Source organism: Asterias rubens, chromosome 3 (genome assembly GCF_902459465.1).
Source record: "Asterias rubens chromosome 3, eAstRub1.3, whole genome shotgun sequence".
NCBI classification, from domain to species: Eukaryota; Metazoa; Echinodermata; class Asteroidea; order Forcipulatida; family Asteriidae; genus Asterias; species Asterias rubens.
The window spans coordinates 4,299,878-4,418,132 of record NC_047064.1 but is presented as its reverse complement, the minus strand read 5'-3'; the positions used below and the strand labels follow the sequence as shown (position 1 = coordinate 4,418,132).

Here is a 118,255-nt window from a genome sequence, read left to right as displayed (position 1 = left end):
ATAGCGATATGCTAGGGAGAGAGGTAGCCGCTGAGGTGGTCCATGAACTTGCACTGCGTGAGGTATCCTGCCGCTCGATTGCAGATTCTAAAACAAAAAATCATCTCACACCATGGTCACACGAGTTTAAGTTTTTATATTAGTCAAAGTGTCCCAACGTAGAATGACTTCAATAATATTGTATTATTGAATTTTTCTTGCGTGCGTTGAAGTGCATACCATTGATGCTATTGACTGACGACACGTTAATCATACATGGGTTTTATTGAATGTTATGAACTTAAGGTGTGATAGCTATGATGGTTCAGTGGTTGCAGGTCATTTTCCTCATCGAAACAATGTGCTCGTTGACCAGGCTCTGTAGTAACAGTTTGCCTAAATTTCAAACTGGTCTCACTTTGGCTAGATTATTCATCATCGAAACAATGGGGGTGCAGTCGTTGACCAGGCATCACTATAGTTACCAAAATGTAGAATGGCCTCGCTGTACCATTGCAGTAAACTTCCGGTTTTAAACTCAACTATGTAGGCCTGTTGTTTTACAATACCGTGACCCTATGTATATCTTGTCCACTCCATACGGTTGTTATTAATTGTACAAGTACAACTCTATCTTTAGGCAAAAATGTTGAGCAAACGTGCACATGAATACCGTCCGTCAGCCACACTGCTTCTTATTGAAGCTCCAAACTCTTCGCGCCAATTAGGGTATTCGCTGTCACCGGCTGAGTACATAAAACCTAGTAGTTACACAGCCTCATGCTCATCAGCAACTCTGCTCTCGTAACAATTTTACCGCCATCCTCAGTCAACCGCTCGGCTTTAGTACACAGCTGTATATTTTCCCATCTATTGGATCAGATTGGTTCTCTCCTGCCTCCCTGGCAACCACGCAGAAAGGGATTTTTAGAAAAAAAGCAAAGCGAAATGCCTTCCGAGTGGGTAACTCTTGAATGTGTTTGTTCAGGTAGACCCGCTTCAAAACGAGGAATGCAATGTTTGGTGAATTGCGATGGTTAGCTTTTAAAGACACTGGACACTATTGGTAATTATCAAAGACCGGTCTTTTCACTTGGTGTATCTCAACTATGCATAAAAGAACAAACCTGTGAAAACTTGAGCTCAATTGGTCGTCGAAGTTGCGAGATATTAATGGAAGAAAAAACACCCTTGGTCACATGAAGTTGAGTGCTTTCAGATCCTTGATTTTGAGACCTCAAATTCTAAATCTGAGGTCTCGAAATCAAATTCATGGAAAATTACTTTTTTCTCGAAAACTACATCACTTCAGAGGGAGCCGTTTCTCACAATGTTTTGTACTATCAACCTCTCCCTATTACTCGTTACCAAGAAAGGTTTTATGCTAATAATTATTTTGAGTAATTACCAATAGTGTCCACTGCCTTTAAGCACGATGTGATTGATACATGCACTCGAGAATGTACCTGGCTGATATGATACAGGGCAAACGATTTGCATGTCGTGAAAGGCGAAGTGACAATTACTCAAAAACCTTTTACAACTTAAAACTCATTGTGGATTAATAATTGGGGCCTGTGACACATACTTAAAGGCACTTTCTAACCTTATACGCATCTCCTGTTATTTTTTAACATAATGGGCTTTAAAGGCAAAGCATACTTTCGTAATTGTCAAAGACCAGTGTCTTGTATTACAACGTGGTGTATCCTAATCATTACGCATGATGTTAATTATTATTCACGTTTATAAAAGTTCTAATTCTGATGCCTTCATCTGACGTCATTGATCGATAGTGGGTTATTTTTAGGCACTGGTAGGCAACCAAAATAGAGATCAGTGTTGTTAGGCCGTATCTGAAAGGGCGGCTAACAGCTACGGCTGTAGTTGCTTAAGGTGTTATTAAGAACGTCCTTCATTGCACGATGATGCAGAAATCAAGTCGTAGCCGTAGCCGGAGCCGCTATTTCGGACACGGGTAGTAGCTCATAATAATGCGCCCTCTTGCGGCTGGAGTTAGCCATGTGCACGTTCTCTTCAAGACCGATGGATGGGACTCGCCGATGATGCGTCTGCATCAATAGGGAGAAAAACAGAGCGTCGGCCTCGTAAAGTAATATATTCAAGACAGATTTAGGAACCTAAGAAAGAGAATGCAGATGTTGGAATTGTGCCCATTGTGACCTGGGTTGTTCATAAATTAATCTTGCTGTGCATCCAAGACGCTGTGCATCGCTTTAGGTATTGGATGTATTATGCCCTTTTCGAATCAACGGCTTAGGCTTTGCACTCGGTTGTCCCCTCGTCTGAAACCCTGAGCGCGTATACACAAACCACGCGCAATATTGTCAAAATAATCGCGGGGCCAAGCTAGCCTGAGCCGAATCCAAAGCCGAAGTCGTGGTTTCGAAAAGGGTCTTAGACCCTAAAATAAACGGTACTATTTGCCGAGAGGTGTAGGGACATAATTATTATTTAAAGATTGGTGCTCGGATGTATGGAAAATTAGAAGGACACCGGGTGTAGGGTTGCTTTTATTTGGAGAGAAAATAACGGACCCTGGGTTATGCTCTATAAAATTTGGCACTAAGGAAAAATTAATAGGCAAAGTGGATGTGCCGTTGTGGTAGGAGATAGTGTCCCCCGGAGATTTGGTCCCCCAATACGGCAAACTGTGTGCAAACTTCTTCTGATACTAGCGCCCTCTTTTGAGCCATCCTCCGGCTGACAAAATTCCCTGGGACACCGCTACCCCTGAGCGCTGCACAATTTCACCAACATAGAAATGGGTTTAATGAATAGCGCCCTCTATTGCGGAACCAGAATCACAATCAATCGACTAGTGTTTTCTTTTCTCTCAAAAATGTGTCTATATTTTTGTTCAAAGCCGTCATTTGTATTGAATTTAGGCGTTTGGGGATATAAAGTTTCAGAAATAAATAGCTTGTACTGTTAACATGATTTATTAGGAGTCACCGTTTTTTATTGGGGGAAAAGCAGTCTATTGGGAAGTTCAAGAGGTGTAAAGACCGCAATAGATTGTAAATGGAAAACATGAACGGTGCTTTCATCAAGGGACGTATACCGGGGATGTGTAGGCCTAAGTCGATGTTTTTTTAGCGGGCGGAGTCAAACGAACACGTTGCCTTGGATCGGTGGAGTTGGTCTTTGAAAAGCGTTTGTAACCGTTTGTTATAAAATGCAATTATGATAAGAAATATATTTTAAAAGTAGAATATAATAATCCACACAAGTATCACTCGAAATTGGGTGGTTTTCCTTTTACCAAGTCGACAAACACGTTCGGCCATTATGGGAGTCAAATTTTTGACTCCCATAAATAATGGCCGATCGTGTTGGTTCGCAAAGTAAAAGGAAAACCACGCAATCTCGAGGCAAATGTGTGTGGATCATTGTATTGTACTTTTAAACCATCTTTCTAACCATATGCATTTTATAACAAACGGTTACAAACGCTTTCAAAGACCAACTCCACCGGTCCAAGACAACGTGTTCCTTTATTGAATTAAATTCAAAAGGGAATCTGAAAAGTTTGAACCGTCACCTCTTTTTATGTTTTATTTTTATTTTAATAACTTAAAAATTAAGAAAGGAAACACTGCATGCTGTTTTGGTTTCGTTCGGCTGAAGAGAAGCCCATTAATCGTTGTCAATAATCTCATTGAACAATTTTTTTTTTTTTTTTTTTTTTTTTTTTATACTCGTCCAACCATAGAGCTTACTCTATGGTCCAACCATGGAGGTAGCCTCCATGGTCCAACTAACCATTTAGCCACTGGACCGCCCAGCCACCTAAAGTGATACACTGTCCAATGCGGTATAGGAGGAAACCTCGCTATAGCTTTATGTAATTTAGGGCCCTAGGCCCAACTGCATAGCAGAAAAGCCTGCCTCAAGACAAATCTGGGTTACCCAGTTGTAAATGTACAGCATTTTGGCTGGTAACCTACTTTTGGAAAGCACGGGTTTTCTGTGCATGGAGGACCATGTGTCAAGCAATACCGTTCAGTGCTTAGCAAGTTGTGTGCTGCAAAAGTTACTTTATTAGTGTCTTATCATGGTCTTATGAAACGGGGTCACGGTCCGGCGACATGTGTTGCATCAATAGCACCAACTACTTTGTTCGTGTATTGACTAGTGTCCGAATTGGCGGCTACGACTACGGCTTCGGCCGTTGCGAAGCATGTTCTGTTCTTCAACGCACGATGCCACGCAGCACCTAGCCGTATACATAGCCGCCCCCACGAACTTAGTTCCACGTGTAGATGGGGCATAGGCACCATGATTAATCAATCATTCGTGGTACAGTTGCGTGTGTATAACGTATACGAAGGTGTGTGTGAGAGTTTTAGGGGGGGCCGGCCAGCTCCAATTTTATAACCGTCGAGTACTTTTGTAAGTGCGGTGTGTAAACACACGACGGCGACAATAAAAATCCGGTCTTTATCAAGCCACAATAAAACATCACTGGCTGTCATGCACCAGGGGGAACTTTTGTGGAACAGTTCAAGCGTCAATCAACGAGTAAACTTGACGAGATATTTTACTGCTAGCCTGGCCAACTAGACAAACTTCGAGCGAAGTTTTAATCTGTCCCCGCATACCCGCTGTGCGTGTGTGAGAAACTGGAGGTGGTTCTTCACCGTGTCCTCCTAGTGCTTGCTCTCTTCACATCGTCCTGCCTGACTGACACCAACAAAACTGAGTTTAAATTCCCTTTCTGTTAACAGTAAAGGGTTTTTATAGCTGTGACCTGAGTGTGCATAAGTGTGGGCAGTGCCGGTGTTAGATGGTACAGTTTATATAACCGGTAAATGTTGATGCAGTAAAAAAGGACTGATATCTAGGTTTATGGTTTTTAGAGCCAAGATGGCCAACGGGTGGTTGCGAACTGCGTGGGGCCGATCTTTGGCCCTGTGCTTGTGGACGATGCTTTTGCTGTCGACCCTTGCGGTGGTGGATGGTGGAGCGAGGAAAAAACGCCAGAGTAGTGGGGCAGCCGACGATGTGTCCAATCAGTAAGTATTAAAGGTCTTTGAAATATTGTTTAGTAGTAAGAAGAGTTGTTTTTTAAGGTGATGAACTTACTTTGATCATTGTTTGTGATGTCAAATTGCAAAGGGTTAACTTAGAGTTAGACTAGTGTAACAAATTGTAAGATGTAAAAGATTTGTTGCTAAAAAAAACAAAAACGTGATGCAAGAATCAACAATTTTAGAAACTTGATGTGGCACCAGTTGCAGTTGCATTTTTAATAGTTTGTGTTATCATCAGTGGTGTATAAGATTTCATTCTGGGAAGGAGGGGGTACAAATTCATCCACTCTTGTGCATTGTAAATATCGGTAAGGTTTGTTTATGTGTCGTGATTTTACATTAAGTCATTCTAGTGGGGGACTGTATCAGTTTTAAATTGCCCATAATTGAACATGGGCCTGTCCAAACATGCTCGATTTTCTCTCCCGTAGGCGTAGAATGACGATCATTAAAACTAGATGTTGCCTGACTTCACATTTGTAGTAACTTGCCCACGGAACTGTGCAAGCATCATTAGGCCTTTTACCCTTTAACTGAGTGTGAACTGAAACGCTGTGCACTAACTGTAACGAGACTGTGGTAAAGGTGGTATTGCCGTCATATTGCTCTGTAATTGGTCAAGAGTGTGCTAGGTCAAAGGTTAAGTCATTATCCACACTGAGTTGCATGTAAGTGTCTACATATTGCACCCATGGGAAAAGTTTCCACAACTGCCTGGCTAGGCTGAGTGTGGTGGAAATTGTTGCAGAAGACCTCGGGGAAGTTCTAAAAAATTAGTTTGTTTTCTAGATAATTTTTATTTATTTAGTTTACTTGTTTTGACCAGTTTTCAAGTTTATGAATCGCACTTAGTTGCGGTCCAGTTGCGGTCGTAATAATAATAATAGTTGATATTTATATAACGCTTTATACACCCGAAGGGTGTCTCAAAGTGCTGAAACATGTACAAACAGTTTTTCCTGCAAGGCATGTTGGACTAGGTTTTTAAATTATGAGATCTACTCTTTTTACATAGCACCATGTAGTTTATTAGTGCTGTGGCGTAATATGCCGGCAATTCAGCCAGCGACACTGGGGCAAACCCCTTCTCTTTTCGATATTAGTGCACTGAGTTCTTTTACGCGTGTTACACAACACCCAGGACCAACTTCTTAACGTCCCATCCGAAGGACGAAGCAATGGTTTAAAGTGACTTGCTTTTTAAGGACACAAGTGTCACGGCTGGGGATTCGAACCCACACTGGTGCTCTTAACAGCTCGGCCAAAACACATTTTGTGGATTTCCCCAAAAAATTTGAGCCCTGCTTTACTTTACCATGCTGGTTAGCCAGTGGGACGGGAGTTGGCTGAACCATTTCACTTTCCATGTTTCGAACTGAACTAAGCCAGCTGGACCATTATCACACATTTTTGACTGGTCCTCAGGTGTTTTAGTTAGCCAGCCATCAAGGGACCTACTACTTGCCGTCAACTCACCTGCGCCGTCAACTCCTCCAATAAACATTTAAAATCCACAAAAGAAGCATAGAACTGTAAAGTATCAGCTCAAAGAGAATTCGCGTAAGTTTTAGGTCATATTTCGGAATGAAACTGAGTTTTTTTCTCATGACCAAATTAACTCGAAGCAGCAAAACCGTCGGCCGCCATCTTGCTTTTTCACAATGATTTCTCTTGGCCCAAGATGTCAGTGATTGGTATTTTTTTTTTTATCAACACAAAGTCGTTTTTATGAATGAATTTTTACCGAAAACCAAAAAAAACAATATGGAGTTTAGCTCAGACTTAACACTTCCGTGCCCCTTGTATAGATTTTTCATGTAAATTTAATGAGTTGACGGCACGAAAACGAGTTGACGGCGAGTTGACAGCAAGTCGGCGAGTTGGCGGCAAGTACGTGTAGTAGGACCGGCCATCAATGCTCAGGAAGAATGTTAATTGTAAAGCATGTCAACCTTGACAAACTACTTTAATGTGTGAGCTTTGTGGTCCTACCATACAATACAAGGTTACACGATATTTTGACTCCTGACTTCATCATCTAGCTAGGGATTTACCATAGAGGGGTGACGGAGTCAGGGGACCCATTCTCAAGCCTGGTGCTTAGCTTTTTGCATAAAAGCAGCCCACCTGTCCAGGAAACTATGTGTTTAATGCCATTGGACACTTTTCGGTACAGAAAAAAAAATAAAAGTTCACAAATTTACAAATAACTTACAGGGTTTACAGAAGGTAATGGTGAAAGACTTCTCTTGAAATAAACCAATTTTGAATTGAATTGAATTGTTCCACGAAATGCTTTACTTTTTGAGAAAACATTAAAACAATATCAATTCTCGATATCGAGAATTACGGATTTATTTTAAACACATGTCATGACACGGCGAAGCGTGCGGAAACAAAGGTGGGTTTTCCCGTTAGTTTCTCCCGACTCCGATGACCGATTGAGCCTAAATTTTCACAGGTTTGTTATTTTATATAAGTTGTGATACACGAAGTTTGGGCCTTGGACTAAACTGTTTACCGAAAGTGTCCACTGGCTTTAACTTACCCTCAAGAAATTTTAGTCACCCAGATTTTACACATGTATTGTAAATTGTATGATCTATTCAATACAATAGGCCTACATTCTAATTGTAGCAGTCACAAATTTAGAACCAGTTTAATAATTGGTTTTAAATGAAGTTCTACCCATTTACATAATGTACTCAAAAATAAAACACCAGTTTTCAAGGCTACAAGTATTCGCAACTGGAAAACAAAGAATTATTAGCATTTTAAGCAAAGGAGGCTGCACATTTTTTAATAGCCCAACCCACAGGGCAAGTTCATTTAGCATTTATTTACATGCTAGTTTTAGTAGCATTTTTTTCTACAAGACATTGTATGCTGGGCTAGTGTTAAGGGTGAGCCCTTGAGGTGATTAATTCAACATTGACTTTTTTTTAAATTTTTTTTTTTAACATTCCTTCGAGGGGGTTAATCGTATCAGCATGGGCTAGTTATTTGCTAAGCCCATCCTCTATGATTCGTCTTTAAAGGCACTGGACACTATTGGTAATTACTAGGACTAAATAAATGTTAGCATAAAAACATACTTGGTTGTAACATGGAGTGGAGCTACGAAGAGCTGTTGATACATTAAAAAAAATTGTGAAAAACGGCCCCCTCTGAATTAGTAGGGTAGTTTTTGAGGAAGAGGTTATATTATCTCACTTAAATATTAAAAGACTTAAGGCCAGAAGTCTTTCTTAGGCATCAGAAAGCATACAAATTTGTGCAACAAGGGTGTTTTTTTGTTTCATTATTTTCTTGTAACTTCAATGACCAATTGAGTCAAAATTTTCACAGATGTTTTATTTTATTCACATATTGGGATACACAAAGCGAGAATACTGGTCTTTGACACTTATTGGTAGTGTACCAAAGGTGTCCTTCGAACGCATTTAAGATGCCAAACAAAACGGCAATGCACTTATGGCTATTGGCTACGGCTGGGCACAATGCACAGCCGTTTATATATTCGGCTACGGCTACATCGTATAGGCCTACAGCCTTCGCAGTAATGCATTTTTTGTGATGAATGATGGTGTAGGGAAAAAAAGACTAAATTTGCCAGAATGTTAATTTATTTATTCTCCCCACAATTGTGATACTCTGACACAGTCTGATAGTCGCACATGTTTATAGTTTGGGAGATTTGGGTGAGTGCTATTCACTTCCTGCTTTGGTGGTTTAATTGTTCCCTTTTCAACACAACTTCAACCCGGATTTAATTGTGCAGGCCTACCCAACAACAAATGTCATAATACAAACGTAGTGACACACTCCAGGACCTCGGTATTATTATTGTTGTTTACCCTCAAGTCTATAGGGCAAGGATGCCCTCACCGTATACTGTGAATTTAAAACGGCAGAGTTTCACCCAAGATTTCAGATTCCACATTGGGAGAAAAATAACGGTGCTCGAAATTAACACTGGAAGGCAGGGCCAAGGCCAGTGATGTTAGCGTTAAACTTATGATTAAGACAAAACTTTTAATTTAAAGGCACTGGACACCTTTGGTGACTGTCAAACACCAGGCTTCTCACTTGGTGTACTACCTCCATGATCTCAAAACTAACAAACCTTTAAAAATTTAAGCTCAATTGGTCGTCGAAGTTGCGAGATAATAATGGTAGAAAAAACAGCCTTGACTCACACAAAGTTGTGTGCTTTCAGAATTACCAGAAGGTAAATGAAATCTTCTCAAGTCTTTTTCAAAAAACAGCTTAAATGTGAAACTGTGTCCCGGTGATATGAGAGTGTTCTTCTCTTTTTGACTCTGGTCTTGTTAGTCATTATCTGTTTCAAGGAACACGTTGCCTTGGATCGGTCGAGTTGGTCTTTGACAAGCGTTTGTTATAAAATGCACATGGGTAGAAAGATGATTGTAAAAGTAGACTACAATGATCCACACAAACATGCCTCAAAATTGCACGGTTTTCCTTTTACCTCGTCGACTAACACGGTCGGCCATTTATGGGAGTCAAATTTTTGACTGCCATAAATGGCTGACCGTGTTAGTTCGCACAGTAAAAGGAAAACCACGCAATTTTGAGGCAAATTTGTGTGGATCATTGTATTCTACTTTTAAAACATCGTTCCAATCATATGCATTTTATCGAAAACGATTACAAAACGCTTTTTATAGACCAACTCGTCTGATCCAAGGCAACGTGTTCCTTTAAGTAAACGCTTTGAGGAGGTACACATAAAACCTGTACAAGCCCCTGGTTCCCCTAATTCAATCCTGAATTAGATGCCAGCATGTACCCTTCTTCATGTACTGTAGTCCATATATTGATTTGAAAGTATAGTACGTGTCTATGCTACAGCAGCTACACAGTTTTGTTTCATGGTCATCCGCAAGTGACCATGAAATGAATCTAAGGCCGAACACCTTAGGGGGGTAGGGGAGGGCTTCAAATTCTGAAGGTTCAATCCATGGTTCAATAAACTGGAGTCTTCGTAAAACAAGGTTATGTTCCTTGTGGTGTGTGACTGTGTGTAATGTGGCAGTTAGTTTATAAAATGTGAATCTACACTGAAATAAACAGTTTTGTATACTACTAGTGTGTGCACAATGTGCATTTTTATATGGAGGAGGCTCTGTTTTTGTACAAAATTAGTTTGTCTTCAGCTGATGATTGTTGTGGCTCAATTGTTTGCTTTGTTTCGACCCAATCTATACAAACAATCCTATCCAGTCAGATTATATGCAGACAATTGTATGTTGTTAATTTCACACCCTTCCGTTTCCTACCCCATTTTCTTTCCAATCTCAATCTTAACCCTGTACCGTAACCCTATTCCTAAGCGGAGACCACAAGGTGTTTTCAGAAGTAAGGGTTGTTTCAATATAGGGTTGTCAAATCATAGGGGTGCTGGAACACTGTCAAAATAAATGAATAAAGCAGTCCTAAGATCCAATTGCCTTTGTGAAGTATTGGCCCAAGTACATGTTTGTGTCAAGGTCTGAAAGATGAAAGCCTCTATTACAAAATTTGTTGTTTGGACTTCCAATTTAGAAAGGAATTAGCATGTTTGGACAACCACTGGTGACTAAAATGTTTGGCCACTCAAGCCTGAACCACACTTTGTTACAGTGTACATAAGAGCACACATGTTCATCACACAGGCCAATGGGTTTTGAACACAACCTTGAAGATTTTATTTGAGAGCAAAATGTTGTTATAATTTCTTACTTGTTGAATTCTCTTTGATGATATAGGCCTAATAACAAAACATTCCGGAGATCGGTCCGTTAAAATGTCCAAGTAATTGATTTTGCGAGAGTGTGAACTGATAGCACAATGTTTTTTTGTTCCCCAATATTTTGCCATTTTGAATCTTTCTACTCCGTTTTGAAAGGATTACATGTAGTACCAGCAATCCAATGTTTTCTTTACCGCCTATGGCGAATCAAACCGTTCTTTTTTTCCAGCCATTGTAAACTTGTATATTTATTGGTTTATTTCATAAAAACATTACAAAGAAATGAACAGTATGACAACCGATATGGTTGAATTTACCGATATGGTTGAATTGCTAAGCAATTCAACCATATCAGTTGTCATTCTGTTGTAATGTTTTTTATGAAATAAACCAATAGATATACAAGTTTACAATGGCTGGAAAAAAAGAAAAACTTGACTATAGACTGTAAACGCTGACAAAACTACCGTTTTTTTTTTTTCATATACAAAGGCCATTGTGTTTGGGCTTGGAACAGAACGCATTTTCATATGGGATCCTTTGATCTTACTCTATGCTTTGATTGATCTCAACGCAAGTCTGATCATAGAGCAAGGACAGATTTCTCTATGGTTTGAAAGTCACCTATGGTATGGAGAAACTCGATAGTCCTTTGGCATGATCCCTCCATCTTGGTTTTGTTCCTCATATCAAATAACAATAGTACATGCTAATAATCATTTTGCAAACAGGAACCAGATTATTTTGTTCTTCCAGCCTCGGATTTGGTTACATTGATATCTTTGGTCTTTGGAGTCTGATAAAACAGTTTCATAGTCTTTTACAAGAGTTAGATTTTGGGATGAATATTTTATGTGAAAGCAAACAAACTGCTGATCAGCAAAGTGTCATTGTCTTAAAATATTTGTTCCACTCCGTACCATGTCAATTCCAAACGTCCATTGTTTGACTCTGGCTACGTATCCTGGTCTATGTTAATTTAAGGCTACATAATCGCTCTTATCGATGTCTAGATTTTCTAAATCTTTTCTGCAAATGTAACGATGATACGATGATTTCATGCAAGACTGTACTATTTATAAATAGATGAGCTTCGCTGATAGCTTATCTGCCTCTGCTGTGTGTGTTTTGTTGATTTTAAGGGGAATTCGAGCTTGATAGTGTGTACAGTATTTTTAACTTCCTAGATTTATGTAACTTGAATTGGCTGGAGTCCTTGCTCTATTGTTGGGTTTAGGTAATTAGGGCCACTGATTTTCCGTTTCAGAAAAGTGCAAATTCCGTTTGGCAAAAACATGAATTCCGTTTCAGGCACAAAAAATTCCGTTTCATGTTTTTTTAATTAGATAAAAGGTTGTTTAATACCCAGGGACACACTTATAAAAATCAATTTGAGATAAGTTGCACTGTTGACTTCGTAAAATGTTCATTTGAACTGACAAATTTCAAAAAAATACTTTTTTTTATAATTGTGGATTATTTTGTATACTGCTGTTCTAAAAAGGTTGCACTGTGACTGCAGTATCAATGCACATGATGTGATAGACTTGATTCCAAGTCTAAAACTGCAGTTGATTCTCTGCATCAGCCACATTGTAGGCTAATGACAGGAGTGTATCCACAAGAGGGCGCTGTTTCAGCATGATCAAAGACTTGGGAACAAGTCTATGGACGTGACCATTCTCCATCCACAAACAAAATGTCAGCCATTTTGTTTTCGCTTTGGCGACAGAATGTTGACAGTTTACGGTTTTATTTTAGACCTTTCCGAGATGAAAAAACATTGTATGTGTTCTTATAGATCATAGGTAAGCTAGTTTGTGTATTATTGTTGGTAAAAGAGAGGGAGAAAATGCAATTTGGGTGAACAAAAAATGTTTAAAACGTGCCGCGAATAATGCCCTTCGCTTAACCATGTTAACAACGTGTGTACATCATGTGTGTAAACATTGAGGATGGTGTGAAGTAGAACAGAATGATCCACGGTTACGATCTCGTACTTTTTAATGGTCTGATTTCTGATGCCTTTTTAGTTTAACAAAAAGAATCTTAATAAAGAATGCAATTTCAATAGTTTTGGCGTCAAGAAAAAAAAAAAAAAAAAAAAAAAAATCAAATTTTCTGAAATCCCGTTTTCCGTTTCAAAGGGCGGATTCCGCGAATTCCGTCCGTTTTCCGCGATCGCGGAAAATCAGTGGCCCTAGGTAATGTACATTGTACTTAACTTCACATCGACCAGAAAAGTGCATTTCAAAATGTTACCTTTTTTGTTTACAGCGTATTTATTGAGAATATATTAACTAGGTGCAACCATGGAGGTAGAACTAGACAACATAGGGTGCGTTCGTTTAGCTTCCCTGGGTCGACCCTAGTGTGTGGCGTTTTGTTTTTTCCAGGACGAACGTGGGTAACTATCCAACTAAACGAACGCACCCTATTGCAAGTCTGTATTCAAACTTATGGGTTCAAGGTCGGTCCCAACCATGAATTTACATTTATGTGTGTTGTTCTGTTTCTTCAAATACTTTTGTTTCTTGAGAAAGACTTATCTATCTATTTATTATTATTATAATAGTTTTTTTTTCTCTGAAAACAAACCCTCAAAAAGCTGGGTATTTTAGGTTTAAAAGGCTTAACAAAAGCAGGCACTGAAAAAGTTGTTGCGTCACTCAACAAAGCAAGTAATATAGTTCCCCAAAAAGATCACTTTGCATTTCACTGTGCGAACCATGAAGCATGGTGTGACTGTGATCGACAACTACAGTTCGGAGCATGCACACACCCATGTCCAACTACTAGGCACCCTCAAAAAGTAAGTTTGTCAGTGACTGGGCAGCGGGACCAGTTAGTTTTGGGTAATACCTATAGTCTGCAAACCTTTTCACTAAAGCAGCACCTCAGTTTGAAACCAGTTAATTTAGCTTTTTGAAGCAATGAACTTCATATAGTGGTAGCCAGCCGGACCACTCTAATTTTGACTGGTCCTCCTCAGAAGACACTGGCATGTGGCTGGTGGACCACTGCTAACGTTGCAAAAGTGAATGGACCACTGTCAATGCTGAAAAAGTGATCGCTGACAGTACTAATTCATACTGTGACTGTGACCGGCTGTCAAAGTAACAAAGACATATTGGGGATCCTTGAAGTTCCCTTATCTTGCTGTGTAAGGGTGTCTCAGGAGTGCTATAAAAACAAACTAGAACATTTGTATGGAGTAAGAAAGTGATTTTATGGAATGTCTAGCTTTTTGATAGGAAGTTGCCCCCCCCCCCCCACCCTTCTCCTCATTTTTGATAATAATAACTTTGTACATGTAGTGGTTTCTTCTATTAGCACTCAGATCTGTCACTCAGTGATGCTCAGTGTGCTCCAACATTATTATTTATCCCCATTCACTGGACCATTTGTTCAATTCCTTAAAAACCGTCTCAGCTCAGCTCATTCAGCACCCAATCTCCTCCCTCCTCACAGGTACCCATTTACCCCCAGAGTGAAGAAAAGCATGAAGTTAAAAGTGTCTTGCTCAGTGTCTTGATCGGGATTCGAACCCACATCCCGATGACTTAGCCGTTAGAACTTGAGTCCACTGCACTAATCCGCTCAGCCACGACACGCCACAAGATACACATTTCCTTAAATTTTTCATAAGTAAGCATCGTTCGGCACCAGTGATTTTCGTTTTTTTACTAGCATGCCCAAAACAGGATAAGACTGGTGTTTTTTTTTTAATTCAACACCTTTGTCTCAAGCTCAAACGAATGAACATTCAAATGTTTTTAACTTCACAATTTATACCACTCAGTTGTACAACACTTCCTTAATTGTTCTTATCTCTGATGCCACGCCTGAGAGGTCTACAGAATTTAAACCACATGGTATTTACACAAATAATGGTGTTACACAAGATGGGAGGTAGTATTACACAATAGACATGGACTGGGAGTGCTCCTCGTCCAACCACCCAGCCATTCCATCCAGAGAGAATGGACTTCCTAACCACAGGGAGTGCATCTTCTGTCCAGACTTGGTTGAAAATTGGAGAAGGGTTGCACGAGACAGACGTGCTAGATTTGGAGACATGTTTTCTTTTCAAATGTTATACTTGGATTTAAGTTGCTTTCAAGCTTAGCAATGTTGTAGTGTAGCATCTGCAGCCTCCCTCCTGCCTAAACTCTGGCTGCTTGTTTTCAACATAAACTGACGGAGCGTCATACAAGCCATAGCCCCCAACTTTTACAGTGATTTTTAAAAAGGACATAATTAGTCACCTTTTTGTGACTGGCTCCAATCTCTTGCATCACTTTATTAAAGTAATATCTTTCGAGCAATACCATTGCCTTAGTACCAACTCTAGAAGATGATCTTTTCATAAAACTGTTCAGCATGAAAAAGTACCACAGAAGAGTCTTGTTAAGCAGAAATTAATTACCACCCCCCCCCCCAAAAAAAAAGTAAGGAATGTGTCAAGCAGTATTTTGTCTTCTGGGAACTTTACTTGTGGCAATCTGGAGCATAATTACTGTGTCTAGCGGCATTGGATGGTGAAGGGATGGAGAAGTTCCCTTGGAGCCTTGATAATGGGATTTGACCCCAAAAAATTATATTGGGTCATGAACAATTATGAGCACCTGACCGAGCACAATTGAAGTTAAGCTCAAAGAATGCGATTCCCTTTCATGGGTTTATTTTGATGACATTGAACATATTGAGTCCTGTTCAAGTTATGTTTTGTTTACAAACTTTTTTGTTTAGTTTGTGCTTTATGGTAAATTCCCTGGTACATTCCCTACAGACATGTTGGCAGACCTAAACATTATCTTGAGGATTATGGGGTTTTGAGATGTTGCATCGTATTTGTATTTGTATTTGCACACATTTATTTCATTGCTGCCCTACATTTAAACTTACACATTTTACAAAGTTTATGAGTAGTTTACAGTATTACTTAGTATCTTAGGATATGAAAGTTTACAATGATTAAGATAGTTATATATTAGGAAGCTTTTAAAGTGAGCACCAATGCGGGATAACACCATGCGGTAGTAGAACAAGTAGCAATGACTACACAGTTAAGTACACTTTGTGTTTCCCGCAAACTGAATACATCTTTTGAGGAAGTGTACAAAACAATCAATTATTTTATTTATCATGTGATTTTTCTCAATGTAGGCCCATGCCCTCATATATTTGTTAATATTTTTTTTGTTATACAGCGAACCTCTTAAAAAAAAACTCTCACACAAAAATTCCAGCCTCTATCAGAATAAAATTTCTCATCACACAACCCTGCTGTCCTAACTCAGCCTCCCTGTCGAACCTTCAAAGAACTCTAGGAGAGTTTTCCTCCCTTAAATTTTCTGGCCTTTGCCATCCTTTTTCTCTTCACCACTTAATTTTGATTAGCAACCCCATTGTTTGTAAATAACTTTTTTTGTTGCTATAAATGTTTGTGTTTGTGCTTGTTTAAATGCCTCTGTCAAAGGTCCGGTTTTGATCGAAAGCTGAGGCTATCTCACCTACTAGTTTTATAAAGGGACTAAATTTATACAGGGCCAGTAAAAAAGATTTGGCTTACAAAAGGATGATGGCAGGGATGATCAGCTTTGACAAATATTTTTACTTGGTCGAAGGACAGGGCATTTTTTCTTGGTTAATTTGGGATATGGCCCCCGAAAAGAACTGAGCAGCCGATTTCACGAAACACTAGGATTGATTGATCCTCCTAACTTAGGATGAGTTCAATGGGTCCTGACGTCCAGGATACAGAACTTTACTCGTCCTAAGCCCAAAGATTAATCCTAAGTTAGGATAAGTTTGGTGAAGTCAACAGCAGGCCTGGGTCCCCATTACAAAGATCCAGGCCAGTGGGTCTGACCATTATAGCTCCATGGTTTGACCATTATTTGCTATAATGAATTTATATTGGGGTGACCTTCTTTCCTGTGAAGCCAGTATTGACTTTTCAACTTACACAAGCCCCCCATCAATATAGGAGTGTATGTAGTTTTCCACTAGCTTGTTTTCAGCCTAGTCATTTATATAATGTTTAACTGGACTGGACATGTTTATGTCAGAAGACCCTTGGTAAGGGTGGACATTAGGAACATGTAAGAAGAACAAATACAACCTTGAAGGTTTATTGTTATTGATTACAAGGGGATCATGCACCCCAAAATCATGTGGCCTTTTATAACATGAAATTTTAGCTGCTGAATAGCTGGGGAACCCTGTGTCTAACCTTTGACCTCAAGGGGCTTTAGTCCAGGTTGGGTGATTCTTGGTTTATTGCTCAAGGGCAAACATTGATTTGGAGAAGGACAAATGATGCTGGAGGTAGCCCCATGAATTGCAATCCATGCTATTTTGCATATATAATATGTGGGAACTAGCAAGGGTGATAAACAGTAGTTATGCGAACCAATTTGCTCTGGCACCCCCAATGGAGCTAATCTGGCCCTGTGCCTGGTGGTGGGGGACTTGCTAATTAGCCATTCCTGACTGGCATCCACCTGTCCTTACAAAACTTCTTGATCCAAGTAGATAAATAAACAAGGGTTCACCAGTAGTGTAGTGATGGATGGTAGGAGGTTTCTCTCCTTGGGCACTGTTTATTGTCAGTAGCTGGAGATGTGGTGAATCTAGAGGAAGTCGTTGGGCCATGGTTCTATTGGCAAAGAGTAAACTCAATTTTATAAAACTCATAATCACTTAATTTGTGCATGATTGGTCTTTCTGTGATAAGGATGGAAATTTGGCATACTCAGTTCAATTTAAAGAGGAACATTTTATATAAGTTAAGAAGTTTTTATGTTTGTCCGTCTGTCTGCTGAAGAAAAAAAAATTTCTTACAATTTTTTTGTTTTTTCTGAAATCATGCTAGTTGATCTACTTCTCTATTTTAAAGCCATTGGACCCTTTCGGTAAACAGTGTTGTCCAAGGCCCACACTTTGTGTACCACAACTTCTATATCAAATAACAAACCTGTGAAAATTTAGGCTCAATCGGTCATCGGAGTCGGGAGAAAACAACGGAAAAACCCATCCTTGTTTCCGCGCGTTTCGCCATGTCATGACATGGGTTTAAAATAAATCCGTAATTCTCTTTAACGAGAATTTATATTGTTTTGCTGTTTTCTCAAAAAGTAAAGCATTTCATGGACAATATTTCAAGAGAAGTCTTTCACCATTGCCTTCTGTAAACCCTGTAAGTTATTTTTAAATCTGTGAATTTTTTTTTTTTTTTCGGAACCGAAAGGGTCCAATGGCTTTAAGGCACTGACACTATTGGTAATTACTCAAAATAATTGTTAGCATAAAACCTTACTTGGTAACGAGTAATGGGGAGAGGTTGATAGTATAAAACATTGTGAGAAACAGCTCCCTCTGAAGTGGAATAGTTTTGAGAAAGAAGTAATTTTCCGGGAACTTGATTTCAAGACCTCAGATTTAGAATTTGAGGGCTCGGAATCAAGCATCTGAAAGCACACAACTTTGTGTGACAAGGATTTTTTGTCGTTCATTATTATCTTGCAACTTCGATGACCGATTGAGCTCAAATTTTCACAGGTTTGTTATATCATGCATAAACATGTAGTGAGATCCACTGAGTGAGAAGACTGGTCTTTGACATGTACCAATAGTGTCCACTGCCTTTAAAAAAGGAACACCAGACAAATACTATTAGTAAATTGCCACAGATCCCTTGCCTAAGCAGGATAGTCCAATCTTTTAAAAAGCCCATTGAATTGTCTTATGACCTCCAGAGAGAAGTGTGTTTACACAGAGGTATGTCGAAATAAAACAACGACCTTGGTCACTGGCCCTCTTATCATGTTACATGTACAAGCAATCAATCTTTATTGGTTACCAGTTGTAAAATGATATGTAACAGTTTGTTAGGTGACTGGTAAAATAGAGCAAATTATGTGGATGTGATGTTCTTACAGAGATGCCAAGTCCAGAGGCCAGCTTTGCGTGAGATTTTTCAAAGCTCACCACCATCCCCCCCCCCCACAGAAAATGGTTGCTTATGGATTAAAGTGACATATCTTTACTGAACTTTAAACTTAGTTTTTCACCTCACTACTAGTACTACTGTTTTAACCTCACTAGTACTACTGTTTGACCAATCAATAAAACTGCGAAGGCCCTTTGGTCCACTGGCCAAAGCTTGTTAAAATGCTTGTTAAAGGCAGTGGACACTATTGGTAATTACTCAAAATATTTATTAGCAAAAATCCTTTCTTGTTGACGAGTAATGGGGAGAGGTTGATGGTATAAAACATTGTGAGAAACGGCTCCCTCTGAAGTGCCATAGTTTTCGAGAAAGAAGTAATTTTCCACGAATTTGATTTCCAGACCTCAGACTTAGAATTTGAGGTCTCGAAATCAAGCATCTGAAAGCACACAACTTCGTGTGACCATGGTGCGACAAGGGTGTTTTTTCTTTCAATAATATCTCGCAACTTCGATGACCGATTGAGCTCAATATTTCACAGGTTTGTTATTTTATGCATATGTTGAGATACACCAACTGTGAAGACTAGTCTTTGACAATTAGCAATAGTGTCCACTGCCTTTAAAACACCTTAGGACCAGTCCAAATTCTCCCTAGGGGTCCGGCTGGCTATTTCAGTATTGGACAGCATCTGTCTGAAATATGGACTATTGACAAAAAGCTGATGGACTAATGAAACACCAAGCTAACTGGTCCAGACCTGTGGGCTGGATACTAAAAAAAGGGGAAAGGCGAACCCTGTATCATCACCCACAAGTGTTGAGGTTTTATCTGCACATAGCATGCCGGTTTGTGAACCTGGTAAATTAAGAAATTGTCTTTGTTCTCCCATTGTTCGGACACCATTGATGGGAAATTCATCTAAACATAATTTCCTAAGGCCCTGTTAGCATTGGACTCAATTTGGGTAAACTAAACCGAGCAAATGGGTAACTTACCCATTTTAAAGCCATGTTCGCATTGGACTAACGTTTTACCGAGACAGTGGTTAACATTCCAAAATGGGAAACTTACCAGCGTCCGCACTTGGATTTATTTGACTCGGGTAAACTAACCAACACTGTGGGTAAACTAACCGAGCTGGCCCCCTGCGTGACATTGAATAGTGCGATAATCACAAAAACATTATTCTTCCATGACAAAACATGTCAGCTTCTTCGGGCCACGGACAGATGGGAGATTTAACCGAGTCTTAGCGTCCGCATTGGACTTTCTTGCTCGGTTAAACTGACCTGGTCAATCTTCCTGGGCACCTTTGGCTCGGTTAAACTACCCATTCGGGTCGGGTAAGTTACCTGGGAGGAAAACTTCCTGGGCTGTTCGCATTGGACTTAAAATGGGTAAGTTACCCATTGGCTCAGTTAGTTTACCCAAATTAAGTCCAATGCGAACAGGGCTTTTGTCCAATGTGAAAAGCCGAGGATGTTTCCCTCCCAGGTAACTGATCCAACCCATGAGTGCCTGGTTGAATTGACCAGGTTAGTTTAAAGGGTCTTAGTCCAATGCGAACACGGCTTTTAGTCACCACAGGTCTTGTTTCCTTGGCTCTGAATTGCCCGATTAGAAAACTCCTCTTGAATGCTGTTTTTCCTGTTTCCATGTATTTTATAGGCAATCATAATAAATGCAAATAGGTTTTTTATTTTGTTTTAACTTCATCCTCAAAAGTCCTTGGGAAAAATTTGTGATAAGCAATCACAGAGATTGTAATGTTATATAAAAATAAACTTTGTTGTGGTTCCCAATTTTTTTTTTTTTACTTCTTATCTGAATATCTTAAGTGCAATACATTTTTGATAGCAAATAAAATTCCTGATTCCTGATTGGTATTGCTCTGGAGTGTTTGCTGATGATATGACAAAAAAAACATTGTAAGGCCAAGATAGCCAAAAACATGTTGAGCGTCCCCGCCCGCTTCCTTTTTGGAGGCCGCATCCTTTTTCTTATTCGTTCCTTTTTTCTTTTTCTTTTTTTAAGGAAATTTTTTGTTTAATAACTGATATCAAATCTAAAGAAAACAAAGGTAAAATCATATGGAACATCCCAGATTGCAGAGTCGGGCTTTCAAAACCATTAAAAGTATGGGAGCAGGCTTCATACCAGAAAGCTTTCGCGCTCGCAATTTTTAATGCTCACAATCTTTTACGCTTTGTGCTCCAAGCTTTCACGCTTTGCGCTCACAGTTAAGGTTTTTTTTTCAACATTCTATCACATCCCTTTTTATCTAAATTTTGGAAAAAATCCCTGCCGGTTGTATATAGAAACGTGTTGGGCGGCCATTTTGTTTTTTCCCAAAAGGCAGGACGCCAAACATGTTTGTTTTTTCATCTGGCCTAATTTGTTTGGCTGTCAACTGTTCTACCATATTCCACTTCATGTACTCAAAAGCGTTAAGGTAAACACTCTAATACACACACTATTTGTATGTACTTGACAAATTCTACTGAAGTGAACCTGGTTTGGGGGTTCCGCCCCCTTTGGTGCTAGCCTGGACCCCAAAGAGTTTGAGGTTTATGAGTTTGTTGGCGTTTTGAGTGATGGCAATAAAGTTATAAAACAGACCTTTAAGAGGTCATTCTAACCCCGCCCCCCCCCCCTTATGCTCGAGTTACTGTTTAATGGTGGTACAGGATGGCATTTTGAAGAGGTCAGGGTGTATTTAAGCTTTCATGACATGCATCTTTTTTAGGAAATTCTCTTCTTGTAGGATCGTTGTGGTAGTGGTCTGGTTTGGTTTAGCCACCTAGCAACATTGGCAATTTATTTCTGGCACCCCCGAACAAAGATATTGACAAAAAAGGGACACCGCCAACATAGGGCTAGATAGCTAAGGTCGTTGGTTTGAATCCCACTCTAGTCAATTCTTTGTTCAACCCAAAAGACAATTTAAATCTGTGAAATCATTACCCATATAGTTGTTATCTCTTATCCCTGTAGAAAACAGCCCTGGGGAGGCCCAGGACTTCTGTTACCCCGGCACACTTTCACACTGTCCCCATCTACGTATGTAGGTCCCTACTCCACGAGGTTCTAGTTGAACATTTCAAGAATAGGCTACCTTAGGGTTTTACTAATCTACCCCTACTTCAAAGCAGGGGTGGCTATTCCCCCGGGGTATGCCTATTTGCTGTGGTAGAGCAGGGGTAAATCAATCCAAGTGTAAAAAGGGGCGGCTGCTATTCCCCAGGGTTGCCGAGGGAGTAGTGTAAAAAGATCTTGAAATTGTTGATTTTTAGAACTATTTGGTGGAAATGTTTGAGGAAAAAGCATTTTTTTGTAACACAAAGCCTAATGTCCACAGATTTACACTAAACTTTTAAGGTTTGAAGATAATGGTGGTAAAAAGCTTCCCTTAAAATATTACTTGCTGTGGTGCTGTAGTTTTTGAGGACTTACGTTAAGAATTAAAATGTACTCAAGATCAACTGTAGGAATTATAAAAACACTGAAGATCCCAGGTGAGGTAGACAGCTATAGATTGCTTGGTACATGTGTTTGTGTTTGTACCTTGTGTGGTATTCCAGTTTATGTACAAGTATTCTAACAGACCTCTCGTGTCTTCTTGCAATTATAGAAGTGTACTCCTCCCACCCCACCCCCCCCCCAAAAAAAAAAAACACACCCTTGGTCAGGGTCAAAGTTTAAATGAGATTTACAGTCAAGGTGAAGATTTCCAGGAACAGTAGAATCAACATTGGACAATGTACTATTGTTATAGATGCTTTGTTTGGTTTACCACCTTCAGCTGTAAATTCCACAACATGGAGTCTACCTAAGTTTTGAGTTTTGTATTGTCAACATTCAACTTAGCGGCTTTTTGTTTTACAATTTGTGTTGTTCCTTGTTTTGTCTCTCATCAGTAACAGAAGATCAGGTCCCAATTTCATAAAGCTGTTCTTGAGCACATAATTCCTCATATTAAAGGGACCTGGGATTGGATCCTTGGATCGGGCGAGTTGGTCTTTAAAAAGCATTTGAAACTGTTTGTTATATAATGTATTATGGTCAAATTTTGACTCCACAAAATGGCCGACCGTGTTAGTTCGCGATGTAAAAGGAAAACCATGCAATTTCGAGGCATGTTTGTGTGGATCATTATAATCACATCTTTCTAACCGTATGCATTTGTATAACAAACACGTTTCAAACATTTTTCATAGACCAACTCGCCCGATCAAAGGCAACGTGTCCCTTCTAAGATTAGGTGTTACAATTTTTGAGGGTGGGATTGAAGGATTTGATGAGTGGTTGGAACACATGGTTTTACAATCAATGGTAACAACAAGATGACCTTCTTGGGGCGCCCCCGAGTCCAAGTTGGGACTACCTGGCTGTGCATCAAGCAAGGACATGCACTACACATGTACAATATGTAGTTGCCAATGAGTTTGTAAGATGATGGTTGAGGGTGGGGGCGGGGGCGGGGCAAGCATTTAAAAGTCTGTATTAATACTCTCCCAGGCCACCCCACCAGTTAAGAACAGTCTGGATGTTTATATAGGCCAATATATTTTTTCTGATATACATGTACTTTCCGAAAAGTGCACCTTGGGTTCTGTTATGTGCGTTACACGACAGTACCCGACACTGGTCCTGGACATTTGGCTTTACGTCCAATCCAAAGGATGCAGTGATAATGGTTAAGTGTCTTGCTTAAGGACTTAAGTGTCACGACCAGGACTCTAACTCACACTCTGCTAGTCAGAAACACTACAGGTTAAGTCAAGTGTTCTTATCCGCTCGGCCACGACTTGCCAACACGACTTATTTGTCCCGAGGTAAAAGGAAAACCACGCAATTTCGAGTGATATTTGTGTGGATCATTATACTCTAATTTTAAAATATCTTTCTAATCATATGCATTTTATAACAAACGGTTACAAATGCTTTTCAAAGACCAACTCGACCGATCCAAGGCAATGTGTTCCTTTAAAGGATTTGGGTACTTTTTCAAAATGTCCATAGATTAACATTAAACTTACAGGGTTTGAAGATAATGATAGTAGAAAGCTTCCTTTCAAATATTACTTACTGAGGTGCTGTAGTTTTTGAGAAATGAGTAAAACAATGTCATGAAAATATGCTTGTAAATGATTAAAATAATTTTCATCTCATGAGACAAAAATTATTTTCATGACAAAGTACAGCACCTCAGCACGTAATATTTTCACTCAGGGAAGCTTTCTACTATCATTATCTTCAAACTGTGTAAGTTTAGTGTAAATCTGTGGACATTGTGTTTTTTTTTTCCTACAAAAGTTACATAGACCCTTTAAGTGCAGTGTCCTCCCTCAAACAATGATCTTCTGGCTACAAAACACCTGAGGACCAGTTGAACTTCTCTTACTAGTCCGTCTGGTTAGTTCAGTGTTGAAAACCATCCCGGTTTAGTGGACTTGTGAAAAGTTTGATGGACTACTAGTGAAAAAATGACCAGCTATATATAACTGGTCCTGCTGGCTAGAAACCTGATGTGTATGCACCATATAAACATTTAGGGCTTGACATTGACATTGGACAGCTGACATAAGGGGGGTGGGCAGTGGTTTAAGCATTGGGTCAGTCAACCCACTGGACAAGTCTGGTGGTCTCGGGTTTTTGTTTAAAGCCTTGATGTTTGAAGCTTTGCATGGTCTGAACATGGAGGTAGAAATGGGATAAGAATAAACTCTAAAAAATAGTTAACTTGCTGGGCACAACCATGCGTATTTTCTCTTTTGAGGGAGTGTTGGCTCTGAAAAGAGCCGGTTTGGTCTCGACATTTAGAACAGTGTAGGGCCTACACAAGTACTCTGCTCTTCTATAGGAGAAAAAAAGCAGAAAAAAAACAGAAACAAAAAACTCAGAGACTTTTGTTGAGTATTGAAGACTAATCATCTTTAATTCAAAATGAGTTGGTAAATGTCAAATGGTGCCAGAGCTATCAGTATAAACAATGTAGCGTTCCACCTGATTTGGTTCGATCAGTATTTGACAGGAAATATGAAGGAAGTAGTTGTGATTTAATTGTTCCTTTAAACTAATCTCTTAATGTATTGTTGTGTTACTTGCAGGATGTTTGTTGTTGGGATTGGGTGGAAAGAGGGGGGGGGGGGTGATAATAGGGTTACATGACACCCCAAGAAAGTTCAGGTGTGTCAAGCAGAAGTTCAGAAGTGTAGATAAACAAACACTGCTTCAGAATTTCCCATTGGGTGGTTCAACTAGGGTACAAATCTTATGAGCGCAAAACCTTTTTGAACTTTTGTTTCTAGGTTTGGCAGTCTCACTGGTACAATGGTTTGGTAAAACAATGTTCAGTGAGATTTATATGTTTGAATCCCCTAGTCTCAAGATTTCTTTATGTCATTAACAGATTTATAGCCTTTTATGCATTTTTATAGCAGGCAAATGGTACAATATTGACTCAAGAAAGAGAAAGTATAACAATCATGAAACAATGGGAGGACTGCCAAACCTAGAAAGAAAGTTCAAAAATTGTTTCCTAGTATTGCCACCCCAGGAGCTGTACCCTACATAATGGGAGACTTTCTGGGACGATAGAGGGCAGCAGACTTACCGGGTAAATCCATTGTTCTCAGAATTATGCGCATGTTCAGAACTACGTAAACAATGGAAATTTACCTGGTATGTCTGCTGCCACCTAGCGTTGGAAAGTCTCCTATTCATTTTAAGTAGGGATGCTTTTGAACAATGCTCGACCACATGGTGAGAAATTGCACTGGTCCAGGGGTGTTTCAACTAGCTTTTGGCTAGCAACTTATAAATTGGTAATAACATTATCACATTGTGACCAAGAGATTAAATTGCATGACAAGTTTAAACATCAAAATCTAAGTACATGTAGACATCGGTGCTTTGTTAAGGGAGACTGTTGACTGACTCTATTATCATTCAAGCGAAAGAGGCTTTATTATGTAGTCTCGTATTATTTTCAAAACCTAAATAACGACCATGCAGAACATCACGCCCTCTTCCCCCGAGGTCTTTACTTTTGAGATTGGACGCTCAGTCGACAAACATTTCCCTTTCATGTTTTGACATGAGTACAAACAACACTCATTGTACACTCTTCTGAGCTAACATGCTCTGAGACTTGAGCCTTGTTATGTCAATAATATCCCAGCAAAATATCAACCATTGGGCTTTTATCCACAGGAGCTTCAGAGCATTATTTTGTGGTAGGTTTACAGAGTTACATCTCATTAGCATTTTCCCTTGAAACACTGATGAGCTGGTCAGATGCCAAGTATAACATATGAGGACCAGTCACACTACACTCTACTGAAAGAGTAGTCCGGATGGCTAGTGTAGATCATGTATACGTAACGGATCCCTACGTGTGATACAACTACCCGATCTCTATGAAATCGACCTGTGAAATCTGTGCCTAATTGATCAGGCCTATTTTTTATTTTTACATACCTTTTTTTATTTGCCCTTAATTTCCCATTAATTTTTCCCCTTAATTTTTCTCCTTGGCATGCCTGTTATAAGCTTGGATGACAACAATTATGATCAACTACAATAATGTGAGATCAGCCTAGTTACTGGATAAATGGGGTGCCCTAATTCGACCAGAAAAAATCCTTACATCATGTAGTGAGGGTCCACTCACAGGCCTGATGATACAACACTTGAACTAGTTTAAAAAAAAAAAACTGGTTGACTAGTAAAGTGCAGACTGGTCACTGGAAAAACTAAGGGCAAACCGCTGTTGGTGTTAACATAGAGTCCTTGCACTATAGACCTTATCGCAAATACCAATGCGCAAGCGCAGACTATTGAATGAGGTGCATTGTGGGATAGATATGAATCAAATTTGGATACCAGCTAGACCACAATGCACCTAATTCCAAGCTTAACGTGCGCGCCCCAGTATTTGCGAAAAGGTCTATGGTTTTAAAGACCAAATTTTTCTGCGCCTTGTATGTAAGGTTCACAAGTTGATGGGTGTTAACTGTGCCAAAAACACCTGAGGCCAGCCCCTTTCTGCAGGGTTATTAAATGTGCAGTCAGTGCATACATTGTTATTTGTAGACAAATTCCTTACAGATTATGTTGTCTTGCTTTACCGGATGTTAAACCATGGTTAAACATGCCAATATATATTCCCTGCCAGGAATACGGGTGACGTGAGTTTTTGTATTTTTTGTGTCATGTGGGTTGATTGGAATAAAGGTCGCCTGTACTTTCCACTGTTGAGTGTGGTCAAAGCATGAACTCATCGTGCAATGCTTGGCTAAAATTTTAAAGATCTTCAATCAATCAACTAATCTTGCACCATATCGTGAAGAATATTTGCACCATGATTGTTCACTTTCCACTCCTGCCTATTCGTGCAGTCTTCAGTGTTCCAGGTAGATGTTGATATCCCATCTCGTCCATGGCCTACATGTAGCTCGTCTATATTTCCGAGGCGACTGTTTCAAGGAGGATCCCATATATGAAAGATGACACAATGATATACCTTTAGTTCTTCTTCTAAAAGTTATCCTCCGGCCAAATAATACACAATTTAATGAGAACTTTTTGAAATATGACACCCTCATTAATAAAAATTTTTGTTTATACTTCGGACAGGGATGCTTTATTGTTTTAGAAACCCCATTTTCAAAGCACTACACAAACTAAAGCACTTGAAGAAACTCATGATTGTAAAACTCAATTTGTTCGGGACCAACTCGGTCCCGGACGTCCCAAAGACTTAAAAGGTTCCGGAACTACGGCTCTGCGCTGATCCAGGGGTTTACCTGACATCCCAGTCGACACAAGCCTGTGCCACGAACCAAATGTTTGAATAGAATTTTGTGAAATATACGGGTAGATGCCAAGGTCTACCCTCACTCAATTTTTTTTTAAATATGTTTTTGTTATGTTCGTGTGCACCATTATCTTGATTTGTGCCCATTGGAGTTGGATAAGTAGCTTTTGTATTTTTGCCTGTGTCACACGCCCCCCCTCGGTCAAACAAGGTCGGAATGAATCCAAGGCTTTCTATTGCAACATTGGCACTGGCACACCCCCCCCCCCACCCCTACTGTGTCAAACAATGCTTGTATGAACTCAATCATGACACAATGATATAAATTATTTTATTTTATTTGTTTCTTTGCAGGCCCAAAATGGTAACGGATCAAGGGCACCTGACATTCCAGACGGGGGATAATCATAACATAACCTTCAAAACATCAGGCTCAGGCCGTGTGGTTATGGGCGATTACGACCTGCTTGCAGTGGTCGATATGGTAAATTTTAATAGGACATCACTGGATTTGAGAAAAAATCATTTCACATTTTGAGTTTTCAATAAACGCTGTTTTTCACTGTTTTTTTCTTCTCCATGACATCTAATGCTATTACCACATTTTAACCATCATGACCCTTGGCATCTACCAAATTTGTTTTCCCTGAAAACGATCAGAGCATACTGATCAAGTCAGTAAGTTGTCAACTACTGGTTCTTCTCAGAACCACAAGAGACTTACACATGGTGTTACTGCAAATCTCACTTAGTTAAACTCCCACCATGGAAAGTTTCTGATTCTACTCATTAAGACCCTGTCATCAATAATGTAAACCTGATGCAAAATTGAAACAGTGTTTTAAACTCTGATACAAATTTAACGTCTAAATAAGTTTTTCTGGGACAGATTTTTTGTGTGTACAAAGAGTTGTGTTCAACTTTATTCAGCTAAACATTTGGACATTTGATGCAAATGTAAACAAATTGAGGAATTTCACAAAAGGTGACAGAAATTTCAGTAAATGCCTACTATCAAACGAGAAAACAACTCAAAGAATGGTATGTGATGGGTAAGGTCATACTTTTTATATGAAATCAAATAAGCCTTATAAACTCTATTTATACAAAATTCTTGTTCATAAAACTACCTTACACTAATTCGCTATCAATACAACTAACATTTGTAGTACACTTTTTAGTAATTTGTTAAAAGTATGATTGAAAATTCTTTTTAAACTTGGGACAGGGATGCTTTATTGTTTTAGAAACCCCATTTTCCAAGCACTGCAAGTTTACATGAACTAAAGCAGTTTGAAGAAACATAATTGTGTTCATGATTGTAAAACTCAATTTGTCCGGGACCAACTCGGTCCCGGACGTCCTAAAGACTTGCACAGTCTATTGCAGTCTCCTCACAAGAGTTGGGCTTTTGGGTCATATATTACATTTTTGAAAAAAAGGTTCCCGGAACTACGGCTCTGCAGCTGATCCAGGGGTTTACCTAACATCCCAGTTGACACAATCCTGTGCCATGAACCAAATGTTTGAATAGAATTTTGTGAAATATACGGGTAGATGCCAAGGTCTACCCTCACTCAATTTTTTTTTAAATATGTTTTTGTTATGTTCGTGTGCACCATTATCTTGATTTGTGCCCATTGGAATTGGATAAATAGCTTTTGTATTTTTGCCTGTGGCACACGCCCCCCCTCGGTCAAACAAGGTCGGAATGAATCCAAGTGCTCTCTATTGCAACGTCTGGCACTGGCACCCCCCCCCCACCCCTCCTGTGTCAAACAATGCTGGTATGAACTCAATCATGTGCGGTATTGCAATGTCACATGTCACAGCCCAAGTTTTTGCCAAACTATGTAAAGCCTTAAAAGTAAATCAAAAACGGATAGCCTTAGTTTGTTGAAATGTTACACAAATATTCAGAAATAAGTTGAATTATAAGAAACAATTCAACAAATCATAAGGGATATGATTTTTAGCTCATGAATCTTTACAGAAAATGTTGAATTTGGTCACTATTTATTGTTTAAAACAATTGATTGTTTTTATGCCAATGCCAATGGCGCATCCACTTTGGAAAGGTCCATAGACTACTGTACTTGACTACATGAACAATGTGCCAGAGGCTGGTTTCACAAAGAGTTAAGATTTGTCTTATCTTTAGTTAGGATAAGTTTCTCATCTGAACTTTTAGGACTAGCCTTGATTTAATAACTCCTTGGACTTAGTCCTAAGTATGGACTATCTTTGTGAAATAGACCCATGGGGCTGCACTATAAGTTGCAAATAACTGCCTCCGGGCTGGGCTGAGAAAAGACACCTTGCATATGGAAGAAAACTTTAAATCTGATATTTTTTGGAGCTTCCATTATCAGTTTTGTATGAACGTTCGATATGAAGAAAGGGAGCACATCTCAAAACTTGTTCAGCCGTTACTTGTAAATTTCTACTGGAGCACCAAGGCAATAATAACCAGGGGACATGGAGGCAATAAACCTCATGCACATGACGTCATTTCAGTAGGGCGCCCTCACCTAGAGGTCAAAAGGAGATTGTTCATTGGCCAATCCTGTGCGCCGCGTGTACAAATCTGTGGGTTTCAATTGTTTCGTCACCGTCTGTCCACTAAGATGGCCGCTGGATGACGTCAATGCATTGGTCTATTGCCTCCGTTGCCTCTGTGAAGTATTACCTGCTGAACTACATGTACTAAACTAAATGATCGTATTTTCTGTCAGTAACTTCAGAATTGACACCCACTTCAGATTATACTGTTGTATGGATTCCAAATGAACAACGCTATCTACCAGCGACAGACCAGGAGGAGTGTTTGTCTAGAGATAAGCCCTGATTTAACCCACACCAACCAAAGACCATTTAAATAACCCTTTATCATCGGATAGATAGGTTACACGAAAAAAAAACGCTCACTGTGGCCAAGATAAAAAAAAGCTTTCAAGTGTTAACAATGAAATCATCTTTGAAGTACATTTTATTGGCAGTGCACAGTTTGCCGTGTTTATGTTTATAGATTGATTCTTGATTGTACCCTCTTGATGTCACCCAATGTTAAGTCGGTCATCTTTTATGGGCAATGACAATTCATTTTTTTAATGCACAGCTCTGCATTGTTCATAATGTCGCACATGTCATGCAGGAGTTTTTATTAAACCCCCCTGCTTGATCGTTAGGTGAACTATGTGGCCGCACAGCAAAGTTAATGTGCCTGAGCTGCTCATGGCCATCTATTGGGTATTATCCATTTGCCCAGCAGCCGATTTCACAAGTTTGGACGAGTATTAACTAGTCCTAACTTAGGATTAATGTTGAGGTCTGCATGCTACAGTGCAGGGTAGGGACTCGTCCAAAGTCCTACATGTAAGATAAATCTTAAGTTAGGAAGAGTTTTGTGAAATCAACAGCTGGGTTTGATTTTGATAAAAGACAACTTGTAATCATCACCTCACACTATTCACACACGCCTCCTCCCCTCTCTGCCCCCATTCCCCTCACCTCGAACAATAAAATGTGTTCGTTCTAGGTGTGCAACACATTGAATCATAGTTTTTCGAGGGGGGGGGGGGTTAAATACTAGGCCTGGTGCAACTTTTCACCAGATCTGTACACTGTCAAAGTAATTTGTCTTAAAATGTTCACCCCAAAATGCGTTTGAAACAACACAATGTGGTTGACAACTCAAAGTTGACAACTCAATGTTGACAACTCAATGTATGAATATTTGTAATGCAATTTTTTACCAAATTTTTGCTTCTTTTTTGACTGTTGTGTATATTTAAACCATATTGCTATTTCTGCTTATGTTTTTATCCTGCACTTTAATGTTTTTTTTGTGTGTACAGCGCTTTAAAACAACTGGTGTGTTAAGGCGCTTTATAAATGCAATTAAGTGAAGTTAAGTTATGTTTTTGATCAATGTGCTCCGATTGTCTTCCGGAGAATGCTGGTCTTAAATGCTGTTTGCTGCTTTTACGTACTACCTTGGCGATAAACTTGTAGTTTGGCTTGGCTCAACGACGCCCAAATGAGGGAACAAGAACAAGATCAGCTGAGCATTGAACTGAAACCTAAACTGAAACCCACTGGGAGTTGGTTGGAAGTGTGTGCTCACTGTAACCCAAAGTTTGGTCTGCAAGGCTACATGATAGTTAACGACACTGGACACTATTGGTAATTGTCAAAGACACGTCTTCTCTCTTGGTGTAGCTCAACGTATGCATATGATAAAATAACAAACCTGTGAAAGTTTGAGCTCAATTGGCCTTCGAAGTTGCGAGAGAATTATGGAAAAAAAACGCCCTTGTTGCACGAGTTGTTTGGTTTCTAGATGCTTGATTTTGAGACCTCAAGTTCTAATTCTGAGGTCTCAAATTATTTTGAGTAATTACCAATAGTGTCCAGTCCCTTTAAACCCTATATCGAGTGCTTTCTCCCAAGCCCCTCGTTGGACAAAATAAACAAGGAAGAAAGGAACTAATTGTCTTGCGACAATTTTTGTCTACAGGTCAAAGATAATGCTGCCGCAATTAAAGATCTCAATAATGCAGAAACACCTGACAATGTCCAACAGCAACTTGATCAGATCAATGCTGACCTTACCGCTCTCCAAAGTAGAGTGACCGCTTTAGAAGGTCCAGGCTCAGGCAACCTTGACACAAGGGTGAGTATGTGTGGTTTGTTTTTTTGCAATATTTATTTTGTGCTTTTTAGTGGGAACGGGGAATGGGGCAGTCCAGTTGGTGTAGAGGTTGCTTTCGCAGGACCCCAAGTGCGAATCCCGTTGGGGCACTATTTCGGGTGCCTACTGCTTGCAAAGTGGTATCTTTCCTAGCCTTTTAACTCTAGGACCTCGGTTCGAATTCCACAGGGGGGTGATTCGTGGATTTGGTTTTCAGTCCCTACCTGATTGCAAGGGTTTTCCCCCCCCTCCCCCCCCCCCCCGCGGAATAAATTTCTGTGGTTTTCCTCTCACTTCTGAAACTGGAACTGCCTTCATTGTACTCTCTCTAAATGGGGTGCTTGGCTAGTCTGTCTGGTATTGACAAACTGTTGACAGAATGGGTGATACCAAACATGGCTAGTTGTAGGATTCGAACTGCCTCTAGCTACCGAGCAACCTCGGTAGTCTAGTTGGTAAGACACTGCTCTAGAATTGCAAGGGTCGTGGGTTTGAATCCCACCAGAGTAATACAGTGTATGCCTGTGATATTTTTTTTCACAGGACTCGGGGGGAAAGTACTGAGTATACAGTGCTAACACACATCGGTGTACATGTATATATGGGTAAAAAAAACAAAATTAATATTCTTCGTATCCTCGATGCAAATTTAACATCTATTATATGGCTGGTTGTGCTGCCTAGCAAGACTCTAGAAAGGTGCCCAATTTTAGTATGGTTTTGTCAATTGATAGTACACTGACAAATTCTTGGTATAAGACTTGAGAAGGATCTGTGCACAAGTGCAGGGGTAGGTGTGTGGTAGTGGAAAGTTACAAAAGATGTTTGAAGTAACACAAGTTTTTTGAAGTTACACAAGTTTTCAGCAATTCGTATTGTTGTTTAAATAGAACACGCATAAAAAAAGAAGCTCGTGCCTAGCTTGTGGTCTTAACAAAACATAAATATATCAAACGTGCCCAGCATAATGGAAAAGTAAAAATGAGAACAAAAGTAAGTGAGGCTGGTGAAAAGTTCAACATACTTGTTTTTACGTTTTCTTCAGAATTGGGTTGTTCAGAAGTTGTTTACTTGAATTGACTGGATTTTTTTAAAGTTTTTTTTTATAGTTCCGCAGTGTTGCCGTGAATGGCTTAACAACATGCGATAATAACTTCCCTCGGAATAAACTTTTGCAATTAAAGTCAGTGGTCCGTCAAACGTGCGCACTTGGTCGTTTGCCAGATTGCATTGAAAAAAAAAGAAGTCGACCATGACATATTTTACTTTTGTATCAAAAGCAGTGGTGGTTCCGAGGGACGACCGGCGAGATTATTGTGATACCTGGCGCTTTGTCACTCAATCTCCCAAATACACTCATGATTGTAATGCACTGGTTACTTGCTGCATTTTTTTAAAGGGATGCTGCAGTGAATTCAAATAAAACAATTAATTTTGCTGCCATTTACTTCTGAAATATGTTTTGAACATCAATAAAATGTGTTTTGATTATTCCCGATATATCTAACTTGTGTACTTAGCGAATAAGTTTTGTGGATTGTTACCCCCCCCCCCCTACCATCGACATCATGTCGGGAATACAAACAAAATCACTGGCAAAAAAAGTCTGGTCCCTAACTACATGCATACAGCTCGGGGTACCGACATGACGTCACGTTTGTGCAAATGAAGGCTCCCTTTAAGGGACGGGGCGGGTTCCCCTAATCTCTTTAAAACCATTTTTAAAATACTTGCGCATTAAATAAAATATAATACAAAATATGTTAGGTTTAAAAAGTCCTGTTTAATCGTTTAAATGAATAAAAAAAAGCATTGCAGCCACCCTTTAAGTCATGCATTAAACATTCCGTTATTATCTTTCAAAAATTAAAAAGATACTCTGGGAAAGGTAAAGCTATTTGTTTGGAATTGGGGCTTGGAGTGACCTCCTCAGATAGGCTCAATTCCTTATACTTGCATCATCAATACTTTGAAATTTTATACAGTAGTTTTTCCAGATCATCTGAGGTTGCTTTAATTTGAACTAAATCAGTAAGTTTTTTTTGTTTTTTGGGGGGGGGAATTCAATACTTCACCTCAGAGAATTTGAATTGAATGATGTTTTGTTGGTACTTAAGTTTCTCTCCCCAGTGGGTCCCATTAATAACCTTACTGGGCTGACATTGCCCAGGACTACCTTATATAATTATCCACGGGTCAACAGACATAAACTATGGATAAGTTCAAATAAAAAAAATACCAGTTGATCGACCCCTCCCTAATCCTTTTTTGAGGCCGCATCCTTTTTTTTTTTCTTTTTTTCTTTTTCTTTTTTAAGAACAAATTTTCCTGTGTATTTCTCATTAAACTTACTCAAACTTGTAACTACTCAAAGTAAGAAGTGACTTTAAACTGAAGAGTTTGTGGCCAGTTTGAATTAAATTGCTTGGTGGCCAACTTAACAAGAAGAAGAAGAAAAAAATGGCCCTTATCCTCATCTTTTTGGAAAAAGACTGGACGATCAACTGGTATTTTGTTTTACCTGGCCTGATACTCTTAAAAAGTCAGCCAAAGTGCAGCTCGGTGCAGCCATTGGCACGGCAATCTCTGATTCAAGGGTTGCTATGAGAATAGCCCACTACAACCTGGACCCAATTTCATAAAGCCTTTAAGCAGATATTTTTTGCTTACTGAGCAACCCTTTAAAATGTTATGTAACTTATCAGGGAAAAGATTTTGAAGAATAATGTTTGCAAATTGTTTAAACTTACACATTTGAATTTTTTGTATTTGTAGGTGGCAACCCTGGAGCAACAAGTACAGGCACTGACAAATGTAAGATAATATTTTCTCTTTCTTGTTCCCCACTTTTTTTTCCCACTTCCTTTTTTATTATTGTGTTTTGCACATGTCCTGGTTTGCAAGAGTGACATGACATTTAAATCTCATTTGTGCATTATTATTATTATGCCACCTGCTGGGGAAAAAAAAAAAAAAAAAATGACTGGGGTGTTGTATTGTCCTGAGTGTAGGCATTCCAGACACCAATAACGACAATATCGACAATAGAGTAAACAAGTTCAAAATTTGACATTTCAAATATAATGTTATAGGAGCGCACGAAATCCAGAATTTTCATTATGCTTGAATTGAAAGAGGGGGTTAAGTACAGTTCCACGTGAAAGTGGGTCAAAGATTGGGTACCGGTTGGGAATAACAAAGTTTTGTGTAACAAGCAAACATGGGGTCCCCAGTAAAAGTGGCTAAGGGGGTGTGTCAAGAATAGATTGGAGTCTGCAGGAAACTGAATGTTATGTAGGTATGCGTTCAGTGTGTGTTTATGCTGCAAGTGCAATGGGTACAAAATCTCAGTAAACAGGGGGTCATTGTTCCATCAGGGTTACCACAGTAGGGGGTCACAGGGGTGGGGGTCACAGGGGTGAGGGTCACAAGGATGAGGGTGGCAAGCATGGGGGGGGGTATGAAAGGTTAATGGTTAGGTCCCAAGGGAGTGGAACAGTGGCACTTCTCAGTACTTGGGGTGATTTGGGGGGCAGTTTGAGTTAGTGCTAATAGTGGAACTCTTCTTATACTCTCTACTCCCTATCTTGTACTGTTTGTTATTTAACTGACATTACATTGAGTTGTGTTATAACTGCTGTTGAATGGATCCAACTTGTTCAAGAGGTCGGGATTATGTAGGAGCTTCTTTTTCTTGTATAGCCGCTTTTCGTGCCTTTCTAAGCAACATCCCACAGATGACATCAAAGTATTATTTTCTTTTACTCATGACATTAGCGACTGAAGTTTTGCCAGTTTTTTAAAACCTTGAGTTTTTTTGCCTAAATTTGTTGGTCGCCATTTTCCAAAATGTGTTTGTAGTTTGGGCATGTCTTGGAAGTGAAGAGCTGATTGTTTCTTTGTTTGTTTGTTTGTTTTTTTGTTTGTTTATTTGTTTTGATGATATTCCTGTATGCCCCAAACTCCACAAGGGGATTTAAACACCAAGCTGGCAACAGCTGATCTCTCTCACAAAAACATTGGTTTCACAAATGATTATGAAGTGCACAAATACAAAAAATGTGATTCAGTAACTAGACATCTATACTTATTCTAGCCAGTGTGAAATCAGCAGTTAGCTTGGTAGGATTTGAACCCACAACCTTGTGATTAATACAAGTCCTGCCAAGTGTAACCACGGCGACCAGCATAACATTATCCGGTTGAATGTTAACATCCATGAATATTTGTTTTTATTTTCTTCCATGATATCAGAATCTGAACCTCAACGAGTGTCAGACAAATCCCTGCCAGCACGGAGGCACGTGCGTCAACTTATACCAAGGTTACCAGTGTCGATGTGTACCAGGATGGACGGTATGTATACTTGTGTACACGTACATTTGTAGATCAACGTCGTATGCTTATGACTAAGCCTGGGCTATGTTTGTTTGATTATTTTGAGTCAATTTAAAGCAGGGTTGATTTCACAGAGTCGTCGCTGCACTTAGCAATATTGTGTTATGGTTCTGGGAAAGTGGAATTCCTTGGAATGCAAGGAACGATTACACTTGTATAGCAGAGCAAAACGCTACACATAATGTATCAGTTGCTACCCAGAAATCACGATTTGCTAGTCCACATTGGCATTCAGATGTGCACAAAAAGTTCAGGCTAAATTTGTTGCTACACAAAACTGCTGGAATGTATTTTTGTTAGGTTTTGCCATTACTAATTATTGCTGCACATATTCTGAGGTTATCCAATTCCCATCACATTTTATTCAAGATTTTGTCCGACTTTTTGAGGATATGGTACTGGGGTACCCCCAAAATCCATAACAACTGCGTATTTGTTAGAGACAAATTGTTTATTTTTTTACAGGGCACTACATGTTCCAATGACGTCAATGAGTGCGCCACCATTTCTGGCACAGAAGATGATTGTCAGAACTCTGGGACATGCATGAATACCCTTGGAAGCTTCAGGTATACAATTGTTAACCCTCGCGTGATTGATTTGCGTGACCACCCAAGCTTGAAGTTACACTTTTTGATACATGCACGCGTTCACAAGCCCAGTTTATTTTATAGATTGTGCCAGTCTCGTGCGTATTCAAATTTCTGTGGTCATTGTGGTCCCAACCTTGGAGAGTTTTACGTGGGCGAGATTTTGTACTACAATTACGAGATTTTGTACTACAATTACGTTAAGTTTAGCAAAGGATTTGGCCATGAAAATTACAAGGTTGTTTGGAGTGTAATGGATACAGGGACTTGAACCCACACTCTGGGCCCAATTTCATGGCTCTGCTTACCGTAAGCACAGAAATCGGCGCTTACAGAAGCTGGGAATTCTGTGCTTACGGCAAGCGCATTTCATGGGTTAGCGGTGAATTTTGGCTTCTGCGTTTGCGTACTGCAGGTGACTAGGCATTCTGCGCTGACAAGGCTAGCGCAGAAATTTTGCGGTAAGCAGAGCCATGAAATTGGGCCCTGCTGATCAGGAATGACATATTCACATGTAAACCTCTATGTTACCTCCATTTGATTGTTTTTTTTTTCTCTTTCTTACCATTGGAGGATGAGCAAGGACAAAACTTCCAGCTTTATAACAAAAATGGCCTTTGTGCTCGGGCTTGAGTGTTGTGTTTTGTGGTTTGGATAACAAAAATTGCCTATGGATAGGAAATTATCATAGAAGCAAAATGTTTGCTTGGTAAATACAGATTCTTTCAGTCCCAATGCAACAGATGTTGTCTTTCCGATGAGAACAGCTTGAGTTCAATGGTTAAACTACCGGTGTAATGTAATATTATTTGCACCAGGGATAAAGTACAATTCTGTGAAAATCTTGACTCAATTGGTCACCGAAGTTGAAAGCGAACAATAAAAGAACACCTTTGTTGCACAAATTTGTGTGGGCTTACACGTATATGCCTAAAAGGCTTCAGGCCTGAAGTCTTTGAATATTTTAGTGAGAAATTACCTCTTTCTCAAAAACTTTGTTACTTCAGAGGGAACTGTTTCTCACAATGTTTTATACTATCAACAGCTCTCCTTTGCTCGTTACCAAGTAAGCTTTTATAGTAACAGGTATTTTGAGTAGTTACCAATAGTGTTCACTGCCTTTAACCCTAGTTTATCTCTCTCTGATTTTCTGCACCATTGCAGGTGTTCGTGTCCAGCTAATTGGTTTGGCCCTCAGTGTACCATCAGGTACGACGACTGCAGCACGGCGTCGCATACCGATTTGTGCGGCCACGGGTTCTGCGTGAATGATCCTAGGGTTATTACAGGAACGGTAAGCAGGCAAAAAGTCCACAAGCTATCTTTGTCAAAGAGACCCCTTGCATATGAAGTCACAGAGTCAAAATGGGCAATCACTTAGGTTCAAAAAGCATTCTCTGAGGCCAAAGGAGGCAAATTATGGGATGATTACTGTTCTTTGTGTGTACAAAATTGTGTTTGACCTGTGCGTCCCTGTTATGTTTTGCAGGGGGGGGGGTCTATAGTTACATGCACCATTTACTTGCGACAACATACTTTGTACACATGTGAATACTTTACTGTTAATTTTGACCTGAATGAGACATTCCAGAAGCTCAGCTTTGGAGTTAAACTTGATTTGTCATCTCTCTAATGTAGTGGTTCTAAAAAGTCTTGTTGTCTTTAATAGATAATTAATAATAGTAGTGGCTTGCGGTGTACCTGTAGCTTTTAAACTAGGCATGCTGCGACGCTGTTGGATGTCAATAATGTAGTCAGGTTGTTTGGCCATTCGTTTTATTCTTCTTTATCTTGGCTCCCTGTGGTGTACAAGGCATCTGCTGACAAATAAGTTGCACACCGAGTTAAAACAATGTAGGCTCGCACAGGTACCCGCAAAGCGAAGCAAGTATAGTTGAGTGTCTTACTCGTGATAGTGGTTTGAACCCACTCATCAAGCTCATTGCTAATGACCTCTTGCATGCATTTCACATGCAGCGACTGTGCCATGCTCACCATTTTGGTCATCAACGGGTTTACGTGTAAACGCTGCGTCGCCTTAAATGCGCACTTCACTGAATAATGCACAGTGACATTGCCCACCAGTGTGGCGCATCCAAGATTATATCGATGATGTCGTCAGGTGAATTGGTTCAATAGCCCAAATAGTCATACTGTATTTCTGAGAAGGTTGTTCATCTTTTTTTTGGAAGCCATGGTAATATTTCAGAATTTAAGTCAAAATTTTAAGTTGCGTCTTTTTTGTTTGTCCTTCCTTTAGCCGAAGTACTCTTGTGTCTGTATGGACGGCTGGCAGACGGATGGAACTAGTAACAATCCGGCATGTACAATCGACATTGATGAGTGTAACGATAGGGACTACCCTTGCTCCTCCGACCCACTGGTCCAATGTATCAACGTTCCCGGTACCTACTACTGCGGTAACTGCCCAACAGGTGAGTGACTCTAATTGATTGGGTGAAAGACAAATTATATATCAAATTACCTTGGGGCGTTGTGGTCGGGCAGTCTAGGCAATGGTCTTAAGTTCTGTAATTTACTGAATGTGAATTCGAAATCCTGGCCTGGTCAGTTCTGATAATTGTGTAAGAACCCAGAGGGGGCCGCTTCACCGTGGCAACCACCTTTTTGTCATTTCCTGTGCAATTTGTTCTCTTTTCGTTTGGGGGAGGTAGTCCACTACTCTTTTATGTTTTAATGGGTTTTTTTTCTTCTTTTTTTAATGACTGGTTTCTGATGTATATTGGTTTATCTTGTGCAATAATATTTTTTACGTTGCTGTACAATTGGATTTTAAATTTCATGTAGTTTTTATAGAACATAGAAAATGTACTTAGGAGAGAAAATATTTGATTCATTTCAATCTGAAAGCTCCCTTGTTACCAAATTCCCATACCGATTCTCATGAGAATTATTTCTGTCTGATTTACTGTAAAAATAACATTCAAGCATTTGCTTTTATCAATTGCCGCATTCAAAACCCTGTGACTGGTGACCGGGATATTTTGCCGAGAGCAACTTACCTTTGTCAAACAATACACCATTCTGTTCAGGAGTGGAAAGGACAATAGTGCATGTATTACTACGGCCAAACAAAGCCCTATTCAGACTCTTTGTTCTTGTCTACATGGTAAAAAATAAGGGACTCCCCCTTCCACCAGTCCCATAATGCCCGCCCACTTTAATCAGCTGACCAATTTGTTGTGCCCAGAACTCGCAATGCAACTTTTGCAGACAGATCAATCTCCGTTAATGACCCCAAAATGTGGATTAAGCTTTCTGTACAAATTAGAAATGCCAGCTCACTTACCTCATTTCAGACAGTCAAATAAAGCTCAGCCTTTCCTACTTACTGTTCATTTATGCCTCAGCGCCCTCAGAGCGAAACTATGATTTTTACGCACTATAAATCACTTTTGTTTGATTGATCGATTGAATCTGTCATCACAGCAATGGGAGACTTTCTGGGACGATAGAGGGCAGCAGACTTACCGGGTAAATCCATTGTTCTCAGAATTATGCGCATGTTCAGAACTACGTAAACAATGGAAATTTACCCGGTATGTCTGCTGCCACCTAGCGTTGGAAAGTCTCCTATTGCATAAAGTTCCATGGTAAACAAAAAATGTTTAGTGCAAGCAGGTTTGAGACAACAGAAAAAGATGAACAAATGATACTTTTCAGTTCAATTGGGAACAGGATATATATGACAGTGGCCAGCTTTGTTTACTATAGTTATTTCCACTGAAGGATAAACAATTGCCTGTTTCACCAGCCCCCCTCCCTGAGTTTATCAATGCTTTATTTGTCTGATATAATGTAATGAAATTTATTGATTGTAGAAGTATAGCCATCAGCTTTCCCATGGTGTTCCCCTAAATTAAAAAAAAAATAATAAATCTGCAACTGTATTTGTTCATAATGTGGGAAAGCGGCAATTTTTTGCCAATATTAAATGTGTTGACCTGAAGCAAATATTGACCCAAGACTGGTAGCTCTTAAACAAAATACACCCTGTGGCATTCCACCAACTGTTACCCGCTAAACTCCTCGAATGAAATTTGTTTTTTCATTTCTCTGTACAGGTTACACCGGCAATGGAAACCAGTGTACGGATATTGACGAATGCTTGATTAACAATGGTGGCTGTTCAGTGTCCCCGTTGGTGCAGTGTATCAACAATGCTGGTTCAAGACAGTGTGGTTCTTGTCCCGTTGGTATGCGTCACTTTTGTTTCTGTTTAACTTAAAGCCATTGGACACTTTCGGTAAATAGTATTGTCCAAGTCCCACACTTTGTGTATCACAACTTATATATATATAAAACAACAAACCTGTGAAAATTTAGGCTCAATCCAACATCGGAGTCGGAGGAAAATAACGGGAAAAACCCACTCTTGTTTCTGCACGTCCCGCCGTGTCATGACATGTGTTTAAAATAAATCTGCAATTCTCGTTATCGAGAATTGATAATGTTTAATTGTTTTCTCAAAAAGTAAAGCATTTAATGGAATCATATTTCAGGAGAAGTCTTTCACCATTACCTTCTGTAAACCCTGTAAACTATTTGTAAATCTGTGAACTTTTATTTTTGTTCTGTATCGAAAGTGTCCAGTGGCTTTAAAGGGTTTTGATACCTTTTGTAGGAAGTTTATGGCCGTGACATGAACCTACTCACTGTGCATGAAGGTGTACATGTACTGGTGATATAATTTACAGCTTCAGTTACAGCTTCATTAGTTGTGAAGTTTGAAAAAAAAAATTGGAAAAACACAAAGCGATGTTTTCAGGAGAGTCGCATAATCCGTTGTACATGCTTAAAGATTTTCCGTGTCACTGAGATGAAAATTTATTTTGTGAAATTAATTTGCTCATTTCTCAAAAACTACATACAGCACCTCAGCAAATAGTAGTTTAAGGGAAGCTTTCTACCATAATCTTTTAACCGTGTTAGTTTAATGTAAAACTGTGGACAGTTGTGTTTTGTTTCGTATAAAAGTTGTACCAAAACCCTTTAACAGATGTAAGATTCTGTCAACCCTTTCGCAATGTAAGATCTGTTAACTCTAACCACAACTCACACACTTTATTGGTACCAAATGTTTGAATACGCGCAAGACTGGCACTGTCTGTTCAGAGGAGGCCTCATGTTCAATTTGATAATTAATTTCAGGGTATGTTGGAGACGGAGTGACGTGCATCTTTGTTGGAATCTGTAACCAAGACAACGGTGGATGCTCCTCGTTCGCAACCTGCACAGAGAATAGCGGTAAGCCCTTAGTTCAAGGGATTGTTTACGTTTGGTAATGTGTACCCACTGTATGTTGCAATCCTATAATTGTGAATTGTCAAATCACCCAATGGGGTAAAATTTGAAACTTGTTGAGCCAAAATTACCCCATGAACCAAATTTGAGCAAATTTGAAGCGGGTAGGGTTTAAAATTGCATTTGCATAAGACAAACCTGTCAAAATTTTATTTTAAATGGTGGTAGTGTCAACAATATTTTTATATAGTTGTTCTTCTCAGATCATCTGGAGAGGAGAGCATCTAGACAAGGTCTTTGTTTCTTTTAAGCAATCCTTTGGACTCCAGCTGGTTCCTGTCTCTGTATTTCAATTTCTCTTGTTGTATTATTATTATTATTATTTTTTTACCAATGTGCATTATTTTACTTTCTTATCAGCCCGCAAAAATGAATACATATATAACAAATGTTGTGCTATGTCTTCAGGTGTACCCGATGGGCGTATCTGCACCTGTAACCAGGGGTACACTGGTGACGGTGTAGGCGCCAGCGGGTGCATACCCTCCTCCGGGGCCTCCTGTCTGGACAACCCCTGCATCAACGGGCGCTGTGAGATCTACGGCAATTCCTACCAGTGCATCTGTAATGCGGGCTGGACGGGAGACCAGTGCGGCCAGGATGTGGACGAGTGCGCCAGCGCTCCCTGTCAGAACGGCGGCACGTGTCATAACCTCGTCAACGGGTTCGACTGTGACTGCTTAAGTGGGTTCTCCGGGGACCAGTGTGAAGAGTCTCAACAATGTAAGTGGAATAGCAGGGATGCGATCTCTTTGGGGTTTTTTTTTTCGGCGTTTTGCGAAATCCGTTTCCCCCCTACCCCCTCCCACCTTTTTTTGTTTTTAGAGTGTGGGGTGGACAAGTTCCTGTGTCTTTTCCCTGTTTATTTAGAAACACATTTCAAATGATGAGGATTTGTGTGTGAGTTATATTGAAATCACAGCCCTATCACACCCTGCCTGTTGGGCATATTATGAGCTAAGTATGTAAAACATATGGCTGTTCCAACACCACATATTGCGTTAATCTGTGCATCAAGTTTGTTGAAGATAAATTTGTTATCACAAGCGCACTCAAGAAGCGCGTTGTTTTGCTGTATTCCAGTTTTGCTTGTGTGATAACTTTTTATATTTATACTATGCATAATCTGAAATGTCTGTATTGAGTTATCCTTGAATGTTATTCACCCCTTTTTTTTTTATGGGCGGGGAAATCAAGTCAAAGACTTATTCGTTTGTGATGTGGGGATTTGTTTATGTTACTCCTGTGATTATTTTCACTGTTGACAGCTTGTGGTGGCTACCTGAATGGCGAGACTGGCTTCTTTGAATTCCCACCGTATGGTCAGGTTTATGACCATGGACTAAGCTGTGCCTGGGTCATCACTGTGCAAGACAGCAAGGTACATGTACATGTAGATCTTACTACCCTAGCTATAGTCCCATGTTAACCCTCTGTTAATCCTGTGTTAACCCTCTGTTAATCCTGTGTTAACCCTCTGTTAACCCCCTTTAAACCCACCATACGGTCAGGCTTATGACCATGAACTAGTCTTTAATTTTTTTTTGGTCTAAGCCCGTCTTGCCTTAATCCTTGCTTTTCTGGGTTTTGGGAGATACACGCCATTTGGAGCCAGTTTGGTTTTTAAATGCTATGCTCCCCTGGGCATCCCACGGTTGTTAAACCTAAGTTTTTTTCTTTTCAAAGATATTTGTTAATGTTTTTACATGTTCTTGTGAATTTTTTGCCGGAATAAATATTATTATTATTTTAAAACAAGTATCTTAATTTCTGTGCCCGATTTCCACCAGGTTGTCCACATCAGCTTCACCCGTTTCAAGCTGGAGTCCCACGCCAACTGCGACTACGACTTCTTACAGGTCAACGATGGCGCTTCGGCATCCGCATATACCCTCGGCCGATTCTGCGGGGAGGATGTACCTATTCCGATCACGAGCACTCATAATCAACTCTATTTCTGGTTCCGATCGGACGGCAGTGTTTCCTATGAAGGTTTCGGAATCAACTGGTCCAGCGTAGACCCAGGTACATAATAATCGTTTTTTATATCACACTTAACGCCGTAGGGCGTCTCAAAGCACTCCCAACATCATTATCTCTGGTCACTGGGCCATTTAATTCATTCCTTAAACCATTTCAGCTCCCTGGGGGAGTACAGCCTGTGCAACAAATATACCCTATTAAGCTGAGTCAATCACAAAAATCATACCCATTTAGCCCTGGGTGGAGAGGAGCATTTATAGTCACGTGTCTTGCTCAGGGACACAGATATCACGAGCAGGACTCGAACCCACACAGAACAGAAACACAATGCACATATCTGTTGAGACAACGGTCAATTCTTCAACTGCATTAAAGTGACATTTGCTATTATTTTAGGTTAATTACCACTCTGATTGGCGATTTAAGCACTGGATTAATTTTTTTATTATTATTTAATTTTGGTTCTTACAATTGTTGTTATTCCCATTTCTTCCGTTAGACTGCGGTGAGGACCTCATAGGCAGTAACTACGGCAGCATCAACTCACCCGGTTACCCCGGCAACTATCCCCCCAACAGGGAGTGTGTGTGGACGGTCACGGTGGATGCTGGCATGTACATGACGTTTGCATTTGGCACGTTACAGCTGGAGACTCACGAGACATGCGATTACGATTACGTGGAGGTAAAATCTAAATGTTGATTTTGTTAATGTTCATTAATTCAAATTAAAAGATTGGTTTATGTATGATGTTACTTACATATTATTTATTAGTTCTGTTTCACTCCTAAGCTAGGAGCTTCGTCAGACTGGTGACCATGTCCAATATCGAACTGCCTTTTATACCCTTTCTTGGTGGACATAGAGGGCGTTGTAGGCATGGTTTGGACTAATTGGTTGTAAATGTTCTGGAGTTAATTTCTTTTTTTTCTATTATCGGCGTTTGATTGGCTGAGAAGTGTTCACGACGCATACAGGCGTTCAAGGGTCATTGTTTGAGCTAGGCGACCAATGCAAGAGGCCTGGTTCATACTTCCTGCGAATGCAATATAAAAAAGTCACAAGTTTGCAACAAATAACTTGCATAAGTTGACTTGTGCTCAACTCTTGAGGAACATTTGCTGTGAAAACAGTCAAAAATTGCACCCAGTTACCGCAAACCAACTATACATTGCTACATGTACCTCATCTTGCAATGTCTCAAATCCTACAAACGTTATCAATGTTTACAACCTCGCCAATAATCACAACTATTTTTTCATTTTTTCCAATCTCCAGATCAGAGATGGTCTAACTGAAACTGCCGTGTCCCTGGGAAAGTTCTGCAGCACGCTCACCCCGGCACCTGTCCAGACCACGGGCCCCTATGCATTCATCCGTTTCCATAGCGACCAAAGTCTGACGGACACCGGGTTTCACATCACGTACACGTCAATGTCAAGTAAGGTTTTTTTAAGCACAAAAATTTGTTAGCATGAAATGTTTGCCTTGATAAAAGCAAAATTACCAACCAAATTTCCACATGATTTGAGGATGAGCAAACAACAGCTAAATACAGGTAACAACCAATATGCAACACATGGAAACTTGGTTGGTAATCCTGTTTTTATCAAGGAAGAAATTTCATGCTTAGCAAATTGTTGCCCTTAGCAGCTCTATGAAAATAATGACGTCTGCACTGGCTGTGGCTGGCTTGCCAGAGCCATATTCTCTAATGTTATGGTTAAAGCCAACAGCCGTAGCTGAAGCTTGATTTTTGTGGACTTCATAAAATTGCTGATAAACCTTGCAGCTTCTGGTAGATGAAGTATATTCATCAAGAGTAGTTTTTTAAAAATTGTTTTTTTTTTTTAATAAAAAAAAATCCTGATTTATAACCAAATATACTTTGATTTTACTGGATATGAAATTGCAAATATAATTCTTCAAAATCACAAACCGACGATGTGAAATTTTTATATTCGGTACATTTTTCTTAAATCTATTTTGATGATTTTTGTTTGAATAGTTGATCCAGGATGCGGTGGCGTTCTAACTGATGATGATGCGATACTGATATCGCCTAACTACCCCAATCCTTACAACCACAATGCTGAATGTATCTGGACCATACAGATTGGCGCCGGTGCTCAGATCAAGTTCACCATTACAGACCTGACCATAGAGGAGGAGGACAACTGCAGCTTCGACTACGTGGAGGTAAACCCAAGTCTGATGTTCTTTCTGCTTTAAATCGACTTCCAGTTTTGTTTGCCCTTAAAAAAACATTTTTGAAATGTGATTACAAAACCTAAAAAGTCCTCTGTAGGTCACCGAATGAAATGTGGCTACTTTTTTCAAAGACGAGTAATCATGCATGTTAACCCACCAACAAAATGGCTAAAAAATCACCCAATTTTCCAGCTCTAGAAACACAATTCATGGTTTGCCTTTAAAGGAACATGTTGCCTTGGATCGGTCGAGTTGATCGGTCGAGTTGGTCTTTGAAAGGCGTTTTCAGCCGTTTCTTATAAAATGCATATGATTAGAAAGTTATTTTTAGAGTAGAATATAATGATCCACACAAGTATCACTCGAAATTGCGTGGTTTTCCTTTTACCTCGTCGACTGTCAGCCAGTTATGAGAGTCAACTTTTTGACTCCCATAAATGGCCGACTGTGTTAGTTCGCAAAGTAAAAGGAAAATGACGCAATTTCGAGGCATATTTGTGTTGATCATTGTATTCTACTTTTAAAACATCTTTCTAACCATATGCATTTCATAACAAACGGTTCCAAACACTTTTCAAAGACCAACTTGACCGATCCAAGGCATCGTGTTCCTTTAATCTTTTCAGTTACCTTGATCAAAGTGCACTGGCAAGCCGGAAGGGTTTAGTAGCCAAAACACATCGCTCTATTCATTCCAAAGAGGATATTGTGTGTTAATCAAAAGGTCAAATTCAATGCGTTTTTTATTGAATATCTTTAAAAATCAGGATTGAGCTGATAATCCATTGTAGACAAATGTACAGACCATAAATTAGAAATGTGACATCATCGCACATTTTGGATTTTGAAAATAAAAATGTTCGAGAAGGGTATTAAACACCATTAAACACAGTGGCATTTTTACAACATTTTAACAATATGCCTAGAAGCTTGTAATTTTTGCCCCAATTTTCATAAGGATTCTATCTTTGAGAAAATGGGTGAATCACAAAAATTAACTGGACCTTAAAAGCAGAAAACTGTATTTATGGTTTTAATATTTAATTGTTCACAGTTGAGAGACGGGTTTGATGAAACTGCACCGTTTGTCGGACGGTACTGCCATGCTGATGCCATACCACCTCCTTTCGTGTCTTCGTCAAATATGCTGTGGGTCAAGTTCGCATCCGATGCCTCTATAAATGCTGGAGGGTTCAGGGCAACCTATGAACTGAGTAAGTGGCAGACATTTGTTTTCTTCTCGAATTATTTCAAGTTTCATTCAAGCCTCAAATGATTATACTTTGATTGTCATATATTAGACTGTGTTACTGATGATGTCACATGCTCACCAAGGAGCAACAGAGAAACCGATTTTCTTGTAAACTTTTCTTTTGCAATTTCAATGATGATGAGTTTTGCCAACCAGTGGTTGGCAAAACAAATGATCGACTTTCGCTGCAAGAAAGTACATTTGATTATATAAAACGAAGGATCAACTTTCGCTGCAAGAAAGTTCATTTGATTATATAAAACTTTTTTACTGACTTCCAACAACTTCTTGTAGGTATGATTTGTACACAGCTCAATTGAAGAGAACATTTAATTTATAATTTATAGAGATTGCACATTTTGGGGAATTTTTTCAAAACTTGCACATTTCAAAACTTATTTAGCTGTTAATTTGATAATTCTTGAATTTATATTGACAATTATGACACAAAATAAAACATTTCCGTATGACAAGTGTTGTATCTCACCAAAGCCTTTGGAATGTACCTGGTAACTCTTACTGACAATAAAGTTCATAGGGGTTTTGGCTCAATGGAAGAAAAAACAAAATATATTTCAAGGATATTGCACAGTACATTTTTACACTACAACAGAAAAAGGGGACATCTCTAACTAGTTCAGCTCAATCAGCTCCCAATGAAAAGTATTATTTTTGTCTGTTGTAAACTACAAGATGGGAGTGAATTCACTCTACCACAAACCAGTGGTGTGTGAATCAAATGGATTGAGATATAAATAGGATTTAATCTGTTATACTCCTATTGTTGTGAAACCAGTTTGTGCATTAAGTTATCCAAGGTTAACCACACTCAACGCACACCATCAATCAATGGACTTTTCTTTTTTTATCTCTTTACAAAGTTGTTGTTATGAACAGGCCCAAACAGTGTCGCTAAGCACATCACAATGATGCTTTTAATACCAGAATAGTAGTTTACCAGGCGAAATATCATGCCGCACAAGCCAGTGACTGGTATCCTGCTTGTTTATGCTTAGGCCAAGTAAAAACATGTTAAGCGTCCCCACCTGGTTCCTTTTGTAGAGACAGCCTCCAAAAGAAATTTTTGAAAAAAAGCCCAGCTGTTTATTTCTTCCAAAAATGTGTCGGACAGCCAATTAAAAAAAAAAGAGCTCTCCTCCTTCCTGTTATCAAAAAGCGAGGATGCTAAACATATAGAAAAGTTTGCGGTAACACCATGTAATAACAATCTCTCAATGAGTTGGGGTGGTTCTGAAAAGAACCGTTGGATTAACTCGACGTTTCGATCAGTATGCTCTGATCGTCTTCTGGAGAATGCTGGACTCTGATGCTGTATGCTGCTTAAGTACTGGGCGGTGGATCAGCGGTGATGCATGAAGGCGGGAAATATTTCTATATCTTTCTATAAACTTTTCTATATCTTACTTCCACCATGCAAAGTTTCAAATCCTACTGATGCTAAACATGTTTCTTTTTTAGGGGTGGGGGCTTAAGCAGAAAGTTGTTAAGCATGTTTGTCTGCTTGGGCAGCTCTGTGACCTAATCCCCTTGCATCTAACTGTCGCTTGAATGGGAGTTATGTGGAGCATTGTTATGGTGTTTGAAATGCTACAAATTACTTGTATGGAATTAAGACACTATGCAGACTGATGGGGATCAGTAGCTATTAGAACTGACACTATAAGCATTGCACACAACAAGCAATGTATAATACTGTAAATGGTTGCTGGCTGGTGAGGCAGAGAATTCGGTGAGCCCAGTGTTATTAATGGAAGGAAATCTAAAAAGTATTAAACCTCAAAAATAAAATGCCTTTTTGGAAAAGGGAAAGGGGAAAGCCTTTTTTTATATATTTTTCTTTTTTAAAGACAAACGGATGAGCTATTTTTCAAAAATATTTTTTCCTGTTTTGAGATCGATTAAATGTAGAAATTTTGTTTTCTTTCTTTTTTAACGAAAAAAGAAAGGTTGTATTTAAATCGATCTAAAAAAAACAACAACAAAAAACGGACGGGGATGTTTAACATGTTTTTTTAAATATTTTTTTTTTTGGCATAATTTATGTTTTTGTAACATTTTTCCTTTCAGATTGTGGAGGAATATTTACCGATCCGACTCAGGAGCTGTTGTCTCCATACTTCCCCAACTACTATCCTCTGAACAAGATCTGCGAATATGTCATCAATGCTCCCCAGGGTCAGATGGTCATCGTGACCTTCATAACCTTTGACATCGAAGCTCATGAAGAGTGCAACTTTGATTACCTTCAGGTAATGTTTACACGTGACACCATAGAGGGCAGTAGATATACATTAAAGGCACTGGACACATTTGATAATTGTCAGAGACCAGTATTCTCACTTGTTGTATCCAAACATGATGTTTAAAATAACAAATCTGCGAAAATTTGAACTCATTGGTCATCGAAGTTGCGAGAGAAAAAGGAAAGAAAAAGCATCCTTTGCACACTAAGTTTTTACGCTAACAATGATTTTGAGTAGTTACCAATAGTGTCCAATTCCTTTAACACTATTAACACTGTTAATAAATCTGAGCTTGGTTATGTTTTTTGATGTGAGAAGAAACTATTAATAAATTTTGTGATATGGTCATGATGGTGTGTGGTGGCCGAGGGATCAATCACACAGGGCTGTGAAGCTCTAGTGTTGATCGGCAGATTGTGAGTTCGACATTTCTTTCTTAGGGGCAATAATATTTGCGTTAAAACAGGGGGAAAAAAATGTTTCTTTGAAGTTGCGTAGACTTAACTGCCAGTAGAACACATTATGCAGCATGTCCCTGACACATGGGACCCCTGTGCCCAATTTCATAAAGCACGTAAGCACAAAAGCTTGCTAAGCACAGAAAACTCTTGCTTAGCAAAAATAGATTACAGTCAAAATACCGTACGCTGATGACCATTGCCCACTCATTTCTTGCATTGCAAGGGAATTTTCTATGCAGAATTTTCTGGTAAACAGCTTTAGGAAGTTGGGCCAGACTAGCTTTTTTTTCCAGAATTCTTGTTACCTTATTTCACAACTCGCAGCGCACATACAGGCGCGTCTCCTTTCTTCCATTTTGTGTGTCAAAATGTGCACAAAAGGAATTGGACTCCCCAAAAAGGCACAAATGGTAGCCCTGTGCAGAGGTGCGTAAACTTGTGGTCCATCCTTTAGCCTCCAGCTAACTTTTTTGTTTCCCACTCCCCCCTCCTGATTCCATAGCTTCACGATGGAGGTGATGAGAGCTCGTTGATAATCTCCAAGTTGTGTGGAACTGCTCTTCCAGCTGAGGTGTCCTCCACTGGCAACTCAATGTATCTCAAGTTCGTCACTGACGGCTCCATCGCAAACTATGGCTTCCGCGCAACGTTCAGATTTGAAGATGCAGCCCCAGGTATGGCTCTCAGGGTCCTGCCGTAGAACTCTCTCCCTCATTCTGCAGAAAGTTCCCTGAAAATAAACCAATCTGAGCGTGTTCTGATGAACTAATTTAAAAATCTCTATACTGAGTGGTGCTAATTCTCCCTGATTCTGTAGAAAACTCCCTGAAAAAAAACCCCCAAAAACCTCCCATTTTCTGATAAGAAAAACTTAAAAGAATGCGATTCTAAAGATCTCCCTGATTGTTGTACAAAATCTCCTTGATTGCAAGCTGAAAATGATGGCAGCTCTGATTTAGGAAGCATGGGCGCACTTTGATGATTTATTTTTGTCCCCTGTCCTGGCTGCTTCCTTTTTAGAGGCCACCTCCTTTTGTTTAATATAAATAGCCCAGCCGGTTGTCTTTAGAAATGTGTTGGATGGCCATTTAAAAAGAATGGAGGACAAAAAAAAACTTTCCTCCTTTTTTCCAAAAGACAGGACACTAAACATGTTTTTTTTTTGTTTTTTTTTTGCCTTTTTCATTAATAAATGTTTCTCCTACCATTTCTCTCACTGTCTCAGGAGGATGTGGAGGTCAGTTCACAGACGACGTCGGCATCTTTGCCTCGCCCCCTCATCCCGAAGGTTACCCCCACGGTGCTCACTGCGTCTACTCCATCATGGTGACGGACGGCTACGTCATCCGTCTCACATTCAATTCCTTCAGCTTGGAGGAGGCCACTGATTGTATCTTTGATTATGTACAGGTGTATGATAACAGCACCAATGCGCTGTCCCCAGACATGGGAAGGTATGTATTACTCACATTAAAGGCAGTGGACACTACTGGTATAAACTTTAAAAAAACATTAACATAAAACCTTACTTGGTAATGAGTAATGGAGAGCTGTTGATAGTAAAAGATATTGTGAGAAACGGCTCCCTCTGAAGTTACATACTTTTTGAGAGAGAAGTAATTTTCCACAAATTTGCTCATAGTTCAGGGTTTTTTTTTCAACCTATTATCACATCCCTGCTGATTGCCAATGTTATCAGCTCTGCAACATCTATTGGCGGGCGTGAAAGTACAAGGAAAAGTGCCTGAACAAGAGGGAAAAGTGCCTGAACAAGAGGGAAAAATGCCTGACCAATTGGGGAAAATGCCTGAACAATAGGGAAAAGTGCTGAACAATAGGGAAAAATGCCTGAACAATAGGAACAAATGCCTGAACAATAGGAAAAAATGCCTGAACAATAGGAAAAAATGCCTGAACAATAGGCACAAGAGTCCATATTTGAGATCTGTGTGGTTAATTTTTCTGACCTTGTCCGACCATTCTCTATCTTCCCATGTAGGTACTGTGGTAGTAGCCCACCTCCAATCCTCACAACCACCGGTAACGAGATGACCGTCATCTTCCATACAGATTCTAGCATAGCTCGTGAGGGCTTCACTGCCTCTTACGTGGCTCTCGACGCTACAACAGGTAACGGAAACAATTTCCCTGCATTTCAGTTAATCGCTATTGATCTACGAGTCCATGCCTCTATTGTTATACTCCTGAATACCTATTGTGCTTTTCTCCGACCACTTACTAATCCGTTCAAGTAAATGGTGTTTTTCCAGTAAAAGGTTATTCATAGAGATTTGAGCAAATTCTCATGCCTGATCTTAAACATATCGACATTTTGTTAATGCTGGCCTTTACACGGCCCAGTATCTTGTGAAACTATCAGATAATAGTAAAATGTCGGTTTTATTTACATCTCAATAAGAAGAGTCCCTCAAGCATTGATTTTACCTACTAGTTCGACCAATTACTAGCAATATTAAGGCTTACTTTTATTTATAAGGATTTAAAGTAAAAGACTAGTTAAAGCAAGTGCTAGTTTTTATTCATCTGTGGCCCATTGTCTTGCTGACTAGACGATGAGATTGCCCAGTAGCTACATTAGATGCGTCACTGTATCACTGTGAACTTCTGTGAATGATTTGAATCTAAGGCCGAGTTTTAAAAAAAACACGTTTCACGTCCGGGTTGTTCAAAAAAAGGAGGAAGAGGGGCTTCTTATTTTTTTATTTTTTATTTCAAGATGGCCGCCATTCTTTGTTAAAATGTCAAATATCCGTTGTTTTTTCTAGTGCTGTAATACACAAAACATAAATGAAACAATTTAGTCGAGGCATTCAGATTGTTAATGCTGAGATCATTTAAAATAACCCAATTTAAAAAAAGAAAGAAAAAAAGAAAAATAACCCTAAAATAACTCTATTTAAAAAAAGAAAGAAAAAAAAAAAGAAAACAAAAAAAAAGGGAGGCGGCCTTTAAAAAGGAAGCTAAACATGTTTCTTTTTTACTTGGCCTAATTGAAAAACTTTGTTAAAATGTGTAAATGTAGAGCAGCAATAAAAATAAATGTATAAATGAAATTAAATAAATGAAATTATTAAATCTATGATATTTTCTCCACCGTTCAGTGTGTGGTGGTGAGTTAAACCAAGACACGGGCGTGATCACTTCACCAAACTATCCCGACGAGTACCCTCACAATCGCCAGTGTACATGGGTCATATCAGCCTCTTCCGGTCGACAGATTAACGTCAACTTCACAGACTTTGACATGGAGCAGCACGTGGATTGTCTGTACGACTATGTTGAGCTCAGGTGAGGATTTACAAAACATTAAATTTAACATTGTTAAATTTAACATTGTTAAATTTAACATATTATCTCAACCAGGGACCACCTTTTGAAATTATGACAGGTCGTGGCCTCCCCCCACCACCCCTTCACCTAGCAATCACAATGTGTATTATTTATCTTCAGGAATGGAAACCTCACCACTGCTTGGTACTTTCTGTGGAAGTAGCCTCAGCCTGACCCCCCCCCCCCCCCACCCCTTCACCTACCAATCACAATGTGTATTATTTATCTTCAGGAATGGTGGGTACGACACCTCACCACTGCTTGGTACCTTCTGTGGTAGTAGCCTCAGCCCGACCTCCTACACCTCCCACAGCAACAAGATGTTTGTGAAATTCGTCTCAGACTCGAGCCTCGCTGCCCGCGGGTTCTCGCTCAGCTTTGATGGTACCGCGACAGGTAAATAAGAATATCATTTGATGACACCCTCTGAAATTTACGCATACGCTTATACCATCGTACTGTTTTCACCAGTATTTTTTTTTTTAAACTTGTCATTTTCTTTTTTTTTTTGTGAGAAAATAATGCCTTTTTATTTGTCTGAACCCTCATGCTTTTTTTTTCTCTTCCAATGAGCAGATTTTTCTTACAGGAAGTACGGGCTCTGTGGCTCTTTTGTTAACATGTCTTGGGTCAGTCTGTAGACCTTTAATCATGCTTACACTATCTTTGTCAAGTCCCCTGTGTACATTATGATTCAAATCTATACAAAAAATGGACCAGACTATTTGCCCCACCAGCCTCACTTTGGTTACACCAATTTAGATGGGAGTACTACAAGATGGATGCAAAAGATACAGGTCTTAAACCCTATGTTATTTTGTGTGTGTGTGTCTTAGGATGTGGTGGAGAACTGACTACTCCAACGGGAAGCTTTGTGTCGCCCAACTACCCTTACCCCTACGGTCACGACGCTGAGTGCTTCTGGCTCATCACAACCAATCAAGGCAGCACGCTCATCCTGACATTCGCAGACTTCGACCTAGAGACGCACGGAACGTGTGCGTTCGACTTCCTCAAGGTAAGAAGGGCTTGAATTTGAGTGAGACAACTTACGGTTCCATGCTTTTTCTCAAGGAACCCAAGTCTCGACACTCCTGGAGTGACAGATTTTTTTTCCAGCTGTGCCCATGCATCTGGAACTCTCCACCACTTAATCTAGAATCTTGTCTTTGTACCACATAAATTAAATTCAAATGTCTTCTTTAAATTATCTTATGTCACAGGTTTTCAAGGACTTATTTAGTTTATGTCTATTTAATTAATTTTTTTCTTTTGTTCGTTTTTTTTTTCGTTTGTGAACATGCTGTTTTGGTTTTAGATAATTACATTGAGGTATTATGCTTCATTTATTTTAAATTACAAAAAAAAAATTGAAAAGAAAGCAACCAATCATGGGACAGATTTTTTTCATCTGAAAGTTTGTAGAAATGTTGAATTTGGTCACCATATAATGTTAAGCGATTGAATGTTTCGCTGCGATCCGACTGTCCATGCCATTATGTTGCCTGTAGGTGTTGCTATGTAAGTGTAGTCCTAGTGGCTAGAGTGTCCTATAACGCAAATTAGTCACTCTGTAATGTTCAAAGAACTTCAATATTCTGTATTTTCCTGCAAAGTACTGTTGAGCTACGTTATGTAGGTATGAGACCAATTCTTTGACCTAGCACCATGTAATGGTTTACAAGGTGCTGTGGCACAATATTCCGCCAATCAAACCAAGGACACAGAGGCAAACCCCTTCTCTCTTTGATAGGTGCACTGGGTTTCAAAGACCTCTCATATTTTAAAGAAATATAACTATTTTTCGTTGTCGTATCCTGTGTAGGTTTTTGATGGCCTAACTGAGAATGACGCTGAATTGGGAACGTTCTGTGGTACAGACTTTCCAGCACCGGTCCAGTCCACGGGTAACTCGCTCAGGGTCAAGTTCCGAACTGATTTCTCAATGGCAGGGCGGGGATTCCATGCCGCCTACCAAACCAGTAAGTCATCTAATTAATAGGAGTAATCATTGTAATGGTTAATAATGATAACTATAATATACAGCACTTATAAAGCGCACAGAATCTAAAAAAAAAAAAATGCCATTCAAGGGCGCCGGTTCCGAAAGTCAAGAGTCGAGGATTAAGATAATTGTTTACAGAGGTGTGTTTTGAGCTGCCGTTTGAAGATTGATGGATTATTTTGTGTTCTGAGGGCAAGCGGCAGTGAGTTCCAAAGACGAGGTGCAATGCTGTGGAAAGCTCTGTCTCCATAGCTAGCGAGGCGGGATATGGGTACGTGGAGTGTGAGAGCCGATGACCGTAGACGAGGCCTGACATTACGAAGTTGTAGCATGTCCCGGATGTGGATAGGGGCGAGTTGATGAAGAGCCTTAAACGTGAGAAGGATGATTTTGAACCGCATTCTGAAATGTACGGGGAGCCAGTGAAGTTGATGAAGTATTGGTGTGATGTGTTCTTGTGGATGAAATGACGGCACTATTGTATATGGCTTGCACTATAACCCCAAGAGCTGAAGATACCTTAGGAAAGAAGATGCATGTATATGACAAGTTTTAAAGCCCAGCCGTTGAGGCTTTTTGCAAACATCTAAATATTTTGTTGTCTGTGCTAAAAGCGTACCACCTAAAATGGCATTTATCTTACACACGAGTTTGTACATGTACATGTAACCTGAAAAATGGTTTTCTCCCCACCATCTGTCCATCAGATTGCGACCATGTCCGCCTGACCGGCTACAGCGGCGTGATTGAGAGTCCAAACTTCCCGGGTGCCTATCCACACAGCCGAGACTGTACCTGGATCATTGAGACTACAGAGGGTAACACTGTCAACCTCACCTTCACTACGTTGACGTTGGAAGACCACGTCAGCTGCAGTTATGATTACATTGAGGTAAAGCAGGGGTTTCCCCTTAACGTTTTGTTTTCATGATGTTTCGGCTGAACTTCAGAAGGGGTTCTGTACGGGGTGAGTCAAAATAAAATTGACCAAGATTTGTGATCTAAAAACTTAACAACTACTGACACTCAGGGATGAGATTGTCCAGACTTTTGGCTAAATTCAGACTTTTTATGTCGGCCTGGTGAACAAAAATCAGACAATATTTTTTCCCACAAATAAATAAATCCTGCTCATTAGTCTACTTCTCTAGTGCTTTGGATACTGTTTCCAAAAGCTCCGTGGAATCTATAACCCCAGGGGTAACCGAACGGTAGAAATGGCATCATTTCAACATACCTTTGAATTTGTATCCAAGTGTCAGACTTTTTCGTTAGTAATGACTCTCAACCCTGGACATTCAAATCCCAAAAACTTAAATCACATTGGGATTTAACCAACCTACCCCTCATTTATTGTGAAAAGGAGTTTTTTTTATTCACCTGGCGGGCAACCACCGCTGTATTCACTAAGACTACTAATCATCAGATTCTGTAAAGTGGTTTCTACCGTACCCCCATCCAATATATTTATTTGGTCAAGGAAACGTCACATTTGATCACAAAAAACAAAAGGGAAAAAAGGAAATAATAGAGGGATACTGAACTACATGTACTAGTACTACCACAGACTAGACGACACTCTCTCCAGTTTCAAAACTAAATTGGAAACTCACTTGTTCAGTCTCGGCTTTAAGTACCGTCATTAGCAGAATTTTGTTTCTTTAAGCCAGGCGTGTCTTTCTGATGAACTATAATTGAATTTGAATGAGTGGTCAGACAGTAGGAGGATAAAGCAGGGGAATAAATGTCTCTTTTATCTTCTTTCGGGCAGATTCGCGATGGTCAAGAGGACGATTCACCGTTGATCGGTGACCGGCTCTGTGGCCAGAATGTCCAGCCGAACGGAGTCTTCTTCACCAGCACTGATCGCTACCTCCTGATTCGCTTCGTCTCGGACTCCTCTATTGCAGATGCTGGATTCCAGGCATCCTACGTTGTCAATGGTGAGTTTCCATGGGACCGTTATCGCATGAGATAGTCAAAGAATACCTTATAGAGGTGTGATTTCTTCATTTTCTTTACCTGAAATCCATTTTTTTTTTTTTTTTTTTTTCAAAAATTTAAAATATGTTTTTTTTTTCATTTTCTTTACTTATCTTTACGTTTACAACTCAGATCAAGTTTAATAGATGTTAAATTTGCATCAGGAATAAAGAATATAAATTTTTGGTTTTTACCTACATGTATATGCATCAATGTGTGTTACATGTAGTACTGTATACTCAGTACTTTCCTGAGCTCTGTGAAAAAAAAATCACAGGCAAACATGAACTACTCGGGTGGGATTCGAACCCATGACCTGGTTGTGGAACCCAATAAGCCTATTCGGAGTTCCAGCTGTGCATGTCTGTTACTGCTGACAATGCAATTTTGTTGCTGTCCCGTGACCTTTTAACAATACCCGCTGGTATTGTCAAAAGGTCACTAGAGAGCAACAAATTGCGTTGTCAGCAGTAACAGACATGCACAGCTGGAACTCCGGATAGGCTTATATGGAACATATGGAACACCCCAGGTTGCAGAGATGGGCTTTCAAAACCAAAGATGTGTGATGTATGAATGTTAGCAGGCTTTGCACTCTGAACCTTTCGCGCTTGCAAGCTTTCATGCTTTGTGCTCATAGTTCAGGGGTTTTTCAACAGCCTTTCACATTCCTGACCTTACCAAAAATCCTGATATTAAAACTACGTTAACAAGCAATGGATACTGTAAAACATTGTGAGATTCGACTCCCTTTGAGTTTTTGAGAAATAAAATATTTAAATATGAGAAATACTTCAGGCCTTAAGCCTTTCTCAGGCTTCTGAAAGCAAACAAATTTGTGCGACAAGAATGTTTTTTTCTTTTATTGTTCTCTTGCAAATTTGATGCCCAATTAAACCAAAATTTTCACAATTTTATGCATATGTTGGGATACACCAAGTGAGAATACTGGTCTTTGACAGTTACCAAACGTGTCCAGTGTCCAGTTTAAGTCGATCAAGATAACCACCCTCTTGAATTTTGTAAAGGCTGCAGCTTGTTACTTTTCACGCTTCAATGGACAAACTTTTTGTTTAAAGTCAAACAATGCAGTAAGAACAGAGTTACTATTTTCTCCTACCTTTTATTTTATTTTGTACAGGCTGCGGTGGTGAGCTGACAGGAAACACTGGGTCACTGAGCAGTCCAAACTACCCCAATCCGTACGACCACTCTCGAGTCTGCAGCTGGACTATCACTGTTGACTACGGCCATTCTATCGCTCTGACCATCACTGACTTTGACGTGGAGGCTAGCAACGACTGTCAGTATGACGCTCTCAATGTGGGTACTAAGTGGGTTTAGGATTGGTTATAATAATATTAATAATAATTTTTAAGCGCACAAATCCGTGAAAGTGCTCATGGGGCTAATATAAATATAAACATTATCTTCCAGTCGCGCTAATCCACCAATCAGATGCTCGAACTACTAGGGGGATAAAAACATATATACTACTTCCTCTGTTTTATACCCTACTTCCTCTGTTTTTATTACACAGTGCGTATTGTGAGTGTAAATGCGTCACACTCCGTATACAGACAGTGCAAAAATTACATTCTAAACTTTGTGCGCTTCGTCGCAAAATATTGTTCTGAAATTTGAAACTTTGCGCCTTGATGTACGTGAAACTGAAAGATAAATTTGTTATAACACGCGCGCTCGTGGAATACGAAAAAATATATTGTTCCACTCGCGTATTCCACTCGCACTTGTGTGATAACTTATAATAACAAACACATGTACTGTACAACAATCAAAAATGATTTTAATATCAAAATACGGCTGTCATAAATGTGCGCAAATTTCCCTCGTACACAATTTTGGAACCAAAGGTGGTACCAACAGTGTTGAAGCATAGATTATGTATATAAAATCAAGAAAACATAAACTGTGGAATAAACAACTCGTTTGCTTTTTTGCATCACAATTTTTTTCTGCGTCAGGGGGTCATGGCCGAGTGGATAAGAGCACCGAACTCAAGCTCTGGTGCTTCTGTTCAGCAGAGTGTGGGTTCGAATCCCGGTCGTGACACTTGTGTCCCTGAGCAATACACTTCACTATAATTGCTTCTCTCCACCCAGGGGTAAATGTACCTGTGAGGGCAGATATGCTCTCATGATTGATATAGCACAGGCTGCATACTCCCCACCAGGGAGCTGAGATGGTTTAAGGAGTGAATTAAGGCCCAGTGACCAGGGGTAATGTTGGAAGCGCTTTCGGTGTGAAAAGCGCGATATAAAAACTGGTTATTACTATTATTATTAATATAGGTCTACTCGGGACGAGACGATTCTGGTCTTCAGCTGGTATCACTTTGCCACAGCCAGTCGTCACCTCAAACCATCTCTACAACAGGGAGATACATGTATGTTTACTTCCGCACAGACGCGAGCATCAGCGGACGGGGCTTCTCAGCGACTTACCAATCTCAAGATGGCGGTAAGAGTTTCCCTCTCGATAAAATAATATGTCAACAATTCTATTAAAAGGTCCTTATTGAAGGCGGTGGACACTATTGGTAATTACTCACAATAATTATTAGCATAAAACCTTATTTGGTAATGAGTAATGGGGAGAGGTTGATGGTATAAAACATTGTGAAAAACGGCTCCCTCTGAAGTGACATAGTTTTCGAGAAAGAAGTAATTTTCTTTGAATTTGATTTTGAGACCTCAGAATTAGATTTTGAGGTCTCAAAATGAAGCATCTGAAAAGCACACTACTTCATGTGACAAGGGTGTTTTTTCTTTCATATTATCTCGCAACTTCGAGGATCAATTGTGCTCAAATTTTCACAGGTTTGTTATTTTATGCATATGTTGAGATACATTTGTACACCAAGTGAGAAGACTAGTCTTTGACAATTACCAATAGTGTCCAGTGTCTTCAAAGGCTTTGGGTACTCTACGTAACACAAAACACAGTGACCACAGATTTACATTAAACTTTCACGGTTTGAAGCTAATGATGGTAGAAAGCTTCCCTCAAAATATTACTTGCTGAGGCGTTTTTGAGAAATGAGTAAAACAAGTCACAAAAATAATTTTCGTCTCAGTGAGACAAAAATTATTTAAGCATGTAAAACGTATATGTATTAACCAGTTATGGTATTAACTGGTTAATACGTATTATATGCTAAAACTGAGACGAAAATTATTTCTGTGACATTGTCCACCAATAGGAATAGCGAAACTGTGTGAGGTATTTATGAATGTTCTTTTAAACACCTTAATTTGTTGCTTTTCCAGGCTGTGGGGGTAACTACTCCACGCCGACAGGTGACTTCCATTCACCGAACTATCCCAACCTCTACCCTCATAACACTGACTGCACTTGGCTGATCACGGTCGCTGATGAGCACCGAGTGCAGCTCACATTTCTGGACTTTGACTTGGAGGGAGCAAGCTGTGCGTACGACTACGTCAAGGTCAGTTGGTGTGCTCTTAGATTGTTTTTGTTCGGGTGTCGTGGCCGAGTGGATAAGAGCACCATACTCAGGCCCTTGTGATTCTGTTCAGCAGAGTGTGGGTTTGGGAGTCGTGATGCTTGTGTCTTACCCATTGCCGTCATCATGTAAACCACACGAACCCCCTGAAAGAAACATTCTCCATTTGTTAATCCTATTTTCTCTTAATCCCTTCCACCAGTTGTTTGAGGGCCCTTCTCTGGACTACCCACTCGTTCTCACCCATTGCGGTGCTGACCTGCCAGTCCCAGCCGTCATCATTTTAACCTCACGAACCACTAAAAGAACCTTTCTCCATTTGTTAATCCTATTTTCTCTTAATCCCTTCCACCAGTTGTTTGAGGGCCCTTCTCTGGACTACCCACTCGTTCTCACCCATTGCGGTGCTGACCTGCCAGTCCCAGCCGTCATCATGTTAACCTCACGAACCACTAAAAGAACCTTTCTCCATTTGTTAATCATATTTTCTCTTAATCCCTTCCACCAGTTGTTCGACGGCCCTTCTCTGGACTACCCACTACTTCTTACCCATTGCGGTACTGACCTGCCAGTCCCAGCCGTTGTGTACTCCTCGGGGAATCAGATGTTTATCCGCATGTTGTCTGACTCCAGTGTCGCCTACACAGGATTCCATGCCACTTATGAAACTGGTGAGTACAGATAGTCATGAGCTGCTAATCTTAAAGGCCCTGCAGCTGATTTCACGAAATGCTATGATTAATCCTAACTTGAGTTAGGACGAGTAACCCGTCCTAACTTAGGATGGGTTCAATGCGTCCTACGTATTTGGATACGGAACTGAACCCATCCTAAGTCCTAAGATTAATCCTAAGTTAGGAAGAGTTTGGTGAAATCGACAGCTGGACACTATTGGTAATAACTCAAAATAATTATAAGCATAAAACCTTACTTGGTAACAAGCAATGGAGAGCTGTTGATAGTATAAAACATTGTGAGAAACGGCTCCCTCTGAAGTAACGTAATTTTTGAGAAAGACATAATTTTCCACTAAAATTTTTGAATACGATTTCAAAACCTCAGAATTAGATTTTGAGGTCCGGAAATCAAGCATTCTGAAAGCAGACAACTTTGGTGTGTTTTTTTTCTTCCGTTATTATCTTGCAACTTTGATGACCAATTGAGTTCGAATTTTCAAGGTTTTGTTATTTTATGTTGGCATACACCATGTGAGAAGACTGGTCTTTGACAATTACCAAAAGTGTCCAGTGTCTCTAAAGATCTCCCTGATTGTTGTACTAACTCTCCCTGATTGCAAGATGTTAATGTTGGAAGCTCTGTTGATAGTATAAAACAGTATAAAGCTCTTCAATGTGTGTTCTTTTTTTTTTAGTTTTCAAATTGTAAGTTTTATTATTGTAAATTTCATTTGTATACCCTCGACACATTTGGTTATTGTCAAAGACCAAACATCTCACTTGGTGTTTCCCAACATACATGTATGCATAAAATAACAAATCTGTGAAAATTTGGACTCAATTGCCATTGGTCGTCAAAGTTGCACAAGAATAATGCAAGAACAAACAGCATTGTTGCACAAATTTGTGTGCTTTCAAATGCATAATAAAAAGGCTTTAGGCCTGATGTATTGTATCTTTCGAGGGAGAAATTACCTCTTTCACAAAAACTGTGTTAATTCAGAGGGAGCCGTTTCTCACAATGTTTTATACTATCAACAGCTCTCCATTGTACGTTATCAAGTCGGTTTTTATGCTAACAATTATTTTGAGTAAATTACCAAATGTGTCCATTGCCATTAGTTCATCCTTTCAATATGATGTCAGCAATAGACCAATTAAAAGTAATACACATTCCTAAAATGTTCTCTCTCAGCTTGTGGTGGTCGTTTGGACGCTACACAGACCGGTGTTCTCAAGACAACTAATTACCCGGGTGCCTACCCGGCCAATCAGAACTGCACCTGGGTCATTGAGTCGCCCAATCCTGGTAAGTCTCAAGACTTGGGCACCGTTTCTTAAAGCTGTTTGCTGCTAAGCAGAAATGAGCGGACTACCAGTCACTGATTGTGCACATTACATCGTAGTTTGGCTGGTAACCTTATTCTGAAGACCAGGGCCAATTTCATTTTTTTTTTTTTCGGTAAGCATTATTTTGCTGTGCTTAGCTACTTTATGCGCTTAAGCAGCTCTATGAAATTGGACCGAGTTCAACATTGATTGATTTCATAAAGCTGTTGGCAAGTTTTTATTCTCACAGGGTTTACGAAATTGTTATTGTATTTCGTTCAGCTAGTGAGAAACTAAGAGCAGCTTGCCCTGATCGTCTTCACAACTCAAAAGAGATTTACACATATTGATACTGCAAACTTCACCTGATTGTACTCCCACTATGCAAAGTTTTCAAATTCTACTCAATATTTAACTATCGTTTTTTTTAATTTTTTTTTTTATTTGCAGAAAAAACGCCCTCGTTGCATTGAGTTCTGGCTTTCAGATTTCTAATTAAGGCTTCATGCCTAAAACCTTTCTGAGATTCAATATTTGCGAGTGCAAAGTTTCAAATCCAACTCAATATTTAACTATCGTTTCTTTATCAATGGCTATGCAGGGGACCGTGTAACACTCAGCTTCTCCAACATGGACATCGAGCAGGCAACGACCGGTTGCGAACATGACTACATTACGCTGTATGAGGGTAATGATGACTCTGCCCCTGTGATCGACCAGTACTGCGGCACCTCTATACCTGCACCCATCACTTCCTTCGGCTCGGCTCTGACTGTGAGCTTTGTGTCGGATAGCTCAGTACAGTTGACCGGATTTAGGGCTGTGTACTCCACTTCATTATCTGGTGAGCTACTCTTCATTAATATTTGTTTCTTTAAAGGCAAGAGACAGCATTTTTTTTGACAATTGTCTGGCTTTTAAGAAGTTCATCTTAAAGCCATTGGACACTTTCAGTAAACAGTATTGTCCAAGGCCCACACTTTGTGTATCACAACTTCTATATAAAATAACAAACCTGTACAAATTTAGGCTCAATCGGTCATCGGAGTCGCGAGAAAATAATGGGAAAATCCACCCTTGTTTCCGCACGTTTCGCACGTTTCGCTGTGTCATGACATTTAAAATAAATCCGTAATTCTCGATATCAAGAATTGATATTGTTTTACTGTTTTCTCAAAAAGTAAAGCATTTCAAGGATAATATTTCAAGAGAAGTCTTTCACCGTTACCTTCTGTAAACCCTATAAGTTATTTGTAAATCTGTGAACTTTTATTATTTTTTTCTGTACCGAAAGTGTCCAATGGCTTTAAAGGCACTGGACACTATTGGTAGTTGCTTAAAATAATTGTTGGCACATAAATTTACTTGGTAACAAGCAATGGAGAGCTGTAACATTGTGAAACATCTGAAGTAACGTAGTTTTTGTGAAAGAGGTAATTTCTCACTCAAATACTAAAAGTCTGCTGGCCTGAAGCCTTTTATTGTCACCTGAAAGCACAGCACACAAATGTGTGCAACAACGGTGTTTGTTCTTTCATTATTCTCTTGCGACTTTGATAACCGATTGAGTCAAAATTTTCACAGATTTGTTATGTTATGCATATGCTGGGATACACCAAGTGAGAATCCTGGTCTTTACCAAAGGTGTCCAGTGCTTTTAACAGTTTGCTGGATGTTTAACTGGTCGTACCTCCTTTTCTGTCCTCCAGTTTGCGGTGCCGATTTCACCGCGCAGAGCGGTGCGTTTGCCAGTCCCGGTTACCCAGCTAGCTATCCTGGTGACACCGAGTGTGTTTGGACGATCCAATCATCACCAGGCAACCAGGTTCAGGTTTCATTTAGGTAAGTTCCCTTTAAAGGAACATTACAGAATTGGTTCTTGCTAACAAAACACTTGCTGGCAGTGTAAGCACTTTATGTAATCCACCATATACATAAACTGACAAACCTATAGAAGTTTGTGATCGATCGGCCATCTGGGTCTCGAGAAAATAGTGAAAAACTGATTACAGAAAAACAGCTTGACATTGATTTAAAAATTTTTTTATAAAACACTCACTGAGCGATAAACTCCAAACAGGGAAAATAGTTATATAGGACTTTTGGCAGAAAACCGATCAAGGCGCCTACACAAAATGAAAACATTATACAACAGAAAATAAAGAATAAACAAAACATAATGAAACCCAATGAAAGTCTAAGTGAACAAGTGTGTTTTCAGTTCCCTCTTGAAGTTGTTGAGAGATGTTGTTTGGCGAAGAGAGACAGGGAGCTTATTCCAAAGGGCAGGAGCAGCTTTGATGCACTAGATCACTTGACAACAACAATCCATGACACCGATTCAAATGAACTTTTGGTTTTAAAATCTCTCCTCATACAAATTTCCAATCTGACAGTGCTTTTAATCTGGAAGTGGACTGTAGCTTGGACTATCTAGAGGCTAGAGTTGGTGATGAGAATGGGGCACTGATCGGACGATACTGCGGACCTCGCAGGCCCAGCAACCTGACGGCAACTGGAACCATGTGGCTCAAATTCGTCTCGGATCCCTCGGGAACTGGAATCGGTTTCCTCGCCAACTTCGGACTAGGTAATTATGCATTGATTAACTCCATGCAGTGAGTGAGGCTACTACCAAACATAAACCTTGACAAACCAACATAAGGCCAAATAAATTTTAAAAAACACGTTACGTGAAAAATTGCATTTTTTTTTTAAATGGCCTGCCAACACATTTTCAAAGAAAGCCAGCTGGGCTATTTTTCAAAATAAAAAAATTGGTTTGTTGTTTAATTGGCGATGTGGTCCATGCAGAGTTGCAACACCTAGACATTTTAACCCTTATACATGTAAACCAAATAAGGCAAAATAAATTTGTAAAATTATGTTAAGTGTCCTGCCTTTTTCGAAAAAAGAAGGAGGGCCTTTATTTTCCTCTTAAATGGCCGGCTGATGCATTTTCTAGCTGGGCTATTTACAAAAAAAAAATATAGAAAAATGCATTCTTTTTTATTTTTATCAATATTTTTTACCTTGCAATGCCACATTATTCAGCTTTGTGCTGCCAGTTTTTAATTTTGATGAATCAATGAATAAATTAATATTCCTTCCTTTTTGTTCCAAGAACAAAATATCAAACCTGTTTCTGTGTGTCGCGACGTTCTATTTCTCTTAATTCTACTTTCTCAATTTGGTTTCTGTTAGTCTTCGGAGGAGACCTCATCGCACCAACCGGTCAGATCTCCTCACCATTATATCCCAATAACTACCCGAACAACATGGATGTGATGTGGACAATCTACGTATCAACAAACAGGAGAGTTCGCATCCGGTTTATAGAGTTCTCCGTGGAACCATCTAATACTGACTGCATTTTTGATGCGTTCCAGGTGAGTAATACTGTGTTTTCCTTGAAGCACTGACTCGCCAAAAGCTGAGCTTCATAGACGTGACCCTCTCAAATACTTCAGAGCCGTTGAAAGGATAAAACCTAGGGCAGTTTAGTTTCTTTCTGGTTGGTGCACTGTAGTGACCATTTTATTTCTGTAAGAAAGAGGAAGACAAATGTGTTGTCAGGTCTTCGCTGAATATGGTTACTTGAAAGTGAGCTGTGCGACCAGCAAATTATTTTTGTAATGCCTGTCACTGATGAGACAAACAAAAATGTTGGTTTTTATCGTTGTTGACTTGAGTTTTGGTGACCAGATTCTGCTTTCTCCAGAAGATCGAAACGTCGAGTTGAAACCAACGGTCCTTTTCAGAACCACCTTTTCAGAACCACCCCAACTCTTTTTTTTTTTAGAGATTATCATTACATGGTGTTTACCGCGGTGTTTCTCTTTCGTATTTCCAGAGTTGGATTATTTTATAACATTACCAACAATTTAAATTAGGTAGGCCTAAGAATGCCGAGGCCTAAAGTTATGTGAAAATGCCTGCAACTGCCTAGACAAGGTTATTAATAATTAACTGTAATTAATATCTGTTACTTACAACTTTAACCAATGAGCACCTTCTTCCCTGTGAGGGGCAAACACCACCAAGCCAAGTCAAAACCTGCTACATTGGCTAAAGAAAATAGTAGCGAAGAAAACTGCCTTAATATGCGAAAACCTTCTCTGACCAGAGCTGGCAGTGAAGTAGACGAGCATTGCTATACGCCCCTGATTGTCGCTACTCCTCGGCAGTTTTCAAAAGAAGACGGGAACAAAAGTGTGCGCCTTTAGTGCACAAAGAAAGCTTTATTTATTCCTAAATGAATTCATGTCAGATTCTTGTTTATTTTGTTGTTGTTGTTCTCTGTAGGTGTATGATGGTGCAGATTCCTCGTCTCCGATCCTTCTGTCCGTTTGTGGCGTGGATCTCCCCGATGCAGTGGAGAGCAGTGGAAGTGTAGCCACGGTGCTGTTCCGAACTGACTCTTCCGTGACCTACCCAGGCTTTCTGGTAGAATGGACTGAAGTGTCTGGAGTCCTGACTGTAGTTCCACCTACGCTGCCACCAGGTCGTAAGTATATTACAACCTGGTCCCAATTTCTTAAAGCCTGTGAGCACAAAAAACTTGCTAAGCAAGTCTTACAGGATCGTTATCTACATCAATGATAATTCTTGTCAAAGCCTTTTCAGTATGTAGACAAGGTGAGAAGAAAATGAAGAAATTTCAGTTTTAGAAGTGGGAGAAAAACCCCGAGAGAAATGTTCTAAGAAAAAACCCACGAAGTCAAGTACGGACTGGAAAACCCAATCCACATAGTGCCCTTGGTAGGATTCACAACGGGGTACCAGTGGTGGACAGCGAGGCAAGACACCATTTCGCCAACCCGACTTCGTTATTAACTTAACTACCACGGAGTGAGTCCTTAGTTGGTGCCAACGTTTCGACTAGCTTGCTCTAGTCATCGTCAGGATATTGAAGAGACATGTTTTACCGCAAACCAAATAAATATATTGATACATTTACCTCACTGTGGCAGTGTCATGGCCGAGCGGTTAAGAGCACCGGATTCAAGCACTGGTGTTTGATCAGCAGGGTGTTGGTTCGGATCACGGTCGTGACACTTGCTACATAAAATTGGGGAGTTAGTGCTTTCTGCTCTACCGGCCAGGCTTCGAATTGATGATACCCAAGTCTACATCCGTATGGACTGTAAAGTGGGTAACCCTGTTTCAGCCCAGGAGTGTAGGTGGCAATGCCCTCTGGAAAAAATAATTGTAGCCCACACCTTGAAGTGGCCTTTAAGGCGACTTGCATAAAAAAAAAATATTAACAAATTAAAAAACATGCAATGCTTTGAACCCCATATACTCATTGCAGAATGCGGCGCCAACTTGCTTGCCGGAGAAACTGCACAGATGTTCAGCTCTCCAAACTTCCCGAACGGCTACGCCAACGACCTTGACTGCCAGTGGCTGGTAGAGGCTGACCCGGGCAAGACTGTAAAGCTGCAGCTCAGTGACGTCAACATTGAGGCTCACACATCGTGTTTGTATGATTACGTGGAGCTGTATAATGGTGAGGAAGACTCAAGATAAGGTTTCACCACTACCACTCAAACCTGAGTTGTCCTTAAAGGGTCTATGTACTTTTTGTAGGACAAAAAAAACACGATGTCTACAGATTTACACTACACTTATACAGTTTGAAGATAATGATAGTAGAAAGCTTCCCTGAAAATATTACATGCTGAGGTGCTGTAGTTTTTTGAGAAATGAATAAAACAATGTCATGAAAATAGTTTACGTCTCAGTGATCATGAGACGTAAATTATTATTAGCGTAAAAATTATTCTAGCCTGTAAAAACGTATTTTCTTGACATTGTTTTACTCATTTCTCAAAAACTACAGCACCTCAGCAACTAATATTTTAAGGTACATGTACGCTTGCTACAATCATTATCTTCAAACGGTGTAAGTTTAATGTAAATCTGTGGACACTGTGTTTTGGGTTACAAAAAGTACACAAATCCTTTAAAGGCACTGGACACCTTTGGTAATTGTCAAAGATTATTTTGCTGACTTGGTGTATCTCAACATATGCATAAAATAACAAATAACAAATTTTAACTCAATTAGTCGTCGAAGTTGCAAGAGAATAATTGAAGAAAAAACACCCTTGTCACACAATGTAATACTGTAAACTACTCATAATTTGAATATAATTAACAAACTTTGTAAAATGTGTAACATGTGTAACTGTGCATGTAGGGCAGCAATGAAATAAATGTGTGCAAAAAAGTTGTGTGCTTTGAGGTGCTTGAATTCGAGACCTCAGCTGAGGTGTTGAATTGGATTCAAACATTTTAGTGAGAAATTACTTCTCTCTCCAAAAATTACGTTACTTCAGTCTTTCTCAAAATGTTTTATACTATCAACAGCTCTCCATTGCTTGTTAACCAAATAAGTTTTAAAATGTTGAGTAATAGTGTCCACTACCTTTAAAAACAATGTATACTTTTTATTTTTTCTCCAGGTGACACAATCGACACGGCTACAAGCCTCGGCCGTTTCTGTGGCCGTGTAGAGCCGGATCCTTCCCCGTTGTACTCTACATCCAACAAGATGCTTGCTGTCTTCCATTCTGATGGTTCGGTTAACGGCACAGGCTTCCAGGCCAGTTACCAGACATGTAAGTGGCTCAATTTAGTTTTTATCATTGTCATTGCAAAAGTTTTTTGTACCTCAAAAGTTACCCGGGGTCGATTTCTCGGAGAGTTGGGACTAGTCCTAGGAGATATTGAAAACTATTGGCTTGTTCTAAGGGATGAGTAACTCGCCCTAACTCGTCCTAACTCGACTATTCTGTACTCTTTGTGAAATTCACCCCTGGCCTGTTAGTACATGTATCTCAGTTTAGTTTTTATAGTTGTCAGCGAGACCACACCGGCTCTTTTCAGAGCAAACACTAGTACTCCCAACTAGAGAGATTTACACATGGTTGTACCCGCAAGTTTACTATTTATTTGTAGTTTCTCCCTGTTTATCCACACCATGCAAAGCTTCAAACGATAGGGAGGTTTAGCTGCACATTACGCGAGCAAAAACATCAACGTGAACATCAAAAAATTGTGTTGTTTCTAGGTGATGTCAACACTTTGGGCTTATTTCATGCTAACGTATGATGTCTGCATGTATATGTGTGTACGTACCTGACATGAAAAAATAATGGTAACTTCAAGTATGCTTAAAACGTGAGATTTTACAACAACATTTTCTCACATTCACGTTCACGGTTTTGCTTGTGTAACCTGCAGCTAAACCTCCCTAAAACTTACACCAACTCTTGCTCACTTTTGTACTTTGCAGTCTGCGGCGGTTACATCTCCAGTTCGTTGGGCGTGATCACCAGTCCGCTATACCCAGGCACCTACACCAACAACCAAGACTGTACCTGGGTCGTTGAGGCACCGAGTGGTTTTACCATCACGGTCAATTTCTTGTCCGATTTTAACATCCAAACCAGCACAAACTGTGTCAATGACTACGTTCAGGTTAGTCTCTTTTTGAAGCAGCTAAGAAACACAAAAGTTACTACAAATTACCCTTTAAATTATCCTATTAGAATGGGGAAGCTGTCAGCTAGAGTCGGACAACTTTGGGATCTCCCTTATCACAGCCCGACTTCACGCCGTGCACAGGGCAAATTCCACGGCGCGTGAGCTCCCTCAAACCTCAGTAGTCTAACCATACTCTCAAAAGAAACCTCTTTTGTAGTAGAATACTGTAAATAAATATAAAACGGCAAATGTGATTTAAATTAATGTCTCAACATTCAACTTAATAAATAGAGCTTCGTTTTTAGTTAAAAGTGTTATTTATAAAAAATAAAGCAGATTATGGTACGAGTCTTCCCAAATCTTTACTGTGTAGGATTGTTTTTTCTATACCCACTATACATGTAGGTCACGTGATGACATGTAAACATTGGTAGCGCAATCGTTCTATTATTTTGATATGTGCTTTTGTAAATTTTATGGAATGGGTGCAATATAAGTCAATAAACTACTACATCCATGTACGTATGAAATAATTTTTAAAAAAGGCGTCAAGAAACTTATTCGAGATGTGCTGAATTGGTTGGTAGGTTTTGAATGGCGGTGAACTGACCTCTCCCCCTCTTGGGTCATCTGCAACCGGCCGCTATTGTGGGACGACGGTACCCGCTGAGATGGAAACCAGTGGAAACATGTTGACCGTTCGTTTCCGAACTGACAACAGTGGAGGAGCCAGGGGCTTTAGTCTGTCATACCTCGCCCAACAACAAGGTTAGTAAAGCCAGAAAAATCACAGCAATCCCCACGCCCTGTCCCTCGAACCCTATGCCAAACCAGCGCTTTATAGCAAGACAGTTCTCTTAAGAGCAATATTTACCTGGCAAGTAGACACACACATGGTGTTATCGCAACTAAATATATATCGATACTTCCCCATGCAGTGCCCCAAATCCCATGTAATTTTATTGTTGTCATTATCCCCAGGCTGTGGTGGACAAGTGACCCTGACAGATGCCAGCTCCAGCAGTGACATCATGTCCCCTAACTACCCAAGCAACTATCCACCCAGCATAGAGTGTATCTGGGTTGTGACGGCGCCCTCGGGCGAGGCCATCCAGATGAACTTTGCGTCGCCGTTCTACATTGAACCCCATGTCAGGTGAGGTCTTGATTTGATTACGTGGATTTGATTTCCCGGTTTTAACCGAAATCTTTCTTTTTTTAAATCCCCCCCTCCAAAAAAAACAATAAATAATAATAATTAAAAAAAAATTAGATCAAAGTTTAACATCTATTAGATCAACAAAATTTAACATCTTTTAGATCAAATTCATAAGAAAATGAAAACAAAAAGCATACGGAATACCGCCTGATTGCAGAGAGGGGCTTTCAAAGCCAAAGATAAATGTATGTAAGCAGGCTTCGAACGTCAACCTTTGCGCTTTCAAGCTTTCATGCTTTGCGCTCGCAAGCTTCATGTTTTATTAAACAAGAACCGTTTTTTTTTTAGTGTTAAGACAATAGTGCGTCTGTCTTTTACGACCGTCTTTTACAATCTTTCCCTGACTCTTTTTCCCTTCGTTTAGCTGTGAATTTGATTATCTTCAAGTACTCGACGGCGGTGACCAGAATTCAAACGAGCTGGGTAAATTATGCGGCACTACAGTGCCTGACACCATCACAACTTCAGGCAATGCAGCTGTCCTGAGATTCCGCACTGACTCCAGTGTGGCGCACCCTGGCTTCAAAGTAACGGCCAATATTGGTAAGTACCGGGATGTGATTTCTCCCTTTTATTTTTTAAACCCCATCACCCCCCCAAATTATATTTAAAAAATAGATAAGAATGAACAAATATTTATTTTTATTGTATTATGTTTTATATCTTAGATCAAACTCATAAGAAAATTTGAAAATAACTGTAGGTTCCTTCGTGCATGACCGAGGTAATCCGTGTTACTTAAGCAGTGCTCACGCAGCATTAGAGTCCAGCTTTCTCCAGAAGACGATCAGAGCATACTGATCGAAATGTCGAGTTGAAACCACATCACTGCCTGCGCATGTATAAATGTGTGCGTTGAAAGATTGAATGTCATCATTCAACCCAGCTCTGCCTCGTTAAATAAAACATTCCATGTTTCAACTCATGAAAAAATGTGTACTATTACTCATAAACATTCATAATTTGTATACTATTCCACTAATTTTGATACTCCAGCTACTTGTGGTGGTACGATCTCCGGGACTAGCGGAGTCATCACTTCTCCGAGCTATCCTAGCAATTATGGCAGCAATTTGGATTGTATGTGGACGGTCCGTGCCCCCGACGGTCACTACATCACGTTCTCGTTCGATACCAACTTTAATCTCGTCAATAGTGCAGTAGGAGACTGCTCCTCAGGCGACGTCCTACGAGTCAATGACGGCAGAAACTCATCAGGTAAATTGAGGCTTCTTTCTTGGCTACTGCTTCAATCTTTCTTAAATGTTTTAGGGTGAAAAAAAAAGGTATCTAAATCATATTACTTTACAAGGGTTTGAGTACATTTATTTCTGTACAGGCCATTTTCAAAACAATGGTTTCAGGATTGGCTGTGGCTTAGGGCTCTATCTGTCTGTTGAAGCCTTTTCCCTAGTTTGAAGCCCCGTTCCCCTAGTTTAGCGTATATCCGGAACTGTCTACACAACGCACCACACTAATCTGAAATTGAGTTTTCTTTTGTGCCTTCTGCCATCTGCTTCCTATCTGTCATCAATGTTTCAGTGGTGAACAAAATTATCCAAAACATATTACTTAGAAAGGGTATGGGCACTTTTTGCATAACACAATTTCCACAGATTTAAATAAACTTATACATGGCTTAAAGATAATGGTAGAAAGCTTCCCTTACAATATAACTTTCCGAGTTGCTGTAGGTTTTGAGAAATGAGTCAAACAATTTCACAACGATTATTTTAGCATGTACAGTACACTTGATTTACCGCTTATAACATTCACTTTTTATTTCCAGCATTTGAGTTGGCGAGGGCATGCGGATCAACTGCCCCCCCAGACTTTGACACCTCATCAAACTACGCCTTAGTCCATTTCACAACAGACGCCTCCCAGGTAGGGGCTGGGTTTAGCCTGAGCTTCCAATCTAGCCAAGAAGGTAATGTCACTGGATCGAATTTCATTCAGCATTAAAGCCATTATACACTTTCGGAACAGAAAAAAAATTTTAAAGTTCACAGATTTACGAATAACTTACAGGGTTTACAGAAGGTAATGGTGAAAGACTTCTCTTGAAATGCTTTACTTTTTGAGAAAACATTTAAACAATATCAATTCTCGATATCGAGAATTACGGATTTATTTTAAACACATGTCATGACACGGCGAAACAGTGCGGAAACAAGGGTGTTTTTTTTTGTGTTTTTTTTCCCGACTCCGATGACTGACTGAGCCTAAATTTTCACAGGTTTGTTATTTTATATATAAGTTGTGATACACGAAGTGTGGGCCTTGGACAATATTGTTTACCGAAAGTGTCCAATGGCTTTAGGCGTCTCTAATATTTGTTAGAGTTTCATGTTGATTATAAAAGCTGTTACACAAAAATGTTCGAGGGGCACCATTCACAGCAATGGTAAATGTATGCTATTTTGGCTGGTAACCATTTATAAGGTACAGTAAGCAAGAGGTTTCTGTGGTTAGCGAAATGTTATGCTTATTTCATACTTATTTCATACTTATCTCATACTTATTGAAATTGGGCCCTTGCTGTCTCTTTAGGGATTTTGGTGCATGTTTTTCTCAGGTACTTTCAAAATTGGGTACTTTTAAAATTGGGTTCATGTGCTCATCATATTGATGGGAATAACAACTTTCAAATAACAGGCATGAAACGAATCTTGTCCGAGACAGCAATTTTCCCGCTGGTTTTCCATTTTAATAGCAGTGCGTGTTGAAACCAAAACCCTGTCATCATTTTCCTCTCTTTTTTTTTTGCAGTTGGTAAGTTTATGCCTGATATGTAGACTGGTTAAAAGCTTCCTCAGTAATAATGTCATTTTCTTTTCTTCTTTTTTCCCCTGAAACCCTTAGTCTGTGGAGGTGATTTGGCTACAGCTACTGGGTCCTTCACCTCCCCCAACTACCCCCAACTATACGCACACTCGCGTGTCTGCGAATGGCGCATCACTGTCGCTTCGGGACAAGCCGTCACGCTTACATTTGACGACTTTGAACTTGAGGGAAACGCGGACAGCTGTATCTTTGACTACATTGAGGTAACATAAAGGAATTAAGAACATTCCTGACTGTTTTGCAAGCTTGAATTTTCATCATGAAGAGGGCACAGCCGTTTTCATTTTTCAAGGGGCACTTCAATTGGGAAATTATAACTTCATTGAGAAACTATACAAGAGTCACAAGGCTAAGACCAGGGCAAAAGTCCATTGGAACTATTAAGGGTGCGCCGTGGCCAATTTGGCTTCGTTAAAAACTATAATAATAAAAAACTGTATAATTATGAATAATTCTAAATTGATTGGATCGTAAGTGTGCTTTTTGACAATCCTTAACACTTATCAAAAATAATAATAATTTTTTATGGGTTCCAGGTCTTCAATGGATTGGCGGATGACTCCCCCAGCTTGGGTCGATTCTGCGGCAACGTAGCCCCTCAAGGAATAGCTTCAACCGGTAACACCATGCGCGTTGTCTTCACCACTGATGGCAGCGTTGCGTTTGGAGGATTCTCGGCACGATACGATTCCCAGGACCAAGCCCGTAAGAAAGTGGTGCCTTTTCTTACTGCAACAAATAAATAGATTCCACTGTTGAGGTAGCGACCCTGATGGGGTCAATATCACTTAAAACTATTTTATCTTGAAATGAGTTGCCGATATCACCATTCTGACTTTCATTGCGGCATTGCTTTCGCAACTAATTAATTAATTAATTTTGTTTTAACTCCCACTAATTTTGTTTTCCCAGCAAAAAAGTTGTTTATAAAATTGCCCAGAAAGTCTAGCCCTACATGTATCTTTACGGTAGCATATTCCATGTTTGTAGGCCAGCATAGGAGACTTTTGAGACGCTGGCAACAGCAGGGACATAACGGTTCTTTTTTGGCGACTCTGAGCATGCGCGCACATACTTAGTAACGCACTACTGTGAAAAAGGTCCGTCTAAAAGTCTCTCATTCTATTCAATATTAAGGGTAAGCTATCATACCTGGGATAAGAATGTAAACTTTTCTCTCAATTGTACTCAGAATGCGGTGCGGTGATTAGCATTTCACCGGGCAGTCAGGGCACATTCTCCAGCATCGGTTACGGCAGCCTCAACTACACCAACAACTTGAACTGTCAGTGGATTCTGTCGAACAGCGCCCTCACCAACTCGTCCCTCTACCTGAACTTCGACGCTGGGTTCGACCTTGAGGCGGGACTCAACTGCCAGTACGATGCTGTGGGAGTCTTTGCAGGTAGGAGGTCACTGATAACCGACCGTCTTATACCTACAGAGCAGCCAGCTCTTACCTGGGCCCACTGTCATAGAGCAGCTAAGCACAAAAATGTGCTTAGCAAGAAATGTCTTCCTTGATAAAAAAAAAAAAAAAGGATTCATAACAAAATTTCCATTTGTTGCGTATTTCTTGTTACTGGTATTCAGCTGTCGTTTGCTTATCCTGAAAGCCACTTGGAAATTCGGTTGGCAATCCTGTTTTTATCAAGGCAAACATTTCATTCTAAACAAATTTTTGTGCTTAGCAGCTCTATGAAATTGGGCCCTGATCTGCAGAAAGTTTCCTGAAAATAAAATTAGTCTTTCTGTGTTACGACAAACCACTTTTAAAAGTCTCCCTGATTGTGGAAACTGTTTCCCTGTTATGTTGAATGTATTCTAATTATCTCCCTGATTGTTGTACTAACTCTCTCTGACTGCAAGTTACAAGTGTTGACAGCTCTCTGGGGTCGATTTCACAAAGAGTTAGGACTAGTCCTAACTTAAGACTAGTCCTAGGAGATATCAAAAACGTATGGCTAGTCCTAAGTTAGGACGTGGGTTAGGACGAGTTACTCGTCCTAAGTCGAGATAAGACTAGTCTTAACTCTTTGTGAAATCCACCCCTGATACCATAATTGAAAACAGGAGTATAGTTTCAAAACAACTCACAAAATCAATAGTTTTACCAATAAACCTAACAGTTTGATAAACCTCAATTCGTCTCTACATATGTTTCTGTACGGGCCCTTTTCAAAACCATGGTTACAGGATTGGCTATGGCTGCTTGTTTGAAGCCCTCAGGTCCCTACTGTAGTTTGAACCCCCATTCCCTAGTTTAGCATCTGCAACTATCTACACAACGCACCACAATAATCAGAAATTACCCAGTCCAGCCTTAACATGAATGCTGTTCCTCTTTAGAAATAATTACTGGCGATAATTTTGATTTCGATAAAATTTGTGGTTTTCTCTACAGGTAGTGACTCTACAGCAGACCCTGTAGGAGTGTACTGCGGAACCACAGCTCCTGATCCCATCGTTATGCCACAGTCATCAGCCTTTGTACGCTTCTTAACAGACGGCAATACGATTGGAGGAGGATTCAAGATCACTTATTCTGCATCTAGTAAGTGGACTAAGCTACCAGGGTATTCATTCTTAGTACGGAGCAGTCAAAGTACGGAACAGTTTCCACAGTTCTTAGAGGTGGAGAGCGCCTCACGTAGGGGTGTTTAAATGGTTTATAATGACCAGCTGGAGCTGTTAATAACCGGTTGTTTTCAGATACGGTTGTGCGGGTTAGCCCGCAACCTTGTTTGCAGGAGTGATCTATCTTGCCGCCGAAGATGCATTACACACACAAATACATATCCGAAAACTGTCTCATAAAAGTGCACCACACGTACAGAGCTAGACTTCAGGAAATTACCATGCCGGTTTTAAACGGCCTATTAAGAACTCGTCGCTACCCCTTTATTCCCTTATTCAGAGAGTGTATCACAGTTTTGAAAGAGTTTTCCAAATTATTTGAAAGTGGCCACAGTTACTGGAGAGTTTTCACAGTAGCATAGTTTTTTCTGAAGCCGTCTTTTGAAATTCGGTTTTGGTGGTCTTGAGGAGATACTCTTCAAAGTGATGGTTTTATTTTGGGGTGTTTTTTCCCCTTTGACCAGGTTGTGGTGGAATAGTTAGTGGAAGCAGTGGAGTGATCACCAGTCCCAACTTCCCTCAAAACTACGATCATGACGACCACTGTGCCTGGCTCATTCAAGCTCCAACAGGAACCACTGTCACGGTAAGTGTGCACCAACCTAAGTTTGTACGGATTTGGGTCTTGTACCCTGACTCCGGCCAATGGGCAACGCATAGAGTAGGGCTGGTTTTTTTAAAGCTGCAAAGCAGAAACTGCTGCCCAGGTAATATGCCTGTGATTTTTTGTCACACAGAGCTATGGTAAGTACCGAGTATACAGTGCTAACACACATCGGTGCATTGGTAAAAAACAAAAAATTAATATTCTTTATCCCTGATGCAAATTAAAACATCTATTTAATAGCAATTTTTTGGACACTTATAACTGACTGTCAAAAAATACTAGATATTGATCAGGTTAAACCCATTTTTTTTGTTTACCCTTAATCAAATTAACAATACTTTTTCAATTCAGATATTTCTAAACTTCTATGAAAAATCATGACAATTTCATGTCAAGCGTTCTTAGATTTAAGTGGCTTAGTTAACTTGGTTTTAGTAACCAAGAGGTCATTGGTTTCGAATCCAACTCTGTGTCTTCAAACCCCACAGCTGACTTTTACATCTTTCGACGTTGAGACCCATCCCAAATGCCAGTACGACTACCTCTCAGTCCGCAACGGAGGCACCTTCGAATCGCCACAGATCTCCGGCGAGAGTCCGTGGTGTGGCAGTACGGCGCCGGCAGCCATCACCACCTCCAGCAACGAGGTCTTGATGGTATTCATGACAGACAGTAGCGAGTCCGCTGGTGGGTTCCGTTTGGAGTGGAGCACGGACGCAAGAGGTATGCTGTCATCTTGAAGAGCCATTTCAGAATGGGCCCTTTTCATGAAATATTTAAATTGCACAGATTGCGTGCGCACTAACAGTTATGTTGGCAAAAATGAGAGAACGCTGTTTTGTACACGGCTAATGGCTGCATGACGCAGGCGCGATTTTGCGTTTGCTTAGTGCACAACTCTATGCCGTTTGCCAACCAATAGGATCTGTACGCATGGGCGAATGTAACGAGCATATTTCATGAAGTGGGTCCATTGGTTTTTGCCAACAAAATAGTTGCTGGCAGTGTAATGAGCAATCAACTCCAAACTGGAAATTAGTTTTATTTATTTCTCATCAATTATGACATTTCAGACAGAAATATTTCAATTGATGTTTTCTAATATCATCCCCATTACAGTTTTATCCCCTTTAAAGTTTTATGTAAATCTGTGATCTTAGACAAGTTTTTCTTTTCCTTTTTTTTCTTTTCTTGAAAACATTGCTCTGTGATTGTCATTTGAAACTTCTGCAGGTAAATTAACTTCTGCTTATACTACTTAAGATTAATTGTGCTGATATGATTTGGTATACGTATTTTACTTTTTCTATACATCATAATAAAGGTTGCGGTGGTAACTTCCACGGGAACACCGGTAACTTCCAGTCAAACAACTACCCCAGTGCGTATGGAGCTAACGAGGAATGCGTCTGGGTCCTGATGGCCGAGATGGGTTACCACATTAGGGTTGACTTTGATGCCTCCTTCAACCTACAGTCTGGCGACAGCATTCAGGTCAGTGGTCTGGTGAACCGGACTCAAATTCTGGGTTCAACTTTATAAAATTTCTTATGGCAGAAAATGATACTTTATTGTCTGCCAAGCAGAAATGAGCAGGATACCAGTCTTAAGTTGTACGTGAGACATGGTTTTTTGGCTGGTCACCTTATTCTGGTAAGCGTAATGTTTTTGTGCTTAGCCACTTTTTGTGCTAAGGCACCTCTATGAAATTGTAAAAACAATGGGGTGTAGGTTTGATTCCTGCTCGTCACTTGTGTCGTTGAGCAAGACACTTATATTCTATTCACCCAGGGGTAGCCGGGTACATTGTTAGGGCAGAGATGGTTCTTGAAATTGATTTTGACTGTGTCTGCTGCATCATGTTAATAATAACTTTCGATTTATATAGTGCCTAATAACTAACACTTAATTCTCTAAGCGCTTTACATTAGTGCCCTGGTCATAGGGCCAATAACATCCCTTTTTAATGTTTCTCAGCCCCCTGGGGGGTATGCAACCTGTGCAACCGTAGCGCTCCAAAGGCTTTTTCCTACACAATATCAACCTCTACCCTCGCAGATACCCATTTATACCCCTGGGTGAAGAGAAGCAATTATAGTAAAGTATCTTGCTCAAGGACACAAGTGTGACAACCAGGATTCGAACCCACACTCCGGTGAAAACACACCAGAACTTGAATTCGATGCTCTTAACCACTCGGCCATGACACTCTAAATGTTAACTAAAATTTTGATTGGCCATTATGGGTCACAGATCCTTTAAAGGTCATGGACACCATTGGTAGTTGTCAAAGACCAGTCTTCTCACTTGGTGTATCTCAACATATGCTATAAAATAACAAACCTGTGAAAATTTGAACTCAATTGGTCGTCGAAGTTGCAAGAGAAAAATGGAAGAAAAAACACCCTTGTCACACATAGTTGTGTGCTTTCAGCTGAGGTTTCGAAATCAATTCAAATGTTTGAGTGAGGAATTACTCTTTCTCAAAAAACGATGTTACTTCAGAGGGAGTCGTTTCTGACAATGTTTTATACAATCAACAGCTCTTAATTGCTTGTTACTAAGTAAGTTGCATGCTAACAATTATTTTGAGTAATTACCAATAGTGTCCACTGCCTTTAATGAGCTTTCACGAACTTGGCAGCACAGGCCGTGAACCATATTTTATGAAATCCTTTTTTAATTGCAGGTGAATGATGGGAGCAGTAGTAACGACACCCTCATCGGTACCTACTCTGGAACCACGGCTCCAGCTACCATCGTCTCTTCCCTCAACGTCATCAGAATCAGGTTCCGAAGTGACGCATCCAACCAAGGCACTGGTTTCCAGGCTAGCTGGTCTATAGGTCGGTATCTGTGCATTACACAGGGATGGGATTTCTCAGTTTTTTAACTGGAAAGCTCAGGGTTTTTTCTAACTGCACCCCCCCCCCCCAAAAAAAAAAAAAAGACAAAATTAATTATTTTGTTTTTTTATTATTGTATTTTATAACCTAGATCAAATTCATAATAAAAATGGAGATAAACCCATATGGAACATCCCAGAGTGCGATTGCAGAGTAGGGTTTTCCTTTAGGGGTTTTGCTCCCAAATCTAAAACTGAACAGTCCTTATATATTTGGTTTGCGATATTACACCATGTGTGTATCTACTTGCCAGGTAGAGTTTGTTCTAAGAAATCTATCTTTCTTTATTCTTCTACCGCGGAGTAGATTGTTCAAGTGTTTGGGAGGCTTCTCAGTTCTGAAAAGAACTGTCCTGCTTTCTGACTTTTACCCGGGTGGATGGTATAGAAAATAGGCTTGGACTACTACTTTAGCTCATAGGATCGTAGATAACTGTACTCAACGTTTCGACTAGCTTGCTCTTGTCATCGTCAGGACTCCGCGATAGTAGAATAAAGCAAGACAGTTCTCTAAGAACAAACTCTACGCGGCAAGTACATGTAGATACACACACGGTGTTACCGCAAACCAAATGTGACCCACTGCAACATTAAGTTATGGACAGTTTATAATGTAAAAAAAGAATTAAAACAAACTCTTTTTTTTTTCTTTTTAAGATCTTTAGTTGCATGGTTAACCTTTAGAACACTTACTTTTAGGCAATAAAGCTATGAATACAACAGTTTTGTGATCATACAATGTACTTATGTCTAATTTGTATCCTTTTGCACACAATGGTTGTTTAAAATATCATTTTACTTGTAATTCGTTTTTCACAAAAAATGGTGTAGTGGCTAATTTCAAACGGGAGTAACTCAGCAGGGCGATACACCCCAAAGCTTAGACACATACCAAATTACTGCTGCTGATGTGTTCTTTCGAGCCATGCATATAACTCAATTCCTGAAATTGCCTACATCTGACTCATTTTCACAGAGCGGGTCACAAATATATATTGATACCTCACGATGCAATGCCTCAAATCCTATGAACAGTTCTTCTTGTTTCCTATCCATCCTGTTATTGGCGCTGTTGGGTGTGTACTAAATAAATAAATATAAAATATCACTACTTCCGGTGTTGCTGATTTTAGGATGTGGAGCAACCTTCACCGGTGTAACCACTGGTCGCATCGTGTCACCGGGCTACCCTGGCCGCAACTACGAAGACGGACTGACGTGTGAGTACATCATCAACTGGACCCCTATGCAGAGTCTGGGCCTGCTGTTCAGCGACCCGTTCGGCATTGAAGGTGAGATTCTTAAATCAGTCAATACAGACATTTGACACTGGAAGTGACGTGATCGAGCGGTTAAGAGCACCGAATTCAAACTCTGGTGTTTCTGATCAGCAGAGTGTGGGTTCGAATCCCCAGCCGTGTCACTTGTGTCCTTAAGCAAGACACTTAGCCGTTGCTTCGACCTTCGGATGGGACGTAAAGCCGTTGGTCCCATGTGTTGTGTAACACACGTAACCCAGTGCACTTATCAAAATGAGAAGGTGTTCCTGGCTGTGACTGCTGTCTGCGCTGTAGCACCTTGTAAACCCTTAGAAGGTGCTAAAAAATAATTGGGTCTCGGAATTCATCACTGCAATAACCTATCTTTCTGAAATTTTGTATATAATGTACTCAGCGCCTTGAGTACCTCGTTTGGTAGATACGTGCACTACAAGTATATAAGACTTTGATAGTATTATTTCTTTTGCAACGTCACAGCCCAAGTTTTTTGCCAACCGAGGTTGCAAAGCATTACTGCTGTTTGAAAGGCACGCAATGCAAAAGCGTATAATTCACAGGGTTTTGTGTTTTGCCATTTTTAACCGGAACATCTTTTTTTTTTATAACTGAGATCAAACTCATAAGGATATGAAGATAAAACCAAATGGAACGCCCAGAATGCAGAGTGGTGCTTTAAAAACCAAAGATGTATGTAAGAAGGCTTCGCTCTCTGAAGCTTTCGCGCTCGCAAGCTTTCACGCTTTGCGCTCATAGCTCAGGTTTTTTTCAACAGGCTATCACATCCTTGAATTCATCAATGCAATACTCTGATTATTTGTGTGACAATTACCCCCCACTTTTTTGTTTCTTTGTGTTTAGTGACAAGCGACTGCAACTATGATGGGCTCCGCATCTGGGCGGGAACCGATGATACCGGTACTCGGATAAGTAGCATCTGTGGTGACCAATTACCAGAGAGCATCCTTGTCATGGGACCAGTGTTCATGAGGTTCTACTCCGACTCCAGCATCAACGACGTCGGCTTTGGGCTAGACTTTGAACCAGGTCAGTTTATTTTCCCTCCAAACTTTTTCGTTCTCACTTTTTGTGCCCCTAATCTAGTTAAAAGAATTGAACATGTTTGGTTATTGTGAAAGACCAGTATTCTCACTGGGTGAATCCCAACATATGCATATGTAGGGTGTTGTGGCCGAGCGGATAAGAGCACCGAACTCAAGCTCTGGTGCTTCTGTTCAGCAGTGTGTGAGTTTGAATCCCGGTCGTGACGCTTGTGTCCTTCAGCAAGATACTTAACTATAATTGCTTCTTTCCACCCAGGGGTAGAAGGGTACCTGTGAGGGCAGAGATGGTTCTTGTGATTGATTTAGCCGAGTAGCGCATATTAATGTTGCACAGGCTGCATACTCCCCACCAGGGAGCTGAGATGGTTTAAGGAGTGGTTTAAGGCCCAGTGACCAGGGGTAATAATATGAAGCGCTTTGGGACTCCCTTCGGGTGTGAAAAGCACTATATAAAAACGGGTTATTATTATTATTATTATCAAAAAACAAATCTGTGAAAATTTATTCAATTGGTCGTCGAAAATAATGAAAGAAAAAAAGAAAAATTGTTGCACAGGAATGTGTGCTTTCATAATGCATAACAAAAAGGCTTCAGGCTTGAAGTCTTTTATTATTTCAGTGAGAAATGACCCCTTTCCCAAAAACTATGTTGCTTCAGAGGGAGCTGTTTGCACAATGTTTTGTACTATCTACAGCTCTCCACTGCTCATTACCAAGTAAGTTTTTATGCTAACAAATATTTTGAGAAATCACCAATAGTGTTCATTGCCTTTAACCATTGGTCCTTGTGCGAACTTGACCCTAGAATAGCTGACTAAGGATATCTTTCCTCAAGACTCAAATAGACCTTCTCGATAAACCCCTGTTTTAACACGTTTAGACCTATTAAAAAACTCATTCTGGCCCAGTGCAGTTAAAAGAATCCTATAAGCTTAAGTAGTAGTCCCAGTGATTTTCTATACCATCCGCCCGGGTAGTAGTTAATAAAAAAGCAGGACAGTTCTTTTCAGAACTGTGAAGTCTCTCGAACGATCCGATAAATATTTTCTGCGGTAGTAGAATATAAAGCAAGACAGCTCTAAAGAACAAACTGTACCTTGCAAGTAGATACACACTTGGTGTTATGGCTAGCCAAATCTACATTGATACCTCACCATGCAATGTCTCAAAACTTATTTTTGTTGATGATCTTTTGTTATCTGTTTATCACAGGATGTGGCGGTACGTTTACTGATCCGAGCGGAGTGATCCAGACCCCAACCCATCTTGATTCCTACAGACACAGCCAGAACTGCAGCTGGATCATCACTGTCAGTGACGACAGATCTGTATCACTCAAGTAAGTTTAAATTAAAAACAAATTTAGAAATAGTAATTTGGGAGGCTAATCATCCTTACTCGCAGCTGTGAAGCTGAATTGTAAAGGATGGAGTCAGCTGCAACCTGGGCCCAATTTCAAAGAGCTGCTAAGCACAAAAATTTGCTTAGCAAGAAATTTCTTCCTTGATAAAAACTGGATTACCAACCAAATTTCCATTTGTTGCATACTGCTTGTTACTGGTACTCAGCTGTTGTTTGCTTATCCTGAAAATCACGTGGAAACTTGTTTGGTATTCCTGTTTTTATCAAGGAAGAAATTTCATGCTAAGCAAACTTTTATGCTAAGCAGCTCTATGAAATTGGGCCATGGTCAAGCCACAGGCATGAAAGAACACCTTGTTTGGCAGCCAGCGACATCAGTAGGCCTGGGCGATTCTGCTTAAACTTTTGGAAATAAGTATTGGAGGATCAGAGGTCCAAAATGGTCATTGCTTATTTAGGTTGCCGCAATCAAAATAAGACTGTTATGATTGAAAAATGAAATGTTTGTTCTCACAAAAACAAACTCTTTGAAAAACAAAAGTAATTTAACCCACGCCTTAAATGCCAAAGTTTTTCTTGCCGTTCTCCAGGTTTTCAAGCATGGACATCGAGCCCCATTCTTCATGTATCTACGACTATATTGAGATTTACGACGGAGCGGACTCCAACTCGCCGATGCTGGCCCAACGACTGTGCGGAACCACGCCCCCTACTGACGCAATCATCAGCTCTGGTTCATCCATGTTGGTCCGCTTTGTGTCCGATTTCTCTGTGTCCGGCGATGGCTTTGTGGCAGCATATCAAGAAGTGATTGGTAAGTTTAAATTCTTCTCTTAGGAAACCATGTTACACTGATGCCTCCAATTCCGTCACAGCGCAAGCAAATTGCAGGTCGACCTGAGGGGCGGCTTAAAGACGCTGGACACTATTGGTCATTTTCATAGACCAGTCTTCTCACTTGGTGTATCGCAACATACGCACAAAATAACAAACCTGGAAAAACTTGAGCTCAATTGGTCGTCGAAGTTGCCTGATAATAATTGAAAGAAAAAACACTCTGGTCACACGAAGTTGTGTGCTTTCAAACGCTTGATTTTGTGACCTCAAATTTTAAATTTGAGGTCTCAAAATCAAATTCGTGAAAAATACTTCTTTCTCAAAAACTATTCCACTTCAGAGGGAGCCGTTTTTCACAATGTTTTATACTATCAACCTCTCCCCATTACTTGTTAACAAGTGAGGTTTAATGCTAACAACTATTTTGAGTAATTACCAATAGTGTCCACTGCCTTTAAGCTTCAAATTTAAGAATAGTCTCAAACCTGTAGTACAATCAGAAAATAAACTTGTTGTTACTCTAAATGTGTTATAAACCTCAAAGGAAACTGTCTGGGTAAACTTTAAATAATTGGAGGTTGAACAGAGAAAAAAGTTACTGGAGCAGCGTTCAAACCAACTGAGCTATCTAGCCTGGGGTTCTTTTGGTTCACATCCTGCTCTATTAACTATTAAATCAAAATTAATTAAAGATTTACCAAGTAAGTTTCCCGTGAGGTTATTAACTCCTTTGAAATTACAAAGTTGCAGGTCGACCTGAGGGGCGGCTTAAAGACGCTGGACACTATTGGTCATTTTCATAGACCAGTCTTCTCACTTGGTGTATCGCAACATACGCACAAAATAACAAACCTGGAAAAACTTGAGCTCAATTGGTCGTCGAAGTTGCCTGATAATAATTGAAAGAAAAAACACTCTGGTCACACGAAGTTGTGTGCTTTCAAACGCTTGATTTTGTGACCTCAAATTTTAAATTTGAGGTCTCAAAATCAAATTCGTGAAAAATACTTCTTTCTCAAAAACTATTCCACTTCAGAGGGAGCCGTTTTTCACAATGTTTTATACTATCAACCTCTCCCCATTACTTGTTAACAAGTGAGGTTTAATGCTAACAACTATTTTGAGTAATTACCAATAGTGTCCACTGCCTTTAAGCTTCAAATTTAAGAATAGTCTCAAACCTGTAGTACAATCAGAAAATAAACTTGTTGTTACTCTAAATGTGTTATAAACCTCAAAGGAAACTGTCTGGGTAAACTTTAAATAATTGGAGGTTGAACAGAGAAAAAAGTTACTGGAGCAGCGTTCAAACCAACTGAGCTATCTAGCCTGGGGTTCTTTTGGTTCACATCCTGCTCTATTAACTATTAAATCAAAATTAATTAAAGATTTACCAAGTAAGTTTCCCGTGAGGTTATTAACTCCTTTGAAATTACAAAGTCCCCTTCCATGAACAATTCACAAGGATACTGCCAACTTTGGTTTATATAGCTTAGTTTGTAGAGCGCCAACCGGAGGCCATTGGTTCAAATCCCACTCCAGTCTCTTTTTCGTTGTTCAACCCCAAATCATTGTTATTTTTTCAAATTGTTATTAATTTTGTTGTTTAACAGGACCATCTCTTGGCTGTGGTGGAATATTAAACGCCCCCACAGGAACCATTACGAGCGTGGACGTCGACAGCGACGGGAATTACGAGGACAACCTGGACTGCATGTGGTTCATCTCGGCGGAGATTAACAAAGTTATAGAGTTGACGTTCACCGGAACCTTCAACGTTGAGGACAGCGCTGGGACGTGCCCATTTGATTACCTAGAGGTGAGGCCTACGATCCCGACCATATCTCGTTGGCTCGTCCTAAATTGAGATGAGACTAGTCTTAACTCTTTATGAAATCGACCTGAGTGCCTTTAATACACACATCGGTGTAAAGGTTTAAACAAAAAATTGTAAAAAGTATAACCTTTATTAACCTTTTTGCGCAGATTCATGACGGTTATGGAAGTGTTTCACCGCTGGTGGGCGTATTCTGTGGACAGACTCCTCCTGCCGTTATCACCCTTTCAAGCAACCAGGCTTATCTACGCTTCGTCACGGACAGTTCGGTTAACCAAGGAGGCTTCACTCTTAACTACACATCAGTAGATCGTAAGTTGACTTTATTGTTTCCAGGGAAATAGTCTCTTAAATAGGGATGAGATTATTCCTACTTTTGGCAGAATTCTTTTTCCTTTTCACTAGTCAAATTATCAACATCTCGTTTTGCAGCTCTTTGTGGCGGAACGTTCAACGCAACCGACGTTGCCCAGGTGATCACCTCTCCCAACTACCCCAACGTCTACCCTCATAACATCCGCTGCACCTGGTATATCGATGCCCCTGACGACACCAAGCATGTCCGCATCGAAGTCAACGCGTTTGATATTGAGAATGAGGGCAATTGTAACTACGACTACTTGGAGTTTAGGGACTTCCCGGAGGTAAAAGCTGGTTACACTCTTTAACTATTTCATGTGAAAGTGTTGTGGCAGAGCAGTTAAAACTCTGGTGTTTCTAATCAGCATAGTTTGGGTTCGGATCCCCAGTCGTGACACTTGTGTCTTTAAGCAAGACACTTAACCATTGCTTCGTCTTTCGGATGAGACGTAGAGCTGATGGTCCCATGTGTTGTGTAACAGAACCCAGTGCACTGATCGAAAAGAGAATGGGTTCGCCCCGGTGTTCCTGGCTGTGGCGGCTGAATGCGCTGTAGCACCTTGTAAACCCATTTAAGGTGCTACATAATTGGATCTCAGAACTCATAACTTCAATAGCCTATCTTTTTGTTAAAAATCTGCTAAGCACCCTGAGTACCTTGTTTGAGATGCGTGCGCTATATAAGGCCAAGTAAAAAAAAAAACATGTTTCACGTCCGGGTTTATCAAAAGAAGGAGGAAGAGGGGCTTTTTATTTTTTATTTTTTTATTTTTTATTTCAAGATGGCCGCCATTCTTTGTTTAAATTTCAAATATCCATTGTTTTTTCTACTGCTGAAATACACAACACATAAATGAAACAATTTAGTCGGGGCATTCAGACAAGACATTCAGATTGTTTTTGCTGAGATCATTTAACATAACCCTATTTTAAAAAAATAAAAAATGTGCATAAAAAAAAAAAAAAAGAGGAGGCGGCCTGTAAAAAGGAAGCGGGCGGGGACGCGAAACATGTTTTTGTTTTTACTTGGCCTAAGACTTCAAAATTATTATTTTGTGCCGCCCAAATGCTAAAGGCCAGTTTGATTCAGTCACTGAAGTTTCAGTCAACCAAGGAGGCTTCACTCTACGGTTGTTTTGGTCAGTCTTCTGACGATGACTTGAGCAAGCTAGTTGATTCGTTGAGACCAATAAGAGCTCACTCCTCGGTAGTGAAGTTCATAATGATCCACTGAAAAAGCTTTTAAAAGTTCCCGGCCGAACTTCTAACCGTCCGCCCAGGCAATAGTTGCTGCGTCTCAGGGGCCTGTTGTGAGGATTTTTATGTTCTCTTTTGAGGGCAGTTTTTCTGAAGAATTAAACAGGATTAACATTTGAATGGACTTTTCTTCTTAGCTACTCAGTCAATTTACTTTGTAGTAATTTGGGGTTGCATGTGGTCCTTTTTCTCCCCCCCCCCCCCCCCATATCAGACAAACGGGCAAACTCTACGATACTGTGGAACGAACGTACCTCCTGTGTTTGATACTGCGGGACGTACAGCCAAGATCTACTTCATGACTGATGTATCTTCAAGTGGTACTGGATTCTCCCTCACCTATGCCATAGCAAGTAAGTAAACAAAATATATTATATATATTATATATAATGTTACATAAAATTGAGATGTACATGTATAAGTAGTTCGATTTTTACAGTACTTTAGGGTTATCGACCTGCAAGTCTCAGTCATATCGTAGTTTTCTTTGTAAGTTAGGCCTAAAGCTACATACATTGGTTTCAAAAACATGCTCATAATTTGCAGAAATCTTTGCACGGTCTTTTTCTACATGCATGTTATCATAACACAATCTCTGTCTTAGGTGAGGTTTGCCGTAGCACCATGTGTAAATCTCTTTGGAGTACTGATTGAATAGGTTGAGTTGTCAACCATCCGAACCAACACCACTCAAAAGACATGTACACATGGTGCTACCTCAAACCTCGCCTAATTACACTTCGAGCATGCAAAGTTTGAAATCCTACTTACTATCTCTGTTTGCCATTACAGATTGCAGCAAGGATTACACCGGTGACAATGGGCGGGTTACCAGCCCAGGCTATCCTCTGTACTACCACGACATCCACGACTGTAAGATCACAATCACGGCGCCGTCAGGCACTTTCCTTGCTCTCTACTTCACGGAGTTCAACGTAGAGTTCAGTACCGACTGCGTGTACGACAAACTTGATGTAAGTGATGCTTAACTTCGTTTAAAATCGTTGCGGTACCAGCTGCCAAAACATAGGATTTCGAACTGCCTCTACTACTGTAGCTACCGGGCAATCTCGGTGGTCTAGTTGATAAGACAGTGCTCTAGATGCAAAGGTTGTGGGTTCATATCCCACCCGAGTAACATGCGTGTGAAGTTGTTCACAGAGCTCGGGAAAGTACTGAGTATACAGTGCTAACACACATCGCTGTATATGGGTAAAAACCAAAATGAATATTTATGATTGTGTTTTTTCCCCTCATGATCACCAACAGGTTTATGATGGAGTTGATGATTCTACACCAGTCCTCTTCTCCCTTTGTGGCGTCTACCTTCCAGATCCGATCTTCCTCTCTGCCAACACTGCCTACCTCAATTTTGTCACCGATGAATCCGTTGCATTCGCAGGGTTTGACCTCACGTACACGTCCAGCACTGTATCATCAGGTACATGTTTTTGCATATCATTGTTGTGATAATAGTGGCTCCTTACATAGCGCTCATATCCATCACTCAGTGTCGCTCCTGGCACTTCAACATTCAGTATTTTCCATAAGGTATTATGAGACCAATTCCTTATCATAGCACCATGTAATGGTTAACAAGGTGCTGTGGCACAATATGCTGTGATCAGACCAGGAACATCATTCGAAAACCCTACTGTTACGAGAAGTTCACTGGGTTTAGTGACCAGTGTTGCGTGCAGTTTGGATTTGAATAAAGACAAATTTACTGGAGCGGGACTTGAACCAACGACCTCCAGATTAACGCGCTGGCGCTCTACCAACTGAGATATCCACCCCTAGGCTGGCAGTCTTTCTATCAGTCAATATCTTTGTTCGGGGGGTTCAAACCCCAAACTTATTGTTAGAAGCCAAAATACTACAACACTGTAAGGTTTGTGTAAATCTGTCTGTATACACCCAATCCACACAGTGCACTCCTACAGTGGCCACCATATCTCAAAAAGGCTAATTGTTTGCCAGGTTTTTTGTTGACAGATTTTTCTTCCCCGTTCCCCGCAGGTTGTGGAGGAGCTGTGGGCGGTCGTACGGGTAGTTTCACCAGCCCCGCCCACCCGTTCGCTTACGGTACCAATCTCGACTGTGGATGGTCCATCGAGGTACCGACGGGCGGCAACCAACTGACTCTGGATTTCACCACGTTGGCCATCGATGGAGACGAGGGCGTCTGTAACCAGGACTACCTTGAAGTGTACGATGGTAGCTCCTCGGCCAGTGGCCTGATTGGACGCTACTGTGGAATGGTAAGACAGTTTGTGGTTCCCTGCTTCGTGATAGCTCCAACCCATATAAAAGAACCCGGAGAACGCTGAGTGTCTCACTGTGCGTGCGGTTTCGTTGTGAGACCATTTTTATGGACACATGTACACCATTTTGTTTACGCGTGTATGTCAAATATTTTGCCATACTGTGATGTCGTCATTGACCAATTAACACACTAGAAACGGTCTATGTGTGCTGACAACTTGCCATTTTGCCATACACGTGTGTCATGCGATGCTCATTTTGCCATACATGCGTCTCACGCGATGGTCATTTTCCCATACACGCGTATCCACAGATGACACAGAGGGTGGCTGAGCTCAGCGTTCTCCGGGTTCTATTTCTGTGTTCTAACTGTAAACCACGACCACTTTGCAGGGATGAGCGATACATGTACCAGACTTTAATCTGAATTCAGACTTTTTAAGTCAGGTTGATGAAGGATATCAGCTGTTTGTTTGTCCACATTATGTGATGTAATCAAGTTAAATGGGTTGTTTGTTGGAAATATCAGTATGGTGAAACAAGCCAAAACAGGCCAACAGGGGTGAACAAAAATTAATGCCAAAAATTTTTTAATTTTGCGTTGGCATCTTCCTTCGATCAAAAAGGGGCTAAAATTTGTATGAAAATTGAACAACTTGACACTTTTACCCTTCTTTTCTCAGTTTTATTATCTCGTATTTCTTGGCGTCTCTACTTTCACAACTTTTGAACCAAAGGTGGTATCAACAAAGGGGGGTTTAACAGTATTATGCTCTTTTGAGATGTAATAAAAAAAAATGAATAAAAAAATGAATACATTTAACATATCAACAATACATTTTTTTCACAGGACTCAGGAAAGTACTGAGTATACAGTGCTAACACATATCGGTGTATGGGTACAAAAAAAATGTTAACAAAAATACTACATCTCTTATAATAACAATACTCTCAATTTATGTAATTTTGTTGCTTGTTTCCTTCAGACACCACCAGCACAGATCACAGCCTCTTTTAGACAGTTGTTTGTCCGACTTGTCACCGATGGTCAGAACCCTCCTCTTGGCAACACCACGCTCAGTGGCTTCAGAGCTGTATTCAACAGTTGAGCTTTCACAACAACTCTAGAAATATGGTGAGTTGGCAGTTCTTAGGAAGCAGTATATCTTTCGGACAAACAGTATTATTTTTATTATATTATGAGGTTTGAAGCTTTGCATGATGTTAAAGACAGTGGACACTATTGGTAATTGTCAAAGACCAGTCTTCTCACTTGGTGTATCTCAACATATGCATGAAATAACAAACCTGTGAAAATTTGAGCCCAATTGGTCGTCGGAGTTGCGAGATAATAATTAAAGAAAAAACACCCTTGTCACACGAAGTTGTGTGCGTTTAGATGGTTGATTTCGAGACCTCAAATTCTAAACTTGAGGTCTCGAAATCAAATTCGTGGAAAATTACTTCTTTCTCAAAAACTACGTCACTTCAGAGGGAGCCGTTTCTCGCAATGTTTTATACTATCAACCTCTCCCCATTACCAAGTGATGTTTTATGCTGATGATGTTTTTGAGTTATTACCAATAGTGTCCACTGCCTTTAAAGATAAGAAGAAACTATAAATAGTAATTTTACGGGCGCAACCATAAATATAAAATCTCCTGTGGGAGAAGTGTTGGCTAAGAAAAGAGTATGGATGGTCTCCCTGTTTGACCGCATCGGCTCTTTTCAGAGTTGCCACTCCTCTCACAAGAGATTTTACACATAATAATAATAATAATAATAATAATAATAGACCGTTTTTATATAGCGCTTTTCATGCCCGAGGGGTGTCTCAAAGCGCTTCCGACAGTCACTGGGCCTTAAATCATTCCTTAAACCATCTCGGCTCCCTGGTGGGGAGTATGCAGCCTGTGCAACAAATATGCGCTACTCGGCTAAATCAATCACAAGAACCATCTCTGCCCTCACAGGTACCCATTTACCCCTGGGTGGAGAGAAGCAATTATAGTGAAGTGTCTTGCACAGGGACACAAGTGTCACGACCGGGATTCTAACTCACACTCGGCTGAACAGAAGCGTCAGAGCTTGAGTTCGGTGCTCTTATCCACTCAGCCCTACACCCCACAAAAGGTTGCACCCGCTAGTTATAGCCAAGTACAGCCAAGTTCTCCCATTCACCTGTATATGGTCATTGTTTGCTTATTTGATTTCACTCATTCGTCATTATTATTATTTATTTCAATTAAATTTTTCTTGACAGATTCTACAAAATGATGGAAGTTTTCACCTGCAACTATGAATTTGGAACTTACACTTCACGTTGTTGTAAGAGTGTGTCTACTGTATCACCTCTTCCAGTAACCCACCTACGTGTTATTTTATAAAAGAGAAAATCTAGGTTTATATTAAAGTACTGAAAGAATTTGAAACTCATAAATAATAAATAAATTTGAATAAATATTGACGAATGAAGTGAGTGCAGTTGTGATTGTCATCGTGATCTACTATTCAAGATTCTGAAGATATATTTTTTGGTATTTTGCACAAATTTGAATCGTTGTATAAAAGCTAAAAGGGATTGTCTTTAGGCTGCAAAAGTGTCTTCCGAAAAAAGAGTAGATAACTTCAGAACATTAAGTTTTCTGTTCATGTTATTTAGAGGGAACCTTATCCCAAAACCTTTTGTACCTTGTGATGTTTTAAGGATGGAGTTGTGGTAAGGTTTTTTTTTTATTGTGCAGCGACCTCATCGGACAATCAATCATGAAATGTACCTCTATCATTCAATGTTAAAGCCAGTACTACAGTTATCCATTTATAAATAGTTTTTCGGAACATTCCATTTGCATGCACTTTCTCATTTCTGTTTTGTTTTGGGGTTTTTTTTTTTAGACATTGAGAATCATTTTTTTCAGAGACTGACTTTCAGCTTAAGGTTCCAGATGAATCTTTCTTTTTCTGCTATCTTTGTTTGGATAATATCAATAACTATAAAGTGCTTTCTTTTGTTTATTCTGCAACATTCCCTGTGAATTAAGGCTGTGTCCAAATAGCTTTCCGCACTAATGCTAAGCTTGTGCGTTTGTCCATAATGTATGTCGACCCGCGACTTAAGCCCAGTTTATACTTGCAAATATTCGTTGCGAGTTTTGTGACGCCAACATTTGCTTCGCATTGTTATTCACAGGAAGCACATTGTAAGATTGCGCTTAGTAACACTAGTGGTGCACTACATTTGGCGTGTCGATATTGCAGTGATCGCCGACAGTTAGGTACTTTAAGCAAAAGTGACAGCATTAGTGCAGGGTGCTATTGGCAACTGCAGCTACGGCTAGACTTCCGCGCCATTTTGCGGTGTAGTATAGTATGTCCACACTTTTAGGGACTAGTTGTAGTCGTAGCTGTAGACGCCAACTTGGATATGGCCTAATAGACCTTATGCATTGACGTTATCCTGCCACCATTTGGAGTTGAAATGACAATGAAACAACGAGAATCGCACAGCTGTGTACGCATTGCACACATGTGGGCGACCCATTGCAATGATGCCATGTGCATAAGATCTATAAAGAGATATTTCCCAATGGAAGGGTAATTTCTCTCCAAGTTTTGTATTTGACACTTATTGAAACTAAGTGGATATTTAAATTGAGAGAATTTGCCCTATTCTTTCACAAAACTTTTACAAAACATTTTTGTCTTACATTTTGAACCCCTGGCATCTCGATGCAACACACGGTTTTGGATTTAAATTTGCATGTGTACTTCGTTTCACAGAATGCCATTTTTTACTGGCAACTTAGAAATTAGTTGCCCGTATATTTCCTCATGTGACATGGCCAGGGATCTTGCAAGTCTCGCCCGCATTCGATTATTGGATTCCATTAAAGGGTGTGAAACTTTGGAACACATGGGTGCGAGTTGATTTTTTCACTTGTTGAAGCAATGTACATGGGACCAGAGTGGTCCCCAAAAAGATTTGAGTAAGCGCGATATGTCGCGCGCGTCTTACTGCATGCATGTGGCCTAAAATGAACACTGCTCAAAATGGTGCCAACGAGATTTGAATCCGTGTGATGACGTCAGGTGCATCGGGTCAATGCAAACTTAAAGCCCTTCCATTTATGTTGTATCATATCATGTAATGGTCCTGCTTGTAAAATTCTATGAAGAAAAATTAGTACTTTAATGAATTTTAGATATGAAAAAGATGAATCCGTAAACAAATGTGAATATTAATGACTTTAGGTCTCAATTACATCCAAATAAATAAGAAGTACTCTAGCTTGATACACATATATTTTTCCAGTAAATTTTTCAGACGTAGATTTTCAGATGTAGTGAAGTAATTAGCATTTTGTATTTGATTTCTTTGTATTTTGATTTTTTTTTTACAAGATAAATACAGAGAATCAAATTCTTAAAAATAGAAGTATATTATGTGATATAAATATATTATATTAAAACTATGTGAATCCAATCAACTTGATACGGAGGCTTTGAGTGAACATCTGGGTTTTAAGTTACAATCGTAGAGAGATGTCTAACGTAGATAGTTGAGACACCTTTCCAAGTTTTGATACTGTGTCTTATTGATCCGGGCCCAATTTTATAAAGCCGCTAAGCACAAACAAATATTGCTTATCAAAAACGGGTTATCAGGAGCCAAAATGACACTAGGTTACATTGTTGTGACTGGTGGCCCACTCACCCTTTTGCTTAGCAAAGAAATTTGTCAAGTAGTATTTTCTGCTTAACAGCTTTTAATATGGAATTGAGCCCTGGTTAGCAAATTTTTGTGTATCTGGATTTTCAAATCCACTTCATTTAGATTTAGAACTTTGAGAGATGTCTTAATTTGCACTTATAACGTCTTTCTTCGATGATTTTGCTCGGGAATAGCGGACAAACTGTGAGGCTGTGTATGTTTTTAAAAGTGAAAATAGTGTGTGTTCACTGTGAAAGGGGTCGATTTCCGACATCCGTTTCCAAGCTTTTATAACTGAACCGAGGGAAGTGATGTTTGAAGCTTTGTATGGTGTGAAGGATAAGAAGAAAATCTAAATAAATAGTAAACTTGCGGCTACAACCATGTAATAATTCTCTGATGAGGGAGTGCTGGCTCTGAAAAGGTTTGGTCTCGACGTTTCGAACAGTATACTCCGCTCATCTACAGGAGAAAATAAATTTTCCTTGATTGAGATGCTCCAATTCCCCGATTGGGATATTAAAGACCGAATATAATCACCTCATTGGAAGAAAATATTCAACTGTGCCTAAAATGATTAAATATAGAAGTTTACTTCATAAGTTTAAAGTACAGAGACATATCAATCAATGTATTCAGTGATACCAAAATAAAAATTGTCATCTTGTTTATTTTTTAGTTTCATATTCATTTATTCAGATCTATTCTTAAATGAATGATTTATGTTATGATAATAAGCAATAACTCATTTATATTAAACGGAGTGAAAAACACAAATAAATTAATGATTTTGAAATTTAAAATCCATGTGTTTTTTTTTTATTTTTTTTTTTTTTATGCAAGTCGCCAGACACACAAGGCCTGAAGGCCACTTCAAGGTGTGTTTTTTTTTTTTTTTTTTTTTTTTTTTTTTTTTTACCTTTTCCAGGGGCCGTTGCCACCTACTCCTGGGTTACCCCCTTCACAGTCCATACGGATGTAGGCTTGGGTATCATCCATCAGAAGCCTGGCTGGTAGAGCAGAAAGCACTACCTCCCCAACTTTTTGCAACTCCGGTAATTTAGTTTCAATCATTTAAGTTGTTAATTTTTAAACTACCACTTCATATTTTAATATTATCATTGGCGATTTTCTTTGTTGTTACACTTGATATGATAGCATCTAACTTTCTCGTGTAGTCCCTACCTAACTGCGTCATGGGTCACCCCTTTAGTTTTGTTTTTCTCTTACATTTGAAACTGTTGTGTGCAAAGGATGCTTTGCCGATTATATATAATTCAGATTTTCAACTGAACATTCCTTTTGAATTCACCATGAGTCTTTATAATGCTTTACTTTCAGTCGAAATGAAAACAAAGGTAACGCTTTACCTACATTCCTTGAATAAGGAATGTGTGACCAGAATGCCAATGTATTACATCGTACAATAGAGTTTCCCTGAGCTGAATGGCATGGGTTGCAGTGGGAATGACATGAAAGATGACTTGGACTGAAAGTCCAGGCACCTAAAGCCTCTGGACACCTTTGGTAATTTATTGTCAAAGACCAGTCTTCTTACTTGGGGGAATCTCAACAATGCACAAAATAACAAACCTGTGAAAATTTGAACATGATTGGTCGTCGAAGTTGCGAGAGAATAATGAAAGAAAAAACACCGTTGTTGCACGAAGTTGTGTGCTTTCAGATGCTTGATCGGAGACCTCAGCTGAGTTTGTATGCTAACAATTATTATTTTGAGTAATTACCAATAGTGTTCAGTGCCTTCAATATGCATGACAACAAAGAGCTCTAAAATCGTAGTAGGCCTACACTGTCCCACCACAGGGAAGAACGCTTTCACCAAGCGCGTAAAATGACAAGTTATTCAGACATGTTGACAACAATTAATCGAGACTCATGAGCGTGGGCCGTTGTTAAACTGCATACACCGATCGGGAGGGTTTCGCCAACTCGGTAAGCGGCAAACAAGTAATATAAATACTAGGTGCTTTTCGGAAACAGAAACCGTGTACATGCACGCCGGTGTGGCGGTTTCAACTTTCCGCTGTGTTCAGTTTTCCGAATGACCAAATACGGTAGCATTACGTCACGCGATGCCTGCGCACAGCAAGCGAGTCACGAGTCGAGTACAACTAGCGGCAAACGCGTGGATCGTATGAGTTGTTTTTTATGCAAGCAGAGTGTGACCTGCCTAAAGTTGTACCCATGAATACATGTAAAGATGGGGCAAGAGATTATGTGACTACACAGAAAAGAATCGTAATATAAACAATTTGGGGGTCACTGCTGAGAGAACTACAGTACTCGCCAGGGTACTCGCAGCGGTATCTGACAGGTCACCCGGAAAACTGAACACGCCGGAAAGCTAAAACCGTTTGAGCAACGTGTCGAAATTTCCGGCTACGTCACCCGGAAAACTGAACACGGCGGAAGTCTGAAACCGCCACACCGGGTCAGACCTGGGTATGTGCATTGAACCACACAATGGGTCGTCCGTTGCGAGTTAAAACCGGATGTCATTCTGTCCACACGCAGTGTCAAAAGATAAACCCGAACTGGTTTAGACTAAGACCGCCTCGCTGGACGGTTTAAGTTTTGGGGTTTAAACCCGATCCGGTCTAACTTTGTTTGCGTTCAGACGCACAAAAGTTGAACCCGAACCGGTCTAAGTGGACTTAGACCAACTTTAGTACGGCGTGTGAACGACCTCATAGCCAGCCCGTCCCCTAATTATCTGAGCGGCTACGGATATGGCTACGGCTTGGCCACCGCGTCATAATGCCTCATAACGCATAGACTGCCATTGTCAACACTCTTAGCAACAGTAGTAAGTAGCCGTAGCCAATCCCGCCACTCCTCGGACACTGCCTTTTTGCAAACAAAAACTACCTCTCATTGTGATATAGTATGTTTAAGTTGACGAATTAGGAATCCGCAATGATGGGCAACATGACACTGAGTCTGGCGTAACGAGCCTAGATTATCGGCCATTACTGTGTATTCACCTGTGTTCACCTGTGCTGTCGGTCTCCGGAAAAGACATTCAAAACCATGTACGCTGGTACATCACTATTTGCATTACAAAAATAACTACACATGCCTATACAAAAAATTGTAACTTTACCGCAGAATAAGGGCTTGAACTCAAAGCTACAAACTGAGGAAACGGCTGCTGTGTTTAAATTCCATAGGTGAATTTATTGCATCCTTGGTCCTACATAAAACGCTGTATTGAAGATATCAATTGTATGCAGTCAAGAAGTGTTCATAATGCTCAATACGGGTGTTTTGAGGAGTACGAAAGTTGTTTCACTCTGAGGCAATCTGAGGCTGCAACCCACGGGTCACAAGAGGGTATTGTCCCCGGTCTGAACTGGTGAAGAACTCGGTTGCAGTCATCCGCAGATCCTCGTATAAAGAGGTAAGAAACGTTGGCTATTATTTTTTTTGAAAGAAACATCCTCATATCTCATGGGGATTTGGAGAATGTTTCTTGTACTTGTTTTGCATATCGATGATTTTAAAAAGGACACAACGCTGTATACAACCGCCATATTTTACTCGTCGTAACCACAATGTGGTAATTATTATTCACCCAGATTAGGTTATGATGACCAGGGTCCAATTCCATCAAGGTAAAAGCCATAGAGCTGCTAGGCACAAAACATTTCTTAGCATGACACTTCTTCCTTGATAAAAACATGATTACCAACCAAATTTCCACGTGATTTTTCAGAATAAGCAAAAGTAATCCTGTTTTATCAAGGAAGAAATTTCATGCTAAGCAAATTGTTGTGCTTAGCTTAGCAGCTCTGTGAAATTGGGCCCCAGTGTGGCATTCTTTATCAGATGCGTATCTGGGGACTCCTCCCATATTGACATCTGAACGATTGGTATCTTGACTATGGCACTTCAGAGGGAGCAACAAGCAATGGAGAGAGGTTGATGGCATAAAACATTGTGAGAAACGGCTCCCTATGAAATAACATAGTTTTCTAGAAAGAAGTAATTTTCCACTTTTTTGATTTCGAGACCTCAAGTTTAGAAATTGAGGTCTCGAAATCAAGCATCTAAAAGCACACAACTTCGTGTATTAAGGGTGTTTTCTCTTTCATTATTATCTCGCAACTTTGATGACCAATTGAGCTCAATTTTCACAGGTTTGTTATTTTATGCATATGTTGAGATACACCAAGTGAGAAGACTCCTCTGGTACAACTACCAATAGTGTCCAGTGTCTTTAAAGGAGGTGTACTTTTGTAAAAGAGGATCAGAGTGTGTTGAATAATGGGGATGGTGATACCCTCTGCCCCATATCGGGCATGGTAAGAACTTAAATCAGTGAAGAGATGATTGGTTCTAGCCGTGTGTGGTCCAACCCACAGATACGACTTGACGAAGCAAAGTAACTACAGAGCGCCCTCTGCCGAAGAATCGATCACGAGAATTGTTAGCATCGGATCAAAATTATGTCTTGGATGAGGACTATACAAACTCACAACGGCACATACCATCTGTGATTTATTTTTTATTAGAGAATCAGCTTTTGAGGGGGGAATAATAACTCATTCATATCAGATTTGGAACGGCCCAGAACTAAAAGACAATCACAGTAAATGTCTACCCCTCCTGTATTGTGTAATCCCCATACATATGAAGTACTGTGAAAATCTGAATAAGAAGAAAATAATATTGTAAAAATGCGTACAATTTGTAGCACGTGACAACAGCATTTCACTGGCGAAAATACTTCCACCATGATCATCTGTGAACATAATTTATTTTCAATCTTACCAATGTTGTCTTAAAGATTTCAGTACAGTTTTCCGACGTCCAACTTACAAAACTTCAGATGGACTTTTGGGTTAATATCAATTAATTTTGCACTATAATTTAAACAACTGTCAACACATAAAGTTAAAACTTTCGTTTGAGACCTTTTGGTGACACACGTGACAATTTTGGGTTGGGATGTTGCCTTGTTGTACCAGCTCCTTTAAAGACAAAAAACTTCCTCCGAACTGAGCTGGCCGACCACACTCTTGAGTCTTGACAACTGTCAATTATAGACGTCATGGTCAGAGTGACCGACATTTTGTTTATTTACCTTCTCACCGCCACTGACTACACCCACGTGCTTCGAGTTGCACCATGTTTGTTTACAAATCAATTTACGTTTCAATAAACTTCCTTGTTCTGACACGAATGTATGATGTACCCCCATGTATTCAATTACATGAACCCTGGTTCGCCTTACCTCGCCTCTGTGGCATTTTCATTTTGAAAGAGGAACCAGGAACTGGCGTATGTTTGTCTCAAGGCGTTGTGCCACAAAGTAATACAACTTGCCCTGTTCAAGATGTTTTAAGCAATGATTGAGCGACTTTTTCGTCTCAATACACTTCCTTGATCAGCACATGTACCCATGTTCTCAATTACATGAGCCTGTTGGGTTCGCCTTTTTTCTTGGGTCTGTGGCTTTTTTTATTTTGAAACAGGAACCAGGAACTACCATATGTTTGTCTGAAGGCGTTGTGCCACTTAAGTAATACGTTTGCCCTGTTCAAGATGTTTTAGCAATGCTTGAGCGGCAGAGAATTGGCAAGGGGGTTGGTGGAGGGATTGGACAGAGGGCACACGATTGTGTCATTATGTAAGAACTCAAGGGGAACTGGAATGACTTTGATGTTTTCATGGACGTCATATAGTAACAGGTTCTAAAAAACGAGACGTTCATAAAAACTCGCTCATTGTGCGTTGTAACCCTTTTAAAAGCTCAGAAAAGATTTTATGAAGAAACAACTTCAACCAGATGTGGGGCAACAGATCTACGGATCATAGTATGTATTTGCTTTTGTTGTCCCTTGCCCATCTTGGGGTATAATGTTGTCAATGTATTTTGTTTTGTACTGTTATGGCGAATAAAATAATAATAATAAAAAATAATAACTTTATAATCAGGGATTCTGGGAACATTAATGGACGTAATTTGTTTGATGTTCTAAAACACTATACATTATTATCAGAGCCAGGCCTATGGTTTAAACTCGCTCATGTGTGTAATAATCCACGGAAACGTTGATGATTTTATGAGTCAGGGAAACATCTTCATAGCTCAGGGATTTTGAGGACGTTGTAATGGACGTTATTGGTTTCATTGTCTCAAACACTCGACATTCATTTCAGTGTATTTAAAGATCTATAAAAAAAAATCCCAAAGTGTTTGTACTCAAAAACACGTTGATTTTGAAGGACATTGTTTAAAATCTTCCCAACATAATAACAAGACCAGGGTCCAATTCAAATATATATTTTTGTAGAAAATTCTGCTTAGCGAGCAAAAAGTTAGTCACAGCAATGGGCAATTACGGTATTTTGGCTGGTAACCTTTTTGAGTTGTCTGTGCTTATGAAGCTTTTGTGCTTATACATGCTTTAAGAAATTGGGCCCTGAGGTTCCGTCTAAGATTCCATTTCGTGAAAGCCTCCTCAAAAAAAAAGTAAAGCAAGGTTCAACCTTCCTTGTAAGATTGGAGGGAGGCTTTTTGAGGCTTGTCCGTGATGGGTCCAGGTGAGGAGTAAAGTACCGCGGAAGGGTCGGAGTTCTTGCCCGTGTGTTCGTCCTGTGTGGCCCCCTTGTAATAACGTCCCGCGCTGAGGACACAGGGGTACGTCATTACTAGCAATGTGGGGCCTACAATTACGCCGTTACCCCGGGGCAGCTCCGTGGGATATTTACGCTGCGCGTCTCCTTCTGACACCTGAAATTAGAATCGGTGATAAAATTAGAAGATCTCTGGAATAATTGATCCGACCACAGTGAGTCCCAACTTGTCTTCTTCTTGTCTTCAGCTTTTAATGAGCTCACAAAGAAAGAAAAAAAAAGAACAAGACTAGTTTGGATGGAGCGGATTTGTGATTTACACTTTTTTAATTTTAAACAACTAATGTGCATAAACATAAATTAATTGTCAAAAGAACTTATACTTTCAACAGAAAACAAACGTTATTGGTGACTTGTGAAATTACTCGGGGAAGATCCACATGCCTCATGTTAATTTTGCATAAAATTAAATGGACGCGAAGTCTGTTTCAAATTCAAGAAAGGTAGAGGGCGCTTTCGGCATAGGGCAAACGAACCAATTTGAAGTTTTACTGCGCTATGCTCTTGGGACTAAAAGCTACCAGGTCTTGAACAAATTTACAATAACGCAGCAATTTGGATTGATTGATTTTTACAGAGTGAACGCAAGGAAGAAATTTCTTTGGTTCTTCAAAAAATCTGTGTGTTTTGAGTTGTTGATTGTGTAGGCCTCTAAAGTCACTAACAAATTGCGGTTGCTGTGGCAAGTGAGTGCATTGTGTAATTATTAGAAAATGCTCTCGATTTTTTGTTTTACAAACAAACAAAACAAACGGTTTTGGTTTTCAATAACTGGCTTCAATTTCCAATTATTGTTTTGGTCGAGATCCTTGGGCTGATAAACGCATTGCGTTTCAATTTATCGTAACACCGAAAGCGAAAACGTAAGGTTTTTCTTGTGTATCGATGTCGAACGAGTCTTGCAACTATACAGGTCACTGTATCGCGTTAGGCGAGCACGCCATGGGATCGGTAATGAATAGGCCTACAGGTAAAAAGTAAAACAGATTCAAATTTAACCAACACATACACATGCACATGGGGCATGTTCGGGCAGCGACCACTATTTTGTCATCCATGCTCGTAAATTTGCATGTAATACTACCAGAGGCAAAGTTGCCCGAAACAACAGTCAACTATGTCCCTTGCTCATGATTGTAAATGGAGTGAACCTAGGACTTGTTCTCCAATTGTTTGGACTTGGTTATTTTAGCGACGTCCCTCTTGGTTTTGTACACTGAAAACAAAGCCGGATCTCCCCGGTTTGTCATTTTCCCGGATCCATTTTGCTTAAACTCTCCTTTTCAATGCTTAGACATGTTAATATGCACACGCACACAACCTTACAGATCCGATTTGTGTGTGGGTCTGTTGTTCTATTATTCCATTTTCTAAATAATTTAGTTGTACAAGGAAGTCCCCTATATTGTGTAAAATACCCCCGCAGTGGCACACCCGTAAGCTCACCCACCCACAAGCAACAAACTGTGTTGTTAAAGCGAGGGTATCCATTAAAGGCAGTGGACACTATTGGTAATTACTCAAAATGATTATTGCATAAAACTTTTCTTGATGACGACTAATGGGGAGAGGTTGATGGTATAAAACATTGTGAGAAACGGCTCCCTCTGAAGTAATGTAGTTTTCGAGGAACAAGTAATTTTCCACAAATTTGATTTCGAGACCTCAGATTTAGAATTATTTTGAGGTCTCGAAATCAAGCATCTGAAAGCATACAACTTCGTGTGACAGGGAGGTTTTTTTTCTTTCATTATTATCTCGCAATTTCGACGACCGATTGAGCTAAGCTTTCACAGGTTTGTTATTGTATGCATATGTGGAGATACACCAACTGTGAAGACTAGTCTTTGACAATTACCAATAGTGTCCACTGCCTTTAATGACACGACGTAAAACGAGTCCGGGTCCTATCAGTTTCCTAAATTCAAACCTGGCACTCTGGAAAACTGCAACATAGCGGGATTTTTTGAGCGAAGTTTTCATGTTTTGCGAAACACAAACAACCATAGATCTCAGAGCCCCAGTAAAACACAAATGACTTTTGTTGGAGTCGATTTTGAATGATTGTGTTTTGTTATTGTGTGAGGAGTTTGTCCGACGAGCTACACACAATCCCAGTGTTGGACTCAGCGTGACGCCGTTAAAACCGGCATGGTGGCTTGGGTCGTGCAGCACTTCGGGCTCTGGTAACGACGTGAACATTTGACAGCCACAACCGTAATACAGAGTTATTCTTTCTACAAAATAATAAGTACAAAGGAGGATTAATTCTGACTTCATTTATAACTCATTAGAATTGTAAATCATCTGTCGTTTTCCTGCTGAGAATATGACATTTGAATCAGTCTGTTGTATGACCACTAATAAGTTGCCCTTTGTTGGAGCATGGAGGTTTGAAGTAAAATAATGCGAACGGGACACTGCTCTGTGGATGAAATTGTCAATAAAAAGCTGAGCATTTTGTAAAAGTTGACACAAGTATTGGAGCACATTTTTCTTGTCGGCAATTTTCTCTGAAAGGGTAGCGTTTTTTGAAACTCCTGCAATGAGTGATTGAGGATCACAATTACTGTCGTGTAAAGCATGATCCTAAAACCATTTTACCATTTCCTGTGACATTTGGATCATGTGTTTTTCTTTTTGTAAAGTCACACGATCGACAGTGATTTACTCTTTCCTAAAAAAAAAACTAAAAAAACATGTCTACATACCGAGCGAACCCATTTATATAGATACCTAAACGTATTTGATAGATTCACTCCTTTGGGTTAGATAACAAATACATTAGCCTTCCTCACTGTACCTTGAGTAGAAAACCTCTGAACGAAACTCTCCTTCTACATTATACCATTTGGTTTTTTAATCAACGGGCATAAACATTCAATAACGTAATATTCTCCATTGCTGCGAGGTAACGAGCTGTGTCGACGAACTCCGAACTATAGACCATCGGCACTGGAGTCACTCGGTGTGGGCGGTGGGGAGTTACGCGCCTCTACACGGTCGTGCATTCAGCTATAGACACGGTGCTCAACCGTGTCGCGGAGTTCTGAGATAATGTCATCGAAAATTGTAACTTTATGGCCACATAAGTATTTTAAAAAAAAATCTAATTATGCCAGGCCATATGAAATGAAGGATAGTTGTATTATAATGGTAATACAGGTTTACTGATTTTTAAAACTGGATGTATTTCTTGATGAGGAACCATTGCATTTAGTTTTGTTTAATAAGTTGTTGATCGTGTCTAAAATATTGTCAAATATTTTGTTAACACTATTTTTCCATCGCTGAATAAAAAAGGGCAAAATAGCAAACCATGTAATAGCCAGAAATTATACCATACTAGCTATTACACCTAGCTTAAAACTGTAATATTGCAGCTCTTATATTGGATGTGTTATGAGGTTTTATCTTTCGAAAGCAATCTCTTGCGAATCCTGTAAAACAAATAGCCAGCGTTATTCAAAATAATTGAGAAGAAGGAAATCCCACACACAGACTGAAGCTCGAGTAAGTCACGTACGCTCCACTTTAGAAGAAGTTCCAATACATTTTCCATGTGCTAAACTTTGACTTTGATAAGTCTTAATCTGCTAGAAAGTTCTGGTGAATTCACTCTTGTGGTTTCTTTTTTGAATCGGGGTCAAAACAATTCCGGAAGATGTACGTCAACAATTTTGATGACGACATCAATCAGCACATCGTATTGAATTTTTCAGTAGCACGTTTTCGTTGTAAGAAAAATAATCAGCTTAAAGGCAGTGGACACTATTGGTAATTGTCAAAGACTAGTATCTCAACATATGCAAAAAATAACAAACCTGTGGAAATTTGAGCTGAACTGGTCATCGAAGTTGCGAGATAATATTAGTGAAAGAAAAATAACCCTTGTCACACGAAGTTGTGTGCGTTTAGATAGTTGATTTCGAGACCTCAAGTTCTAAATCTGAGGTCTCGAAATCAAATTCGTGGAAAATTACTTCTTTCTCGAAAACTACGTTGCTTCAGAGGGAGCCGTTTCTCACAATGTTTTATACTATCAACCTCTCCCCATTACTCGTCACAAAGAAAGGTTTTATGGCAATAATTATTTTGAGTAGTTACCAATAGTGTCCACTGCCTTTAAACTAGCGAATCATACTTGCTACTTGTTCGTTCATAAATTATCCAATTTTGTAGTGCTATGCAAAAGATCGGTGCCATAGCTTCAATCCGTTTCACATGTTACAACAACCGCTGTGACAATAGAGTCTGGCCGAATCAACTTCTGACTATATTCTTAATTTCATAAAATGTCATCATATTTCAGGTAATTGTCGATCATATACTGGCTGTTTACAAGTTGAATCTACCTTCTTGATTCTCATTCATTTTTATTATACTGTTAGTGACCCTAGCCATCACATTAGGGTTGTTTTGTAATTTCCTGTGCCCTTACTGTTTATCTTACTTTGTATTTACTTCTGTGCATGTACTTGTATCTTGACATACTGTTTTGCTTGTATTTGTAATTGTTTAACGGCCAAATAAAGAATAAGAATAAGAATAAGAACAACAACCAAAATGATGATTTCAAGAGATGCCCGCATGATAAATCAGTTTGGTAAGGAACATATCTGCAGATAAAAGTTCATGCGCCTTCTGATTTTGATGACATCCAATATTATAAGAAAAACATTTATAATTTTTGTTTTTGCTTATTAGTTTATTTAATGATTGATTGATTGGTTTTTATTTATATTTAAACTAATTGGACTGTCAAAAACTACAGCCAAATGAAAAATAGGTGGTCAAACCTTAATTACTATCGGACACACTCAAAGTTATATAAATAAAGTTTTGAACTTTTTAGCAGATCCATTATCATTGGGACATTTTGGAGATAACTATCTCCTTAGATTTAACTTGACTCATCACATCTGTGATTTTTTTCACAGGACTCGGGAAAGTACTGAGTATACAGTGCTACACACATCGGTGTATATGGGTAAAAACCACAAATTAATATTCTTTATCCCCGATGCAAAGTTAACATCTATTAAATCGTTTGCAGTACCCGCTGCTAAAACATAGTATTCGAACTGCCTCTAGCTACCGGGCAATCTCGGTGGTCTAGTTGGTATGACACTGCTCTAGAATTGCAAAGGTCGTGGGTTCGAATCCCACCCGAGTAAAATGCCTATGATTTTTTTTTTTTTTTTTTTTTTTTTTTTCTCACAGGACTCGGGAAAGTACTGAGTATACAGTGCTACACACATCGGTGTATATGGGTAAAAACCAAAAATTAATATTCTTTATCCCCGATGCAAATTTAACATCTATTAAATCATCACATCTTTCTGAGATTGAAATTTGTGTTCCCACTTCTCCCCTGGAAGTCAACTGTCTTATAAGAACGATGATTTATTGCTGAAGGTGATGGGGCGGAGGCCTCCTGTACCTCGTGACTCAATTTACTAACGTCTTTAGCGTACCATTCAGATGGTTTATCGTATCGTGTGCTTTCGTGAGCTCTGAACTTTTTCCGAGGTATGGACCAATTTGGGCGAGTACCACGGCTGAGTGAAGCCGGGAGATAGTGAAAATTAACGGCGTAGCGTTTAGGACTGACACGGTCATTTACGGTACATGTGATGTGCCTTCTTAAAAGTACCGGTAGGGCACCGAGCAATAATTGACCTACCATTTTTACAAGTGGACATTGATTAAACATGACTTTCAGGCCAAGACCTATTAATTTTGTGAACCTTTTCTTGACATGAATCATTTTGAGACTGCAATAGGTCTATAAAATGTGAAAAGTTGTACCAACGAAAAGAAGACGTGTGCGTGGAGGAAGGGTGTAACAAGTGTGACCGAAATAAGCTTCTGATCGTGATTCTAAAATTCAGTTATTGATCATCAATGAACGTGTATTTCATTTTGTTAAACCACCACATTGACGGACACCCATAGAGCTATATTATAAAGCTCTATGCGGAAACCCCATCGACATTTGTGTCAAGAGATCGTGATTTTATATGTACGGTTTTAATGTACTTTTATGGGAGGGGGGGGTGGATGGAGGGAGGGAAATGATGAGTTTGCTGAGTGACTTACAGTGTCATGCAATCCAGAGGGAGTAAACGTAATGGATGGAATGACTATAGAGATGTGTGTGAGGTGAAAGTCATTGACTCTGATTTACTCCAAAAATAATCACAGTATGATTGCTTGGGGTGGCTTCTCGTGAGAAATGGTCACTTCTCGTGAGAAATGGTCACATTCATGGGGAGACCGATCTTTTTCACATGCTGCCCCTCGTCTATGGAGCAAACTGCCTGCACTAGTAAAATCATCCGTTTCTTTGACCCAATTTAAAAAACAACTGAAAACACATCTTTTCAAACAGGCATTTGATTCAATGGTTTAATTATTGTTATTTTTGTTACCTTTTAGGATGTTTTTTTCTTAAATATTGCATTTGTATTATTATATTCTATACCACATGTTCTAGATTTCTCTCAACTTAGGTTTACATTTTAATTTTTGTAGTTGTTATTGTATATTAATTAATGTTATTGTTTGTATTTTAGCGCCATGAGCACTTCTGTGGATGTGTGCGCTTTATAAGATTTCATTATTATTATTATTATTACTTCTCGAAGTGATCTCGGGAACTGAGAGAGCAACATGGCCTAAATTAAAACCTTACGATTTGGTTCTTGATGTTGTTTTTTTAAAGGCAGTGGACACTATTGGTAATTACTCAAAATAATTATTAGCATAAAACCTTTCTTGGTGACGAGTAATGGGGAGAGGTTGGTGGTATACAACAATGTGGGAAACAGCTCCCTCTGAAGTGCCATAGTTTTCGAGAAAGAAGTAATTTTTCACGAATTTGATTTCGATACCTCAGGTTTAGAACTTGAGGTCTCGAAATCAACCATCTAAACGCACACAACTTCGTGTGGCAAGGGTGTTTTCTTCTTTCATTATTATCTCGCAACTTGGATGACCGATTGAGCTCAAATTTTCACAGGGTAGTTATTTTATGCGTATGTTGACATACACCTCTTGTGAAGGCTACCAATAGTGTCCACTGCCTTTAAACTCGATTGTTAACATAATCTATTAGAAAATTAAATACCGTTTGACACTATTTGGTCAGATTTCAGATTTGTATTTGTTTAGTGTATGGTGAATTCATTTGGAGGTGGAGATGGGGGGCACAACCCTTGCCTGGGGATGTTTTGAAGTTGACCGTGAACTATGATGTATTCCTATCTCAAAGTAGATTAATTCCGAAGGCGGGTTTGATCACTGTGTATTAAAGACACTGGACACTATTGGTAATTGTCAAACACCAGTCTTCTCACTTGGTGTATCTCAACATATGCATAAAATAACAAACCTGTGAAAATTTGAACTCAATTGGTCGTCGAAGTTGCGAGATAATAAAGGAAGAAAAACACCCTTGTCACACGAAGTTGTGTGCTTTCAGATGCTTGATTTCGAGACCTCCAAATCTAATTCTGATGGAAAATTACTTCTTTCTCGAAAACTACGTAACTTCAAAGGGAGCCGTTTCCCACACTGTTGTATACTATCAACAGCTCTCCATTGCTTCTTAAGTGAGTTTGTATTCTAACAATTATTTTGAATAATTAACGATAGTGTCCAGTGCCTTTTAAGTGAAAATCGTGTCAGAAATCAAACGGACTTCCTCGAAATGTTTATTTTTAGCATTATGTGATAAAGTGTAAGGACTGAATGGTGACCTTGTTGTGGGTTCGACTCTCGCCTGGGGTTCGTGAACAATATTTACCCCCGCAGACTAGGCAATCATCATCAGTTCACATGACTTTAATAATCATAAATCAATGATTGTCTAAACTAAAATTAGTTATTCTTGATATTTCAAAACGAGCCAATAAAAACATAGTTAGCCTGTAAAACAATTGTTTGTTTAATAAAAACTATGGGAATTTTGTTATATAAAAAAAAAAAAAAAAACTTCGTGTACATTAAAATAAAGGCCTTGAGGCCTAGAACGTTACTAAAAATCAGTGTAAAAATAGAATAAGCTGTTGCAACTTGCGTACCAACCGAAAGGACATGACAGCAAAAATATTTAATCAGGCCTTCTTTTTCTTTTTTTCTTGTTTTACAATCTATTTATGTGATAACCCTTTTAAGAACTTTTCGGTAAGTTGTACAAAGAAGCGCCCTTCTTCAAGAAACTATGATTGGAGGCACCGGGTACCTTTTTTTAATTGTGACGTAAAACAAACTCTAGAAGGCCCGCATAGATCCGCGGGGGTGTCACCGTACCCCGCCGAGATCCGATAACACACGCTTTCCTTTTGACCAAACAGAACTCGTCTTTTTTTCTCGGAACATAATTTTTAAAGTCAACACATTTTCTGTTAATGACTTATCCACGTGTGGAGGTTTTTAGGGCTATTGCAAGCCTGGGGCATTATTTGAGAAACTTAAAAAAATATCAGAATAACAGGGATTGAAATTAAGCTTGTTCCAATAACTAAAAGAAACAGTTCCGTTTTCGGAACTTGTAATTGATATTTACGGGGTATTTTGAGAAACTTATGAGTCGGAACAACATGGGGATTTAAATTAAGCCTGTTTTTATAACTATATAAAAAAAGTCCGCATTTGGAACATTTCATTGATATTCATTGACCTCGTATTTTAGCGTAAAACCGTTTGTATTGTATTACTGGGCATTATTTGAATCAGAATAACATGGGATTCCAATTAAGTTCTTTTTTAATAACAACTAAAAGAAACACTTCCGTATTCGGGATTTTAAATGGTATTCGCAGAAATTTAATTCGGATAATACTATTTAGTAGTTAGGCCTATACATAAAACCGTTTTTACGGATTACGGCGCATTTTGAGATTTTTTTTATGAATCAGAATACCGATTCACAATGTTCGTTGTTACGGATACGAAATTTATTTTCATCGTTAAATATGACTCGCAACCTCCAAATCCCTCACTTCATTTTTGTTATTCGTGATTCGTTATTCTCATTCTTTGTTGTGGATGAAAAACTAAGCATTAAAAATTGTGTAGGCTATTTACTTAAATATTCGCAATTCGTAAATACAAATCCCAATTCGTTGTAACGGATTCACAATGTGTGACAACGTATACCCCGCAGTTACTTTTTCCGGATTCATGACGCATGTTTAACTCGTTATAACAGAGTTTAAGTCCTTATATGCCTCGTCTACCTATTCGAACTTCGAATACGAATGCAGGCCATATGCAATAGTCACGGCATTGGCAGCTTTACAACTCGTTATAACCAATTCACAAATTCAGTTTCACTTTGGTCAATGCAGTTGAATAATTCGTTATGACGAAAGACGTGTTCTTTATAACGAATTTATTTTTCTATTTTCATTTGATGCAATTTTTGATACTATTATATAAGACATAAACGCAACAAACTTTTCCCCCTCCATATTTGATACGGCCTATAGCATACTCCCGAATAACGATTACTTAATTTAATAATAGTGTAATTAACAATGACATCGTGGAAGGCGTTTGGAGAAGAAAAGAAGAAAAAATCTTATAGAACACCCATCGTATCCACATAAAGGGGGTTCGGGACGGGAACCTATACACATCTCTGCTCAGGAATCCCCCCCCCCCCCCCGGCTCTCAAAAAAGGGCAAATTGTGTATTTTCCCCCGATTGCCCCAAAACATGAAAATATCTGGTATACGCCCACTGCATGATTTTGATCGACAATTCATCGTTAAAAATTGTCATCGTTGCGCTGGCTGGGAGTCCACGCCTTGTTTATGTTGACAATTCACTTTCTCATCTTGTTTATGTTGACAATTCACTTTCTCATCTTGTTTATGTTGACAATTCACTTTCTCATGATATACCATCCTCCACGTGGACAAACAAAATTGTTTTGGTTGCCACAGACCGGACTGAGAGCCTTCATTCCTTCCCTCAGCGGTATGGTATCCTCATTACCTACTAATTAATGAGTGATTGGACCCACGCTGATTGGTTCTGACAAACTCCGGCGTTTATGCCATCCCAGCGAGTCAGCCAAGATTGGCAGCCCGGGAGTCTCGCGTGCAAACCCCCGCCGTCAGCTTGACTACAATGGCGAGGTTTGTGTACTCTTCCTCGGTAACCGTATTCATGTGAAAAATTACTTTAACTGTAACACGAACGCTAAAACATCTCACCAACAACATCGCCCCCCCCCCCCCTTCAACTCTGGATATTGGTTAGGAGAAGAAGAAAAAAAATCGGTGGAAGTACATATTTAGAGAATTAATTTCCGAAGCAGACTGCAATCCACTTAAATGATTATTATCGCGTATATGTGGCGGCCAAACACTTAGCTCTCGTAAGACGTGTCCTTAGTTGAGTTCACGTACAGCTGTGTGCGGCTGAAAAACACCGGGGTCCATCACGACAACTAGCGATGACAAACCCCGAATGAGGACGGGTCCTCCAGCCCCCCCTCTCCCCCCTTGGCCTGGGTCAGACCTTACCGGTCGCTTCAACCAGTATATAACCTTGAGACATTATTAGAGACACTTCTTCCACGGAGTGAGAAAGGGGTCTGGCGATCTCATTAACTCAGAGATGCACCGCGATGAGTTTTTAATGCCAGCTCTACTTCGCAGTGTTTGCCACCTCAAAATGATGAGGTTATAATTCTGATACGTGGTCTACTTTTTTCTCGAGATACCCTGTTTGTCAAAAGTATAACTGCTAAACAACGTGTGGTTCCTTGAGCTTGCTTTATGAGATCATATAATAATAAAGGATAACAAATGAATGAATTTTACATGCATCGTATCTTTATTTGATAAACGTCGTATGAAATAAATCTAATTATTATACAGCGATGGCAGGTTACTTTATTTAGCTTCTTTTAAAGGGTAATTACACTATTGGTAATTGGTGTTGTTTTCGAGAAAATGTGGATTTGTAGGGTAGAATTTGTAGGGTAGAATTTGTTGGGTAGAATTTAAAGGGTAGTATACGTTTGATAATATCTCTTGAATTTAATGGCAAACAAGCTTGGTTAGAAGCCTTCAGCAGCTTTCGAAGGTATAACGTGTTTTGAGAGGTATTTCTCTATGGTTATGTAAAATAATGAAGCGTTAGTGTCGTAACGTTACGAAGATTGTGTATTCCTATTAAAGATACTGGACACTATTGGTAATTGTCAAAGACCAGTCTTCTCACTTGGTGTATCTCAACTTATTAAAATAACAAACCTGTGAAGTTTTGAGCTCAGTTGGTCGTCGAAGTTGCGAGATAATAATGACAGAAAAACACCCTTGTCACACGAAATTGTGTGCTTTCAGATGCTTGATTTCAAGACCTCAAGTTATTAATCTGAGGTCTCGAAATCAAATTCGTGGAAAATTACTTCTTTCTCGAAAACGACGTTACTTCAGAGGGAGACGTTTCTCACAATGTTTTATACGTTCAACAGCTCTCCATTGCTTGTTACCAAGTAAGGTTTTATGCTAATAATTATTTTGAGTAATTACCAATAGTGTCCACTGCCTTTAAGTTATGGACTATTCTTCGCTACGGATTTTCGGCGATATCACACAAACTTTTAACACCTCATGAAAAGAAATTTTCCCAGGTTGGTTTTATTGTTTTAAAACAAGCGAACAGTGCCAAAAACCAAAGGTATAATTTGCCTTTGATATAAACAAAAATATACCGTTTTATCGGTCTGTTTATTTTGTGAGTTCGCGACTGCTGAAACGTTGACGATTTGAAACTATCTGACAGATATTGTTGTATAAAAACTCATTCGTATCTGTTCAAACGAAGGTCGGCTGACCATTGCTTCAAAATGAGACTAAAATGCATTTTTCTTTAAAAATGAAGCAACACATGGCGAAACGGTTTCACTGGATATCTGGGATAATTATGTACTTTCAGTCTAGTCTGTTATTTTGTAGTAACTTGGAAATACATTAATTGATTTCGTTCATGTCTGCAAATGATGTGAGTTACCTTTTTAAAGAGTACAATCAATTAAAAGTCATGGCCAGAGTTCTTGCTTCCATTTGCGACAAGCTTGAGCAGCATTAACCAATGCTTTTTAATTGTTTTTTGCACATTATTATTCGATCCACACGTTATTGTTTTGGTATAAGTTTTTTGTCTATCAAAGTCAATTCAATCCTACAGTGTTCTAAACACTCCTTAAAACAGACCGAATAAAACAACCTTTTAACAAAATAACTTTCGATGGTTCTGAGCTGTCGACATATAATCTAAAGACGGTACTTGTATACGTCCCTGTTTGTATTAATAATGATATAATAGCATTGGTGTTTTTCGAGATTTTTAAATACTTTATGATTTCCAGACCAATTTCAGCAAAAACCTCAATAGATTTAACACCCGACTTGATCAATTTCGTTTGAAAATGAATGCTCCTATATGCTGTAATTCGACAGTCACAAGGAGTAATTCAAATTCAACCGTTTGGTAATCACTGGTCAAATAAGATCATTCTAATTCGTTAGGTCACAGAGAGCATTTGATTTCGATAAATCCAGTAGCAACAGGCTGGTTAACCATTCAGTTTCATCAATTGTAAGTAGATAGTAGAAGTTCAACTGAAGAATTGAGAACATGTATAGTCTTGAATGTCTGTGAAATAGAATGACTAAAATGGATGAGAAGAGCGAAACTACATGTGCACGAAAACTCAACAGTATAAAAAATACCTAAAAAGAAACACTATCGTTTGATTGAATTGAGGGGAATGTGTGAAGTTATTGACATTGGGTATTTTTTCCCCCTGAAATTTTCCGGAAAAACCTTTATTTTCTCAAGTATTTTTGGGCCGTTATTTGTAAATATTTCAAACGGGAAAAAGTCTCTGGATAATTTATGCTTGTATTAAAGTACGATCAATTGGTTAACTATAGCTGTTTGCCCAACAACACCTACAACTGATCTGACAAAATCCATCAAATATTCTGCTTATGTCCGGAATAAATCTTGCTTATCAATTTCAAACTATTCTGGACAAATCATAAATACCTTATAAGTAAATTAAACCATTGAATTTTTACCTACTCATTCTTTGAAGTAGATTTCACAAGATATCTTAAAACATTTCGGTTAAAGTTACATGTACAAGAATTCCTGCACTCTTTCAGGAAAACAATTCAAAAACGAACGCAATATTTTCGTTTTTGAACAAAAAACGAAAAATCTTGCGTTTTTATTTCATTGCAATCTCTTCCAGTTTGCATTTCGCTCTAAGCGTTTTTCTACGGGTCTCCATTACCGTTGTTTGTTCACGGAAGCCCAGCCACACAGGGTGCTAAACAAAATACGAACACCTTGTACAAAGTATCAGTCCCCGTCTACCTGAACAAACAAAAGTGAATTTAAGAGAAGAGCAGAGAAGAGTTTGGGAAGATTTTTTTGTTTGGTTTTGACTCATGGTTAGACCATGGTTAGACGTGAAGAAGGGTCTCTCAGTGAGTGTATAAAGCTCCCGGTCGGTTTTAGGGCCAGGGCGTTAGGTTGTTAACTACATCGTGTTGATGTCTAGGCCTCGAGGCATCTAGCAAACCACTTAACTCCCTCTGCCGGCACCTCAAAGGCCCCGCCAGGCGGCGGGGATGGGGGTAAAAGCGGTGTGTGACGCGGTAACAGGGCAGCAGCAGGTGTGCCCCTTTATTGATACAGTGTATAAGGTCGTACTGTGGCTGGCTTGTTGAGAAGGGCGTGTCCCGGCTCCTGGTGTATGGTCAAAAGAGTACATACTACCGGGTCAAACAGGTCTGGGTGCAGAGTTTGTATTGTGCCGACAAAATGGCTGCTAACAACAACAGCCGTTTGGCAATGATATACTTATAAATTAATTAGTAATTAATTCCTACCTTTCACCCAGGTTGCTAGTTAAAAAGCAGGGCATTTTTTCAGAACTGAGAAGTCTCCCGAATTCCGAAAATTCTACTTCTAGGATATATAAATAAATACAAGTTTTCAAAGAACATAATCTACCTGGCAAGTAGATACACACATGGTGTTACCGCAAACCTTATACCTCACCATTCAATGCCTCAAATCCCATAATTATATAGTACATGTAATGGACAACCATGCAGTGCTGTTTTCAGCATTTCTTCGCTTTACTTAGAAAACCTAGTGATTTGGGAATCATTTATGGGTTACGAGGGGTGTTTTTCTCCTTAACTCAAACTTGATTGTTCAGTAATTTTCCTTGAGTTTGATTTCGAGGCCTCGAGTTTAGAATTTAAGGTCTCGAAATCAAGCATCTGAAAGCACACAACTTCGTGTGACAAGGGTATTTTTTATTTCAATCATATCTCGCAACTTCGACGACCAATTGAGCTCAAATTTTCACAGGTTTGTTATTTTATGCATATGTTTAGATACACCAAGTGAGAAGACTGGTCTTTGACAATTACCAATAGTGTCCAGTGTCTTTAAAACATAGTTGCATGGCCTGATTTGCGCCAAAAGAAATTTATTTTGAAGATTTGTTTTTTTATTTCTGAACGAAGTTTGCGACATAATGTTGTTTTACGTTTAAAATTCCCAAACAAAACCTTTGTATTACAATTGATAATACTTCATAATGACAACAAACAATTCACCAAATTAGGTATCACATCAATTAAACACAACAGTACCATCGTATATTTATGTTTTAAAGGCAGTGGACACTATTGGTAATTACTCAAAATAATTATTGGCATAAAACCTTACTTGGTAACGAGTAATGGGGAGAGGTTGGTAGTATAAAACATTGTGAGAAACGGCTCCCTCTGAAGTGACGTACGTTTTCGAGAAAGAAGTAATTTTCCACAAATTTGATTTCGAGACCTCAAGTTTAGAATTTGAGGTCCCAAAATCAAGCATCTGAAAGCACACAACTTCGTGTGACTATAGGGTGTTTTATTTTCTTCCATAGTTATCTCGCAACTCCGACGACCGATTGAGCTCATATTTTCACAGGTTTGTTATTTTATGCATATGTTGATATACCATCAAGTGAGAAGACTGGTCTTTGACAATTACCGATAGTGTCCACTGGCTTTAATACAAACGCTACCGCAACTAAATAAAATTTGTAAAGAAGTAGTAATATAAATAGTAACAGTAGAAGTAGTAAAAGTAGCAATAACAATATAGATCAATAATATTAATAATATTAATATCAATAGTACTAATAGTATTACTATTACTACAGGCTTCTGACAGAGCGCACATCTTCTAGCAGCTTATAATCAATGTGCTAATCGATTTAAAACTAGTTA

At 39.5% G+C, this 118,255-nt stretch overlaps 1 protein-coding gene across 1 annotated transcript; it reads left to right on the top strand.

Annotated features, from left to right (window-relative positions):
* The first annotated feature begins 4,370 nt into the window (after window positions 1–4,370).
* Window positions 4,371–96,931, top strand: LOC117288263 (cubilin-like). Its single transcript, XM_033769049.1, has 66 exons — window positions 4,371–5,018; window positions 27,927–28,056; window positions 32,092–32,247; window positions 35,041–35,079; window positions 36,520–36,621; window positions 37,129–37,232; window positions 38,418–38,547; window positions 39,514–39,688; window positions 41,339–41,470; window positions 42,426–42,521; window positions 42,987–43,301; window positions 43,847–43,959; window positions 44,369–44,603; window positions 45,061–45,245; window positions 45,840–46,002; window positions 46,570–46,760; window positions 47,827–47,986; window positions 50,113–50,294; window positions 51,252–51,423; window positions 51,975–52,203; window positions 52,749–52,879; window positions 53,872–54,058; window positions 54,333–54,496; window positions 54,937–55,118; window positions 55,926–56,082; window positions 56,813–56,997; window positions 57,877–58,048; window positions 59,230–59,411; window positions 60,401–60,569; window positions 61,379–61,557; window positions 62,084–62,246; window positions 63,448–63,561; window positions 64,183–64,425; window positions 65,291–65,423; window positions 65,978–66,171; window positions 66,786–66,970; window positions 67,887–68,088; window positions 68,896–69,093; window positions 70,052–70,207; window positions 70,885–71,069; window positions 71,663–71,843; window positions 72,057–72,231; window positions 72,659–72,837; window positions 73,291–73,512; window positions 74,084–74,224; window positions 75,160–75,344; window positions 75,678–75,846; window positions 76,334–76,546; window positions 77,546–77,695; window positions 78,243–78,364; window positions 78,874–79,108; window positions 79,710–79,879; window positions 81,075–81,231; window positions 82,424–82,582; window positions 83,429–83,614; window positions 84,844–84,970; window positions 85,584–85,807; window positions 87,444–87,649; window positions 87,817–87,979; window positions 88,100–88,311; window positions 89,499–89,637; window positions 90,077–90,258; window positions 90,554–90,725; window positions 91,304–91,545; window positions 92,536–92,684; window positions 93,813–96,931. Exons 1-65 carry the CDS (start codon window positions 4,852–4,854, stop codon window positions 92,656–92,658), a joined length of 11,091 nt encoding a protein of 3,696 aa, XP_033624940.1. The 5' UTR covers window positions 4,371–4,851; the 3' UTR covers window positions 92,659–92,684; window positions 93,813–96,931.
* Window positions 96,932–118,255: the final 21,324 nt, after the last annotated feature.

Bases quoted from the DNA above. Each gene is read 5' to 3' on its own strand.
- LOC117288263 (XM_033769049.1), top strand. From the start codon at position 4,852: ATGGTTTTTAGAGCCAAGATGGCCAACGGGTGGTTGCGAACTGCGTGG. The intron at 28,057-32,091 runs GTAAATTTTAAT...TTTTGTCTACAG, and splicing joins TGCTTGCAGTGGTCGATATG to GTCAAAGATAATGCTGCCGC. The intron at 44,604-45,060 runs GTACATAATAAT...TTCTTCCGTTAG, and splicing joins CTGGTCCAGCGTAGACCCAG to ACTGCGGTGAGGACCTCATA.